The sequence below is a fragment of the Ciconia boyciana genome, chromosome 3, assembly GCF_034638445.1.
Source record: "Ciconia boyciana chromosome 3, ASM3463844v1, whole genome shotgun sequence".
Classification (NCBI taxonomy): domain Eukaryota; kingdom Metazoa; phylum Chordata; class Aves; order Ciconiiformes; family Ciconiidae; genus Ciconia; species Ciconia boyciana.
Window position 1 is genome coordinate 108,488,415 of NC_132936.1, and position 144,179 is coordinate 108,632,593.

At 39.2% G+C, this 144,179-nt stretch overlaps 1 protein-coding gene and 1 long non-coding RNA gene across 3 annotated transcripts; both read left to right on the forward strand.

Moving 5' to 3' along the window:
* Window positions 1-3,140: 3,140 nt before the first annotated feature.
* On the forward strand, window positions 3,141-19,073 carry LOC140650292 (uncharacterized). Its single transcript, XR_012041913.1, has 3 exons — window positions 3,141-3,184; window positions 10,175-10,225; window positions 19,048-19,073. It is a non-coding gene; the product is annotated as an uncharacterized lncRNA (long non-coding RNA).
* Window positions 19,074-22,302: 3,229 nt separating this feature from the next.
* On the forward strand, window positions 22,303-76,898 carry CNIH3 (cornichon family AMPA receptor auxiliary protein 3). 2 transcript variants are annotated; one of them, XM_072858420.1, is made up of 6 exons: window positions 22,303-22,483; window positions 52,033-52,101; window positions 55,067-55,114; window positions 72,075-72,187; window positions 74,714-74,857; window positions 76,871-76,898. In XM_072858420.1, the coding sequence occupies exons 1-6, from the start codon at window positions 22,403-22,405 to the stop codon at window positions 76,896-76,898; spliced, it is 483 nt and encodes a 160-aa protein (XP_072714521.1). In that variant the 5' UTR covers window positions 22,303-22,402. The 2 variants fall into 2 exon arrangements, with proteins under 2 accessions (XP_072714521.1, XP_072714522.1); XM_072858421.1 differs by lacking the exon at window positions 55,067-55,114.
* Window positions 76,899-144,179: the final 67,281 nt, after the last annotated feature.

Sequence of the window (144,179 nt, forward strand, 5' to 3'; positions counted from 1 at the left end):
ATTGGTTTATCATGAAAAATACAGAATTTTTATATGTCATTACTTGGATTCCTGTAACATTTAGTAGCCCTGGTTTCAGACCCTGCTGTGTGATCTTTACAAGGACACAAAGAAAAAGTTAGTCCCTGCTCTCAAGAGCTTACAATCTAAAGATACCACAGGTGACAATAGATGGAAACAGATAGAAGGGTGCACTCAAAGAAAATGAAATAATGCTTCACAAAATGCATCATTGACTATGTAGACTAATAGATTCTTACCTGGTGTTCTTAACTGCAGGACAAAGAGTGTTTTTGTCTTCCAGCTTCTGATAAGAACAAAAGTATGTGATATAATCTTGTTCTAACATAAGAATATATACTGGTACTTACTGATATACTAACAAATGTATGCACTTGGTACAATTCTAGTTTAGTCTCCAGAAGGAGACTGTGAACAGATGTTTTGCTCTTTAAACTAACCCTGAAATATGGATATTTGCTACAGAAATTTGGTTTTGCCTAGTGTCCCTCCACTGTTTATTCTATATTCAAATGACTTGAATTCTGGCTCTGGGTCATAGATGCCTGCTCTTGGTTTTTTTATATATTATATGTAGCTCATTTCAGTCCTCCCACTAGTTTTTGTTGTTGTTGTTGCTTTTTAGCCTTAAAAAGTTTGATTTTAGTCCTCACAGACTGGACAAATCATGTTAGAAAACAGTTCGTCTTCTACTTTGTTTATAGCATTTTTTGCTAGCCAGCATAAACAAAGCCCTGGGCAATTTGCCATCCCATTCTAGACAGGATGTCTAACAAGTGTAGTAAGTGCAAGGTCTTTTGTTTACATTGTGAACTGAGTTTGGGTTTTTTACTGCCCAGTTCTGTATTCTTTATTCTAAAAGTGTTTTCTTATCCTATGAGGAGAAAGCTACAACTCGCAATGTGCGAATCTGCATTTTTAGATAAAAGAAGATCCAGACGTGCTAGCTGGAAGAAATGTGTTCCAATACTTGAATTATAGAAAAAGAGTATGCTGAGAGAAGAAAGAAGTGGGACATGTATGTTGATATTTACCTTAGTTTATGTGTTGGGAAGAGCATGCTTGGAAGAGCATGAGTAGTGATGTATTTTATCCCTTCCTGCAGACCGAGGCCTGGCATGCACTGGAAGGGAATCTCCTGGTAATTGTTATTAATTAATTGCTGTGATGTAGCACGCCAGTGGCTCATGAAGTGATTCTGATGCCTCACTGAAACCAAATGTTTCAGATACAGAAATAAATACCATAAAACACGCTTTTCCCAATAAAGCTACAACGCTACTGATTAGCCGGTGCCCTAAAGTACCCTGAGGTCTAGCGATAATAAAACCTTCTGACTTAAACCTCCACGCTTATCCCTCTTCACACCACCCTTCTGTGACAAACCAGCTCTTCCAGCACTCAGGTTCATTTCAAGAGTTAAAAATTAGCTCCTCGCTCTCAAGAGCATTGAGGCCTGGCTATTTGCAAGTGGTGGCGGCTAGATACGCACATTAATTTATTAATTTCAGGGACATTAAAAAAAAAAGGGAGAAAGAAGAGAGCTTAGGACTGGAAAAGGAGCAAGAAGGCAGCTGCAGGAGCAGCTCCAGAGCCTGGAAGCAGGGTGAGCCACAGTGCTGTGTCAGGAGATCAAAACAAGTGGATCCACCCTCATAATCTTCTTCTTGCACAACCCCTGAGGTGTCTGTGCGTGGATGTGTTTCACCCTGAAAAGAGGTGAAAAGAGGACAGACTGCTGACTTACTTACACAACAGTCAGAGGAGATAGAAGTGAATTTTTAGACTCAGCCCCTGCAGCCAGTACACTGAGTAAAATAACAAGTATAAAGGATGTAGTAAGCAAGTTGATTTTGTATCCGGGTGCAACATTTAATAATTACCAGGCCAAACTCCGGCCTTCTGGTGTTTTCAATGCTGAGGTATAAAAATAAAATGTGTGAAATACAAAACAGGATTTCTGGATGGTGGGAGTGGGCAAGATTTTATAAGTGATGTTTGTTTAAATACTCTTACAGCAGATGTAATACAGATCATACCATCTCACTAAGTCACAGGAGTTCAAGAGTTGAAAATGGCCGTTTAGGACTTGTGTGTATATATAAGTGTCAGAGAAGCTGGACACATTCTTTTATCTTGAAGTTAAAAAACCTTCTCAGACCCTACAAATGACAGAAATTTCACCTTGTTCACGAGAAAGCCTTTCCATACGTCAGTGACTCGTAGTTTCAATGCCAGTCCTAACAGCCTTCCAACACGAGGAGAATATGAAATGATGAAGCATTGTCTGCTGCACGTCTCTTTGAAGTACAGCACAACACCGTCTTAGCACCAGAGTTTCAGGAAGACAGGCACTGGTCTCAGTCACTAAACACCCCTGTTGCGGCAAGACAGGACTGTCCCTTCTCTGTGGAGTTTTATGGGGTTTTTTATCTTCAAGCACAGATAGCCAAGGGAGGAAGTAACTGACTGACTGATTCATTGCCGTGACTACTGAACAAGGGCCCCTTTAAAGAAATGTCTTTGAGAATAAACAAAATTATCAGTTGTTAGCCTACTGGTGATTTACAGTAGAAAATCACTTAAACAGACATTCTTCCTCGAAAAGTCCTGTCTGCTGCTCTGCAGAGGCTCAGATGGGGCACTGTAGCTTTATTTCATCATCACTTATATTGTGTAGTATTCCAGGAGAAGTACAGGGAAAGGGCCAGAAACCAATGGAGAAATTTAAAAAGTTAGGGATATAAAATCTCAGCCATTGATTATAGCAGGATTTCAACCCAGCTGTGCTAGAAATGTGCTCTATTACTTTGGACAAGCCGTTAAAACTGTTGGCATCTCACACCCTTATTTGATTTAGGCCAGAAGTTTCATGATTAGCTTAAGCCAATCTAAGACTGTACTGCTGTCAAAAGGACATTCTTCCTCCTTCTTACATCAGACCAGGCACCCACATGACCATACAATAAACTGATCCAACCAAAAACCAGCCCTGGGGAAAAAAAAAAAAGAGAGATTAGTTTTTAATTGAGTCTGGAAGTTAAGCAAGCCCTGTGTGCCACCAGATGGTTGCTGGTGCTAACGAAATGGATGGACTGGGAAGAAACAGCTAGAGGGAGGGAGAGGTTAGACAACTGCCCGCAGCGGCAGTGAGATTCAGCGGGTGAGTCTCATTTTAAGTGGGTACATCTACTTTAGCATGCAGCACAGCCCAAGAAGATTTGCTGTGTAGAGAGAAACAGGTTGTGCTGCCATCCCAACAGCTGTGCTGCGTGCATTGGAGGGGTTTTACTTTGGGTTGCCTCTAGGCTTGTCCCTTGCAGGAGCTTGGTGTATTGGGTAGGCTCCTGGAGCACATCTTCCAGTTTAGTTGATACAAAAGCTTATGTAGATGCTCCCAGTATGTACGTGGAGGTACCACTGGTACTAATATTTCTTGAGACCTCTAGGTGCTACCATAATACAAAAGTATTTAGAGTCCATTTAAACTCTGTTTGGGGGTGAGAGGCAGGAATGTAGCAGACCCAGACCTGAGCGAGGAAAGAGGGACCACAAAGATTTCATGTGGTTTTATCCCCACAAAAGATGAATCGTTTCTGTGGTCCTGCTCTCAAGCAATGGAGGTGTGCCAAGGTGTGCTCAGGTCTCCGTCAGTTCCCTTCGGTGATGATGCACTTGCTGCTTTTCCCGTTTGTGATCATTATTCTACCAACATACGGCTCTGCTGTTCTCGGCTCCTGGATGCTTCGCCAAAGCAGTCTCTGGACTCTCACTCTAGTTGAAATGTACCTTTTTGAGCAGAGTCCTTAATTTGCCCTTCGGGGGTGTTTTGTGCAGCTGGGTGCTTTTAGCACTTTTTTCCCACGGATTTTTCATCGGTCACTCTGGCAGTAAAAGACAAGACAGCAGGGGGCACCAAATCTGCATAATTCTGTTAAAATGACAGCTTCCGGACCATGCTCATAAAATCGAAGTTATTACGCATCCTCTCAGTTTACCACCTAGAATTTCTTTCCAGCACTGATGTTTTCTAAGATACCCCTTTGCTTCTCAGGAGCTACAGTGGTGAAAGTGAAGGTCGGATTTCCACAAATGTTGAAGTCTGAGCCAGTAGCAGACCTTTCTCCTGCCAGTTGCCATCCCACTCCCTTCCCTGCTTGGTGCTGTAGGCTCCAGAGCTCATGCCCAGGAAGATGCTCTCTCTAACACTAAATTGGGGAAGGCGTTTGTCTTGGCAGAATTGGATTAACTGAAGGCTTTGCCTTTCAGTCCCATAGTGTGCTGGTATCAGCGTTGTGAGAAGATTTCATGCTGAAATCAGTGTTGGACTTTCTAGAGAACTTAACCTCTCAATGGCTGTGCAAAATGTTTTCAAGCCTAGAATAAGTGATGTAGCTTAACTCTGCCCCTGTTCTTTCGCAGAAGCTGGACCTCAGCTTTCTTACAACTTACTTTTTAATAAAAAATCCTCTGCAAAATAAAAATGAAACACAAAATATATTCTCTCATGGTTCTTTGAGTATTGGTTTAAATGTAATCTGTGAGGTATGGATCTGATTCGAAAGCCTTCTTCATATGAGTAGTTCACACCCATGGAAGATCTGTGGGTACACTCAGAAAAGTAAAACCTATTATTTGTATATATGATACATATGTATTTTTTGTATTTTGGAAGTGCTTCAGGATTGGATCCTCATTTGATAATATACAAAGACAAGTAACATTGCAGTTTTGCAGACACTGAGAAATCTATTAATTGGGAACAACTACTAGTGTATTTCTATTACAGCCAAGGACCGGGAAGATGAAAAAACCTTGCTGAGATGTTCACCACGTGATTTTTTCCTGCCCTGCATGCCCAGTCTTGTACTTATATTCTTCTAAATTTACAGTCACTTTCTTTGAAAAATCAGGCCATAGAGAGAGATAATGAGGCAAAAAAGATAGCATGCGACTAAGATGAGAGCCGAGGACTGAGACATGACTGCTCATTCTGTGGCTTTTGGTAAGTTAGCTAAGGGTCAGGTTCATGAAATCATTTAGTTACTTGAATGGTAAGTTCAGCTGGTTAGGTGCACACCTAACTAAGTATTGCTTCCAGGCTTATTTATCTACTTTAAATGTAATCACTCATTGGATAAAATAGGCAAACAACATACCTGCTCAGCCTTCCAGAAAAGCATGTTCTTACAGGTAATTGCTATTGTTTCAGACAGCAGAAAAATAATGTCTTGTTGTCAGGTGACCAAAACTCAGACGATAGCAGCTGCACATGTGCATATTAACAGCTCAGTAACCGTCCAGCAACGCCTGTCATGCTCCGTGTTGAACTGATGGCACATGCTCAGCTGATCTGTGCATGTACAGTCAGTCCAATATATTTGGATTCAGTGATATTAGCAGATCTGAAATGTTAAAAGCAGGACCTATAAATCATGTATGCTTTTCTCCAAGGAGAGATCTCATCACTTGATTACTCTTCAAGATTGGTTTGCTGAGTCTTATCACAGCATTTTCTCTCGGGGTTCATGAATCTTGTATTTTTGACTGTGCGGTTTCACAGATTCATTGACCTTACAGCATTATGGTGAGGAGAAGTACATAAATATTGGCAAGAGTACTGACACTGCTGTAATGGTGATTGCATAAATATCTAGTAAATAGACTCTACGTTCCCATTGATTTCTTTAGAGAAAGTTTACAGCCTGGAACTTTTAGCTTCATTTGTCCTACTGACAATAGCAGGCTAAAATAATGATTTAAAACCCATATTTTACAGTCACCTGACAAGAAACGTGTGACTCTTGATAACAGATCTGGGTTGTTCCTTAATCAGCTGGAGGGTTGCTGTGTTTCTTCTGTCTCCATAGCTCTTAGCCTGGGAGCTTCAACCCTGTCTGCTTGAAGTTCAAGAAACTGAGGCCTTTCTCACCTGTGATCTCCTTCATTGATTTCTGTGGCATGACTCCTAAATAAAGTTAGGAAACCTGCAAAACAAACCGACTGCTCCCCATGCTCAGTAGGAGTGGATCACAGAATCACAGAGTGGCAGAATGGTTGAGGTTAGAAGGGATATCTGGAGGTCGTCTGATCCAACCCTCTGCTCAAGGGGGTTGCCCAGGACCATGTTCTTGAATACGTGCAGGGATGGAGACTCCACAACCTGCCTGGGCAACCTCTGCCAGTCACCCTCACAGTAAAAAGTGTTTTGTGATGTTCAGGGGGAACCTCTCCTGTTTCAGTTTGTGCCCATTGCCTCTTGTCCTGTGTTCAGACACCTCTGAAAAGAGCCTGGCTCCATCTTCTTTGCACCCTCCCTTCAAGTATTTATATACATTGATATGATCCCCCTGAGCCTGTTCTTCTCTAGGTTCAATAGTCCCAGCTCTCTCAGCCTTTCCTCATCCGAGAGGTGCTCCAGTCCCTTAATCATCTTTGTGGCCCTTTCCTGGACTCTCTCCATTATTCCCATGTTGCTCTTGTACTGAGGAGCCCAGAACTGGACACAAAATGCAACTCATAGGATAACTGAACCTTTCCTTTTTTAATAATCCGAGACATTTCTTTCTTCCCCACATTTCCATTGCGGCCTGCCTTCTGGGGGCTAAGTCACTTGTCCTACACGGCCATAACAAACCTAATTTTCACAACCAGGTTGTTCTTTGCTGGCTTTTTTCCCTGGTATAAAAACTAGTGGTTGGTGGGTGTAGTTGTGTCAAAACTTCAAGCAGACGTGGACAAGAAATCTGAGGATTTCCTTAGGCACTTCTTCACCAGACAGCTCAGTACCTTGCACTGCTTATAGTGCTGAAAAGTCAATCCCTGTCCTAATTGTCTCCTATCCTAGTCATATTTCATTTTCTTCCATCTTTCCCACACCTCTCCCACTTCTCCCTCTCAAGTCTATTCATAATATAATACCTAGCAGTCATAAAATAGCAGAATAAAAAATGACTGTAAACGGAGCAAAGTTGGAGCCAGACTGCTCTGAACAGGGTGGCCATATCCACGCTTTTGATTCAGACTTCACGTACATTGAGTAAGTCCTCGAAGATTTACAGTTCTATCCATTCTCAATTATTCTTTGCTGTGAAAGTCTCCTATACCTGGAATGAAACCTAAAGATAAATAAGAGAAGTCACTCAATTGAGCTGATATTCTCAGTAAGCAAAAAACCAACATAGTTTGTGAGCTCTGAAGTACCAAACAGAGCAGCTCAATTATTTCTAAATGTGCTTGTGCAGTTCAGCTGCCTGCTATAATGTTAAATTTTAAGGCTGTGCTTTCCCCTGCTGTTCGTTTACTCCACTGCCTTTCCCTGCTCCTGCACAGCACTTACCAATTGCAGAGAAATTAGCATTTCTCCTTCTGCTTGTGCCAATAAAGTATGATCCTCCACACAAACTCACCTGAAAGGTTGTGGCTGGTAGTGGGGTTTAACATTCTCTCTCAAATTTAGCTACCTCATCCATCAGATATAATACCAGAAGAAGCAGTCTGAATAGCGGGGCTTAAAAATACCCAGGTTTTCTCTTTTTTGAGGGAGTAGGTAGACATTTTTAGAATGGATTTCAGATATTGTGCTTCCCTAAATCTCAAGAAACCTTTTGAAGAGGCTTGAATAAAAGGTAAGAGATCATGATTTGGACATGAAAATGATCAGATGATCAGGGCGCTGAAATACCTCTCCTATGAGGAAAGGCTGAGAGAGCTGGGGTTGTTCAGCCTGGAGAAGAGGAGGCTCCAGGGAGACCTTGTTGCGGCCTTTCAATATGTAAAGGGGGCTTATAAGAAAGATGAAGACTTTTTACCAAGGCCTGTAGTGACAGGACAAGGGGCAATGGTTTTAAACTGAAAGAAGGTAGGTTTAGATTGGACATAAGGAAGAAGATTTTTTATGATGAGGGTGGTGAGACACTGGACCAGGTTGCCCAGAGAAGTTGTGGATGCCCCATCATTGGAAGTGTTCAAGGCCAGGTTGGACGGGACTTTGAGCAACATGACCTAGTGAAAGGTGTCCCTGCCCATAGCAGGGGGGTTGGACTAGATGATCTTTAAAGGTCCCTTCCAATCCAAACCATTCTGTGATTCAATGATTTAGAATATGTGTTAGGTAGGGTAATGAGTCTCTGATTCGTAATTTATAACCAATGTCTAGTTAACCATCCAGTCTTAGACCTTAGATGCAGTGTGCATCAAAGTCTGTGGGAATGTATCTTCTGTGTAAACAGTTATTTTTCAAATCAAAAGTAAAGGGAGGGAATAGGACAAAGTAATTACATTACTTGGAGTTTTCTGGGTTAAATAGACTACGTCACATATAGACCTTGAATATCTTTCTGTGTTACACTTGCTGTCACAATTGGGCATTAAAGACATAATACTGAATGTAATTTTGGGGGTTGCAGAATTCTTAAACAGAAGTGATATAATGTGTTCTCCTCCTATTCCTGCTTTTATTTCGCAGATGCAGACAGAGAGTTTTGCTTTTTCTAAGCACATTCTGGTTTGAAACCTACACAATAATCTGAATCTATTATAATATTATGTTCATATGTTCACCTCTTTTAACAGTTACTTCTTTCATTTGGGAAAGAATATTTGTTCTCCTATTGAGTATGAGAAATCTATATTCACTGAGAACTGAAAAATATTTGTAACCATTCATAAAGCCATTTTGAAAACAGCTTTTCAAAAATTGCTTCATAGAAGTCTCCTGGCCTGCTGTTCAACCTGAGAATGATTCCCACTGTAATGTGGTCACTGCATGTTTCATTGGTTAATGGTGCTGTGGCTTCTTTTGTTGGAGATTGTTACAGTGGAGTTTGTGTGAAATAGATGACAGAAGAGGAGGGAAGGGAAGAGGAGGGAAGGGAAGGGAAAAGAAGGGAAGAAAAAAGAAGAGGAGAGTTCACTTGGAAAGAACCTACAATATCATCTAGTCCAACTGGCTGACCACTTCAGGGCTGACCAAAAGTTAAAGCATGTTATTAAGGGCATTGTCCAGATGCCTCTTACTGACAAGCAGTTCGGAGTGATGGCGTTTGTCTTCCCAAGTAACCTTAGGTACGATGGAGCCCTGCTTTCCTGGAGATGGTTGAACACCTGCCTGCCCATGGGAAGGAGTGAAGGAATTCCTTGCTTTGCTTTGCTTGCGCGTGCAGCTTTTGCCTTCCCTATTAAAGTGTCTTTATCTCAACCCACAAGTTTTATCACTTTTACTCTTTTGAGTCTGTCCCCCATCCCACCGGGGGGGAGTGAGCAAGCGCCTGTGGGGATTAGTTGCCAGCTGGGGTTAAACCATGACAATGGGGCATTGACCACCTCTCTAGGATAAGCCAATAGGTTTTCCTCTTACTCATTCAACTTAATGAAAACAAAACAGAGCATTCTCTTTCTGATTTAAAATATTTTAAAATCATAGATAATAGGGTTGGAAGTCACACCAAAATGCCATTGAGTTAACTACCTGACAAAAAGCCAGATCAAATATTTCTTGACATAGGTTTGTGTAAACTGCTCGTAAAATATTCCAGTTCATGGAACTGGTCTCTGTGGGCAAATCTGTTTCATTACTTTGCTGTCTTTACCAACAGAAAAGTCTTTCTAATTTAAATAACTTTTTTTTTTTTTAATTTAACACCATTACAGTTTATTCTATCTCTAGTGGGCAAAGAATATTATATTCTGTTTCCACACTCACTACCCCTTTACATATTTGAAGACTGTTTTCATGCAGGTCTTCAGAGTTTTCTTTAGGTGAAATGAGCTCAATTCTTTCTGCCTTATCTGAGAGGCCACGTGTTTTACATCTATAATATCTCCTAAATTGTCTCCAACTGATGCACATAGTTTTCACAAGTATAATGTCCCAAAATGTCATTACTTCATATCTGCAGTGCTACATTTTTGCTTATATATCCCAGCACAATGTTTTCTGTTTTCATGCCAGATTGATACTATTGACTCGCGTTCGGTTTGTGATAAAACATGCATCTGTTTTTCTAAGGATTGCTGTCTAATTGTTCCCACTCTTAATAGTGTGTATTTAATTATTCTTACCTAAATGTGGTACTGCTCATTTTTGTTTGATGAGTTGCATATACTTTTCGCATTGATTCCTTAACTTGTTGTGATGATTCTCAATTTGCAGCCTACCCTTTCACAGGCAGTTAAGAGATCCTCTGCAGCTGACGGCTGAATGGTATGTAATAATCCTCTCTACTGTGTTATCCAAAATATTAATGGAAGTTTTGACTAGTGCTAGACCTGAGGTAGGATCCTACACAATCCCATGTGCAAAATCCTTCCACTTTGACAGTGAATCATGAATAGCAAAACCAGCTGCATTTTCTCAACACGATATTAGTAGTCATGTAAAAATGTCAACCAAACCATGCTTCCTTAACCCACATTTGAAAGTGTCATGTGAAACAGTGTCAAAATGTAAGAGTATGGCTCTTACATTTGATATAAGATATATGATACATAAGATATATAAGATACATAAGATATATGGCTCTAATTGCTTCGTTCCTTGTCCCGAGGCCTGTTACTTTGTTATAGAAAGAATTTTGTTTCATTTGGTACAATGTTACCTTGATTAATCATTGGTCCTGGCTATTTTTTTTCTTGTTCTTTTCTAGGTACTTGTTTAATTTAAATTAACAGAAAATTTATGGAATAAATAATTAAACATGCCAAAATGTTTATCATTCCCTGGCTATTCCCTTTCCTCTTTCTGAAGATGGTGTTTATCTTTACTAGTCTTCTGGAACCTCATCTGCCTTTCAGGATTTCTCAAATACATAGTTGGTCTGACATTATAGCAACTTTTAAAATATAAACCACACTGGAAATGGGTGTCAGTCTCCTTAGGTAAACTGGCTTTCCTGTAGGGGCATTTCCTGCATATCTCAGCCTGCCTCATAATGTTCTGTAGTATTTAATAAACGCTTTTCCTGCTGCCAAAGATAGTAAAATATTAGTTGTTATTGTGAAAAAGCACATTTTCACAATACATAAAGATACCATAAAACTTGCATATTGAAGCAGAATCTCATTTAAGAAGCTTTATAGACAGAAGGGTGAATATCTGCTGTTAGCCCCTATGAATTTGATGGATATTCAGATATGAAGTCATGTGGTGACCTACTTTCACGATATAACATGGCAGTAAATGCAGATGCCTCAGATTTGGGGCACAATATTGTGGGGTTTGGAATTCACATTTGATGTTCAGGGACAGAAGACACTAAATAAGTTAACAAAAGAGACTGCATAAAATGAGTTTATACGACTATGGTTGGTGCAGCTTTGGACCAAAATGCAGTCAGACGATTGCTCTTAGTTTATCTGGAGACTCCCTCCAGTTTGATTTCACACCTTGCCTAGGAATTCAAACAATCTGAACACATCTTTGCCTTGCAGCATAGTTAAATTAATGTTTCTATGTCTTGAGTTTCTAAGCTGAAAGTTGTCTTCTTAAAGAAGACCCTGGCTGTGTAGTGGAAAAAATGGAAGGTGTCATGCAGTATTAATGTGCTTTTGTAGCTAACAGAGGCAACATTTTTATTTTTGCTTCTTACAAGTCAACAAGTTGATTTCATTCATTTTAACTTGCTCCCTCTGGTTTCTAAGAAATGAAAATGAGAATATGTTGCTAAACATGTAAGTAAATATACTCGACTTGAAGCAACTCTCAGCCCTCTGTGCTTTTTGCAGAACACTGTTAAATTACATCTTAAGAAAACATAGTATGACCCTTCAGACAGACGGTCAGTGTTTTATGAGCATATTTTTATTAAGTTCAAAGAAAGTCCCACACTTGTTAACAAAGAATATTGATAAATACAATCAAAGGATTGGAAACTACATGATGTGTTTGGGTTTAATTCAGACCTGGCAGCTCTGCAGGATGAAATAATCCACGTAGGATGATTTTGGAATGGGTAAAGGCATAGACGCTCCCCAGCGCAGTTTCTGGATGTTAGTGTGGAGGTACCATTTGTTGGAGCAGAAGAGTAATTAAGTCTTTGTTCCTCTTCACTTGCACCAAGATGATTAGCAGGGGAATTTCGTTGTGCTTGGTACACTTCCAAATTTTGCAAGGCAGACACTTTTCTGATAAGAATTGGATTTCTTATTTCAGACCGTCCAGTGAACAACCATCAGAGGACAATCTCCCTCAGCTGCTGTGTCAGGCTCAATGCAGTGTGTGCACACCTTGCCACGCTCAGCTACCCTAGTTGCTCAGATGAGTAGCTAGTTGTTAGGCACATCAAGCTGTTTACTCAGCTACTCAAGCTTGTTTGCAATACTTTTACCTTCTTCCTTGGGATGCATTAGAAACAGTCCGTCCTCTTCAAGGTGAAAATGAAGTCAGTAATGCCATTTGTGGACATAGATCATCTTAATTCATTTTCCCAGTGACTTTTTTCACTTTTGTGATAGACTGTTTTTCTTTCTGGGCATCTATTAGCCTGCTAGGCAGCTCCAAGCCACCTCCCCTATTTATGGGCATTTTAACAGAAGGAAATTAATAGGAATCCACATTGGGTGTGAATTTACAGTTCACTAATTCACACTATTCTTGCTGGAGACACTTCAGTGCTAAAGGCAAAATAGCTTATGGTACTGCAAAGCAAGATTACTTTCTCCTAGCAAGACAAAGTGGCCTTAGTGGGAATTAGGGCAGCTAAGCTGCAGCACTTGGAAATTTACACCCTAATTATCACAAATTGACTTCTCCATCTGGGCCAGAACAAATATATGAAGAATACTCAGGGGGTTGTCCAGTGTTTTACCTTTTCCTGCAGTATGATCTCCACTGAGATTTGTCTGGTTATATTCAGATTGTCACAGTGGAAAACTCTTCCACAGTTCAAATCAGCAAAAATGCTTTCTGATTTTCAGTTATCTGGATGTTCAAAGTACCTCTCAGAAGGTAGTATACATATATACTTGTCAGTGATGACAGTAACTGATAGATCATTAATATGAGTTATAAATGCCAGTACTGCTAAGATGTCATATTTGCTTCCATTTCAAGCCTGAGTCTGGCAACTTGATTAGCTTTGCTTAACTGAATAGTTTTGCTGATGTTAGTTGTTTCAATGGATACAGAATTATTGCCACTAAAATGGATGGTTCAGAAGCCAAAATATACACACACCCCCCCGCAAAATACTTGCTGAAAAATATTTTTCTTTTACATAACCATGTCCACAAAGGAAACCTCCCTGGAGTCAGTTTGACTTTGAGAGTTGCTTAAATTGCAATCCAAAGCAAACTCTTACAATATCTGTTAGGAAAAAAAAAGTTCCTTCCTATTAAGTGCTGTTTCACATCAGTTTATAGATCAACAATTTATGTAACCCAGTCAGCAAGAAACACGTGTATAGCATCTGCCCCTCTGAATCAATTAGCTGGCTGATGTCAAGGCAATTACGTTAACGTAAGGCTGTTGCGGGTTCAAGGAGAAGAGAGCTTAGTTTTTCCATAGGAACTAAATGCCTTGAACTGAGAAACAGGTTTTTTGTGAGAGTGTGTGTGTGTGTGCAGTACTTGTGAGTCATGATAGTTTCTTAAAGGCTGTTTAATGTGCTGAAGTTGACATGAGTCATTGTTCTCTTCCCAGGTAATGACTAGTTAAGATCACATTTAGCTCTTCCATTTCTCCAGTAATCTCTGAGACTTGTATTTCATTGATCTTCCAGTGAACAACTGCTTCAGAGCTCTGAGTGACAAGTAAAGTCTTTAAGAAATAACACAAGAGAGCTCCATTTGGAGAGCATGGATGACTAGAGCTGGTACCTGTTACTGCTCAGCCACTTTTGTCTCAGAAATAAAAGTGACAATTGGTTTAACAAAAGAAAGCATACCTCGTCCTTACTGATTAATGTCACCAGTCATGAAGTAGGTACAAAACATATAGGACTTGGAAAAAGGAAACTCTGAATGACTAGATTTTATATTAACTCCCAAAAATAAGCCCAAAAAGGGCAGAATTTTTATTTACTACATCACAATCACTGTTTCTCCTAGCTATTCCTAGAGTTAAATTGAGTATTTTAGATGGTGTTCTGAATATTTACTTAAGATCTAGACCCAAACTTTCATTATCTGACTCTTGTGGTCTAGGCAAGTTTATTTAGACTTTTCAAGATAACAGAAAGAAAAAGAAGACAGAACCCAAATTGAGATTATATATTTGCGGTATAAAGTGGGCTAGAAGCTCCAACCAGGATGTCAAACCTTTCCTGTTCTCTTCTTCATAAGAGACGAGTAAATCGCAGAGAATCACCTTGTCTTTCTGGTTCTGCTTCAGACTGGAAATATTTTATATGATCTTAAAAACAGGATGGCTAATGTATTAAAGGTTTATATTTAGAATAGGAATGATCTTTCAGCACAGCAGTCTCATGAGACTTCTTGCTAAACATGTTCCCACTCCTCCATTGCCACCTCCAACCTTTTCTTCTGGTATTTTTCCAATTTATAATACGAATTCTTCAGTTCCTGTTGTCAAATGCAAAAATAGTTTTTATAAGAGACTTTAGCTGAAAGGACTAGAAATTCTAAGTGATACAGAGTGCTACAATCATTAGTTTAACTCCTACAGTTAAAAAATTCCCTATTTATGGGTTTTGAGTTTTCTCTCTGGTATGACATGAGAAATATATTTCAAAGTTACAAAAGCTTAGGGGATCAGTTTGGACAATCTTTAATTAAATTCAGCATTTGGTAAAGACTTCTGTTATTGATATGTTAACAATACAACTCACGTCTTTTGGGCAATTGATTTTTTTTTTCCTTTAAAAATCAGTAAAAAAGAGATAAGTAAAACCTGATAGTAATTTAGCAGAGGCAGAGGACAAGGAGGCAGGGTTATAAAGGATCCTGAGCTGATGGCAACTAGTCCATTTGTACTGTCACTGCAGTGCATGCTGCTGTACATCTGCATAGCCTCCCCTTCCTTTCACATCACAGAAGTACCCACCTCTCATAAAACTGCATCAAAAGTGAAAATAATTTTTCTGAATAAATACATCCATAATTTAATGTTTATGTATTCATTAGTCAATGCTGTTATTTGTGCAGAGCATATTGTAACCATTTATGTGTGCAAGTTCAAAATGACTAAGACCATTAATTCCATTAGAACACATATGTTGGTTTGGTGAAATACTGAATTTTTTCTAAACTGTAGCAAAGACACCAGGCCTTGGTTTATTGCACCAGATTGTTTTTTTCTGGACAGCAGGGATGAGCATTCAGTAGCAGTCTCAGTATAAAGAGATAAAGCAGAAGAGCATTTGGTTTAATATGATAGAATTTAATCTTTCTCTGAGAAGGAGAACTGTTGAAGAGCATCACATATTTGACTTTGTTCCGGCTTCTCTGTTGAGAATGATGGAGCCATGAGGTGTGATCTGATACAGTCTGCAATGAGTGGGAGCAACCAGCAGGGCTTGTACATTAGCAGAATATTTCAGGCTCTGGGTGGGAAAAAATGAAACACCATTAAAATCAGAGGAATTTAGCCCAGAATGTTATTTCAGCGTTTGGACAAATGCATATCTTATGCAAATTGTCTTATTAGCATAGCTAGCTCTGCAAGATTTTCAGTGACTGATGAAGGATTTCTCATAGGTTACTTATTCAGAAAATTTGCCATTCCATTTTCATTCCTTTGATGGAATTCAGTTATTCAGAATTCATAAAGTTGGAGGCCACTGTCTCCCCAGCACAGACCCAAATTAACTTCCTTCTTAGCAGGATTAACCAATGTTAGCAAGAATTACTTGTGTAAAGTTTCCATGTATTGATTAGAAGCAAATCAGCTAATGTCAATGGCAATTAAGACTGTTTCATATATTCCATGTTGAGATCTTACTTTCTATTCCCTGCATGGGCTCCCATTTTTATGTTGGGCTTCCTCTCCAGGCTAAAGTTCTTGAACAGTTCAGAAAAATGTTCATAGAAAAGAAACTAGACATGTTATTTTGCCAATGCTGAAAATCTTATGAGTAATTTATGGGAGGCTCCTGGCTTGTCTATGTATTGGAAGGACTCCACATCTGGAAGGAGGTAACTTTTGTAACATGAATATGACTTCTGCTGTGGCCAAAAGTAATTATTGTCTTTGGCTAATTTTAATCCTTCTGAAAATTTCACACGTAGTTAGTAGAAATCTGTTGGAATTAAGCAAATTCTTTCTCCATTCTATTTCACTAGTTATGCTTTAAAGCAAGACCTCCCCTGCAATTGCTATTTCCAATTGCTTTTGGTACTCTGTCCTGGAACCAAGAGCAGAGATCCTGTCTTTCTGGAGTGCTTAGTATCCTGTCAGGTAGTTCATCACTGGTGAGGAAGCACCAGTGATGAAGTCTTAATGAACTCCCAGGAGACAAAAGCTGAATTTGGAGGAGGTGAGGAAGTGGGAGGCAGTGGATAGACCAGGCTGAGACTATGAACTAGCAAGAAGATAAGGGAAAGACAGGCTAGTGGGCAAGAACTGTGCGGTAGAGGGGTGAGGAGGCTGGAGAAATAGGGCAGAAAAGCATAGCTTAGGAGTTAAGAGGTGCAGTGAGATCTATGCTCACAGTATTGCTCCACTAACCCTGCAGATAATGGAAAAAGTCCCAGATTCCCTGTTCTCAAACACTCTTCTATTTGCTAGCAAATTAGCAATGGCACGAACAGTCAAAATGTTTATCATGCCTCTGTAGTGCTGGTTATCAAAGCATGGGACAGAACAGTTACTGAGATCAGTTAGTTTAGGTGAGTGATCTACGTTGCAAATCTGAAGCCCCAGTTTTGCCAGTGGCCATTGCGGGCATGAGAGTGATAGTGTATAATTCTGGTGTTGGCTGGCAAGTGAATAGTAGAAGCAAAGCAGCATAGTGTTGTGCTCTGAACCGTCTTATTTTGCCTTTTAGGAACATTTCTGTATTGCATATTAATCTGTGCTTTTTAAAGTGGATTTCAATAGTTAAACATGGAGATCATAGCCTGACAGGAACCTTATGAAATTCAACAAGGACAAATGTAAAGCCCTGTACTAGGGAAGGAATAAGACCTGGCAATGATACAGGCTGGGAACTGACAAGTCTGCTGAAGACGACCTGAGACAGGCAGTGGAACAGGTTGCCCAGAGAGGTTGGAACATCTCTGTCCTTGGAGGTTTTCAAGACTTGACCAGATGAAGCCCTGGGCAACCTGGTCTGACCTTGCATTTGGCCCTGCTTTGAGCAGGAGGTTGGACTAGAGACTTCCTGAGGTCCCTTCCAACATAAACTTTCCTGTGATCCTATGATAATGTAGTTAAAATTTATTCAGTCGGTTCCTACAAAAGAAAGTGGGAACAGTATTCTTGCTAACAGCTGGTGAAATAGCATATTTATTCACCTGGCAGTAAAATGAGATTATTGTCATGGGTTTGTGAACTACCATATTCTTGGTGTCTGAAAAGAAGAGTTAATTAACAAAATGTCACTTGCCTTTATTATTGCAAAAGTAACCTTTCGAAAATGAACTGACCGTGAAGTGATACAGTCATTTCATCTGGAATCTGCAGCTAATCTGAAATAGTAATGCATAAGAGTATGAAATGCTTCTATTAATCTCTATGGGATATTAGCAGTAAAGCCCAATGATGGCAATTTGTATATAAGCATTGTTAATTATTTAGTATTACTTACAGTTCACAAAAGAGTCCACTGTATTATTAAAATATACTCAATCTAATGAATGAAAATTCTCTAATATGATTAATATAATGGCTTTTACTCTAACAGGCACTTAGTAATATATTACACTTAAAACTGTATATGGTAACAATAATATATGACTCTTAAAACTATGAACCACCTTGGCTGAGGGTATAAAACCTTGTTGGTGGATTTACGGTGACTTTAGCTTCTCACTTCAGGGACTACTGGTCTTATAAAGACTTGTCCTTAAGGTTTATACAGTTGTGGTACTTATTTGGGAGTTGAAAGGACTCATTAGCAGTCCCTTCTCATCTCTGATGACATTCTATAAATTAGCCACTGGAAATTTCTTTCAGTACTTTCATATTCTTTCATTATCTAGCACAAAAGGTAATTTCATATAAAATCATGTGCTCCGACACCTGCTAACATAAGGACATCCTGAACTCATCGAGCTACTGCATCTATTTTCACAACGTCTATAGGAACATTGGATGTCATTTGGTTTTGAGGGCCGTCTGTTGCTCACCAGATGTACTCCTTTGTTATTGTTTATCTAGTGACTGAATTTTTCTGGTCCCTTCATAGAGGTCCTCACAAAGTAAAAAGCCATCCTTCAGTAAAAAAACCTAAAGCCTCTCCACTTGTGCTTTGACCTATGGTAATATTTGCAGAGTGATAGCTTTGAAAATCAGCATCTCAGTACCGGTTGTACAAAAGCAGCACCACCATCACCTCCTGTGATGACTCTGTATGAAATTGGGACCAGATTGTATTGCAAGGAAAGGTTTGCTTCTTTCTTTAACTCCCTCAGGAACCTGCTGTCATATTTTCCAATAAATATGCATGGTAAAGACAAATACTTTCTGTTTACAAACAACAAATTCAAAACACAAAATATGCTTCAGTGGTAACTGTAGCCTTCCTAAATTTAATCTGCTCAAGTAAAGCGAGGACCCTCGCTACAAAAGACTGTAGTCTTTTGTAAAAACCATTTATCCGAAGGTTTTACCTTCGTCATGATCTGTTTGTGTACATTGTGGGATAATAGCCTAGAAAATCAGTTCATGTAAAAACTTGTGCTAGGAAGTATTGTTAAGCTTGAAGTACCTTGTGTGACCCATCAGCAAATACATTTAAAAGAAATAGCCTCTGGTTGAAGATGAGAAGAGAGAATACAAACCATTTTTTTTATCAAACTGAACATGAATTTACTTTCCGTTTCTTACTGACATTCTACTTGGTCTGAAATTCATCTCCATGCTTCAGTGTTCTGAATAATTTTTGCTACTGCATTCCTGGGTTACAGGTGTGTGCCACAGGGCGAGAAAAGCAGTCCCTTCTGGGAATGGCCTCGGAATACACGACCCAGAGGAAGTATGAGTATCTGTGAAATTTTGAAGACAGCAGAATGAAAGATGAGGTGCTAAATCTGAGACTGGCTGCTAAAACAAGCTGCTGAACACCAGAGAGCAAGGATTACTGCATTTGCTAATGGACTGCTGCTGAACCTCTAGGCATTTTATTTCTAATAATAGAAAAGAAACCCAGGTGTGTCTCAACATGTGGATGTAATTTTGTTTATTTTGGGAAAAGAAGCATTAAAATAACCCTTTTGAAAGCAACAGTTTTTTTCTAAAGGTGGTTATACTCTGTATTTGTCTGGTTTGCCTATTCCAGATCCCTTCAGCTGATAATGCTGCATCCTCAGCTCCTATACCCTCTGTTCTGGCCTCTGGGATATGCATTATTTCAAAGGAGCACAGCTGGGCGCTGGACCATAATTTCTCATGCAGCTAGGTTCAGATCCATCAGTTAATTTGAAGGTTGGGACCAAGACCTTAGAAGTGGATGGCGAGCTAATAGACTGATGTTCCTGCTGTGTTCACAGAGGCTTAAACCAGTAAGAAAAAGGGTCAGGCACATCCATATTATTTTCACCTTTTGCCTCAGATGCCATGGTTTGCAGTAGTCTCATTCAGAAATGATAAAGGAATGGCTCCCTGCTGTAAGGTCCTCATGCCACAGAGAGCTGTAACCAGTTTGTAAGGAGATGGAGACAAGGAAGACTTTTTAGTGATTACTAAGACAAATCTCAGAGATATACTGAGTGAAGGGTAAATCTTTCCACCACTCTCCATCACTTAAATATCTCAGGATACTAAGGTATGCTTATGGTAGAATGTAAGAAGACAGTAGGACAAAAATGTCCTAAATGCATCTTGATAGATTTTCAAAGGAAAATCTATCAAGTATATCAGAAACTGTATCTATCAGTATATCTACCATTGTATATCAGAAACTTTTGTAATTAGTCAGCCACTAGCAATGATTAATGACTAGAAATATGGCTAATGGGTAATATATGTTTCAAAATCAGTAACAGGAAAGGCTGTGTGATCTTGGAAGCATTGGGCTGTGGAACTGTCTCCTTGCAACATGAGAAACAAATATTTTGCCTGTGTGTTCAATGAAGGCCATATACATAGCTGGAATGTAAACGAAGATGAGAGACAGTGAAAAACAGGAGAATATTTCCCTTGGATTGTAGTCCTAAACTGAGATTTAATGGTCATTTCCACTTCTGTCTTTTGCAATACCTACAGTGTATTTTTACAGATATGCGTATGTGTGTGTGTGTATGTATACATGTAAGTGCTCCAGAAAGAAATGTTTTATTTTGGTTTTCTTGGAAGCATCAGTTTTTCTGTGTTGAATCTTAACATAGGTAATATATATCCAGATATTAAAGTAATTGTGGCAAAATAAAGAAAAAAAAATCCAAAGACGACTTCTGCACCTCATTTACAGCTCTTTTCAAAATTTGTGGTTATGAATAAACCATTTACTTTCGCAAGCATCCGCTCTGCAGGATTTCAGATACAAAAGAATTAAAAGGTCAGAGAATTACAATGTGTTTAGTGCATCTCTGTATGACAGCAAAGCTCATAGCTATTTGCTGTGTTCTGTCCTTAATTAAAGCATCAAATCAAATGTACAGTCTGGAGCAGCTCGATTATGAAAGGTTACATCCATCAATTTATTCCTGATTGGTTTATTAATTACTGGCCTTGACTCTTGATTCAAATCAGCACTCTTTCCTCAGGATAAAAGTGCATATTATGTTAAAAGTAATATACCACAATTTTAAACAAAAATATTTTGTAAACATTTAAAAAGAAAGCTTGTATTAAACTTGGCTTTGATGGAATTACAATCTCGTATACCATGAGGTCTGACTTTTCACAAGTGACCACTGGCAAATTTCTAAATAGTTTTGTTACTCACCCTCCCTTCCATCCATAAAAGGATAGAAAAAATGCTGTGAACTGAAATTCGTTTTACGTTTTGTAAGGATATTTCAAATATATAGCTTTCACCCATGGTTTTCAGAATATTTTTAAATGGGACTTCTGGTGGTTCTGTGGTATTTTCTCCTGAAAACTTTTTGCTTACAAACCTGCTGTATTGTATCAGCTGATGTACTCCAAAGAGGTGGAAGAACTCTTGACGGTAAATCTAAACCCAACCGCCTACAGAAATAGCTAAGTCATGTCTGGAGACGCTATGGATGCTGTTAAAGGCAGGGTGAGAAGGCGGGGGCTCACCCTTCCTTCCTTATTTCAAATATGTACTTCAGCAATTTGGATATTGCATATACAGAATCACTGAATCACGCAGAATCATATAGGTTGGAAAAGACCTTTAAGATCATCGAGTCCAACCATACCTGAAAGTCATCAAGAGCACTCTCCCAGTTTGTGGCATTTAAGAAAGGCTTGTCTTTATTTACTCTAACAGCAAATATCCTTTTCATCTAGTGGGAAAGGACGGACTGATCCTACCTCGCTGAGCTACTCCGCTTCAGTTAATCAGCTCCTAGGCTCGGTTTCTGTCCCCTCTCCCTCCATCAGAGGACGGCCACTCCAGCGCCCGCCTCCACACCCCGGGCCATGCCCCGGCACCGCCTCGCCCTTCCTCCGGCCTCGCTCAGCTCCGAGGCGAGGCCGAGGCGCCCGGACGCTGGGGCACGTCTCACCCCTCCTCTCTAACAGCTCCTGCCCTCCTCCTTCCAGAGTTACCTGATGCTAAAAGAAAAAAAAAAAAAAAAGCACTTCAGGTTTGGCCATTACCTTTTCGGGATTTGGCCTAAACTGATCACAGCCTACGCTCGTTCCTCTCACGCTGTCGCGATATATGATTTCAGTCAGAAACACGCGGCCGTGACGGCAGACGCTGCCCGAGCGGCGGCAGGACCCCGCCAGCCCCGCCGCCGAGCCCCCGCTGCCGCCCCCGCTGAGGGGACCCGCCCCTCGGGGGCGCCCTGGCGGCGGGGGCCGCCCACCGCCGCGCCTCAGCGGGGAGGGGAGAGCGGCGGCGGTGGAGGAGCTGGGCCGGGCCGGACCCCCCCGACGCTGACGGCGCTGCGGGGGTCGGGACGGGCTCGGCGGAGCGAAGGGAGCGGCTGTGAGGGGCGCGGCGGCCGCTCGGCAGCGCTCCCTGCCCGTCCCGGCTCTGTCGGTGTCAGGGACGCTCCCCTCCGCCGTGAGGGCGCCCGGTCACTTCGCCGCTGTCCCCGCTGGGATTTCGGGGGTCGCTGGTCTCCCGGTCGCCCGCCAGGATCCCCCGGACGGCGGCGGGGGGCGCGGGGGGCTCTCCCCGCCATGGCCTTCACCTTCGCCGCCTTCTGCTACATGCTGTCGCTGGTCCTCTGCGCCGCCCTCATCTTCTTCGCCATCTGGCATGTGAGTACCCAACCCCTGCTCCCCGGCCCCTCCGCCGCCCGCGGAGACCGTAAAAACGGCTCCAGCCCGGGGGGTCGTGCCGTGAGGGGAGAGGGGCGGCAGGACGGGCTGGGGCTGGGGCTGGGGCGGGCAGCCCCGCGCTCGGGGAGCCGAGGCGAAGCGCTCGCTGCCGGCTTGTGCTGCCGGCGTCCCGCGGCGGGAGCGGGCGCTTCCCGCGCTTCCCCCGCCTGTCCGCCCCGCACCGGCGGTGGTGCCAGGACAGACAGACCGCGCCATGAAACCTCTGCGTGGGTTATTTTATTTATTAAGTTCTTACAAGCGTAAAGACCAATGGCAATTCTCCTGTGATAGCTTGTAGTAATATACCTGACCGTCCGCGCTTCTGAGAAGTGCTTGCAGCCTGAAGGCTGCCCTAGTCTTGTGCGTGTGGAGACCTCCCTACGCTGTTGGCTTTGGCTGAGTTAAAAGCTACTCATGACTCTAGCACTGGCTGTGCTAGCGCATGGGGTCTTCGAGGTAAGAACAACTGTTTTTCTTGCCTGAGAATAGAGCGTTGTGAGGGAGAAACGGCCCCATACCTGATGAAACAGCTGGGTTGTTTTTCCTTCAATAATTACTACGTTAATAACTTTTTAACAGTCGGATTTGAATGTGAAACTTCCTCACCCTTGTAAATGCATGAACTGGATGTTTGAGTCCACCGTCATTAATTTCACTCGAAAGTGGTGGTGCTTATTCCTTACTGTGCACTGGGTGGCTGTGGTAGGCGTAAGCGTGTGGCTTAGGTGTTTATTTCCGCAGTGGTGAAATTATCCTTATGCATAATTTGCAATTCTTTGAAACGGTTATGTATTTTGGAATTATTTACATTACGTGTGTGCTACACAAATAACTTCATGCTGTAAACATTCAGGATGGAACAGGATAAGCTGAAAAATAGAGCAAGCCTCATGAATGCCTCTACAGGTACCTGATGGAGTAAGATTTAAAAAAACCCCTCCTTTGACTAACAAGCTAGGGAGATACAGAATTTATTGAAATGAGAGTAAAGCTGCTAGCGTAGTTGTATGTAAGCGTATTAGAAGTATGAAGCAGATCTGTCTGTTGTGAGAATTCTTTGAAATCAAATTATTTTGAACTCTTAATGGTGCAGTTACAAGTTTTTTCTTATTAATGAAACCACCGAAGTGTGATGGTACTGCCAGGTATTGTAGTGGTGTCAAGTACTGCAAGGCTGAAAAGGGTCTCTAGCAGTCAACTACTGCACTCCTGTCCTCTGAAAAAAGGAGTACTGAAATTTAGATGATTACTCATGTTTTCTTCTCTCTTCTTCCCTAAACCTTTAGGTCCTCAAAAGTGAGAATTCTACAGCTTCTTCAAAGGGTTTAAAGTTAAAAGTGTATTCTACTCTGAATCACTTGCTACAAATTAAACAGTTATTTCCTTCATTACTATCACAATTTTAATGATTTTTTTTTTTTTTTTTAATATTTGAAATCCGTTATAGTGTTTCACCAGTCATCTTTTTCCTGGACTGAAGCTGTTGTTGTCTGAAGACATATAGTACTTCTAGCAAATGGGGAAAATTATTCTTCCATAAATCAGTGTAGTTACTGCAAATTTACTCTTAGTCAACCATTTTTCAACTTTCAGTCTGTAAACTCATGGAGAGCAATCCATTATTTGTAGAGGTCCATAAGAGGCAACTAAGAAAGGAAACCTTTTGTCAATAGGCTTATGTTTATGGTGCATGTACATCTGTTGAAAAATTGTTGAGGGTTTGAAATTGAAAATGGCTGGAAATGCTGTTCTATTGTAATAGAGCAAGAACTGGTACTGTCTTTTCTCATAAATGCATAATAATTCCATTAAAATAAATGGTTTGTGAAGGTCATAGAATAACAGATTTAACACCCTGCCAGAATAAACTTTTAAGCATACCTGTTACCCACGTATACAAAACACAAGGATTTTTATTAACCTTTCTATATGAACTGTTATAATCTGGGTTCTTATTTCTTCTCAAATGTAGTCTAACATGTGGCTTAGGTATTGAGTCATAGGAGTTTCTTTTACCTTAAACATCTCATTGTGAAAATCTTCCCAAGAAACAAAACTCCTAATCCTTCCCTGTGACCTGATTTTTTTCACTGTAATATGCTTGGAAGGGACAGTAGATATATTTTAAATAGGTTCTCATAAGGGCAGTGGAGGATTTTAATAATTATATTTTCCTGTTAAAATGCTTTTTAAATGTGTGTATTTTTTTATTTTTAAAACCAAACACATTTGGTTACTAAGAATAAGTTGTTGATTAATCTGAACGTCCCATCAGTTTGAAAGATTTCTGAGGTTCTAAGATTGAACGAGAATTTGTATTTTGTAAATTATTTTAAAGGACAAGAAAAAACTGTAGCATTTGGACTTCATAATCTTCTAACCTGAAGCTGGCAGAAGTTTGGGCAGTTATCTGGAATGAATTAACAGTGGATCAAATAAAATCTCATTTTCTTCCTGCTGGGAAGTCAGATGAATTATAATTTTCATTAATATTGATGTAATAAGTTCAATAAAAACTGTGAAACCAAAACAAAAGAAGAGGGTAAAATGAGGATTTTTATTTTTGGAAACTGTGCTTTTCTGATGCCTTTCCTCTAAGAAGTTAAAGGCTCTATACATTCCTGTGCTCTCTGCTCTTTGGGGGTAGACAGAATGAAGTTGGTCAGAATATTTTAAAGGACCTGTAAATAAAATACAGAAACTGCTTCAGGCATCTGGAGCATGTAATAATTTTTTTTTCTACCTCTGAGTGATCTGCTCATATAGGTTGCCAGTGGTGTCTGTCATGATAAAAAAACCCCAAAAAACAAATTAGATGCTATCAGAAACATTTGTTTAAAATATGCACAAGATTTATCGTAATGTATTATTGCTGGAATTTCACTCATACATATAAGATGAAAGAAAAGGGTTGAAAAATCGAATTCTCCATGTACTACATAGTACCAATACCACACTCTGGAATGGGAATGTTTTAAGCATTTCAGTTGTTCAATGACCAGATTACCTCTATCTGTAATGACACAATATTAGAAACATCATGTAGAAGTGTATGTTTTCATGCCACTGTTGTGCAGAAGTACTAGAGAATTTAGCAGAGTATGGTGACCTTTCTGCTTGGTTCCTTCTAACCTGGAATTCAATAAAACCTTACATTCCCATTATAGAATTATATAAGCTGTTTCAAACAACTCCTTTGGTGTTCAGAGTAAACTTTATGTAACACTATGAATTAGTTCTTTCAAAATTTAGGAAAACTTTTCCATCTGAGGCCTAAAACCTTTCCCTGCATTTGAATTCTCGTAAGTATATAGTTTGGTAAAGTTGGTTGTATTTGAAGCCTTATTAGCTGAATGTATACAAGCTAAATGAGACTGTCTTTAAATGAAGTTATCGAGTGCCAAAATACTGAGCGAACTTTGGTGAGTGAATATCTTGGGGAGGGAGGGGGCGAAGTAATACATAGAGATACCTGAGTACAGTTGATCTGAGTATATACTGCATGTGACTTGTTGCAGAAATGCAGTTTCAATAGTGCTCTGTTTGCTTTACCAGCTGAGCTATCATTTGAATGTGTTTTGGCCAAGGTGTCCTCTTATCTGGAATAATGCCGCTGAGCATATTTTGGGGGGATTGCATGATACAACTAACAGCAGAATTTGGTCTACTAACTACATAATTTTATATCCTCATCTGATCACACTGTAAACTCAAGAACAGAGTAAATGGTGTTCTTACTAACGATCACAGATGCTTTGTTTTGCTGTCCTCAGCCCTTGTTTGTCTTTTTATAAAGAGCTTTTTACTCATCAGTTTTACTCCATTCCTAAACTATCTTGAACTACGATTTAGCTGCCTGTTAACAGTCAACTGAGCTATGTCAAGTCTGTTTGAACTCCCAACAAGATTTGACATACCACATTCATTTCTGCTGTAGCTCCACTGAGTTGTCTGAAGTGGACTGAAGTTGACCAAATTGTGGTTTACTTGTCATCACTTAAAATGTGACATGCTTGTGTGAAGTCTTGCAGCACTATTCTCTTCAAATACATTGGTTTTGAGTAATCCAAGTCCTTTCCTTTTTTAATATTTTAAGATGAAATTATCTGCTTTGAGATTCTTTTAAGGAAAGCTTTAAGAAAAGAGCTTTTCGAAGTGTTCCATTTTATATATACTTTTTAAAAAGTAAAACAATTAATAAATACGAAGAACATTACTATTTTTTAAAAAAGAATTTCTGTGGTGGGCCATCGCTTTTTGAACTCATACCAGCATATCTTTGAATGTGTGCAACTGCTTCATAACCAGTAGTACTTCAGGATTGCCAGAAAGTATTAGGAGTGTCATGGCAGTGAAAAAATTAATGGTGCCTGCCTGAGAAGTTGTACCAAATTTGATGGGCTTTTGGAGGATTCTGATATAACTGTGAATTCAAATGAATCTGGGAACAGCTCTCTGGCATGACAAAGAGTTGTGTGCACTGGAATTGGTGACAGTTACTTGAACCAAGCATAAGAAGAATAAAGCAGCAGAGCATGGAAATTTTTTTGGTTTATGCTTCCCCTCCCCTCCTTCCCCCCCCCCCCTTATTTTTCTTTCGAAGTGTGAGGATAGTATTAATCCTGACAAACTACCTTAATGACTTTAGCTTGACTTAACAGTTACAAGTTCACAGGTATACTTAAAAACAGTGGGAGGCAGTGACTGAACAGAGTAATATAGGCTAAGATTGACTTTTAGTTTTAAATTAAAGCATCCTTTTTTGCAAACACCAGGGAAAGCAGCCCTTGGAATCTATATTCAGTGCTGTTTCTGCTATTGGCTTTATGTATTAGGTTTAGCAGACAGCTTGAATTATCTATGCCTTGTTTTCTCATTTACTAAGTGTGGGTAATAGAACTGAACTCCAAGTACTGCACGTCATTTTATTTAACATATATCCCTAAAATGCCTTTGCTTTATGACAGATGGTGCTGTGTACATATAAGATGTTGCCACTTCTGTTATTTGTCACTGTATTGTCCTGGTGATGTGGACCATATTTTATTAGTACTCAAGTTGCAGTAGCTTAGGTAAAAAATTCGAAAGCTCTCCAAGAGTTATATATGTGGAATTTGGTGAGTATTCAGTACCTGACTCACTTAGGCTTCCTCATAAAATTCCTAGTCTAATTTTTGATAAATGGTACAACCTTAATTTTAAAGATACATAAAAAGTACACAAGAGAACTTAAAGCTTGGGTTCATAGCAAATTCAGTTGAGCAAAGCACTTCGGTCACAAACTAGGTGCTAGTCTATCAATGTTCTCTGTGTATCGGTGTCTTATTGTTTCTGTTACTTTGGTTTGGAGGATAACTATCTGTCTTACCTGAAACCAGTAGAGAGATCCATGAGCTCACTTGAACCTGTGCTTCTCTTCAGTAAAGGCTGCCAGTCATCTTAACTGAACCCCTTCACCACGCTTTAGAGCCTGTCTTGAAAAGCAAGTAATTTCCTGACAGACTTGTGGTCAAGCTTAAATTTTCTTTCAGATATTGAAGTTCAGTGCTGTCCTTTAATGAGTCATTAATTCAGTTCTCTGAGAATATTAGATAATTATGTGATCAAAAATAAAATCAGATTAAGGTTTGATGGACAGGAGCACAAATGCTGTTGCTGTATGTTATACATATTTCTTTAAGATATTTTTTCTTCTCTAAGCGGCTAAGCACATTGTCCCCGAAGGTTTCATACTCATGACAGTTTAAGGAATGAGTCTGATATTTCCACTCTTTTTAAAAACAGAGCACAGCCAGATTGGTCTGGCTATAATATAGCTTGATGGTTCCCTTACAACTTTTCTTGCAGAAGTTTGTCACATTAATGCTGACAGACAGATATTAGGTCAGGCAGCACAGGCTGTGGAGCAAACTATATTTTTTATATTGGAAAGTAAGTATATTTCAGTTTAGTTACCTTGTCATGCTTAAACAATAATTAAAAAAATCATAGAAGTCTTTGGGCTCTACCACAGACTTAAATGCTGTGGAAAGATTAAATTGGATCTCTGTGTATGCTTGAACTGTCATGATGAGATTTATTTGGAGGAAGGTTTTAAATTGTGAGTGGTTGCCACTGGCTGTAATTCCAGATGCTTCACAAGTCATAGTGACTCCATTATCTGTGTAAAATAAATTATTCTGTGGAGTCTTGAGTCTCCCACAAAAATGTGCAGAGGACTATTTAAACATTATTTGGTTGTCACATAGCCGTTATTTTTTTGGTCTTAAGATTAGTTGGAAAATCTACTTACTAAAGGGATTTTATATCCCAATTGGTAAATAATGTATTTCTAGTGCTTTTTTTAAAACTGTTATGCTTGTTAATAAGCAAGGCAATATAGTTGTCATACTTTATTAAACCATGAGTACAACTCTTAGATTGAGTCTGAGGCGTGAGTTTATAGGTCTTGTTACATATATTTGTTTATTCAGCCACCACATACTACATTAAAACACACTTAAAACATTGTATTCAACCCTCAGACCTCTGACTTAGTTGATTCCCTCCCACCCCAACATAAATATCCTTGTATCAAAATATTTTTTAGAAAGAGGATGAAGCTCAGCAGAGAATAAGAATCTTCTCCTTAGAAATATTAGACCTGTATTTGACCTGTTCCTCTTCCTCAGTGCTTCTAACATGCAGTTCATGTATAACCAGTGTTGCTGCTGACAGCTGGAGGTGACTCTACTAGGCAATGAAACTAGGTCTCACTAAAGTCATAAACTGGGGATAGTGAGAGACTTACTCTTCTGCAGGTTGGTGGTTTGGAAAACACTTCCACTTTCTGTGGAAGAAAAGTTTTTTCCCATATGAAACAGGTAAGAATTGTTATTATTTCCACTCTGCAAAGGAATAGTCACTTAAAATCACAGGACAGAGTCACCTGATGAGGAAAAGGTATAGTAATGTCAAATACTACTTGATTTACTAGGTCAACTTGTTCTGGTGTTTCACAGTTGGAAATGCCCATAAAAAAAATTCCATTTGTGACCATGATGCTGTGCAGAGAGCAAGATGCAATGTTATTGACAGAATGGTTCCTGTGTTCCGTGGTAATAATTACACCTTCAGAAATACCCAGTTCCTGTTAAAAGAAATAACGAAAGGGTCATAGAATAGTTTAGATTGGAAGGGACCTAGGAAATCATCTAGTCAAATCTCTTCTTCAAGGCAGGCCTAATTTCAGAGTTAGGCCAGGCTGCTCAGGGCCTTGTCCAGCTGACTTGTGAATTCTTCCATGGGTGGAGGGTCCACAGCCTCTCCAGGAACCTGTTCCAGTACTTGACCACTGTGAACATTTCTTTCACAGAGCTGGAATTTCTCTGGGTGCAACTTCTGACTTTTGTGTCTTGTCCTCTTGGTGCACACCCCTGAGAAAAGCTTTGTGCTGACTTCTGTCTCTAACCCACCCCAGGAAACTGAACACAATAATCAGATCCTGCTATAGCTAAACACACTTCCCTCAGTCTCTCCTTGTATGTCATGTGCTCCAAACGTATTTTGTGCACCCGAATGGCCAGGTCCTTTTCTGCTGGGTTGCTCCCAGGCTGTAGTGTTTTATGTGGATAGTCTATCCCAGGTGCAGGACTTTGTCCTTGTCTTGGTTGTCCATCATGAGGCTCTCGTTGGCCAATTCCTCCAGCTTGTCGAGGCTGCTCTTAATGGCAGCTGTGCCTTCCAGTATGTCAGCTGATCTCCCCAGTTTAGTGTCATCTGTAAACTTGTCCCATATGTCTCATCTTCCAAGTCATTGATGAAGATGTCAAACAAGACTTGCTCCAGTATTGATACCTGAGGAACTCCACTCCTAACTGGACATCAGTCAGACTTCAAACCAGTGACCGCTACCCTTTCAGTCTGATGGTACAGCCAGTTTTTCACCTTGTAGTCTGCCCATCCTGTCCCCCCAGTTTGAGTACAAAACTTTTCTGCTGGGACACAGCATCTTCCTCTTGCTTAGTGTTTCATAGTGTGCCCAGGAGAATTCAGAGGAACATCAATGCACCTCTTGAAGGCAGGACAAGAGTCTTTATATTTTTTTCCACTTCCCATTGAAAAAGTATTACTATATAAAGCAAGGGTTTATTTTAGGAATGTCATTGTGAAAAGTTACGTTAAAAGGCACTGAAAAATCACAAAACGTTTACAATGGAAGTAGGTTTTCTCAGCAAGATACTGCAGGAGTACTGAACTTGCAGCTCCAGTTTTGATAATCTGAGCACATGAAGCAAAACATAAGGGAGATGAAGAAATAGTACCTTCATTGAGTTGTCCCATAGGACACTGCTTGCAACTCCTCACCAACGCAATAGGTCATGAAAAACCTATTTTGGGTTGGTTTTGGGTCCTTTTGTATTTCTGTGCTTTTGCGGGTCATGCCATATTCTATCTATCAGATTTTTTAATTTTTTTTTTAAATACGGCTGGAAGTCTAAGCTAAGCACATCACTGGAGGAACTGAAGTTTAAAAAATTAAGGAGATCTACAGTAAAATGGTGAGAATTAGTAAGTTATGGTCCTTGTAATTCTCTGATAACAGATACTGTGCAAGTGCCAGGCATTATTGATACAAACGCCATTTTTTTGAATGGAATGACATTTGATTTTTGAACGCATTTAAAATGCCAACCATCTTCATGCTGTGAGTCACTGTTTCAAGTGTTTGATTGTTTAGTCAATCTTCTGTTGCATTATTTTTTTTATTGCATTATGAGTTCTGGCTAAATAGTTCATATTGTATCACCATCTAAGTATAAACTGCCTTGTACATTCACAGCATGGGCATTTATAAGCAAGCATAATGAAGGCTCCACTGAGATCAATTTGATTGCGTGTGCTTCAGAGTTGTTCTTCCCTCAGTATTATATAAACACTATTAGCAGATCTTTCAGAAAATTGATTTGCTGATCATTTAAGTGGCAGGCCTATTTGGAGCTGTGCTGAAATTTATCCTTAGCCTTAATCATGCTCCTGTAATTAATGAGTTTCATAAGAACATAGGTGAACAGCTGAAGATGCTTTTTGGGCTGCTGTTATTTTACTCTCAAGGTTTGATCATTTTACTGTCTACTGTATCCCTTCCCCTTGCCCTGTTTCTGCAACCACAGCTGCATTGCTGCTGTATTGCTTCACCTTGCCTTATCTCTGCAAACACAGCTGTGTGGCTGATGGCCATTTGGTGTGTGTGTCTTGGCCTTGGAGTTATTTCCTCCAAGTTCTGCCTCGCCTCTTTTTGGGAAAGAAAGAAAAAAAACTTGGGAAGATCTTGAATCTGGTCACCCTGCCTGATGCTGCCTGCAATAGAAGAGCCCCTGTTCCCTTGTTCTGCCTCTTGCTGGTCCAGCTGGGCTCCTGCAGTGCCACTGAGAGGCAGGAAGCACAGATCCAGCAGCATTTCTGCCTGCCACCCCACAGTGGGCTCCTTTCTGAGACAGCACTGGTAGGACTCCACTGTTGAGTGGGTAATGGGGAATAAAACTGGTGTGGAAAGGGGGGAAATGGGACAGTGGGAAGGAGGAGTCCAGGGAGAAAGATGTGAAGGAAAGAGCAAATGAGAGGAAGAAAATATACGTATGAGTAAGGGATTAACAGGAGGGAAGATTGAGAACACAGAATTCTTGTTTGGGAGACAATTATTTGAGAAGAGAAGGCTGCCTGAATCCAGAAGGTATGGTTGAATTCAGGTGGTGGATATTTTTGGACAGCCTGTGTAATGAGTCTTCAGTGTGGGTATGGTGTAATACGTGACATGCTTGAACAGATTTTTTAGCAAAAGAACCCAGATGCCCTTATGTGTTTCCTGGATTTTGGTGAATGTGCATAAATCACTGCTGGTAGGAATGGAAAACATGAGAGAGGGGAAAAGAAGTAGCAACAGCAATGTGAAACCTGTGAGGAGATGGAAGAGAACTCAACGTAAGGAGTGTGTGGGGGAAAGGAGGGTAATACTTCTCCAAGCATATATCAGTGAAACAGAAATTAAAAATGTCAAAATAATAACTTGTAACAATATGTAGGAATCTTTGAAAGCTCAGGAATAGAATAAATTGTGGTGTGGTGATAAGATTGGAAACTGGCTTAGAGACAGCGCTAGCCAACTGGCCGATCTCTCATCAATGACTTATCTTACCAATATTGGAAAAAAAATCTTCTCTTTTGATGTCATTCTCTTACCTCCTTCTTCGGAGCAAATATTTTTTCTAGTTGTATCTATGCTGGTATATTTTCCCACCTGTTTACTACCCTTTCCCTGAAATTATTTTGCAGAAGCATCCTGTTTGTTCCTAGCTTTAGGATTATCAGCTTTGTGCTGTTAACTAATAGAAAAAGTGCTTCAGTTCCTTTTGAGAATAATTTATGAAGATGGATCTTTAATGTGTCTGTGTCTTTCTCCTCACATATCCCCTGTACTGTAGGTTTGATGAGAAGAAAAAGGCAAGTAGAAACATTGCATGGGAGCACATTGCATTTAAGGTGGGGTAAATTAGAAATTATTTGTAAATTCGAGGAAAAACAGGGACAGAAGAATACACCCTCTCACATCTATAGGTAGCCAGTTAGATTGCCTCCAGCCAGAATTAAGCTGCTATCGGTCCAATGTGACCAGGCTACCACCCTTCCTCCTAGCTTCCGTATCTGGCCAGCCTTTTGTATTAGGTCTTTCACTAACTCAAGTCTACCCTGTCCCCAGTTTGGTGTGGAAAAAGCTGGGTAGTGAAGAATTTGGCCCGTACAAGTAGAAGATGTACAAATCTGTAGCAATGAATCTGTGATATAGAGGTAGTGAGAAATAAATCTTAGTCGTTTCATTTCTTATTGTGCTTTCTTAGTTGGTATGGAATTTGGTATAAAGAGAAGCAAGGGCAAAGCAGTGCTCTCTCTTGTGTTGAAAGCAGAGTTCCCCAGCCTCTCCTAGGCGTGGATAGAAAAAAATGCTGTTTTCTTCTCACCCTGGTTGGTTGAGAGGTTTGCAAACCAGTTCATCTGCACTAGCCATTACCTGAATCAGAGCCATGAATCTGCAACACCTCAGCTGTAGAGCTTGGATCCAAACTCCCATAATTTTCTCTTGGCCCATTGAGGAGATTAAGACTAGGGGTGAAGCTTTGGCCTAGCTTTATACATCTGCTTGTTCAATTTATCTGCAGATATGGTCTTTGTTTGCATCCTTTCCAGGACAGAAGAAAAAGCTGGTGCAAGAGTCTGTATGACCTTTGCTAGGATGCCCATTTTTAGCTTGCTGAATGTATGGCCGTGACTGAGAATCCACGCTGTAACAGATTGTTTGCTTTTCAAGACAGTCCTGACTATCAGATCAAGTTAGTACCTAACTAACAAGTGACAGCATTCCTGATACGAGATGTCAATTTGTTGTCGCTGGTGCTCTGTGAGTAACTGATCTTGGGGTTTTGGTGCTGAACTGAAGAAATCAGAAGCGGTTAGATACTGAAATGTTTAAAAGGTTTTGATCTTGTTATCTAAATGGAAAAACCTGTTTGTTTTAGAAAGAATTCACATAAGATACTCCATTGCATGTAGGAGGAGGAGACCATATGCAGGGCAGAATATTGGCAGCATGCTTGTGTCGAAATTACAAGGAGTATGGGAAGATTTATACTCAGTTCCCTTTGCTGCAGAGGTTCAACCTGTATTTCCCATAGCCTGTGAAGGTGCATAGGTTTTGGGCTGTTTGGGCTGGTGGGAAACATTGTCAAATCCTCTGTAAGTGTTTGTTGGTAGAAGGAGAAGAGCACGTATACAACCACTTGGGAGTGCCAACCTCAGATCTGCTGCCTTTGATTCCGACCCTGACATTAGCTTCACCACTGACCCATAGAGTCTCCAGAGACAGGTATCCTGCTAGAGGGAATGGTCTCACATTGTACAAAATTCTTATATAGAAAAATAAGAGCAGGACTCTTGCCTCTCTAATCCCTTCAGTGAAATGTATAGTTACGCACTGTAGCATGATACCAGCAGTGGAAATGACACTGTTATCCATGTTTCAAAAAAATGAGTAGCCTGGTGGTTCAGGTTCTCTTGTGAGAGAGAGAAGACATGATTTTTAAGTCAACTGAGGCAGAAGAATTGTTTCTACCACACTGGATGTAATTAAACTTAAGGAATGCATCTCCATGTACATGCAAGTTTTTTTTCTGTTCAGAATGATGTGGTGTATTCACCAGTTTTGTTGCTAATTGAAAATGTGGGTGTTTTTTCTTAATATTAGTAATAACTGTTTGTGTCCCTTCAAAAAAAAGTTAAGGAGTGTATTTGATTTGCAGAATACTGCTACTTTCTGAACTCTTTCCCTGTACTGAATGCAGTAATGTAAGGTTTAAAAAAAAAAAATCGTGACAACAAAATGATGAAATCTTTTGGGGCAGGAGGGAAGCATGGCAGTCTGGACTTACCTTAAAAATTCCTCCTCCACTTGAGGTCTGTTTTGAAATGTATTCTAGCTGCAGGGATCAAAACTATTAGCCTATTTAGAAACAGGCTCTGTACAGCTATATTAGCATCATCCGTCCTGCACAGCTTGCTTGCTTGTCTTCCTTCTCTTAATGAACTGCAGTTTGTGTGTGCGCAGCTGATTTTTGCCTGGCTGGATTTCAGCTGGTCTAGACTGGAAGACAGTGAGTGGGTATAAAGTTGTGGTACAAGCTCAGGTAATCTCTGAACTCTGTATTTGGGGAATAGGTGGGACTTTTTTCTCTCTCCTGAAGGAGAGAGTTGACATCTTTCAGTTTCAGGATAACCTGGGAACATATTTCAGTGTCTGTGGTGAGCAAGTGAAATCTGTGTCCGGAATCCTGTTGTTAGCCAATAAAACTGTTTCTCTTTGCAGTTGGATGAAATGATTTTAAAAAGCCCCTTTCATAGCAGTTGTAGAAATCAGTCAATAGATGCTTGTCAAATCATCCTTCTGGGAACATTGTGTTCGCAACAGAATTTTGCAGCTGCTGAGGTTTTTTTAGAGGTTTTGTCAAAACTAATAACAAGAAGTGAATTCTTTACATTCAGAAATTGGGTTGCTTTTCCAAATTGTTGTCTGCAACGTTGCAATAATAACCAGTAACTCATAGAGATAGTAACTTTCCATTCAAAGCTCTGTACAGTGTGGTTGTATTCCTGAAGATAAATTTCTGTCTCTTTCACAATGTGGACGGAGTTTTTCATTCTTGTACTAATAGGTGGACTGTTTCAGGTGACTGCCAAATAATTATTCTTAATGGTTTCTCCTGCACCTCTCTGCAGACTTGGAAATCTGATCTGGTATAGCTGAAGCAATAATACTGCTTTTGTTCATCTGTATAGTTTTGGGGTTTTTGTTAATTTGTATAGTTTTTGGTTATGCAGGGGAATACAGTGGTGTAACTGTACAGACTGGTATGTTTTTGCACGTGTGCTCACGGCAAGGGAGCCATCCTCTATGGATTTTCATCAATATTTAATTAGAGTAGTATAATTATACCTCTACATTTCCATAGGTAGATAGGAAAGCCTTTTGAATCATGTTTGCAGAATGGAGATTATGCGTTTTTAATTTTGCATATTGGAGTTTCTATTGGAAGAGACTTAAGACCTGGCTTAAATACTTGAGAAATTACAGTAAGATTTTCATGACTGTTAAGTTAGCTTAAGCCTCCAGTTAGAGTCTAAAATGTTTAATTCATGTTGGCCTAAATGTAACACCCTTTTACAGACAAAAGAACTTCAATAAAAAGATGAAGACTAGGTGCTCAGGTGTATATTTGTGCAGCCTTGGATGGAGCCACAAGACCTTTGTTTGCATTAGCAACGTGTTCAGATTTTTGCGTGGAGAGTTGTTTAATAGTGGCAGCATATAAAATTCAAGTTAAGTAGAGCAAGGAAATGCCATACAATTGTTAGTGTGAAATCTGACAAATAGAACAATTTTCTGCCCTTGAGTGATTTAAAACCATTTGCAATCTTAATCCAGAAAGGCACTGCTTAAAGCAATGCTCTGCTCTAGAGATGAACAGCAGTACAATAATCAGACAGAAATGCATAGTTTCACTTCTCATGTTATTAGTCTACTGACAATATTCTTTGTTTCCTCTAACATTTTATATGGTGCAGCAATGTGGAGGCTTTGGTTCTTCTGCCACTGATTCTGTAAATCATTTAATTTCTCTGAGCTTCATTTTTCCTCTTGTATACAAAATGGAAATGATATTTTCCTTGCGTTTGTTAAGGTCTTCATTGCCTTGAAGGGAGATTTATAACTGCAAGGCATTGTTAGTTATTATTGTTTACTTTTATTAATATGTGGTGAATTAATAAGTGTGATATTCAGAAAAGTAAATACATTGCAGAGAGATAAGAGAATAAAGGAATACCTTTCATCTCACTTTCCTCTCTGCACTTTATTTGGCTGTAGTGTGAAGGTTCTCATCAAAACCAGCATTTCAGATACACTGGTCTGGCAAGCTGCCGAGTTACATGGGCAGGTATGATGAAAACTAAGATTTGAGCCTTTTTTCTTTTTTAATAGGAGATGTTTAACGAAAGGATATAGATGAGGAATAAAATACGACAAAAAGGATAAAATTCTCTGGCTTTTGAGGCAGGTTGCCCATCTATTCATGCAATTTTGAATAATCTTTCTAAGCAACTGCTGTCTTGTCACTCTTTAATTAGAGGCGAGAAGAGCTCTTCATACTAACAGAAAGTCAGGAGGGCTGATTTCCACTAGAATTATACTTGACAGTGCAAAGATCACTCCAAATTATTTTGCTTTATGTCCTGTCCTTGCTTCATGGATCATGTAACTGCATCTTCCAGAGGGATTTAAGCCTCACTTTAAATATAATTAGGATGCAAATGTGCCCCAGTATGGCAACTTGAAATACCAGGCAGGTTTGTAGCTGAGATCCTATGGAGAAAGGCAGGGAACTTAAGTCATATGAGATAACATTGAGACATTGTCTGATATACCTATCTGGCTAATGGGGAAGTGCTGTTACAAATATCAGAGCACTTGCTGGGTTTCAGAGATAAGCAGTTAAAAACAGTCAAATGAAGGGGTGAGGGAAGGAACATTGTCAAGGATAGGCAAGGATTAAAGGTTTATTCTTTGATACTAACATGCCACATGGAGTTGCATATTTCACCTATTAGGTTGATATATCCATGTAAAATTACAACATTAGTAATGTTTAAGCTGAATGATCGTTTTGTCTTTCTGACTTTTTCTAGTACTTTTTCAGGGCATGTATGTTTAAACTTGCACGTATTTTGCAGTAGTCTGCCTGCTACAAAGAGAGAGAGGTAATGCATCATTTGTGCATTGTCATTGTGCACTGTGATGTGAACCAGGCAGGCAATATTTACTCTGTTAATAGGTTCCTTATCTGAAGTACAAACGCACACAAATACTGTAGGTATTTGGCCTATGGGGCTTTCTAACACCATTCTCCTGAATCTGAACTGCTATCTAAAGAATCAGATTTTAGTGCATCTTTGGGTTATCTTTACAAATAAGGGATATTGAAGTCCATAAATAGCCGTGGTGATATCTGCCAGTATAAAACTCTTTCCAATTTCTAGATGATCTACTGAATTCCATTACTAATTTGGAAGCTCCTGACTATTGAGACAATTCCTACACCTGCCATATATAAATTCCTGCAATGTGGCTTTGATGCAGGGATGGAGAGTAGAGCTGTGTCAGGCCTCTCTGCTCAAACAGTTCCTAATCAAACTGAAGCTGTTAAGGTGCAATCATATGGGTAGCGTGCAAGCAGCTTTTCTTATCTCTTTGGCCACAGCTTGACTCGCTGGGTAGATTTCCCTGCTTTCTGAATCGTCTTCAGAGGAAATTCCTGCTGCGCTTCCTTGTCAGGGACACCTCTTCCCTCGGGATGCAGCAGCAGGCACAGAGTTCTTTTTGGACTCAGTCCCTACTTAGATCGGCAAGGGGAGAGTGTGATGTCCCCTCAGCCACAGAGAGCTGACCCTGCTGGATAGCCAGGTGAAGCCCGAAACAGGAACCTTATTTCACCATTATTATTTCTCTGTCACTCATTATTGTTCTAATATATTATTTATGGCCCTTTTCTCATGTTTGTAAGGATCTTCTTTCTTCTCCCTACTGTTAGAAGTGAGGGGTTAATAATGCAGGCATAATTTGATACATGTAACTGATGTATAAAGGCTCTTAAAGACATTTGGCAAGAAAAAGGTTTTGACTTTTTCAAAAAAGAGATTGGTTAGATCTAGTTTCTTTTGGCAGGTGTCAGGATAAAAAGCTCCAGATACCCAGGAGTTAATCCATTCACTTTTGGAAAAAAATGAAGTAGAGATATAGTGCCAGCATCATTTAGCTCTGTTATTAATTCACATACAAGGGCTGTAATGCATAAGATTTGCGTGTGTATGTGTGGGTTTGTATGAATGTCAATTAGCATGAGCTGGGATGGCGTTTCTGCTGAATTGAAGATAAATTGTTTTGGAGTTGTGCCAATTTTGATGCAAGTTCCCACAAAATAAAACCTTCTCATTCTACTAAGTAGCTGTTGTAATGAAGCAGTCTTGGCAATGATATACATGGTTTGTGTTATCTGTGCAACAAATTTAAAAGTTAAGAGAAGGCTCCAAACTTTCTGCTGTGTTCCAAATGGAGCCGTGAAAAGGGAAATCATATGCCTCCTTCCTGTTTTTAAAATAAGCTTGGTGTATTTACCACTTGGATCTTCTGATGTGGTGTCTGCAGAAATTGGGGGTTGAAGCTGACAGCCTAGGAAGTCCTCTCCAGTTTCCTTTCCTGGATTCTGTTTTGACAATTAAGTGACAATAAATTAATAACATTTACTGGCACTACTGTTTCATTATAGGACAAACAAGAGACTTTGATCAAGAAAGGAAGATAAAATGTTTCAATTTCTACTAAGCAGTGTGCTTTCTTTAAAATAAATACAATGGAATGTTGAACTATGTCATATAATCTGATTTTCCTAAAACCAAAATAAATTCCAAAGCAAAAATATAGTGTTGGAACAAAATTTTGCTTTTTGTCTTCTATCTGGAAGTTCTTTCAGAATTAGTTTACTGGAAATGTTGAAAATATTTGTTCTTCTGACTTAGCGAAAATACCTATTTTTGAAAACTCTGATACATACACCTAATCCTCTTCTTACTAAAAATGAGGATCTGATTGCTTGTGCTAGTTAACAAAATGCTAGTGTGCAGAATCATCAGTAGTGTCGTGGTTTAACCCCAGCTGCCAACTAATCCCCACACAGCCGCTCACTCACTCCCCCCGGTGGGACGGGGGAGAGAACCAGAAGGGTAAAAGTGATAAAACTCGTGGGTTGAGATAAAGACAGTTTAATAGGGAAAGCAAAAGCCGCGTGCACAAGCAAAGCAAGGAATTCCTTCACTCCTTCCCATGGGCAGGCAGGTGTTCAACCATCTCCAGGAAAGCAGGGCTCCATCGTACCTAAGGTTACTTGGGAAGACAAACGCCATCACTCTGAATGTCCCCCCTTCCTTCTTCTTCCTCCAGCTTTATATACTGAGCATGACGTCACATGGTATGGAATAGCCCTTTGGCCAGTGTGGATCAACTATCCTGGCTGTGCCACCTCCCAGTTTCTTGTGCACCTGGCAGAGCATGGGAAGCTGAAAAGTCCTTGGCTAGTGTAAACATTACTTAGCAACAGCTAAAACATCAGTGTGTTATCAACACTGTTTTCAGCACAAATACAAAACATAGCCCCATACTAGCTACTATAAAGAAAATTAACTCTATCCCAGCCAAAACCAGCACAGGTAGCTATTCTTTGTGGATGAAATAGGAGGCTAAAATAGACCTGAAACATTTCCTTGAAAGTTTGTATGTGTTTTTTGACTTCCATGTTTTGGTCAAACTGTAGCTTAAGTCTTAATTTCTGCTGCCTTAAATCCTCCAGTCCTGCAGTTTCAATACGTATTTCTTCATTTTGTTCTCTGAACTGTTTACCTCGTACTGATAATAATGGTTACAGAGCAGCTGTATGCCCTCCAGCCCCTGAGCGAGTAAATATTAGTGAATCTCTATTACAACACATTTTGGATCCCTGGTAAATTGAAGTAGTTTGTTTTATGAAGAACTATTACATTATTGGAGATCTTTTTACACCCAAAAAGATAGTAACTGGGGGCATGAGTGAGAACAGCTTTGTAAACTTGTAATATTGCACAGCTCCAGCATTTAAAAGTCAATATGCTTCAGTATCTGGCTTGCTGAAATGCTGAGTTTACTATAGTTATGGTTGTAGCCGTGATGAATAATTTTGTGCTCTTTCAGTGGATCATAGATTGAACTTGTGAACCTGAACACGAAGCAGCTCTGAGGCTTGCCAAAAACCCTTAATGAACTTTTAAGTACAGATCCAATATTGGGTACAGACACTTTTGTTAAGAACATGAGTGAGTAGCACCATAAATGCTCATCTTACTTAGTAAGTACAAAATAAGAGTATAGAAGTTCCCTCTTTAAGAAGTGAAAAGCAGAGAGTTATACTGATCTGGAGATTTTCTGAAGGGTGTGAAAGCTAACCCCAAAATTTAGAACAAAGATTTTTTTTTTTCCCCCAGCTTCCTGTCAGCATATACAACAATGCTGTGCAGCCTCAGCCTCTGTTTAGCCTATTTCATTTCTCCTGAATTAACTTGAGTGGTAACAGCCTACTTTGTCCCCTCTTCTGAAGACAGAAAGTGACTTGTGAAGGGAATCTGGTAACTACTCTTTTGCTGCCTGTCTACCCAGCTCCAGGTGTTTTAAAAAGTGAATCAGCTGATAACCCCTCTGTTACAAAGAAATGCAGGTATGATCTAAAAGCTTTGTGCATATTCTTAACTGAGCCTGTATCCCTTCCATGAAGTTAATTTTCTATTTAAGTAATAATTACAGAATGTTTATGAAGTGCATATGCACACATTCTGGATGTTTTCCCATCACTGTACCTTCATGGTTTTATTTGATGCCCTTCTTTGAGGGGCTGGAGGTAGATGATAGAGTGCAACAGTAGGCTGTGTGTTTTGCAGTAGAAGTTAAGTTCTGTCTTTTCTGCCTTCAGAGACTGTGAAAGCTGTGCTGTGCAGCTCAGTGACAATCAAGATGTCGTAGGAAGACATTGATTTATTACAATACAATATAAAACGAGAGGTGAACACCATTTCCTCTGAGCAGCCAGCTCTTGGTTTCAGGGCTTAAAAACCCCAGCCCATCAGATGCTTAGTAATGTTTGGTAAAAACAAATAATGAACAATGCACTCAAGCACTGACAAGTGAAAAAAAGATATTTCCTGTCATAGCATAACCTGCCTTCCATCCTTTTCCTATGCTAACAAGCCAAAGTAGGCCAAATTGCTCTCTGGTGTACTCCTGTGTAGTTTAGTATTGTATAACAGGATTTGTTAGTATCACAGGCAGAATTTTTTCCCAGTGATTTGATTTCTTTTTTTTCTTCTAGCCTTATGTCAGCACTTTATGGTGTTGTTAAAAGAAGATTGTCAGGTTGATTCAGACCTGGTTTTAGTCTTCTGTGATGCTGCATGTGCTGAATTTAACAAATAGTGGTCCTGGTGAGGAGGAGGAAGACAGTACTTAAAAAGCAGTTTAAATCTCACATCTACATTACTTGATGTGTCATGCATGGTCTCTGGGCCATATCAGAGGCTATACCATCAATAAAATTATTCTACAGTTAACACCTCTTATGATTTATAGGGTATTACAAGAATATTGAAAGTATTGTGACCAACAGCTACTTAGGCCTCAAATGAGCATTCTCATTGGAGATCACAGTGGAGGTGTCGATGCAGAAGAACCCTTACAGAGGGGGAAAGGTTTTCCTTGCTGTGTTTATGTTGCTTGGTAGCATGAACCAGATCAGTTCAACCAGAAGAGAATGAGGGAAGAGGAACAACGATCTTGAACAAATACTCACCAACCACATAGCTAAATTTCTTGTTCAGGTTCATTTCATATCATGAGAAGAATTGAGTAGCAAAAATTGTTCTCTCAGTCTGTCACTTTCATAGAATCATAGAATAGTTTAGGTTGGAAGGGACCTTTAAAGGTCATCTAGTCCAACCCCCCTGCAGTGAGCAGGGACATCTTCAACTAGATCAGGTTGTTCAGAGCCCTGTCCAACCTGACATTGAATGTTTCCAGGGATGGGGCACCTACCACCTCTCTGGGCAACCTGTTCCAGTGTTTCACCACCCTCACCATAAAAAAACTTCTTCCTTATATCTAGTCTGAATCTACCCTCATTTAGTTTAAAACAGTTGCTCCTTGTCCTATCGCTACAGGCCCTGCTAAAAAGTTTGTCCCCATCTTTCTTATAAGCCCCCTTTAAGTACTGAAAGGCTGCAATAAGGTCTCCCTGGAGCCTTCTCTTCTCCCGGCTGAACAACCCCAACTCTCTCAGCCTGTCCTTGTAGGAGAGGTGCTCCAACCCTTGGGTCATTTTCGTGGCCCTCCTCTGGACCCGCTCCAACAGCTCCATGTCCTTTTTGTGCTGAGGGCTCCAGAGCTGGATGCAGTACTGCAGGTGGGGTCTCACCAGAGCAGAGTAGAGGGGCAGAATCACCTCCCTCGACCTGCTGGCCACGCTTCTTTTGATGCAGCCCAGGATATGGCTGGCCTTCTGGGCTGCAAGTGCACATTGCCGGGTTATGTCCAGCTTTTCATCCACCAGTACCCCCAAGTCCTTCTCCTCAGGGCTGCTCTCAATCCCTTCATCCCCCAGCCTGTATTGATACCGGGCGTTGCCCTGACCCAGGTGTAGGACCTTGCCCTCAGCCTTGTTGAACCTCATGAGGTTCACATGGCCCCACTTCTCCAGCTTGTCCAGGTCCCTCTGGATGGCCTCCCATCCCTCAGTTGTGTCAACAGCACCACTCAGCTTGGTGTCATCTGCAAACTTGCTGAGGGTGCACTTGATCCCACTGTCTATGTCATTGGTGAAGATATTAAACAGTACTGGTCCCAGTATGGAACCGTGAGGGACACCACTTGTCACTGATCTCCATCTGGACGTTGAGCCATTGACCACTACCCTCTGGATGCGACCATCCAACCAATTCCTTATCCACTGAACAGTCCACACATCAAATCCATATCTCTCCAATTTAGAGAGAAGGATCTCGTGGGGGACCATGTCAAAGGCTTTACAGAAGTCCAGATAGACGACATCCGTAGCTCTTCCTTTGTCCACTGACATAATCACTCCATCATAGAAGGCCACTAGTTTGGTCAGGCAGGACTTGCCCTTGGTGATGCCATGCTGGCTGTCTTGAATCACCTCCCTGTCCTCCATGTGCCTCAGCATAGCTTCTAGGAGGATCTGTTCCATGATCTTCGCAAGCACAAAGGTGAGGCTGACAGGTCAGTAGTTCCAAGGGTCCTCCTTTCTACCCTTTTTAAAAATGGGTGGTATGTTTCCCTTTTTCTAGTCACCAGGGACTTCACCTGACTGCCATGACTTTTCAAATAACATGCAGAGCGGCTTGGCAACTCCATCAGCCAATTCCCTCAGGACTCTGGGATGTATCTCGTCGGGTCCCATAGACTTATTCAGGTTCTTCAGGTGGTCACGAACCTGATCTTCTCTTACAGTGGGAGGAACTTTGCTTCCCCAGTCCCTGCCTTGCAGTCCATCCACTCAAGAGGTGTGGGAAGAGAGGTTGCCAGTGAAGAATGAGGCAAAAAAGTTGTTGAATACCTCAGACGCCTTCTCGTCTGTTGTTACCAGTTTGCCAGTCTTGCTCATCGAGGGCAGTACACTTTCTCTGACCTTCCTTTTCTGGCTGACATACCTGTAGAAGCCCTTATTATTATTCTTTGCATCCCTTGCCAAGTTCAGCGCCATTGGCACCTTGGCCTTCCTGACTCCATCTCTACACAACCTGTCAGCACCCCTATACTCTTCCTAGGATACCTGTCCCTGCTTCCACTGCCTGTGCATTTCCTTCTTGTCCTTTAGTTTGACCAGCAGGTCTCGACTCATCCATGCTGGTCTCTTGCCTTCCTTGCCTGATTTCTTATACCTGCGGATCAAGAGCTCTTGCGCTCTATGGAGAGCGTCCTTGAAGATCTGCCAGCTCTGTTCTGCTCCCTTGTCCCTGAGGACAGTTTCCCGGGGGGGTCCTATTGACTAACTCCTTGAAGAGCTGGAAGTTTGCTTCCCTAAAATTCAGAGTCCTGACTTTACTCTTTGCCTGACCCATATCCCTCAGGACTGCGAACTCCACCAGTGCGTGATCACTGCAGCCCAGGCTGCCTCTAATCTTGACATCACTGATTAGCTCACTTGGGTTGGTGATCATCAGGTCCAGTATCACATCCCCTCTGGTAGGGATGTCTATTACCTGGCTTAAGAAGTTATCCTCAATGCGTTCCAGGAGTCTCCTGGGTTGCGTACAGCTCGCCGTGCTACTTTTCCAGCAGATGTCAGGGTGTTTGAAGTCCCCCAGCAGGATGAGAGCCTGCAAGCACGATGTCTCCTGTAGCTGGAGTAAGAAGGCTTTGTCAACAGGCTCCCCTTGATCGGGCAGCCTGTAATAGACACCAGCCACAAGGTTCCCTTTCCTGCCTCAGTCTCTAATTCTTACCAACAAGCTTTCAACCTGTTTGTGGCTATTCTTCAGAGACAGCTCTTCATACTCTATCCATTTCTTGATGTAGAGGGCAACCCCTCTGCCCCTTCTTTCTCACCTGTCCCTTCTGAACAACTTGTAGCTATCGATAGCCACACTCCAGTCGTAGGATTCGTCCCACCAAGTTTCAGTAATGGCAACTAGGTCGTAGCTTTCCAGCAGCATGGTGGCTTCCAACTCCTCCTGTTTGTTGCCCTTGCTGCATGCATTAGAGTAGAGGCACTTCAGCTGGGCTGTTGACCGTGTCACCTTCTTAGAGGAACACCCCTTAATACCTTTGAGGTATTTCACTGGTGTTTACCTGATGGCTCCTATTACCTCAGGAGCCCCGGCTCATCTCTAAAACTTCAAGTGTGCTGCAGTGTAGCCAGCATGTCTCAGAGCAACAGGCTGAGGGCCCTGGCCAGCATCCCATCCCTCTAACCTTGGCATGTCATCCCACAGCTTGTCCCAGGCAAGCCTGATATTATCCTTCTCCCTCTCCAAGTCTAGTTTAAAGCTCTGTCAATGAGCCCTGCTAGCTTGTGAGCAAAGACCCTCTTCCCCCTTTGAGAAAGGTGAATCCCATCTGACGCCAGCAGGCCTGGTGCCATGTAGGCCATCCCATTATCAAAAAACCCCAAATCGTGGTGGTGACACCAGCCACAGAGCCATGTATTAATAGACTGGGTGCATCTGTTTCTTCCAATGTCACTGCCTGCAACTGGAAGGAGAGAGGAAAAAACAACCTGTGCTCCAGATTCCCTTACCAACTGTCCCAAGGCCCTGAAGACTCTTTTGATTGCCCTTGGACTAAATGTTGCAGCTTCATCACCACCCACATGGAAGAGCAGTAATGGGTAATAGTCCGAGGGCTGTACCAGGCTAGGAAGTTTCCTAGTGATGTCCTTAGCCCAGGCCCCAGGGATGCAGCAGACTTCCCTAAGAGGAGGGTCTGTCTGGCATATTGGACCCTCTGTTCCCCTCAGAAGGGAGTTGCTTACAACTATAACCCATCTTTTCTTCCTTATAGAGGTGGTCATGATACGGGGGGTAGGCCTTTCTGACCTTGGCAACACCTCTGGTGTAGATGGACCGTCATCCATGCCATCCATTGACTGGCCTTCCACATCCAGAGCCTCATACCTGTTGTACAGAGGCACCTGGGAAGGTGAGGTGGGCAAGGTGGGGGTTCGCCTGCCACTCCAAGCGTGGACTTGCCTCCATTCACTCCTTTCCTTTAAACTACTGCCTTCAGCCTGGTGGGGGAGGATACAGGATCCCCTTGATCTTGAGTTTTTTCTGGTGGCTGTTCCTGTTTCTGTCTCAGGGAGGGCAGAACATGGTTCCACCAGTCTTATCTCTTTCTCAGACTCCCTGATGCTCCTTAACCTTTCTACTTCCTCTCATAGCTCTGCCACCAGGCTGAGCAGATCATCCACCTGGTCACACCTCGCATAGCTGTTCTCACTGCTGCCATCCGTTACCAGCGAAAGGCTCTGGCACTCTCTGCAGCCTGAGAACTGCATGGCTGCATGTTTTCTTGGGAGCTCTGTCTGGGTTGCCACATCCATTCTGGCGAGTGCGGAGGACATAGGTTTCTGCCAGGTGGATACCATAGCTAAGCTCCTTTGTTGATGTCACTGTTCTCTGCATCTCTCTATGGGCTCCCCGTACTCTATCATGTCAAGACAGTGACTTACATTCCATTTCAGGTCCTTTTTGCGACTGTCTCTCACACGTTTTGTCTGTTTCTGCTTCTGCTCAACAAAATCCAATGAAGTAACTCACCCAGCTTGCATCAACATGGTTCAGACATGATAAATGTTCGACACTATTTCCCAAAAACAGTAAATATGTCTATACAGCAGTTGATGGGCAGGCATGAAGTTTAGGAGCACAGCATGCTCCTAAACCTGTCCACTTCTGTCCACGTGCTGACTTGCAGACAGCCTGTGAACTGCCGGTATGGGTACTGTGAAAGCTGTGTATGAGAGTGGAGGGGTAGACAAATCGATTAAATGAACCATTAAAGACAGTTTCTTCAAGAGGGGATTGTGGTGCATTGACAGGGTGGTGGCAAGGAAACATATGTTAAGTGTTACTGTTCTGTGGTTAGTGTTCTGTTTTATCTTCACATTTCTGAGATGCCAATAAGCAATAATATCCAACTTCTTTGCTGTCACTGAATTCACACCCACACCAACTCCACTGCCACCCTAAAACATGACATTCTCAATTAAAATATATTTCTGTAAGAGCTCAGTGATTAAAAAAAAATCTTCCCTAAAAATGAGAGATCATAACTCATTCCTACCATTAATAAGTGAAATTTTCAGTTTGATGGTTGCATAAGCATAGGAAGAAAACAAAATTCAGGTTCAATCTTATGTGAATACTTCATTATTCAAAGCTGTTATTGTCTGGAGAGATGAGCACAGAGAGTGTGGGTAATGAAAACAAATTTTATAAATATCATTGCAGTTGTAGCTGTACTGAAACATACGTTGTCATCACAATCTCATCTGTTCAGTATGTGTTTAAACTGGGGCAAACTCCTTGCTGACTTACACTTGGAGTTATGAGATTTGCAGATGGTGTGAATCACCAGAGAATGCAACCAGTATTTTTATAAACCTTTAGTTTTATTAGGTGGATAACACCCACAAGTACACCTCTATCAACAGAAAAAAGCATGGCTAGGCCAGTGGCAGAACAAACTTCCTGTAATGTTTTGCAATGTGGAATCACAGGGAAAATTCCCCAAGTCAGAAGATAGTTCAATATCCATTGCTCATTCAATCCCTGGCCCCTTTCTGCAGTAATGATACAAATTATTGCTAAACATTATGCTTTTTTCTTCTGGTATAGGTTTGCAAATAAACAGATAACTTGTTTTTTTCTTGGAGTTCCTAAATAAATATCAAACGGTCCTTATTCTCTTTCTATGAAGCTCTGTACAACATTAATATTTCCTAATAGAAATAAATTTCTCCTCTGTGTAAGATCAGTCCCTGGCACATGTTTCCAAAATGCTATCTGCTTAGCTATCTGTTTAGCTTCATGACTAGAGGCTAGTCATTTTTCTTTGGAAGGTTTTTATTGTGTGGCCTTTGGAGAGATGAGGTCGCTGATGTCCACGCATATGTATGTTTTGTGGTCTTAATTGCCACCCTGGATCAAATTAGATTGGATAACTAAAAGATATTGAACGGTTTATAACATACATTCATTTACAAAGGTGAAAATATGGCAATTCATATGATGAAGTGCCCTGACTGGGCACTATTACATTGTTTTATTCTCTAACTTACATTGTTTGCCTCCAAATGAACTACTCTGTCAAGTTGCTGATAAGTGTGGCAATTTCGGAGGTGAAACAGACCTCGAGCGTACCCGAATGCTGTTCCAAAGCATTCAGCAACTCCAATCGGCTGATGTAGGGGAAGCAGGTAGCTGTACTGCATCCAGCTGAAATGTAAACGGGCAGAAGATTATTTCTCTAGAGTATGGCTAGAACACTGCACCTCCTGTGAAAGCATTGTGAAATACTTAATGGAGGCAAGTAGTTAGTTACTTGTTTTTTTGTAGGGAAAAATGGCAACTCTGGCCACACATGCCCTAGGGCATTAAGCTGCTACACAAGGCTAGTTATAATTGAAAGAGGAAGATGTTTCCTAATTAAGTAAACCACGCTGCAGCACAACCCAGCCTCATTCTCAGTAATACAATATAATTTGTTGCACAGTTATGTAGTGTATTGTGAGCAACCGCCAATCTTAAGAAGCTACAGCTTTGTTTCCATTGTTTCTCATTTGCAGTTTTAGAATTAGGACACACAGCGTTGTGCGATTAAAAAAAAAACACAAAAAACACGCCCCCTAAAAACTTTGGGAGTTTCTTTATATTCCTTCTAATTGTGAGCCTGCCTAATATTACAGTTTCAAGCTTTTCACTGTGACTGAGAAATAGGAATGTGCTTTTTCATAAATTAAAATAGATATCTTCGTGTCATCACTGGATTTCTATTCCTGAGGATTTAACAAGAACTAAACTGTTATGGAACTTCTATGAAATAAAATATTAAGAATTGAGGAGGATTTATTTCTGTCAGCCTCCTTCCAGAGAGACACTGAAACTTTTGCTGAAGAAATTTTCCTCCAATCCTGTGTGCTTGATACCAGACCTCAGTCTGTTTCTTGCAGGTGTAGCAGGAATGTCTCTTAATATTGTAGTAAGTTGCATGTGTCCCAAAAGGTTTGTCTATGAGACTACTGTATTTACACTTACTGGTTCCATGAAAACAATGTACTTAATACTGTCAGTTTTGTTTCAATGCACTTAGATATAATGCAAGCATAACGTAAAATAAATTGTGTGCCAGCAAATAAAGAGTAGGAGTTTGACTACAGAGTTAGGAATGCTGGTGAAAAAAAGAGAAAGCAAAAAATTAGGAAATCTAAATGTGTAGTATATTTGAGGCTAATCTCTTTTCCAGACTGTCATTTAGGATTTCTTCAAGGCTTAGCTGCATTAGTTAAGGTTAGCTCAACAGAGCCCTGCCTTAATGGTTCTGGTTTTCAGAGCGACCTGGTTCTTCTTCATCTAAACACGCTTCAGGGTTATCATCTTATCTCTGTGTTCAGTGAATCTTTAGAGGCTTTCCTGGACTTCTTGAAGGGGGTCCATCTTATGATTCCAGTATTTGGGTTCCTCATAGTGTTGTATCCGACCAGTCCTTCCTCACAGCATGAACTGGATCTTATACTGGCTGTCATTTCATGATTATCTCAAACCCCTGGTTGCTGTTACTGACTACCAAAAGGAAGAGCACAGCACATTCACTCTTTTTTTTTTTCCCCCTCAAGGAAATTTCAGCTCATCTCTACATTTACAACAGAAAAAAAGCTGTTACCACTGTACATTATTAAAAACAGTTGTCACTCAAAGCTCATAACAGTTTTCTATCTTAAAGCTACATCTGTAAGTACCAGTGCAGTGAGGCAAAAAGAATTTAAAGGAGATGCACAGGATCCCAAAGTAAATCAGTGTCACAGCCATGAACGGAGGGAGCTCTCTTACCTGTTACAGGGCCATCCTTCCCCTTTTCTGTCAATGCTGTCAGTGCTGATGTGGATATCCGATTACAAACAGAAGCGTGTGTGTCTGACTTGCATGGTTGTTACCCTCTTAACAGTTGGCCCAGCTTGAGAATACGAAGACCTGTTCAAGAATTATTAAATACAGAGGTGTCGTAGCCTTATTCTTCACAATTGTACTCCGACCCTCTCACCGTTTCTGTTATTTGCTCTTTTGCCTTAGTCTAAACATCCGTTGCAGATCTAATTCCGAACTTGTAGAGATAATGCATCCATGGGGAAAAATGCTTCACTTATAATCACGTTTTATAGTTCCCTTTGTGGTTTATTCTGGCACTTTGACTTGTCATAGTTGAATAAATTGAATTCTGTAGAGTGCTCTTGTAAAATGCCACACTTCTGATTTTAAATGTGCTTCAGTGTGATGAATGCAGCATTAGAGTAGGATGCAAAGTAATGCTTAGATTTGTGGATTGTAGCTCTAGGTTTCATTCTGAAGCCTCTCACCAGATTATTATATGAATCGTGGATATGTCATTTTCAGGATTTCTGCTCTGGCATTCCATACCTGTAAAATTAGCGTCTTCTACGTATACAGCAGGTCTGTGTTGACACCCAATTGGTTATTTTTTGAACAGCTAGGCAGCAGGCATGCTGTAACATGTCATAGAATGGTTGTTCTACTCATATACTAATTACCCAACTGCTACCTTGTACTTCCATCATTTTTTTATTGAGAACAAATACTTTCCTGGGTTGTAAATTGTCTAAAAAGAAATCATTGTTTTAACGTATGTTTATGTGGTGCCTGTCATAGTGAGCTTTCATTCCTTGGGTGAAGCAAGCAGAAGAAAAGGTATTACTAGAACACAAACATAAAATAAAGGTAAGAACGTGCTTTGAGATCTTTGAATGAAATATGCTGAGGGTTATTACAGCTGTTTTCTTTCCAGGAAAACATTATCAAGCATTATTATTTTCATGGGCACTTTCATCTGCTGTGCTTTAAAAGCATGCAGTAATTACCAGTGTGTCTGAATCCATCAGTTAGCGGAGGAAACTAAAGGACATGAGCAAAAGGCATGTCTGCATTAACAACGTCCAAGGTAAAGGTTCTAAAACCTGCCAGAATTTAGGAAGGGCATGTTTTGCTCTGGAGTAGTTTACCTTTTGAGAAGTTTGCTTGATAATGAATAGCAGCTTAATAATAACTAAGCTGATACTAATTCAGAATTAATATCTGAAGTAGGTTTAACAACTAATAAAAAGGGGCTGTTGTGTGTGTATTAAATCTGGTATAGCATATCTGATGCATCTCTGTGTTTTAGGCTGCTAATGACTTTTTCCATCAAGTCTGGAGATGCCTTTGTGAAATAGTTTTATGTCATTTGGGAGTTTGAGAAAAAAATTGTAGCTGATATGAGGGAAGAAATGTGGAAAGCAACAATGCTGAAAATGCTATAGATATTATTTTACAGAGTGACAGATTAATGGGTTCTAGGTGTCATATGTAGGAGTATCCCATGTTTTGTTTTAACTAGTTAGTTCTTAAAGGAGTATATCGGGGAAGCTAGTTTCCCGTATTTTCTCTGGAAAGGGAGGAAGGGAGGCAATGCATCTAACTAGTCCCTAAAGGAAAAATAAGCGTTTGAATGAGCATTCATTACAATATTTGAAAAATTTGTTTTTCAGATAATCGCCTTTGATGAACTTCGGACAGACTTCAAAAGCCCAATAGATCAGTGCAACCCAGTCCACGCAGTGAGTACAACCAGTGGCTTGCTAAGCAACAACTACTAAAGAAAGGGAGATGCACTGAGCTGTCAGTGAAAGTATGAGTGCGAAAATGAATGTAGAATCTGTTGTGAAGTCAACTGTAGTTTGGAAAATTTATTTATTGGGCCAGTATTAAGAAGCCAGATGGCGACTCTTTATGCTAATAGCTTTTCTTTTTGCTTAAGGAGGCAGGAAAATAATGTGGAAGTTCAAAAACTGAAGGATGTATAATGCAATGCTAATGCTTTCTTTTTATCTTTTCATTCTGTGGCACAAGTTTTCCTTTTTGAAATCATTTGCTTTCTCTGCGTTCACGCATGGGATGACCACCTTCTCCCATACTGTCTGTATCAATGAGTCAAAAGCTTGAAGGGATTTGATAAGAAGTGCATTCCTAGACCTCTCTGTCCCATGGCAGGGCCCTGAATTCTCCTGTGCTTTAAGAGTAAATAACACATTCTGCTGCATCTGCTATGGAAAAGGTTAAATATCACCCTGGGACTGTAAACTCAGTTTTACCTAATGAACCAAAATGCAACCCAGATTTAAGCATATGAAAATTCCTCTGTTAATTAAAGCTGTAATCTAGGGTGATTTAGCTGACTATAGTTAAAAATGCATCAGATTTGTACCACCAGAACTGAGAGCAGAACTTGGCTCCCTGTCATCTCACTGGGAATTACAATTATTATGACAGGTGCTGAATTTGATCTCTACAGAGTATCAAGTTATTGAATTGCCTACAAATGATAACCGGATTCAGTAGCTAGTACTTTGCCATTTAAGCTTGTTTCATAACTCAGCAGAGGATTTGCAGTACTGCTTAGACCACTGATGATTTTAACCATAATCTTTACGTGAATCTTTGAATAAGAAGACTTGTTTACTGTTCACTAACACATAAGCAAAGAATGAGAACAGAAGAAAGAAATTATATGAAGAAATCCTATAGGGGACTTAAATGGAAGTAATCTGTTTTTGAATTTACTGGAAGTAATCTGATTTTGAATTCACTTTATCTGTTTTATGTCCCATCTTGAGAACTGCACTCAAGAAATGTGTGTTTATCTGTACCAAATTCCAGTAATTTGTTCTCTTCCTAAAACTTGTAAGATGTTCCATGGAGATAATTTCCTTTTATTTTAAAATGGTAATGGAATTGGTCTTCAGGATAAAAAAAGTTAATAAGTCCCTGTTTCAATCATATTAGTGGTGTAATCAAAAAGATAATTGTAGAGTTTCAAGTAAAACACAACAAAGTATTCTGTGATCAGTTGACATATTTGACTCTCTTCTATGAAACTTTCTGTGATAACTCAAGCAATAATCTCAGATTGCTTTCTTCTGCACAGTATACATGTTGATGCCTTTTATATTGACATAAAAGGAAGATTTTTACCGGGTGTTTCTTATTTCTTATATCTTTGGTCAAGTGTATTTTCGTCTTTCCCTATGCATAGTTGCTCGTGCCCATATTCCATTTATTTGATGGGGTAGTTTTCTTTATTGCACTATAAGAACGTCTGATGTTTACTCATGTATCTTCCATAATGTTTTCAAGACAGAGGGTAGAGCCTTTTTGTCAAGAGAAGGCTGAATTAGGGAGAAATCAGAGGCAAAACCAATGGCAGTACTGAGAATTTAATTCAAATTTTCTGGTTCACACGCTATTACCTACAGTTCAAAGACAGACTTCCTACTTCTCCAAGGCCAGCTGCAGTTAGGCATTTGTCTTCTAAAGGGAATTGAGAGGATTATCTTTCCCTCTCCACTTACCTCCTACTAAAGGCAAAAAAGCTTTCTGCAGCTTCACAGGCACGTCCACACATGTCCATTCTCATGTTTGAAACCGTGAGTCTAAAATATCTGAAACTCTTTTAGATCACAGACACCAGAGAGAGGCACAATATTTATCTGGTGCCTATCAAGCTTCCACTGTCTCACTGTCTCTCCAAAATGATCCTTTTTTAAAAAATGGCTTAAATTTGGGGACAGGAAAGGAAAAGAGACATTTCTTTGGAGAGTAGAAGTAAAACTCAAACTTGGAGCAAATTTAAAGCATGTGAAAAGCAAAAAGCTTAGGGAGAGTTGGCTTCTCATATTGGTATATTATGTTACCTATTTAAAAAAGGTCGTTGTTCAGAATATTTTTTCCCATGTCTAAATGAAAATATTACCGGATAGTCTTCTGAGGACAACAAAACCACTCTGCCTTCTGCAGTGTAACCAACAGTAGAGTCTTTCACAGTAACTCCAGTGATGGGGTTATGCAGAGTGAAATCTGATTTTACTAGTGAATTTCTCATTATGGGCCATTTAAAAGAAAACCTGTCTTTGACTTGTCTTCTTTCTGTGAATCGAGCTTAGAGCATCTTTTGAGTCACAGTGCTTAATTACAGTGACTTTCTGTATTTATGAATGCATCTGTTGTTTAAAGTGGCATTTCTAAGACATTTCAGATATTCTTCACTAATGGGTTAAATTCTAATATCACATGCTGCTCAGGCACCCTTTCAGTGATAGAGGATGGGCTGCCATACCAACTTCATACTTGTTTTTCCCATTCAGAATTATCTTGAAGCCAGAGGTTGGGTAACTGAAAATGCAAGACCAAGTCTCTGTGGTATAGATTGGCACCATTGGATAGAGCCAGAAATGCTGACTTAAAAGAAGTTGCAGCCTCTGGCTCAAGGCTAAGAGAGACTTGAATCCCCAGTTTTAATCGTTACACCCAGTAACAGATGAACAAAAGCTTATTCAAACTTTGAAATGGGTAAATCATTTGGCTTGCAAGCAGTAGGTAAGAAGTGAATACTATTGTTTCAGATGAACAACGTGTGTTGCTTCCCTGCAGCCATTAATTATGATCGTGACCCATTGTAATTGTAACATATTGTCTTTAATTTATAACACCAGCTAATCTACCTTTTTCCCACTTTTTTCTTTACAGAGAGAGCGGCTGAGAAATATTGAGCGTATTTGCTTTCTCCTGCGAAAGGTGAGCATAAACTAGCCTAGAATTTGTGAAGCTTATGAGAATTAAAGCTGTCAAGTGGTGATTTGCATTCATTTGCTCTTTGAATGATCCTCACACTCCATTGATGAAAGGCTGGATTCTACTGCAGAAGTGGAAGTCATGATGACCTTGTAAGGACAGAGTAAGACAAATTATAAAAGGTTAACATAATAGAGGATTTCTGGATAAGAACTGAAACTTCAGAACATCAGCCCATTCTTTTTGGAAAATGTTTTTCAAAGGCGGTGAATCATTTTGCAGTTGCAGCTTGAGGTGCTTTTATAGCCCTATCATCTGATGATATTGCTGTAGTACAGGTGTTAGAACAGTGGCTTGCTATTTGATAAACTAAACATTTTATTAGCTACATATTTAATATTTAAGTTTTTTAATTGGCTGAATAGAAAAGTTGATATAGTATTTATTTTAACTTGAAACAAGAGAGATGCCGAATGCCTCAGTTTCTGAGGGATTTGAAGGAGCTGATAAATTGTAGTATTGATACATCCATGGGTTACTCATCTGTAGCTTGAAAGAGGGTTTTCATAAATACTCATTGTTCTCCTTACTCTGTCCCACTGATGTAAAAATAATCATGGTTCCAAACTATTTTATTCTATATATTCAAGTTTCTATAAATTGCCTTCAGCAGAGTAGTAATGGAGCCACCTAAGTTATTCTGCATTTTTGCTTAGAAAGGTTATCACTGAAGTGTGGACTGCTGACTGCATCCTTATCAACCTAAGAACTAAATTCAGATACGGTTTTAAGAAACTGCTGGCCTCGTCCTTAGAGCTTTTGGAAAAGCTAGTGCTAAGGATTATATTGGGTTGGGGTGATCCAAAGGGGTAACTGTGACTCCATGCAGAATCTATGAAGTGTCATTCTCTGATCAGTCAGAACCTGAGTCGTATCTGTTTGGCACCATTATGAGCATGTGACTGTTAGGAGCCACATTTACGTACTTACTTAGCCTGTTTATGACACTAGGGATATGAAAATAAGAAAAAATACTTATCGCCAATAGCTTTCCATTTTATGGAATAGGCAGCCAGCCAATTTCAAGCTGTGTCCTGGTTTCTTTGACATAAAGCAACTGGTGAGTGGTAATGTATTAATATATGTGAGCCCCATGGGAATGCCTTGCCTGCATCATTGTTTAATTTTTATTGAGCCTCAGCCTCACTGAAACAGCAAAATGGAGCATTTTGGCTAATTACAGACTCTGTATTCATAAGGGATTGGCTTGCTTCTGGTTCACTTAAACAGTTTATTAATTCAGCCTCTTCAGAGTTCTTTGGGGACACGTTTGTTTTAATTGAGAGATTATATGCAAGAAGAGGAAGGTGCAATAACTACAGAGATTTGTAGTCTTCAAATCTGACAATCACTAAAAATAGCTTTAGTTTATGTACTATAGAGGATTCACTGTTGGGGAAAATTCTGGAAAAACAGTAAAGAATTGAGTGCCAGCTATATAGACACAGAAAAATAGCAGTTAGGATGCTTTCAGCAAACACTAAATATATCCCTCATTATAACATTGTGTGGCTTTAGGTCTGTTTCTCTTTCTATGAAGCAACAACATACCTGTTTTCCTATGTCTTGAAGTCAGATAATTGTTTTAAAGGGCTTTGAAGACAGCGATATCTTGCTATTTATGACACTAGAACTTAATGCTTAAGATCTGCTATAAATCTGTTTTTTAAAGAGGTTATAGGTGTGCTATAAAAATATGTTCGGTTTCATTATATCCTGGTTTTAGAAGGGGTTCTTGGGAATTCTTAAATGGGCGTACAGTATGTCATATACATCTGATCCCCATGGGCAAAGAGTTTCTTAAGGATGGATTTTCGGTTTTATCTCCCAACATACTTGGAGAAGATTATTAGCAAACTGTTACCAGGTATGTGATATGTCACCAGATATTATGTAACTTATTTACATTTTCCAAAACAAAATGGAGGATGTAATTGTTCTGCAGCTGGGCATCTTCTGACGTTTGGTTTGGGGAAAATGTTTCTATATCATTAAAACAAGTAGGGATCATGTGAAGCAGATACATGGTGCTGGCATGTGTACGTGCATGTACACATAGGTCCATGTTTTTATGGTGCTATAGAAGTAGAATTAGATCAGCCTAAGTTTTCTGGTTACTGGAGAATGGTTGATTATGTCTAAAGAAGCTATGAACTTTGTATAGTCATGGTCAAATCTCTTCTATCCTGAAGTAATGAGAGGAAGGACTTACTTTCTGAAGCTAGCACAAAGTGAGGTTCTCTCAGGATACAGGTATCTCATTTCATTCAGTGGTGTGTTTTCGGGGCTTTATAGTATATATATATATATGGGTTCACGTGTGTGTTCGTTAAACTGTTGAATGTCATACAAGTGTTACATGATTCACATAGGACATACACTAGTTTTGGCGAATGCTGTGGAGTTTGTATCTGTGCTCTCTTTTTTGCTAAATTGTGTTTGTTTCTCTAAGGATGGGGTTACGTGACACGCTACAATGCTGTACAGAGAAACACAAGCTAGTTGTGAATGAGCTGTCTTGAGCTAGTGAAGCAGTACAGTAAACAGCAGTACAGGCTTCTTGGGCTCATTAGCCCTGCTGAGGAGTGGGATAGGTGAGATGTGCCATATAGGTCTACCATGATTTTTGTGATTAAATATTTTGGTGGGCTTATTAAAATGTATTCAGTTAATGATGACAGCAATATTACATAATTGTAATTGCAGTTGTATTTCAAGAAATCTACCTACCTGATTGATTCCTGTTGGATATACTTATTTTAGCACTAAGGACAATTAGGAATTTTCTAGATTAAAACACAGTCTATTTCATTAATCAACCACTGTAATATTATTGCTTTACCTTTGAGGAAATTTAAATAAAGTTGTGATTAGGTTATGCATCGTAATTTCTTAATTAATCTGATAAATCCTTACTAAGGAGGAGAGTTGACTGACCTTGCTTCCTGCTCAGTGAACGTATTTCAAACCTCAGTTTGCTCATGCCAAACACTGCTGAACAATATAAGTGACCTTTCTCAAATTATCAGCAAATATTTGTTTTTAAACCCCATTAAGCTAAAGTAAGAGTGATTTATGAACTGCAAAACTGGAACTGGAACTTACCTGGGAGTGAATTGAGGTAGATAAAAGACAGACTTTGACTCATTTTCCTACTGTGGTGGAACATTTTACTTAAGTTAGGCATAAAATTCGTAAAACTGCAAGTGTAAGAAAATATTGTACCAGAGTTCAATCCTTTTTCTTGATTTTATTTGGGGTTTTGTGGGTTTTTTTGCAAGTCCTGAGGGGATGATTGGAAGAGAGCAAATTCAGCAAGAAATCTGACCACAGGCAAGGTGACATTAATCTCGAAGATGTTCCAGATGAACTTGAACTGTCTTGAAAAATACAAACAAATAGGCAGACAAAAAACCCTGCAGGGACAAATTTGAATAACCAAACTTAGCTGGTTCAGCACTGCAGTACTAGCAGTAGCAACAGCAACAGTAGATCAGGAGCTGGGGTTTTAAAAAAAAGCCCAAAACCTCTTCACCTAATCTTTTTTGAAGCAAGTTTTAATGTTTTGATTTGGAGGTTGGGGGTTGCCAGTGCTTCATCTGTTCTAGTACTTCTGTCAATGTGACTTCCAGTGGAGCTGGATCTGTGGTAGTAGTGGTGGAAATTTATTCTGTACTCAATAGTTGTGGTGTTTACCAGATTCAATTCTGGTTTTTACTACTCTGCAAAAATAAAATAAATCTATCTTTTATATTCCATAGTATATACCCTAATACACATCACAGTTATGTTTTACTGTATATACAGGTTTTGGTAAATAACCAAAACCAATGTTACCTTAAAGAGCAATCACAGAAGACATTCCATTCAGACTGAGATACTTTTAATAAAATGTAAAACCTAGTAAGCATAATATATAATTCTAGACACCTGAGTGTCTGCATACAATTTTGTTTTGGTATGTTTCCATATTTAAATATTCTGTAAAAAATGTCAAAATTACTTACATGTTTGAAAGTAACAGTAATTCACAGACATGAGTAATCAGAAGCTTGAAGGGTTGTGGGTTAACACCACAGGTTCAACTGTAGATGGAGCATTCCAAGGAAGAAGATAAGGCTTGGTCCTGTGTCTGTGTCGTGCCTGTTTGTCAGTGTTGAATGCAGATACTCAAAGCTTGAAAAACTCGAAGCTTGAAAAAAAACCCACAATATGTTCAGTGAAACATTACTGAGCTCACCGGATCAGCTAACAGGGAACAAGTTAGCTTTTCCTTAATAGCAGATGAAAACAGTATTTTCTGAGTATGGAAGTTCTTCTATTTTGCATGTAGATAAATATTATAGGAAGTCAGCATTTTTAAAAAGTAGCCCCATCTTTCCTTGTTTATCCTTATTCAGCTGACAGTTTCTTTCCTGCATATTTTAGATGAAGGAGACTGACCAATGTGCACTAGAGTAATTGCCATATGAAATAAATTTTGTACTTGGACCTTGTTAGGTTCCAGACCTTCACCTGCCAGTAGCTCCTACCATTCTCTGCATGCAGCAGCTACAGTGGACAGACCCCTTTGGAGAATGTCAGGTGTCACAGTAGCTGATTTTCTTCTTGATAAGTTTGCTGGTTATTATGATGACAACTCCTTCCGTTGTTCTGCCTCCTAGTCACTGGCAAGCCTGAGATATTGTGATGGATTTTAAGTGTGTGTTTCTGGATATGTCAGTGGATTGCTTCATCATGGATTTAGGGTTTTATAGATGTGTGACATTCTTTTAACCAGTCTGCAGGCTGATAGTCATTAGCAGAGTACTTCTGTAAGCCTACAGCACGGTTCATTAAAATGCTTAATGTAAGGTTATATAAGCAAATTTAGCAAATGTGATGTATAATCACAAGGAATTTTTAAAGTGGTGTGTATCCATCCATATGTTAGAAGGAATAATACTTTCTTCCTGGGGTAGAAAAATCTCATAGGCAGAAACTACAGCAATAAGACAATTAGTTTGTTGCAGAACTCGGAATAGCAGCAATAGTTTTACCTTTTGTAGTGCTATACATTTTTTTACAACCTCAGTAAAGATGTTTTAATTCCTCATTTGGTTAGCCTTGACAGAAAAAGAAAATGTTGCAGCATAGCCACACTAGAGGGGTTAGTCTGCAGGGTAAATGCATACCAGGTTTGTGGTACGCATTATGCATTATATTCAGCACCTCCTAAATGCTAGTCAGCATTTTGTCTTTGAAGTTTAGGTGCTTGTGTTATCTGAGAGGAAAATAGAATTTTTAGTCTAGTCAAAAGGTATTTTTGGACTGTGGAAATATCAGTGGTATTCCGCCTTACAGGACAAAGAAGCTGATGTATCCAGAGTTCTGATAAACTGCTGCTGTCACAAAGATCACAAAGGGAACAAAAAAATGGCACCAAGTGACATTTTTCCCATTAACAGTGATTGTTACAATGATGGAGCACATGAGCTTTGTCCCCTCTCATTAGAGACCAGAGAGTTCATCACTGTTCCTGGTTTCTCAGTATATGTTGTATTTCTTAATGTAACTAATGCTCTCTCTCTTCATACCTCATCAATATGATGAAACTGCTGAAGTTTTGACTAACCCTCTGGGCAGCAGGAAAACTGTCAGGAGACCCTTCCTACTGAGTAACTGCGAGCATAAACCCTAATCAAGAGACAATGCAGATAACTTCTGAAGAATGAATATAGAATTATGGATATAGAAAACATACTGCAGGTACCCAGGTAGTTAGTCAATACTTTGTCTCTGAATGACTCAGTGCAATACAGAAGCTTGTACCCAAGCAGGCGTTGCTGTGTATAAAATGATTTAAGTAAATACTATGTATTTTTAAAATTATTTTTATAATCTCAAATGCCTTCCCCCCAGTCTTTGCACTGCAATTCAGTGGTTCAAAACAGAGTTGGTTTATATCAAAAAGCTTTCTGAATGTCCCTGGATTTAGGAAGGGTTCGACTTCAAGTTTGACATTCATGCTTATCATTCATCGCTAAGATTGAACTACAACAAAAGCAGCTGTAAAAGCCCTCTGTGGGCAGTCTCGGTCCCTCCTTGACATTGACAGCTTAGAGCAATCTCTGTTTATTGCTCTGAGATGAGAAATGTGTTGATATTCAAGCATAAACCCATGTGGAATAGGCCTGGACTTAGATTTGGATTTGAAGTTCTTATGATTTAGACACCATTTCGATAAAAACTGTGTAGTGCATTGTTGGTGTTTATGACCAAATATGTTTGAATTTGTGTACAAATTCCCAGTGAAACTCAGGAGAAACCACAAAGGTCAAACTCTGAGTAGAATGAGGGGAAGAAATACAAGTTTTTGATTAGACAATTCAGCACATGTCTTCATAGCACTTCACTTGAGCTAGTAATGCTTTACTCCTTGGAAAAACATCATTTTCTTCTCTTTGGATCTGGCCATTACTGGGGGAGGACTGTGTCATGAAGGAAGGTGGCTGGTACATATTTCCAAGAAGTCAGGGTGCCTTTTGATGAGATCGCAGTTTCATCTCTAGTTTTATCAAGGTCTGAACTTTCTATTAACTGGCCTGATAAAAAATATGAATATGAAACAGTTGTTAAGTAATCCTTTTTTTAGGGGTTTAAACATATGATCTGTTATTGAGACTATGGTGATATTCTGAATTAACATTATGTATGAAAAATCTTCACATTTTAAAGGTGTCTTCAGTAAATTCAAAAGGGTGATTTCAGGATGTTCTATGTGTCTTCTTTCTGGAAGAAAATATAATACGGGAGCAAATCTGCTTTTGTTCTGATTAGGCGGATATTCTGCTGTCTTATGTTTTGCCACTGTTTGAATTTTGCATTCTTTTTTTATTTCCATAGTTGGATACTTTGATCTTTTAAGGGCCCTATTGTGCTTCAGCCAGAGATTCCTTTCAGCAAGACTTGGCTCTCCTTTTCTATTATGTTTTCATTAGTGTTTGTGTTACAGCAATGCTTCCAGACTCAAGTAAAGAATAAAACCTTATTGTGCCAGGTGCTACAAAAACCACATCGTAATAAATATGAAAAGCATTTGTTTACGCTCACAAGACATGTACACAACAGGAAAGGAAAGGTTGCACAGCTGATCTGATGATAGAAATCTTGGTTTTGGAGAGCTACTTAGTTTTCTTGTTAGCAGGCATAGTTTGAATCTCTTAGTTTTAATTGAAGCTAAAAATGTTTGCTGTTTGTGAGGGGTCTGATGGTTCATTGAGTTAATAATTGCATGTAGTCTTTAATCTCTACAGCAGCTGTTCAAATCCAGCCCAGTCTGGAATGAGACTCAAACTACTGTAATCTGATTGATGACTATTGGGAGTAAAATTATCTTGTGTTGTATGCTTAGAGACTTGTGATGCTTGCTCTACAGAAATACTAATAAACATAGACAATATGATGAGATAGGTCTCTGTCAACATCATAGTGAGTATGAGCTACACCCCCCTGCTATACATATGCACACATAATTAGCTCCTAAGCTGCCGCAGAATAAATTCTGGAGTTTGCATGCAGGCACTGGAATAAAGGATATTGCTGTTTCTAAAGCATTAATTAGAACTGCAGATACTGTAGGATGTAAGCTTGCCGTGCTGTATGGATTCTATCAGTTAGGACTTGGACTGTCAATACAATATCTTTCATAAAACTAAATTCATTTGTTTGAAGTGAACCAGGACATTTTTAAGTACATTAGACTCTGAGCATGTGTGAGAGACATAAAACTGGTAAGTGTGTATTTCAGTACTCAGTACTTATTTGAAAGATACTGCTAAACTCCTATTAGATGATAAAGCCAACTTTCTTCTGGCCTTCAGAGTGGTTTTGACAAGGTATCTTTATATTAGGAACGAGTAACTTTTTCTTCTCTAAGGATAAAATTTGAAGTTAGCTAAAAATGTGTTAGGATACAATTTTTAGTTTATGGAAATCATGACTGACGGATGAGTTATTTTTAGACAATTTTGGTACAGCATCTCTTGTTAGTCAAAAGAGGCATGAGATAAAATTTAAATCTGCTGTTCATGTAAACAGTGGGGCTGTCCTTAGGTTGTACAAATGAAAGAAAAAAGAATGTAGCTTGACAGGGGAAGTGGGGATATGGTAAAGCAAGTAAAATATTTTTAACTGAAGTATTATACACTTTCACTAGCTCTGTGTTGGTTTAATTGTTTTCTGCAGCTTGTGTAAAAGAGGATGGAGTTAACATATTGATAGTGATTCACACTTGATAGAGGGTTTGTTTGCATCTGGAAACATGAGGGACATAATGATTTTCCCCGAATCTTGCAATAAATTTGCAGTATAGACAAAACTTAGGCCTTCAGTACCTTGCACTGATAGGAAATGCACTACAGATCATCTAAAAGCTTCCTTTCCTCTTAAGTCTTTTCTGCCTACTCTTTTGTTACATTTATTATCTATGAAGCGTGGAATGGGATAAAATGGGGGTGTGCTCTATTCAGTCAGTCTCTTGGGCACCCACATAGTTTTAATTTCATCAGAAAGAGTGGGACTTGGCATGGTAGCTATTTTGCAGAACTGATAGTAGAATTGGGACCAAAGAGCTGCCAGTATTTATACTTTATGCACAAATAATCCCATAAATGTTGCTTGACTAGAGATAGTGCATTTCTTCTTCACACTTTTTATTTTATTGTAAATATATCGGGTTCATATTTACTAGAAAGGTATTACTATTGCAATAAAAGTACTGCACATAATCCGTTTTGTCCTCTCCTTGTATATAGTACCCTATCTGGAAGGAAAGTCCTTAAGATAGGACTTAAGAACTTAGAGGAAGTATAGTATTTCTGGCAGGCAATTGATTCACTACTGAGGCTCATTCATTATGTGCATTGTGCCAGCACTATTTTTAGTCAAATTTACAAGTTTCTGAATTCAGCACTTTTCAAAAGTTAGAACATAACAATTGCTATTTTTAGCAATCATTACCTAAGGATGTCTGTGTGCTTACCTAAGGATAATGAAAAGATATATCCTGCTGTGCCTGCGCAGGTGTTCAAAGCAGGGGTAGATCGTAAGGGGAAAAGTTACAAAACTACTGTAAGCCTAAGAGTGAAGAGTTCAAACCTGTGACTCAGTCACAGTTTGGTCCTTACCCACCTTTTACTCCAGGGAGGAAGTAAAATTCACCAGCGTGATGCCTGATGGAAATATCTTTTGAAGGGAGATACATATGGTTATTCATAATTTTATTACTCATGAAAATATTTACGTGTAAAATTCTTTCAGGTTAACCAACTGTATGTTGCTGTGAATCTCATCTTTTAAATGTTTATTCAATAATCAAAGTGGCAAACAAAGTATCACCCTGTAGTAGACAACCTCTTGCCTTACAATTCAGCTTCTTCCAGTACTGTTCTGGAGGATATGTAAACATATGTCCTTACAATATCAGAACATCACAAGTAACAGTAGAATAAGGCTGAAGATGCAGCAAAAATGTATATGAGTAACTGTTGCCTCTGATGTACTCCTGAGAGCAGTGTACTTCTCAGCTGCTGGGAGTAATGTAATTTATGCATCTGTTCCTCAGAGCTGTGTTGAAGATATTGGCAAAATTTGACTTGCTAATGGACTGTATTTGCTCTAATTTGGTATGCAATAAAGTAAATATTTGCATATAGTTAATAAAACTAAAGAAGTTGGGGTTAAATCAAATGTCACTGTTATGTTTAGCAGAATGTTCACTGTGTATTTAAGTCAGGATCAGATGCTATAAAGCCTCTACGCAATTACAAAAAGCAATATAATACCTAAAAATAAAGTGCAATGATTTTACATCATACCTGTTATATGGATGAAAACTGTTTCTGCTGGGAGTTAAATGTCCTACCTTACATTTAGATGCTGATGTTTTCAATAAAGGTGTTAGAATAGCAGGGCAGGGATTGTCTGCACTGTCTTACCATGTCTGCACTGTACCAAATCTGCTTCCTCAGATTGACAGTCTTTACACGCCAGATACGGAAACAGCCCTTTAGTGAACACTTAGTTTTCAGCATTTATGAAACTGTCAATCTTAGGCAGACCCCTGGGAGAAGGCCTGAGGGCCCTTCCTGTGCCTTGCAGATGGCTGAACTTCATTTTAATGATCACTGAGATTTCTGCATTCATAGACCTGCCTGTGAAATGAGGGGCTGGTTTTCTAGATCCTAATGAGCAGCTGTGGTACTAATTGTCATTCTCACCGGTTTTGGGCGAGCAGACAAAGACAGCATGAGCTCTTGGAATAACCCAGCTGTGGGGTGTCCTGGCTGGTTGTGTCTGAAATACAACAGTGAGGTAGGGCAAGAAAGCGTTTGTTGCCCTGTTTCATGTCAGTGTTGTGAAAATGAGAGAAGTTCGCACTCCAGGGTTGCTAACCCAGCTTCTATTACTGGTTCTGAATTAACGTTAAAAAAAGAAAGGTTGTGAAGGTATCTCCTGATCCATGCTGAGTGGAAAAGAACAGTTAGCAGAGGAGATACGCTTGTAAGATCACAGCACATCTGCCTTAATGATGTGCCTTCCAAGGACAGGGCACTTTTTGAACTGTGCTGGTGCCCTGCAGGCCTTATAGTGGAGAAGTCTTTTTTTAAATCCGTTTCATAACCTCTTTACCTGTTAGCTGTTGTGACCTCCCATAGGCTCTGCAATACAGAAATATTTATAGATATTCTTGATGAATGTCCCGTAAAGACCTGATCTTCCTCTGTCACTCTTGTTAAAGTTCTTATTTGTATTATGACAAAGCTTAAATATTCTTGTTGTAAACTAGCTCCAGTGGAATCTATAGATTTTAACTATAATTATCTCCATGTTGCAAAAGGCAAAAATGAGACAATGAGAAGTGAAATGATAGGCCTAAATATAGACGCGTTTAGGAGCTTGAGATGGAAAGAGCATCCAGAAATCCTGTATTTTAATATTAGATTGGTACTGTGTTACAGATGGATATGGAGTGCTTTGTGAGAATGATAATTAGGTTCTTTGTGTTACTCATTTCATTGTCTGGTATTTATGCTGTGGTGTGACTTATGTTCACATCCACTTTATACTGTTTAAAGAAATTCCAATAGTGCGTTAGAATAATGAATTTTCCTTTATAAAGCATTGGCTTTGTGCTGCTTTGCTTAATTGTGATCCAGAAAGGTGGAAGGGTGAAAACATACATGTTATATCCTTTCTTTTATTTCTGCTCTGTATTTGGTCCATAACATTGAGTCTTGCATGCGTGCACCATTGCTCTTCCCCAGATAAAATGTAAAGATGTATATGTGAACTTAGTAGGTTCAGCTGCAGGTTGTTCTTTTGATGATCTGGAATCCATTTTCCAGACATTTTCTTTCCAGCTAGTTGCACACATCTACGTAGCAAACTGCTAAATATTTCTAGAGGTTTGTATAACATAGTTTTGAATTACTTAAAATGCTTTGGTTATAGGTTTGTGTTATAACAATTTTAACTACACAACTGAATTTCTAAGTGATTGCTATAAGTGACTAGAGAACAGAGCTTGTAGAGACACAAGCAAGTGTGGATTTTAACAGGAGAATTGAAAGAAATTGAACCTGAAAATTTGGACTGAAAACCTTAGTATATTTACTGTGACAGCATTGTATTGGGCTCTAGGGCAGCCTTTCAGAGGAGGTTTTGGAAGTCAAGTAACTCAAATCATTTAAAGTAGATTAGAAAGATACACTAGAAAATGTAAGTGGGAAGCCTTCCTGTATTTCAACAGTAAATTTAATGTGTTTCATGTGTTTGATCAATGCAAGCAGTATGTTTAAAGCTGTTGCAAATGTAAAGATCTATGGTCTGTGTATTTAAGTTATACACAGTTGACCCTACTTCTTTGGTTTGTGCAACAGCAGGAGCAAACAGATATGATTTTGTTTCAATGTATGTACATTCCACATACGTGCACAGTCTGGGCTAATGCACATGCTACTTATCTTTTTCTGTGTGTTTCTGCTTTCTTTTTCTCAATTGCTTGCATTACACTTCTGACTTTTGTGGTCTGTGTTGTTCAATTAGGAGTCATTAAATTAGAGTCATTAAATAATTGTCTCCCTTTGGTCTCACAATGTCTTCAATGCAGCAGCAGATGCTCCCCAGTAACCCAGGTTAGCTCTGGCAGGCTCTATTAGGGTGGGCTTTAAAATGTAATTAAAATAACTCTTGTGTTCTGAAAACCTCGGGTACATCTCCATCCCTTCTTTCCCTGCTATCGATGAGGACAAATTCTACATGTCAGCTTTAGCAAGGAATATGGGAAAAAAGCAGCAAATTGAGCACCATAGTGACAAGCTGCAGCTATCCTTTAGTGGAAGTGGGTGCAGCAGCACTAACCACTGTGATAAAGCAGCATGCACATAGATCAAGCCTAATTTGGGGCCCTGGAGTGATTCCATGCATGCATGGTGTTTTCAGTTTCTTGTTGCTTTTAGGTGGATGGAAAAGGGCTTGCGTGTTTGTAAGGTGAACTTGTTTCCACTTGGGTAGTCACCAGAGCTGTTACGTTACGTGAAGGAGATCTGACCTACGTTTCTCGTCAGTTTTTTTCTTGCCATCTGTGGGAGGAGAAGGCAGGCATTGAGAAGGGAAGTTGTCTCAGCCTCTAACAGCATAATGAAGACTCTCAGAAACCCCAGGAAAGGTAGAGTGTCTAATGGCGAGCAATTTCTGAGTACAGTGTAAAATCTGTGGTTACAGTATGGATGCTGGTGTGCACAGATGGAGGCTGATGTAGACTCAGAGTCTTCTGGGGGAAGAAACAGCAATTCTGTGAGAATTACTATGATTGTGTAGCACTCAGGAGTATTGGTCCTAAGCAAAGTGCTGTGTTGTGGTTTAACCCCAGCCAGCAACTGAGCCCCACCCAGCCGCTCGCTCACTCCCCCCGCAGCGGGATGGAGGAGAGAATCAGGAGAGTAAAAGTGAGAAAACTCATGGGTTGAGATAAAGACAGTTGAATAGGGAAAGCAAAAGCCGTGCACCCAAGCAAAGCAAAGCAAGGAATTCCTTCACTCCTTCCCATGGGCAGGCAGGTGTTCAGCCATCTCCAGGAAAGCAGGGCTCTGTCGTACATAAGGTTACTTGGGAAGACAAACGCCATCACTCTGAATGTCCCCCCTTTCCTCCTTCTTCCCTCAGCTCTATATGCTGAGCATGACACCATATGGTATGGAATAGCCCTTTGGTCAGCTGGGGTCGGCTGTCCCAGCCGTGTTCCCTCCCAACTTCTTGTGCACCCCCAGCCCACTCGCTGGTGGGGTGGGGTGAGGAGCAGAAAAGGCCTTGACTCTGTGTGAGCACTGCTCAGCAGTAACGAAAACATCCCTGTGTTACCAACACTGTTTCCAGCACAAATCCAAAACATAGCCCCATACTAGCTACTGTGAAGAAAATTAACTCTATCCCAGCCAAAACCAGCACATGCTGGAAAGAAGCATGAGGCCTTGACATTTCAGTGGCTTAACAGTGACTGGGAACACAGTTTGATTCACTTGTTACAATTGATTTTCTAAGCATGAGAATTTAATAGCACTGATGAAGGGAGATTGCTATTCCTGCTATAATATCTTCCCAGTTTTGGTTTCTGTGAGGTATTTTATGTGCCCTGTTCACTGGTGAGACAAACTGTAAGAGTCATTCCATGTAAAAATGATATAATGTTCTGTAAAAGCAAAATTACATTTGAGAAGGAGGTATCCATATGTAATAAACAGGATAAGGAGGAAAAGTACTGACAGAAAAAGATGGGTTTATCTTTTGAATAAGAACAACAGAATGTATTTAGGAAATAGGAAACTGAATAAAATGATTTAGGACTGAGCTTCCTGAGAGATGCCTTTCTGCAGTTGCAGTCTACAGAGGTCTTTGTATTTCTATAAACACAAAGAAGCTGCTGACAGGTGCTTAGCTTCAGTGCTTGTTTTCCCATGCTTTAGTTCAGCCAAACCTACATGTCTATACACAGCAAAGCCTGCCTTATTTTCTTTGGATTTAGAGGGGAAGAATCTATCTACATGTGCGCGTATGTGTGTACTACTTTGTGTGAGGATGTATTGAATATTTATGGTGAGATGGTAATGATATGACTATGACATCTACCTAAGATTTTACATTTTAAATGCAAAATGGTGGATTTGGAATAAGGATTTTGAATGTTTACTTAAATATACATATCAGAGCAAAACTTAGAAAGGTATAGTAGTTTCTTTTCCTTGCTTATGTTAGAGCAAAAGATGTTTCTGATTAGCAGCCTTTTGGTCTAGAAGCTGACTTCCCTTTCAAGCTTTCCTGTGGTTTTCCACACGTAAATGTCAGCCAGCACAATTTCTAGTGATAATTTGTAATGCCATTCATTAGCTTGGGACTCAAAGTGACCAAGTTGCAGCCCTTAAGAAGTGTGCTGTTTTGCCAGTTTCTCCTTCAACTCTGTGCTCCATAACCATCTTGAGACTTGATCTTGAGCAGTGTCCAAAAGCAGAGGACGTTATCTGAATCAGGGTGTTCCTGGTTCAAAACAGAAGTATACTGTTTATATCCTAAAATGTTTGCCATACTGTTTATATCCTAACAAGTTTACCATCTGACAGCTTCATACGCTCTCCCAGAATGAATTAAAGACGTTAGTTTAATTCCTATTGCACAGCTATCTGTATCACAGAAGTTACTATTGCAGTTGACTACCTCAGCAGAAACAGTAAGGATTGACTGTTGCTTGTTTCTCAAACAGCTTTCTTCTCTCCAGGAGCCGAATACCATGTTTGTTAAAGTTGATTGAAAGTTTCCATTGGTTTCAGAAGACATTGTGTCAAACTGCAGGATGATTCTTACAGCCAAGAACTGAGGCAATGTTATTTTTTAGTTATTTATTCAGTTTACTTTTCCTTACAAGCCTTGCTGTTAGTACCTTTCTACACTTTATGCTTTCAATTCTCTCACCTTCTTTTCAGTTTGGTCTCTTAGGTAAATCGCCTGAATATAAACTGTAATTGGCTTTGCAGGCTAGGCTTTGTTTGCTTCTTTGCATGAATTCTCTTCAGAAACTGTGATCAGCACTGATCCTTTATTTGTTTATGTCCACAGGAATATATCACTCCAAGAAAAGGGTGAAGAGACATAAGTGACCCATTTGTTGTTCTATCAAAACCATAGGTAGATTTAATTTACACCAGAAACTGTGACTGGAAAGTGAGTCTGTTTCTGAGAGTGCACCACTTCCTTTGTTTCCTTTCTAGCTTCACAGCAGATTTTTTGCTTTGTTTTGTTTTTTATGTGCTGCATAAATTTTCAGCATGGATTTCCTTCCCTGTTATTACCAGCCAGCCCACTGATCAGACACCAGGGTTGTGTTCTTGCTAAGTTCGTGGATTGTGTTGGAATCAGAAATCAAATATGTGATAATTAATGTAATATGCTTTTAAGTGTTGTGATGTTTAGTGGGTAGATGTACATCATGAAGACCTTTCTTGTCTGCAATTTGTGATGAAGATGAATCATTCTTTGGGGAAAGGTTATAGTCATGTTGTAAATCACATTCTAAAAATGAAAAAAAAAAATCCAGCAGTGATAAATAACTACCATCTGGAATCTGAACTGTGTAATTGTACTATGATTTGTCATCCACATAAGATAAGCTATTGAGAATGTTTAAGTTCAAGGCGTAGACACAGAGATATCCAAATGTGTTAGCTACTTCAAGTAGTGAAGTTAAATGAAAGTAAAAAAAATACATTCCACTTGAGGTGGAAAGACTCCTAGAACCAAGAAGATGCAGAAACATTGCAGCACAGCTGTATGGCAGTAGGTAGGCATTGGGAGTAGCTGTATAGTAGGTTTTACGTTGTTTTAAAAAACAAGGCTCACTTTAATTATTTGACAGGTGAAAATGAATTTACATCAAAAGAAGCCCCTCAAATGCTTTTTGTGATTTAATTTTGGTTGATGTAGCTCCAAGATGCAGCAAGGGATGCAGATGAACTGTATATGGGATTGTCTAGCTTTGAGAAATATGTACTGCTGGAATTAATCTCCTCTATGACTTGAATGAAGAAGAGAAATAGAGATTTCTGAGAAAAGGCATTGGAAGAAAACAAGAGAGGAAAGCCAGCTAAGAAATGGGAAAGCAGTGAAAAAAGCAAAATGCCTTTAGAAATAACTATTCTGAATCAACGCCACATAAATTTCTGTTTCTGCCAGCTGCCCACTCACTTTCTCTTTTAATAGAAAGAATCATCTTGGGTCTGAAACAAATAGTGTGGGGAGCCATGAATTTACTAAGGAAGTGAGTTTCCTGTCTTAGTGGGTTTTAGCTCACAATGCTGACTGAGTAATGGTTTTGATCTCTTCAGGGTGTATATAACATATCAAAATGGTAGAAGCAGCCTTTTTCCAAGGATGCTTCTCCAATATAGAAGTGAAGCCTCAGTAATAGCTTTCTTATTTCCTTTCTGAATGCATCAGTAATGAAACTTACTTCTATAAGAACTCTTTTACAGGCATTCATTTAGTCTCACAATGCTTCTGTGAGGGAGGCAGTAATATAATCTACATTTTGTAGACAGAAATCTGGAGCACCAGCTAAGACAGTAAATGATTTGTCCCATGCCTCTCAACAAGACCCTGGAGTACAGCCATGGTTAGAACCTGGACAAACCTGGCACTGTGTCTTGTGCTCATTGCTCTTAGCCAAGCTGTCTGTCAACTGAGGTATGTCTAGGGACAGACAGAGACACACACAGGAGACTTGCAGAGATGGTTTGTTTTCTGAAAAACTGCTTAGGTGACTAAAATCAAAGAGGTGTTTTACTGACATCTGTTATTTCTGTTCCTTTCTGTTTAGCTGGTGTTGCCGGAGTACTCCATCCATAGTCTTTTCTGCATAATGTTTTTGTGCGCTCAGGAGTGGCTCACACTGGGGTTAAATGTTCCTTTGCTTTTTTATCACTTCTGGAGGTAAGCCCATCTTTTATATGCTGACTGCTTGTTAGCCTTATTTGCCAGCTCAGCACACATGCAGATTGTATGAACTATGAAGTGCAGTGGTAGGAGTATGGCTGAATATCTTTTGCCTAGAAGCTTTTCCCTATAAGCAGCTAAAACTTATGTTTCCAGAGAAAAAGTAAATATTTTTCATGAACATTTAGGATGGGTAAAGAAAAGACATAGTAATATAAATGTGGCCTTCAGTTACTAACTTAGATTAATATTCCAAAGGGTGTCAGGATGTACTCACCACAACTGAATGAAAACTTGGAAATGAAATAGGCTGGAATCTGAAAGTGGAACTTGGTGAGGCTCTAAATATTTTACAGATAGGAGTTGTAAGGCAGTTCATATCTGAAAGATCTTGGACCCATTCATTGAGCCCTAGCAAGGAAACCTTTCCATTGGAGTCATGAAACAGAGACTGGGCAGGTTGACAGAATTTTGCTTCTCATCTTCTTTGGCAGCTTTATGCTTTTTTTTGCACTATAAAGTTGTTTCTTGCTGTACAGTAGAGAATTTCCGTTGTGCAAGAGGAGTCTCTCTTAGAGACTCTTGGAGTAGGGATTGCAGTAGATGAAGAGCTGTTGTCTGCACCCTGCCCACGTTAAAAAGTGGGGAGTGTTTCCTCTCTGGTTCTCTGCTATGTGCCTTGTATTCACTGAGGGGCTTTCAGAGTTGATCATGTAAGACCTGCTGTTAAGCAGCTTTACTGTTTTCTGGACAGGCAGTGCAGCTGCTACTGCTGCATCTTCCTCTGCATTCTAGTGGAGGATCAGCCTTCTGTTACCTCTGAAGATAACCAAGAGACATCAGGTTTTGTGGTTGTCAGTCTGGAGTCTTCACTGGTTTTGCATTTCCACAATGTTTGTAAAAGCACAGATGATTTTTGTCTGTCAGGGTCTCTTTGTGTTACAAAGATACATATGGCAGCAGATAGCTCCTGTTGTGAAGTAGCTTGAAGAGTAATTCTGTAAAGAAGGCAAAACCATTATCTCAACCAGGAACTAAAAAGTAGGAGCTTTTTTACACTATTTTCTTCAAAAGGCTGGTAGTAATGCAGAGTCATGTGATAAAGTGTATTATTCAGAAGTTAGAGTCACAGTATAGCTCTCAGAAAGCTAAATGGGGTGAAGCTATGAGTGCTTTTCTCCCTATGGTTGGGTGCAATAAAAATAATAATGCTTTATGGTACTGTTTTACTAAGGGTTAACAACCAAAGTGTAACAATAATACTGGTTTTAAAAGTTTAAAAAAAAAAAAAAAATTGTATTTTATGTCCAAGGTGAAAATGATCAGACTCTAAATAATGGACCTTCAACCTTTGGAGATACCTTTTGATTTTCTTTGCTTCCATGGTTCTCCATATGCTTTGCTATAATTACTCCATAATTTCTGCTGTTTTAACCACAGACAGGTTTGGGTTCATTGTGAAAGTTCTGCACAAAACCATGGGAAGATACGGTGTAATATCTTCATCCCAATGAGGATAATTAAGCAAGGTTTCACCTGTGGTCTCTGTGAAAGAATTTGCAGTGTTATTAGAGATTCTAAGTGGATGTGACTAATATTGGAAAGGAGGAAGGGAGGAAGGCAAGGTTATTATGAGAACATTTACTTTCAAAGTTTGCTGCTGGTCACTTGTGTGGGGGTTTTATATCTATCTATCTGTCTACCTATCTATCTATAAGCAATCCCAGCAATCTTCAGTGGTTACAGTACTATTTCAAAGCAACAGAAGTATTTCATCTGATTAGTGCTGATCTTAAAGCAGTTCATTAACTTTGTTGAGGACTTCTTTTTTTGGTTTGCTTTTGCTTTTTACTGCAAAGTACCTGAGACAAAAGCTCCTTTGCAAAAAAAGTTCTGTGTCAGGATTTTCTCAAACATCCAGTCATTGCTGAGAATAATTAGAAATTTCTGCTATGTAAGAAGAAAAACATGTTCCAATTAAAATTATTTGAATGATAAACTTTTGAGCAGTGCTACGTGTAGAAAACATTAGTCAGCCAGCTCTTATTTTACTCCATATTGACTTCTTTCCTTTTCAGAGTTGGAGGAACTGAGCTATCAGTTGGTTGAGACTGTCACCTTTCATCATGTCTGAAATCAGTTGTGTAGATGCAGTTAAAGCCCAGTGATCCTTCCTCCATGCTGTGATCACAAGCCACCACATATTGTCACTCACAATATCTAAGTTATTCGTGAGTGAGCCAGAAATAACTATATAGGAAGCAGGAATGTTTCAATCCAAAGAATTAATAGAACACAGAAAGTCCACATTCATGAATTGCTTGGTTCTGTAAGAATGGTCTGCTTAGACTAGCATCCTGATTTTAACAACGTCCGGAAATAGAGGCTTGAAAAAGAGAGGAAAATTCCTCCTATATCATGGAAGATGGTTGTCTTCTGAGCTGGTGATCAGGAGGCTGTATACCTGCACATATTTAATACAGAATGTTACAGAGTCATTCTAGATGTCTTCTGCTCTTTCAGGTATTTTCGTTGCCCAGCAGATAGTTCAGAGCTAGCATATGATCCACCTGCAGTCATGAACGCAGATACTCTGAGTTACTGTCAAAAAGAGGCCTGGTGTAAGCTAGCTTTCTATCTCCTTTCCTTCTTCTACTATCTATACTGGTAAGTCTGGTCATTTCACTAAGGAAATAGTAGCTGCTTTTCATTTGACATGTGAAATTATATTTAGAAATGACTGGAACCAATTGGCTCATTTCCTTAGTCTTATAAAACTTGCTTCTGATCTTGATTCAGGGAAGCATGCCCACTTACAGTCAGCATGTGCTGACACCTCAGTACAGAATATTAAGCATTTTATCTAAGGCCTGAACCAGGCCCCAGGGCCAACCCAAGGAAGAAATTTTTGCTCCTCCGCATGGTCTTTTAGGATGGGTGAAATAGCAAATATTATGATAGCGACATTACATCAAATAAAAATTATAATGTTCTTATGATTCAAGAGAACCATAAGAAAAATACTACATCTACTGGTGTAGTGATGCTCAAGATGGTAAGTAAATGGGTAGGTAGACAGTGGTAGGAACATGGGGTGCACCATGCCTGTAGTCATGCCTACAGCCTCCCTTTCATTACAGGGTAAGCCTGTGTGTGGTCCAAACCCCTAATTTAAGTACATTCTTGAAGATATGTACCCTAGTTGTGTGTTGTCCCCCCTGCCGCTTTCAGCTGTTAGATGTCCTTAGTGCACAGTCGCAAATGCCCAGTGCAAGAGTACGTGAGGATCATATTTAAGGTAAGGCCTTGGCAGAATCCCTGTGCTTTTAGTTGCCCCTGTAATCACACCATAAGACTACTTGACAACAAAGGTTAACACACTTTAAATGGAGGTGTTGTTTTATGATGCCTTTCTTCTACTCCTTCTTCCCTAATGTATTTGCATAGAGTGCCTCTTCAAGCCAGTCTTGCATGCAGTAATCCCTCTGTAAGGCAGCTTTGTACGCTAGTGGAACAAGATCAATGTTATTTCTCCTTTGATCACTGGTCTGTTATCTGTTCTGTTGTTCCCCATATCTTGAGGAGTCATTGCTGGAGGTTGTTGTTTCTCAATATTACTTCTAAATATTATTGACAACAAAGTTTTCTGTCTGCATGTGTATGTGCCTGTGTCTGCATACAAGAGAGAGAGAAAGAAAGTAGAAGGGCCCAGACTCACAGAAGCTGGTAGGTGCCTAACGCACACTGAGATGGATGGGGCATGAGAATCTCAGCAGGAGTTTAGCATCCAGTAGCTTTGTGGGTTTGGGCTGAGTGCCTTTGCCCACTAGTCCTCTTCACGGGGGCGAGAGTGGAAAGCATGGCAGTTATGCTAGACCAGCTCTGTTGGTAGTGCAAAGAGAGGTGGCAAGGCATGGCTGGAGAGAGAAGCATTTTTAACCCCACATTTTTGTGTTAGCTAAAAGACCCTGTCAAAGTCAGCTATGTAGTGGGGTCTAGCATTTCTGCTGGGACTCTAGTGTTGTGCAGCTTCCCCTGAGCCCCACTTCCTTCATTCTAAAATGTGGCCATAAGCCAAAATCCACTGCCTGGTGCTAAATAAAATAGTATTAATTACATTCAATTTTGCTGTCCTTTTCTGGCTATGTCAGAATTAGAATTGCAGTAAAGTGGAGCCATGGCAATATACTGCGATTTCTTCGCTTTTCAGAGTTGCATTTAATGTGTATGGAGTCACTCCAGCTGGTGTCTGCATTTTATGTTTCTTTTACTACATGGAGTTTTTTCCAAAGGAAACAAAATAATGCTGTTTCATGGGAAACCTTGCCTGCCCTGCCAAGAGTTGCTGGTTGAAGTTTTAAAGATCAAACACACTAAAGCAAAATGTTTTTGTTTCTTCACTGTTCAAATTCAGACATCAGACTGCACTTTAATAAGCTCAAACACGGCTTGTGGTGCAGTAGGATGTTGGTAATGAATTTGTTATTTCTTGAGTGCTTTTTGATACCCATCTTGAATACACCATAATTAAGATGCTTTAGAGAGATAGAAAGAATGCAAAGGAAGGCACAGGCCATTACAGTCAGACCTGAGGAACAAACAGTAAAGGGTCATAAAAATCAAAGTGCTCTGTATGCTTCAAAAGGATACTTTCATATTGTGTCTTTCTTTTACATTCAGCATGATCTACACTTTGGTGAGCTCTTAACTGAAAGATCATCATTAAAGACTGAAAACAACAAAGGCTGGAGGTGCAAGGATGAGTGAGCCAAGTGAAACATGATTTTTAAAAAAAAGCAAAGAGAGGAAAACTTTGAACCCAAGAAGTAAATAGAGTACGGAAAGAGAGACCCAGCAAGAAGAAGAATACCATGAGAGAATGGCTGAGTTAACTGTGTTTATCTCCTGTTTTTCTATATGTTGCAGTAAATGACTTTCAAAATCCAAACAAAATGAAAAAAAAGACATGAGGTGGGCCAAGTTACACAACTATTCACCTCTCCAGGGATAATACTACTTGGTTTAGTGGATTCATTATAAACTATGGTCCCTACTGTCTTCCAGGGAGCATACTTTCTTTTCTTAATGACTGTTCTGGACTGAGGAAGCAGAGGGCAAGATCATCTTACACAGAAAGAACAGCTATACAACACATTCTGAAAACGAGTACCAACTGGAGTTCAGACAAGATGTGTGACTGTTCTGCAGGAATGTTCACATGACACTAATCAAAGAGGGATGTCGGATCTTGTGGAATTGCTTCAGTGGTTTTTTTCCACCCACAACAACAATAACAAAAGAATTTGCAGTTGCAGTGTTCTGTTTTCTAATGATATGCTATTCCTGTAGGTGAACATCCAATATATTTCTGTACTTCATTTGTGATGCACCAGTAACATACAGTGATATGTATAAATACATTGGGTTTGACCTAATCATGCCAAGCACTTATCAGAATAGTGTTCCTCTGACTGCAAAAAAAAAAGGTAAAAGCTACATATATTAAGGAGGATTGTAACATAGGTATTATATTCATCACAATGCTGGATAACAAAATACTGGACCAGCTAATTGTGGTCTGTAATTCTGTTTTGCAGCTTTGTTTCTGCTGTCAAATTTAAGCTGAAACAAATATACAAAATATTTTTGTCTTGTATGAGGTTTGTATTGAAAGATGTTCAGTTTTTTATAATTTAAGAGTTTTTAAATTTTATCATATACTCATTTAAATTCACATATATGGGCTATATAACTTTATATATATGTATATACAAATACACATCGACATAAATACTCACAGTCTAATTATATTTTAGCTTATTCTGTTTGATTGACAGGTCAAAGGCATCAAGTGTCCAGAACTGCTGCTAAATATATTTCAACACTCACCCTAGTGGACCAGGGCTGGTTCCCTCAAAGTCACTAAGGTATTTCAGTGCAGCCACTGGTGCTCTGGGTAGTAGGCAAGCCTGTAAGATCAAGACTAACACCAGTGCATGCACAGAGACCACTTGGATCTTGTGTTATGAATGAGCTTATAAGGTATGTTGCTACCAGAGATGCTGCAGAGAACAGTGCAGAGAGGCCCATCTGTACCCCAGCTTGGTTACAGCTCGTCTTGTTAGCACTAGCTCATTGTTGACCCTGCCAAATTTGGTCTGGCTATTGAGAGCCAATAGATTGTTCCTGTACCAAACTCTGAGGACTTTTTGGTCTGGGCACAGGACTTCAGCAGGAGAGATGCAGTCTCATATTCAGTACTGCCTCTGTGCTAACATACCCTGTTTCAGAGCACGGTGCAGAAGCAATGGGTGAATGGAGTCATCTCATGTCTGGCAAGGTCCAAACTGAGCTGGAGTTAGTGCATGTGTACAGTGCTGAGACTCTTTCTGGTTTGATCTGGCTACGTTAACAAAATTAAATCCTGTTAGCCTGCAAAGCACAGTTGCTGCATGCAAACTGTCTGCTCCCGGACCATGCCAACTCCCAAATCATGCCTGGGCATTGCTTGGAAGAGTGCTAGCTGGCCTGCACAAAAATTATACTAGGGGTCATTCTAACAATATTTAGATCATCAAGCTGCCCCAGGCGCTGACATTCTTTAATTTACAAGTACAGACATAGCCAGTAGGTCTTACTGGATGTAGTTTAACTTCTTACAACATAGCATTCCCAGTTCTGGAAGCACACAAGGTGGCTGCCAAATCAGGTTACTTGGGAAGCTAATTTGGGCTCTGATGGTTCATTAGCTTGGATTGCACACCCTACAAAAGTGGCTAAACTGCTCTTGAAATCACACTGACCCTGCAGTCAATACAGATGTATTCACTTGGAGTGTGCTTGAGATAAGAAACTCTGCTGGGTCATTACAGAGCTCACCAATAAAGCTGTGCTGTCATGGTATAATTAATGCACAACCCATAAAAAGCTGACGATTGTCTGTAACTGAATTTCTTCTCTACATCCTAACTAATAAAGCATCTAGTTCTACAGAAGTACAGAAATTAGATTCACAAGAGGAAATCACAGTGAATAATTTCTAGGTATCTTGCTATCTCATAAAACTCTCAACTCTGAGCAGGGGACTGCATCTTTCCATGCATCTCCCAGGATGCATAGGAGGTGGAAGAAATTTAATTCAGTTTCCTATATTCCAGATACGTGCTTTAAACTCAGTTTCATCGAAGGGCCTGTCATTTTTTGTGAGGCTGGGTGGGTGAAAGTATGATCACGTCTTGCCTGAAAACACACAATTTTCAAATCATGAGATTTAGCCATGAGCTAGACTGCCAGCAGGTCATTTGCTTGCCTACAGAGCTGGGCAGAAGCTGTGTGAGTTTTTGTAACTGGCATTGGCATCTAATTCTTGACTTTACACAAGAGGCACTTATATATCTAGGTCTTCTGAATGTAGCTTCAGGTGACTTAAAGGGCATAATGCTTGAATGGACCCGCTAGGTCATTTAAAACAGGTTCTCTATTTCAGGCAACTTCATCAATATACTTACCGAACTGCACTTGAAAGCAGAACAGTTTGTTTGATCCCACTTCTGCTGTAAGCAAGTGTTTACAGTATCTCACTGCTCTGGTACTAGAAGGTTTTTCTGCATATCCAGAGTAAATTTATTCTTGGATAATTTATTCCAGTTGCTTTTGAGCCAACATTAGCCTAAATACACCTTATCTCATGCTGCTTAAGACCCTGATATGTAGAGAGAGCAGTCCTTTTCAGTCTCCGTTCTGTTAGAAGTGAACTGTCTCTTTTTCCATCATTCCACAGAAAAGCTCTCCATTCTCCACGTCTTCTTTAAAGGATTTCTGTGTTGTCCTTCCACTCAAATTAGTCTTTCTTAAGAGTGGATGATCACAGCTGTTCAGAGTATTCTGGAGAGTAACTAGTCCTTACTATGAATGGACAATGAAAGCTAACGTTCTCAGTTCTTACCAATAATCCTTATTCAAAAAAATAATCCCACTACTCTCAATAGCATTTTGTTTCTCTTCAAGAAAAATCTTGATTTAAAGTCAATGGAAAAAATTGTTTAATATGAGGATACTTTCCCTTTCACTGAATTTAGTGAAACTTCTCCTGAGCAGAAATAATTTATGAAACTGGCCAAAGCATTAATTGGAGGAAGTATTTAATGTAAGACATGCCTCTCCAACCCAGAACTCAGGAGTAATGATACCTTCTAAGGTGTCTGGCAGTATCAAGAAGCTACTAATGCTGTGGCACTCACAGACAACAGAGTAAGATACAGCCCTCGGCACGTTCCTTGCTCTGCGTTGTTACCCAGGTGGGTTGCAGTATCTTGCTGGGTTACTCCAGCAGACTACCACCACTTGGCTGCAGTCCAGTGCTAAACCATTACCTGCTGTAGTGGCAGGTACCATATTCATACTTGTATTCAGATCAGTAATTTTCTTACAATGGCAGGGTTGTCTCCCTGGATTTGTCAAAAGGTACAAAAAACCCAACGTTTTTTCCTAAAGTCAAATAGCTCTGTTACATAACAGGAAGTGTATGATTACTGTAAAAACTCCAGAAACCTACCCTGGATTCTTCTGTGTTGTGGCTGCGTGGTCTGGCCTCTAAACAGTTGTACCCACATATAGTGGGTGTTCTCAAGACCAGATTTGTCATTTTCTCTGTTAGACTTGCCAGCCGTATTATAAGAGAAAAAGCACAAATAGAGGAAGGAAGAATGAGGGATAGAAGACATCTGTTGCCCTCTTAATCCCTGGCCATGTATCTGGCTAAACACAAGCTAAGCATACTTGGACCAAAGCAAGGGAAGTAAAGAACTGCATAGCTGTTGGTGAAGAACAGAAAAAATGCTGTGATCTTTGGTCTTTTCCCCACGTCACACTTTTAAGGGAGAAATAATCTATGCTATCCCTTTTGTCTCCAGTTCCTCCTTGTTGGTTGGTGGAGGCTAGAGACTTCCTCCCCAAGCCTGCTCCCTTCCTGCCTCTTTTCCTGGAAGGGCGAATGTCATTACTTAGGAACAGCAGTCTTCTTCCCTGACATCCATCCTCTGGTGATACAGATAAATCCCACAAAAGTCATAAGAAAACATGTCATCTCCTTTTGCTCCTTCAAACAGGTGTGCAATGAGCACATGCTTAAATGAGTATTCATTTTCCTCATTTGCACCATCTGTAAAGTGAGAATGGTGATGCCTAGCTTGTGAAATCTATCCATACATAGGATACCCTTTTTTTTTTTTCCCATGACTGTTGAATCTGCTTAAAGGAAAAAGGTAGGACTGTGAGAGGATGAGACCTGAATGAGCTGCTTACAAAAGGGGTAGCTGCACAATGTGCTGGCCTGTAGCTGCTTGTTCCTGGAAGTGATGAAAAGGCAGCCCCATTGGCAAGGTGTTGCTCTGTGGTTCTGCCTGTCCTATTTATAGTCAGGTAATTGCAGCAATGCTGAATAAAATTGTTGCTGCTATGACTGTTTCAGTTTCAAATACAGCAAATCAATGCTGATAGCAGAATGCTTCGCCTACAAATAATTAACTGCACTTAAGCTGTCAGAAATGTTTTTCCATCTGTTTCCTTGGGCCATACTCTTCCTTTTGCACTAAGCCACTGAAAGTGGAAGAAAAACTTCTTCAGCCTACATCTTCTTACAGAAACTGCACTGAGGTTGTTATGATCTGGCACTGCTGTTGGGGTCATGATTACTCATACATTAGTGTAGGTATTAGCAATGTATTGCTTTTCCTTTCTCCATTCTGTCTCCACACAGATATTTTTGTAAAAGAAGTTTTTTACAGGGCATGATCCAAAATCCTTGAATTTACTGGAGATTTTCCATTGTTTCCAATAGACTTCAGTTAACGTCCATTACTCTAGAGCTACATGGGAAATAGGTCCACACTGGAAAGTCCCTAGAGTTTTGTTGGTAGAGATTCCATCCTTTGGATCTTGATATCACATTCATTAATATAACTGAATTATATTAATGGAAGAGGAACATGCATTTCACAGGGATAAGTGTAACTTTTCAGTGCTCATGCCAGACTGTCACAGAAAGTTATACCAACTTGGTAAAAATCTGGCTTCATGGAAGTTAACAGAAATCTTACCCCTTATTTCATGTGAGCCCCACTTAGCATTGTACCATTTCCACCAAGAGGTCAATGGAAATTAAAAATAGAAAAAAAAATCCAGTAATTTTAGTTAATAAAAAATGTTATTGGATGTTAGATAAAGCTTGGATTGTCATGAACAGAGCAGGAGATCAAAAGATTGAAATACAGCAAGATATTTTTATTTGGGAAGCAACAAATATTAGACTGCCATCCGTGCTGCACTGAACTTTGCATTGGTGATCTCAATACATATTCCTGCTCTAGTGAGTTTTTTGATTGTTCATTGCTCATGAACACATTGTTCTGATTTATTTTTATTCTGCACAGTAATGCTATTGTAGGTGGGAAGGAGGGAAAATTCTGCTCTAAAATACAGCATTCCCCTTTTTTTTCTCCCAGATAACCAATGAACATGCTGTAACAAAATTCTAATGATGCATTTCAATGATACTTCTCAACCTAAGAATGAAGCTGTTTGCTGTGGATGATATTCTGCTGTAATTTAATAAATCACGGTTCTAGAAATATTTTTAAGTGCTTACACAATTAAAGCAGTTATTTTCTTACTGTTAAATTGCTGGCCATCTTCTCATGCAAGAGAAAATGTACTTCTGTGGCCCAATTCCATGACTTTCTGGGTAGTCAAACTTTCAGTAATACTCTGAGGGATGTAAAGTGCTTTTTAAAATGTTTTTTCTAGTAATGGGACCCCATATTTAGGTCATATATTACAGAAATGGAGTGAAGAGTTAAAAAGAGCCAATACCTCTTATTTTGTCCAAACTTGAATAGATGTTGCTTCTTTTTTCCCATGAAGTATCCCTAATATTACCCATCTCCTGACAGATCTGAAGAAATCTGACTGTCCCGCTGTTCTAACAGTTTCAGTCTTGTTAAGCAGATTTGCAACCACTGATCATCAGCATGAAACACTGACTGGAAAGCATAGCTCCTACAAACCACGCCAAGATTTACGGAAATGTTGTCTTAAGTAACACAGCAGAGATCCAGTCTTACAGAATAGCTCTCACCTGTGCATAGTAATATAGAGTACCAAGCAAATAATAGTACAAGTAATACATAGTACAAGTCATATAGTACAAGTAAACCAGAATTTCCAATCCATCTGTAATATATTTTTTGTAATACAGTATTTTGCTTGGTGTAAAAAACAATATAAATTACAAGACAGAAGATAATCAGGCTGCAGCAGTTAACAGGAATGCAAAGTTCGACCGTAGTTATTTCTAAACATTTCAAATAATTACTGTTTCTGTCAGAGTCATTGACAGCTCGAAGTGACTGGAGGTGCAAATCGTGATGTTAATAGCAGCTTTAGCAGTACATACGTTCACTTCTTTTGGAATAAGAATCCATGTTTCTTTCTAAAACATATTTAACACATTTTCAGACCTTACCTGACTCCCAGTATATAGCGAATTTAAATATATTACAAAACCCCCAAATGAAATGCAAATACGAAATATAGCAAACATGACAGATTCTTCAGCAAATTTCTAGAGAGCCTTGTTATTCAAAGGTAATTTCTAAGTTTGGTGTCATTTATTGTGGGTCTCTGGACTGTTGAAGCCCACTTGAATGCTGCCATTGTCAACAGCAACAGTTCTGCAAGAATACGAGCAAATACAAGCTTGGTTATGTCTTCCCAGCTGCCACGAAACATCTCATCATGTAGCCCCATTTACTACAGAGCAGATGACATCCACTTTGTCACTTTGAATCACTTGCCCTTTCAGAAGGTCAGAACATCCCAGTCCAAAACTCTTCTTAGCCATTTGCAGACAATGATGTTGACCTGCCTTGTCTTTACAAGCACACACTGGTCTCCAGGTTGAAAAGTACCATCAGGCAAGAGCAATTTTCACTGACCGGTTCTTGAGCTTCAGCTTTTACTGTTTTGTGGTGGGTTTTTTTTGTCTGAAATGAAGATTTATTTCCTATGCCTACTGACTGGTTCACTACATTGGTTTTGGAAGCCTTCTTCCCACCCACCCTTTTGTTGGGTGTATTTTAGTACATATCAAAGTGTACTAAATCCATGTCTTTAAAATGTGTTTCTCCTCAGGTCTGATTTTCAGCATTCCTGCTTTTTCAGTGCTGGGTAGTTGTCCAACCATATAAATGAATTATATATATATTATATATATTATATATAATTATATATAATTATATATAATATATATAATATAAAAAATAATTATAAAGTTGTATAAAATATCCAGTGGAGGAGGGCTCTTATCTATCCTTTCTTACAACATAAAAACAATGGGAGCACTGAAAAAAAATTGAGAGGCAAAGATGTGAAACATGAAAAGAAATATATGCCCCATTTTAATCAATGAATGCATTGTCACAAAAGGTACAACTATCAGGACACCAAATATTTAGTATTGTTCCATGTGAACCTATACACTTATATAGATAACAAACACTTCCATAGTTATATTTGAAAGAATAACACTATAGAAGAGTTAGAAACCACAGCTTTCAGGAGCCATCCAATTGCCAGTGGTTTGAGTTCAGCAGACTATTTACCCTATGACCAGCTTATCTATTACAAAGTATTTTCCACTTTGTTCTGAAATGTCTAGAGGTGGCTGCTATCAAAGACAGCAGCTGAAGCCAGCTGGACCATTGCTGTGTTCATTCAAAGACTCAGATTCTGTTCTCAAATGACCATAAATCCAGAATATCCACTGAATTAGAAACTGTGTTTCAAATTATTGACTTCTCTACACCAAGGATAAAACTTTCAAAAGCTCCTAAATTACTTTGGAGTGCAAGTCTAATTTTCACAAAATATTTGCATATTTACTTAATAGAGCTAAGGATCCTAAGAACATCTTGAAAATTAAATGAAACGCTTGTCCACATACCAAGACTTCAGTACGCAGGAGAAAGCAGTAAGAATTTGCCACGTGGTAGCTATTCCTCACCAGGTCCTTGTATTTGCACTCTATACAGTACAGCCTTGTAAAGCGAAGTCTGCAGTTTCATGGGTAGTTTGCACTGGAGGTGCCCACAGAGGAAGTTAATGCAGACTAGCTAATGTGTTCTTCAGTCCTTTGTTACTCTTTTGATTCATTTTCCATACAGGTGAACCCTGAGACTCCTAAATACTTCAGGCACTTTAAAACATTATTTGAGTGCGGTCTACTCACTCCTGTTAACTGCAGGGTACATACTCTAATCAGCTAACCAGAAAGGATATAAAAATAAGGCAAAGCCAGATAATCCCTCTTTAGGAGATGAAGGTCTCGTGGTTGAGTTATCAGAACTGAGAAAATGAGATTTCAGTTCTTGCCCGTTACACAGCCTTCCTTTGTCACTTTGGGCAGGCACTTAATCTCTCAGCTCACCATCTCCTAACTGGAGGTGATAGTGCTTCCTTTCTCCCTCGTTTTGTCTGTCTTGTCACTTCAGATTATGAACTGTTGTGAGACGGAGCCGTTTCTTTCCCTGAGTAATGCCTGGCACTGCATAGCTGAAACTGGGAATTACATGTCTAGATGGTATTATAATTATAAATAATTAATACTTTTTCTTATGGGAGGAAGCAACTGAATTCAGTAGAATTAGTCAAAATGTATTTGTTCCACTGTCGCCAAGATCGGTACCTGACCTGGTTTGTTGCTGTGCCTTAGGGCCTACTGACAAACTTAAGTGTGCTTTAGCCTCTGAATGCATGTAATGCTGTAATTTGATGCTACTGAAAAGCACTAAAATGTTAAGAATAAAAAAAATCCAAAAAGCTCCCCATTTCAGTATTTTGCACCCTTCTAATAGCTCTTTGCTCTAACCTTTCGTCTTCTTCCTTTATCACACAATGACATCCTGCTTTACTCGTCTTTCAGTGTTGCATTGAAAGCAAACCCAGTGCAAGTTCAGACTAGAACAGTGGCACTGCTTCTAATCCTGATCATTTGTCTGCTTGTGGACATTTATTTGAGAATTAAATTATCCCAATTTGGTTTTAACTAGGTACAAATGGAAATCAGCTAATTTGATAGAAATCCTTTTTATTCTGGAATACGAATAAAGCCACAGGTGTACAGGAATATGATGTTTAAATGTATTTATCTGCATTAGCACAAATTTGTTATTATACTAGATCAGAAGCACAGAAGTTGCCTCCATTTGGCAAAGGATGATAGATTTTTATTGATATAACCCAGCTGCAAAACAGCAGAGCTGTGTTCACAGGCAGGAACCTGCCCCAGTTGCAAGCACTGGTGTAAGCACTCTAACCTTTCACGGTGTGGAGACATACAGGTTACTGGTGGGCATCTGGCCTTTGAGCCAGTGCACTTGGGGACCAGTGTTTATAATCGGATGGGAAGTAAAACCACCTGGGAAGTTAGAATATTAAACAGTGCCAAACTTTTGCAAAGTGGATACATGTTTAACCCTTGTTTCTTCCACCACAGTTTACATCATCCTTGAATTTGGTCACTTAATATTTCAGTTTAGGTTCTTGAATTCAGCACTCAAGTAGGCTGCACTTTTTTATAGGTATGTATGTATTTTCTAAGAGATTGCATGAGATGAACTATAAAGGAATCTAAGGTTTTTCTATATCCCTTTTACTGTCCATTTATAAGCCTTTAAATACTTTGGTATTTGCCTTCATGCTCCTTGATATGCACATGCACACACAAGCTATCTAGAAGCTAAATAAATTCTTGTCTGTTAATATAATGAACAAAGAGAAGTGTTCTGTTGTCTCTGTGTATCTACCAGTTATAGCAGGTCCTAACAGTAATATTAGTTATGGGATTTTACTGAGCAAGAAGAGAAAGCCATATTTCTGGACTGCAGCGGCTTTTCTTCAAATGAACTTCAAATGAAGTTCATTTGATATTCATTTTTGACGAGCACTGCTGTGTGGTCCCTGTAAGCCACACCACCTCAGGTCGTTTGAGAGCCTTTTTTCAAAGGATGTTGAAGACACTCCCCAAATGTGCTCGTTCTTTGACTCTTTGGCCTTGAAAACCTAAATGCAGTTAGCAAGGTCTGTAGGAGAAAAATTAAAGCTGATAAGTACTGCCTGTCATCCAGAACACTCTCATTCTTGCAGCAGCAGTGTTTGGCTTTGAATATCTATGAAGGAATTTATTGTATTTTCTATCATGGGTTTGCCTTACAAGAGCAGGCAATGTCCCTTTAAGTTACTTATTAAATAAGATTGTTAATTTGTATTGGAAAATGCAAATCATTCTTTCAAAACTTGTTGCCTTTAAGTAGAAGCAGTATTTATCCTCCAAAAGCTTCCTGAAGTGGTAGTGGTAGCAGCAGAATTTTAATGTACTTCTCATTCATCATTTGAAGTCTACAACAACAAGCGATGAATCTTTGAAGAACCTTGTCAAGCTTCCTTCAGATTGTAATAGCAGTTTTATAAGCTTCAAAGAAGTTCAGAAACAATTTGTTATGACTGTATCTACTTTCTTTCTCTTTGAGCACTCAGCCCAGTGCTGAGCACTGATACATCACCGGATTAGAATGTCTTGTCCCTGTGTTTCTAGTGTAAGTGAAAACCTATGTAGCAAACATTAGAAGGATATTTTCCAGAGAAATACCAATAAAAGCTGCCAGACTACAGGGATACTTATAAAGATATTTTTTTTATATATTGTTGTTGTAAGTGTAATGAGTCCATTGACCATGTCGAGAGACAATCTCTTATCCCAGTGCACCGGGCATAATTATGAATTTGTGATGCTTTTTTCATGCAATCATAGGGCTCTGTTTTCTCTCTGCAACATATTTTAACATCCATGAAACACACTTCTATCTCCAGCAGATATCTCGTTCCCAGAGCTTGGTACAAATTTTATCAAAAACAAATAATGTGTTCTTAAATGAGGACATTACTTTTGTAATTTCTTGTTTTGGCATCTTGTTTTGTGCCTCACCCTGCTAGAGGCTAGAGTCTGAACTACTGCATGCAAGCACTGAGAACTCAAAGACCTGGAAACTTGTTTACTGTTAGCACAACCTTTGCAGTCACCAATATTGTTGGCTACAAAAATAACCTGCCCTTTTAAAAGTTTGCTGTGGAACTTTATGACTTCTAGAAACTCTGGATATAGTTTCTCACCTGTATTAAGGCATCTCTATATGCCTGTCGTGTTTCAAGGCTTTCATAAAGACGAAGTAACTGGTCAACATAAGATTCTTCGCACCTTGCAAAGCCCAAATGGAGCAGAGCTGCTTTGCCATGTCCTTGCCAATGATCAGGAGTGATGGGCTCTTGGTAGGACTCCGTCCTGCCTTGCTGATTCTGACTGCTGGAGTGGCTCCTTGGGAACTGCTATTAGCTGGCCCATGCTGACATCAGCTTTCTTATTATGTTAAATGATGGGCTACTCTGCCAGTTCTGGCTTTGTTTCCCAGTGTTTCAGTTCAGCAGTATATTGAAGTGATACAGTAACCCTGGAGTGGTGGAGCAAAAATATACAAGTTGTTTAATGGTCTTCTGCCGACAGGTAGTGAGGCTACAGACTCCTTATATCCTGTCAGGGTAGACAGGCATTTATCAGTTATACCCAGCTATGAAAATTTCAGTTTCAGTCACTGGTGACTTAACCTGCAAGCTATAAGTGCAGAGGTGAATTCATCAGGAAAGGTTCTTCATCAATAGAGGGTGAAAGAGGTTACCAAGTGATATTGGAAGTGATGTGTTCTCCTCTTTTAACCCTGACTTTTGAGTATGTGGTTTCTCCAGTACGTTGAGAAAACTCTCATAGTGTTGGTCAGTGTACTTCATTTGGCTGTGACTAGTGACCCCTCTTCACAAGAGGATCCAACTCACTGGCTGGATTCTTGATTCACCTACAGTTAGTCATGGTGGCTGAGCTTCTGCCTGTCTCTCTCTGTTCCTTCTTGGAAAGCTTCCTCCATTGCCTGTCTTCTCAGTTTCTGCCAGGCGGTGTCTGGAGCGACAACTTTTCACAAAAATGGGAAGTTTCTGATTTACATGAGGTGTCCATGCATAGGTCAGACAGCAGCATCCCAGGAAACCACAGTGTGGATGAGGTGGCTGCTCTGTGTCTTCACTGCAGGCAAAGGAGGCTGACCTCATCCTGTGACAGATGCCAATCTTTGGTAACCCTAAGCCCTGTGATGTGCCTGGGATGATCGTATTCAGTGGATGTTCATACCTGGCTGTTCGTATCAACTGTCCAGCTCAGTAACCTATTTCCTACAGTGGCCAGAGTCTTAGAGGAACGTCTAACTGCATTAATAAATGTGGTACAATCTGTCCATCATGTTAAGTCTCATCCTGACCTCTTATAGCTGGAGGTTATAAGCTCCTGAAGCCTGAGCATCCCTGAAGCATTAATTATAACTACTTTTTAAATATATGCAAATATCCAAACTTTTTTATTCCAACTAAATTTTTGCATTTATGTTGCCATGAGCTCTAGAATTCTATTTGATGTGGTTTGGGAAAAAAAATTCTTTTGCTGCTTTGGAATGCATTCCCAGTTTCATTGAAAGTCCCTATTCTCTTTGGTTACGGTCTGGCAAGGCAGAAATTCCTATGTATCACCTTTGCAATATTCATTATCAAATTCTATCTTGAACCACTTCGTCTTCTTTTTTTGGTGATCAATACCAGAATTCTGAGTGTTTCTCTGCACCTGCTTTTCTATGCCTCATCTCAACATTTCTCCCTTTTTGTGATAGCATAACTGCATATATTTTTAGTTTGGGTGATTTGAATATTTTTGTATTCTCTGTGTTATTCATTGTTCTGCTTCACACGCAACTGTGCATGTTTATTTTTTTGTGTTTAAATTACAGCTGCCATGAAGCAGAAGTCTTTCCTGAGCTCTCCAACTGTGATAGCCAGTTGGGCAAGATATCCAGCTGGGCAGATTGGACCGAGATACCCAGTTGGACCAATTCCTTATTTGTATTTGGAATCCAAAACAGCCACTTTTAAAACTGAAATAAAGCTGTGTGCTAGCCCTTGCAACATACAATCTGTTGATCAAAGAGAGCTGTAGGGCAACTTCTTTGCTCTGGCATGTGATTCTGCAGCAGAAGCATTACTTCTGACAAGCCACCTGAAAGGCATGTACGCTCCCAAACAGAAGTAATCCTCATCCTGATTTCTCAAGCCGAGAGGTACGGCATTGTAAGAGGGAGAGGAGAGAGGGAACTCAGAAGAGTTGCACAGAACTTTGGAGGGAAGCAGGACAGTATGGCAGGTGTGTAAGTTCTGAACCCATCTGACACTCGTAGCAGATAAACTGGAGTATTTAGTGGCCCATCCATTTACCCAGGCAAAGGTCTCTGCCCACCACTGGACTTGCTTTTCCGGGTCTCATTGCAGTGGTTTGTCAGTACTTACCCAAGCAGCTTACCTAGCTGCTTATCACTGTTTCTCTTCTCGAAGCTACTGCCCCTGCACCTCTGCTGACAAGATGGTTTTGTATGAGTGTTCCCTAATCCACTTCAGTGAAAAGTATCAGCCCACATTTACCAGCCTTTGAATTCATGTGACAATACTGATGACTGTATTGTCTGGGGACCTGGCACACATCCGCTGCTTCTGCTACTTCTGGCATGGAGGAGGGTGGGTGGTCACAAACAGAAACATCTGAAACCTGCTGGAGCTCCCACTGGAGTCATTAAAGACCCTACATGGAAAGTAATTACTTGTTTTTCTGGCATTCAGGGCATTATGTACTAGGTGGGAATGAGAAAAGACAGTCAGATAAAATCAAAACTACCCTGGCCTTAAAATCTGGACTGAATCTTTTTGGAGAGTGAGGGAATTTGGATCATCTCCTTATTCTCTTGTTGCGGGGACTGGAAGAGAAAACTCAGAAAAAAGCAAAAATCTGTTCTTCCCAAACAGCCAATTCTCTTCCTCCAGCCGGAGGAGGCTGGTTTATTTTAATAATGAATGGAATGAGTAGGTGGTCATCTGAACAGTCTCACCAGACCTTTTGAAGTAGGTTTTCTGTGTTGTTGCTGCAAACTTGAGAAGCAGGTGAACTATTGTATTCTGACACAGGTTCATTATGTGATCATGATCAAATGGCCTAACATTTCTACTCTTCGGTTATTTTACCCGTACAATGGAGATTAAGCTATTGTGTCTCAACACTGCATTGTAAGGTTTCTCTATAGCTTGCAAAGAAATTTGAATGCCTCGAGTGACACATTTCACTAACAAAAGAAATCCTTCTCTAATGAAGAGAGGCAGCATATTTTAATATTTTAAATACATGACAGGGAAGCCTAGGTTTATTTCTGATTATCCTAATGACTTGTTGTCAATGAGGCATCACTTCATTTTCAAGAACATTGATTTTCCCCTCTCTCTAAAATTGGGTGAGTGTTGAAATACCCGATTTTGTAATGAATAAGGAAATTTCCAGAGGGAAAGTTTCAGAGAGGAAATAACATAATCGATATCACAGCTCACAAATGCTGTGTATCTTGAAATCAAGGGATTTTTAATGGTTATCTAATTGTATGTGCTATTATGGAAGTTGCCTTGGCAGCAGAGGCCTTTAAAATGGTACTGTTGAATGACTTTGTTTTTAAGAAATTGTAAGTCCTTATTTGCCTAATAGCCCAACAAGTTCATCAGCTCAGCTCCTGTTTATAAGAAATCTAATGCATTTTGTTAGCACTCTGAGCAGTTCATAGATCTGTGGGTTGCTACACATGGCATAGAAGTCTTTCAGGTCTGACTGCATGATAGCTCTCAGGAATATACTAGTTGAGTGACAGTTGTCAGAATTACCTAGTTTTATTCACATTCAGCAAGTAAAGGGGGAGACAATGGTTAAGGCAGTCTGTAAAATAGTGCTTCTGTAATCCTGTGCTTCAGGTCAGTGAAGTTAATTCACTTGAGAATCCATTTGAGAATGAAAACTCACATAACTAATGTTGGTGCCTGAAAAGTGATCACTCATTTCAATTACCAAAGAGCAATTTTTGCTCTCAGCAGCACAGTAGGTTGAGTTCTGACTTACAGAAACAATTTGTAATAGTGGATCAAAAAAGCATTCATTTTCATTTGGAGTATTTAATTTATTAGGCAAGTTGGGGTTGCACAGTGGTATAGCAATTCCATTACATTTCCAGCTAAAAAAATGGCAGTTAAAAGCAAAAAACACGACATGCTAGCTATTTATTATGCTATGTCAAAAAGTTTGGCTGAAATCTTGGCAAGTCCTTAAGGAGAGGTTATGGTTCTGTCCTCCAAGTTCTGAACTGGGGCTCCCAAGGTGGGACTGGGTCATTCACACCAGTGATGTGCAAAAGCCAGAATTTATAGGGCTCTTTAAAATCCTGGGGTAAAGAACATAAATGATTTAGAGTTGGCTTGGTTTAGATTTGCTTGTTGTAAAAGCATTTCGTTTATTGTAGGAATTGCAAGTCCCTTCCTATCTCCATACCAGAAAGCATACGAAAAGCGATAGCTACAAACTTTCAATATAACTTATGTTGCGCTCTGACACTATAGTAAGAGTAGAATTGCTGTTAATTTTATACATTAAATTTACTGTCTGAGCCCAAGCTGTGATAGATATCAAACAACTCAATTTTATATTTATGTTTTCAGAAAACAATTTTGGTTTTCCAATGAGCCCAAACTCCTCACTGGGTTGTTTTTAATTTGAGAATATTCTGCCTAAGCCCTAATTTGGCTTTCTGGTTTCCAAATTCCTTCCAGTCACTCGAAGAGGGAAAGGTTTATAAATAGTCACTAGAGACAAGAAATGAGAAATAAGAAAAAAATTGTTAATTTCTGTTTATAAATTTTAAAAATATGCTGTTCTTGAAAATGTTTTCTCTACTTTTCTCTGTTGCTTTGCTAGTATCTTGGGGAAAATCTGCTGGTTTATCTTCAGAAATGAGTTAACTGATGATTAGGCTGATGTAGCCAGGGGACAGGCTCACTTCCCTGCTGTTTTTATTGCTGCTAAGAAGTACCCCGTGGCTTGGAAAAAGGCAAGAGATATGCTCTACTGCTAAAACCACTAAAACTGCTAAAAATGAAAAAAATTGCAAAAAACCCACAAAAAATGCAAAAAAGCTATAGATGCAAAAAAATGCTAAAGCTGATAAACCTGATAAAACATGCTAAAACACATTAAAACATACAAAAATTGCTTAAAACACTAAAACACCCTAAGCCTGCTAAAGCACAAAAACCACAAACCCCAGATAAAACCACAAAAAACACACGCAAAAAAAGCAAAAAATTTAGAAAACAGTATAATGTGTTACAGTATGGTAAATCCCATAGAACATGAAAATCACACAAAACCCACCAAACTAGCAAAAAACATAAGAACCACAAATACTAAAACTGGGGGGAAAAAATGCAGAAAATGGTAAAACTGCAAAGTTGCTACATACTAAAAAATGCTAAAAATGCAAAAAAGCTAAAGATGCAAGAATTCAGTCTGAAGGAACAATTCAGTCCCTTCGCTGAAATATCCATCAGTCTGGAAGACTATATTTCATGGGTAATACCATTTCTCTATACTGTAGCCACTTCATTATTTTTATAGCATAGAACAATTATTTCTGTAACGCAGATAACTTTTTCTAATAACATTTTGCTCATACACTATACATTACTTCGAACAATCTAGGGGACTTTCAGCTTCTATTAGTGTTATAACAAAGATGTGACACACAGGAGTAGTGCTGGCCTCTGCCACAGCGGATGCATTGGCCAAGCAGACGGCTGTATGCCTGCAGCTTACTCCAGCAGCTACATTACATCATCTCTTATCCTTGTTTCACAGCCGGAGATTCAAGAAAACAGAGAGGTGAAGGTCAAGCAGTCTGAACTTCAAAACAGGTCTCTGCAACTGCTTCAAAAATTCCATCTTACTGATTAGATATTTGCTGTCTGCTCGAGGACTGTGGGTACTTGTGATCCAGGTCATTCATCCCATGAAGCGATGACGCTTGACATTCCGTGGGTTAAACAGCAGGTAACGGAGGAACTAAACAAAGTCATCAGCTATCCCTTAAGCTATTGCTATCACTATCACTATCAGCTATCAACTAACTATAGCAAACAGTCTCTGAGAGACCTAAAGAGTAATGACACAATTTGCCTAATTACTTTTGGCATAGTTAACTGCTTGTTTTTACAGTAAAATTATTTTTAATGTAGGTATGTGGTCACATAGGACGTGATTTTTTTTCATCTTTTTTATTTCATCAGTTATTGCCCTGCCACTATTACGTTCTATGTTCCCATGGAGTTTAATCCTTGTGTCTCTGAAATATTAAAACGATTGAGACACTAGGTCAATGTTGCCATGCACACAGTGAATACTAATGCAGATGCTGTGCTTCATATTCCAGTCTGAGTGATGAGACTTCAGGGAGGAGGAAGGATCAGAAAACCTTTTAAGTGCTGCAAGAACATGACAGCTTTATTCTAGTGTAAATCAAATAAAAGGAAACATGTTCAACAAAACTTAAGAGTTCGTTAGGGGTTTTTTTATTAATTAGGAAATACCACATAGGAAATGGAATTTTAGTTTATGGTCTATATTAACTGTAGGTCTAAATGCAACTGTGCAGTTTCTGTAAATGTGATGTATACAGAGAGTGACTTAACCATTGCATAAAAAGCGGCTAGATAGAACAGTTGTGTGAACGGCAAAATCCGTACACAAACTAACATGTGCAACAGACTGTGATTTATTTCTTGGCATGTAAAATTGCATAACGTGGAGCTGAGAGTTGCCTGGCAAGGGTCAGCGGTTACTGGTTCCAAGAGCTGCTGTCATACTTGTGTATTACCACAATATCTGAGCATATTGTCTCACTGAATTAGGAGACCTGATGATAAAGGCATAAATTCAGGGTCTGTGCTCTGCAATTAGGAGGAATGAATAAAGATGGCAAGGGAAGCAGACAGGTAATCAGGCTAAATTAACTGATGGAATAGAGGCAAAGGTCCACTTAACAAGGGAGAAGAACAGAAGAGTAGGAAGGGGAATTTAAAATTACAAATAAATTTGTTCTGTCTTTCCATATATGTTTCTCACTGGTCACCTGAGTTCCAAGAAAACACAATTCCAAGTGTGGAGACTGGGAAGTTTGCAATTACTCAGAGCACAGGAGCGAAATAATCGTGGCGAGTGCAATCCTGAGCTCGAGACTGCTGATTTCAATTTCTAATCAGACTTGACTCGTGGCACAGAATAAATGATAATTATAAGCACTGCAGGAGCTTGTTGCTGTCACGACTGAATCTGATCATTCTGTATCTGTTATTTAATTAAATTTGCTTATAAATTCCACATTATGTGACATTAAAGATGCAAAGTTGCTCTTCATTTGGTTTCTTTTCACCTTTTAATCCATCAAAGTTTCTAAGCCCAAACGGCTCCATTAGGCTTTCTTCCCTGAAAAGCAGCTAGTATTTAAATCTGTTATTTTTATTGTAACAGCCTGCTCCTTTCGAACTCATTCATGCATTGAAACAAAGGGCTGAGTATTCCACAGTGACTTAAACTTTGACTTGTTTTTATTAAGCGTAACGGGTGTGATTAGCTATTTACAGAGGTAATCATATGGCCACTGTTGCATGACATCTGAATACCTGCAACAGTGCAAAAATTATCACACAGGATTTCCAGCCTTTAGGGATTGTATTTCTGATTTCAGGTTTAACAGCTCAGAGGCTATACAGAAAACGTGTGTGTACAAGCATCTCACAAGTTCTTTTCCTACTAGGAGAAATCTGTAGGTGGAAACTTTGGGCAAAAAAACAGTTCAGAGAACCAAATGAGGCTCAGCTCTGCCACTAATCTGCCCAGGGCATTTTTTTGCTTGCTTTTTTTTTTAATCCCCAATTTTCTTGGCCATTAACTTCAACATAGCCTGAATTTTACTTAGAGAATTGAAGGGACGGAGCAGTGGAAGTAACCACCTCTGTGGGGGTTTTGTGCTTCTATGCAGCTGTGGTTATTTGATGCTACCATTTCTTAGCTTCTGGAGTAGAAGCCTTAACATCCCAGATTTCCCTTTTGTTAAAAATCTTGAATTATGTCCTTCATGGTGGTGTTGAGCCAACACTTTTTATTCAAAAGAATTCAAATACTTTTTGCATATTATCTTCTCTTTCCCTGGACTGACTTGGTATTGTTTTATTCTTCTTATAGTTTTGGTGTCTTTATCCCTAACACAAATTGCAAACGATCAGTTTATGATGTTTATATGACTTAATAAAACTCACTTTTTTTCTTTTACGAGAAAAATATATCCTGACACATCAACATTACAATTGAAAATGAGTTTCACATATAGGTCATCTGTTGTAAAAACTATTTCTTAATATTAAATCAAGTCCAGGTCTGCAATTCATTACCCTGCATTTGGAGCTGCTTGCTATCAAAGGCAGTTTAATGAGAAGAGAGCTGATAAGAATTTATGATGGTCTGTGAGGAATACAGTAGGTTCACAGTGCATATCTTATGGATTTCATATGATACATTCTGCTGTTAACTACAAAGGCTCCTTTAAGCAAAAATGACCTTTTGTCTTAGCATTCATTGATACACGACAACGCAGTGGCTCTGAAGAGAATTACACAGCTCTGCTACTGCTCTGCATGTTCACGTTCATGTTTTAATTGGCACCAAATTGCACTGAGATACCAATTTCAGTTGACTAAAACCAATTTATATATGAGATGTTAGTACAAAAGTCTGCAATATTTGAATTCATGTGGTATTGGCATACCTAGTCTTCCTAAAACAAATCCTTTGTTATATCTTGCGTTTGGTTTTAAAGAAAAGTATGATATTGCACCACTTTAACCTTCTTTGACGAAGGTTATTTGCATAGTTGTAGTAATATATTGTCCTCTCTATGAGCAAAAAGATCCTTCTTTAAAAAGGTGAATAAAACAATTTATTAAATAACTGTATTCAAAAAGGATGAGATTTTGGATGGGACACCTACCATTTTTAGCAAATAACAACACTAAATGACAAAATTAGGCACAACTTCAGTTACGTCTCTAACTTCAATTTCAACTTGGTCATGTCTTCTGTATTCTTATTGAATTAGCACTGTGGCTTCGCTAAAATCTGTCCTGGTCAAGTCCAGAAAACTTAACCTTCTACCTCTAACACCAGTAAGACACACATCCTTTCGGGTTAACTTAGTGTGGAGACAGTTTTTTCAGACCCAGTCTTCTTTTTTTCAGCACTATAGGTCATCACCTTTCATGTACGTTTTGCTCTTTCTGTTTTATGTTACTGGAGACTGAAGTGATAGTCCTCAGCCACTGGAGAAATTTTTGTTGCAGGGTGCCTATAACGTAGCCAGAGCAAAGAATTCACATATTCATAGGATTGTAGGGAAATGAATGTTGTTATTCTGCTGAACTGTCGGTTGTTAATAACTCAAGATAGCAACAGTTGAAAAACAACTCTATAGCAATTACACCACTCAGGTGCTCCTAATAAATCAAAATGGAAGGAATTTCACTATTCAGGCAAAATGGGGGTTAACTTCGCATGAAACTAGCCCCATAGTAGCGCTAAGTTACCCAGAGCGTTTCCTTTTTACTATCCAGATACACAGTCTGAATGAAGTGTGTGGGACCAGACCATTGGTAAGGCACTTCCAGACAAACAACCACTTGCATGGGAACAGGTAATTCTGTAGCACATAAGGAGCAGTTTCCCCGCATCCTGAGACACGGAGCGCAGTACATCCTAGTTGGTTTCCAAAGTAGGAGGATAACTTACAGCGTGTCAGAGCAAGCGGTGTAAGAGGTAAAGGGCAGGTACAGCACTCCCCACTGTGATTGGCACCGTGTGTGTGTGAAGCCATGCAGCGGAGACAGGCAGTGGGCGAGGGACAAAGCAGTTCCACGTAACAAAGCTCTCTCCTGCTGGCTGTTGGGAACGTGACACTGCAGAGGACTTGGATATATATTTTGCCTGGGCAAACTTGACAGTAAAGCAATGACTTTTGCACTTATGATCTAGTATTTGGTATTCTGAATTGCCTAAGAAGCACAACTACCAAGGAAAAATTTCCTAGCTGTTTTATTTTAAGCAAGCATATACGCATGTGCTGCCTAGATGCTTCATGATTAATTAATGTTTTGTGAGTCTGAGACTCCTTAATTAGACTGACAATTGGAAATTGCATTCAACAACGCAGGATGCAATTTATATCAGAAATGCCCATAGTAATTATTAAGAATGTAAAGGAGATGACCTAGATGTGATTTAACTAAAAAATTTTCAGCAAAAGAAATTAAGTAAACACTCGATATTCCTGTGAGATGAGAAAAGTGAGTCCCTGATCACTCTCTCGCTGTGTGATTCTATGCAAACCTGGTCTGTCATGCTAATTCAAGGATTAGTTCTTGCTATTTAACCTCCCTTTCCTTGTCCTCCACGTGGTTTCAAATGATTAAATCCTCTAACAATATACCTGTAATATTAGTGGGAACATATCTCAGATTTCTACATAGAAATAACTGCATCTGAGGCAGTGACCCCTGTATACGCCTGCTGAACCTTCTAGAGGAAACACCTATAATACATGAACTATCTAATAGCAGTTTGCTCAATACATTAATCATAATTACTTTTTTTTTAAACAAGTTATGTTATGTGATTAAGGGCTCATCTCCATGACACAAAGAAGCATGGAGGCACCATGGCAGATGGGGGAAGCCCCAATAACTCAGTCAGGGGGTTACTGCCTGGAGGTATGGGACACGTTATGGGGTGCAGGGAAGAGCATTTGGGGATTGTACAAGACCTATGAGGGGATGTTTAGAAGAAGAACCAAAGATGGGGAAAGGGAAGGATCAAGGTGATTTGAGGAGGGACAAGTATGAGAAAACGGAAGGATAAGAGGATAAAAGGGGATAGCCATGTGTAAGCAGGGCCGGTCAGTGCACTTCTCTGACTGCCCCCTGCGCCTCGTCAGCGCCGTCTGCCCCTTCTTCTCATTAAACTCCATTTCTGACTCTTGTCCTGAGTGAGGGGACTCTCTGTTCTGCATGTATGTCTGTGTGTGTACAATTAAGTGCCGGCAACTGGGGTAGGGACCATGGGTCACAACAGGGGCACATGTGACTTGGTGTCCGCAACAGGAGACGTGGGGTTCTGTGCCCATCGTCTGGGCGCGTATGTCAGGGTGTGATCACTAGCGACTATCAAGCAGGACCAGCAGCAAGCAGGATAAGAGGCTTGGGAGCCAGGTACCGAGGTGGCTGTGAGTCTGGGTCGTATACTGGAGAGATCAATGTCTCAAGGAGCCTACTGGAGGGAGCAGGAGGTCCAAGCCAGCTACTGGTGAGACCATGGTGTCTGGGACTGACTGAGACCAATTTGCATGTCTGTGTCTGTCTGTGAGGCAACTGGAGCTGAGAGGATCCAAGGGCCAGCTACTAAGGCCATGCAGTGCATGTATATAAGTATACGTTTTCCACTAATGGACCTTCATCCTGATCAGCCAGAGAGGGAACAGGATGAGGCCATTGGTGCCATCCGTGTGTGCGTGAGTGTTTCTGTCTGGGGTAATGTGTGTGTGTGTGTGTGTGTGTGTGTGTGTTTATCATCTAGTAGCAAGAGATAAGAGTTTCTGGTAGAAATGCAGTTTCTGGTATCTCCTGGTTACCGTACAGTGAGCTTTCCTATACGTCAGGTACATTGAGTACTGGGGGTGAGAGGGACCAGCGCTGAGGCAAATATGTGGATAAATAAAAGCAAGATACCGTGTTTGTTCTGGGCCACAAGTAGACCACCTCAGGGTTCATGTAAAAAAAATTTTACTTTTTCTGTATCTTTCCTCCTGTTTATCTATAAATATTGTTATGTATGTTCAGCGGTTATTTCAGTAACATTCTGTTGTTTGATGTTTTGATCCTGCCTGAGGATGGACCGCAGTTAGTGTCAAGAGGGAGATTTCTTACCTGGCACTCCGTACCTAACGGGAGCTCAGCTACCGTTTCGAGCACACAAAGGATGCAGCTCCTCAGCTTCAGCGGAAAGGTACACAAAACACACAGCTCGTGGTGGCCACGCTGCTGCAATGCAGTGGTTGATCGATCTCTGCTTCCCTCCTTCAGACAAAGTGGGAGTTGTGCTGAAAAGAATGTGTGATCTCATGGTCTTCTGCTGACTGAATACAGATGATGCCCTGATATGATTACAGATAATGGAAATACAACATAGTGCTTAGGCTTTGTTTTTCTTTTTTAAGAACAAGCTACCCTACTTACAAAGTGCGTTTATATAAGATTCAGTGAGGAGTTTCATTTCAGGAATGCTGAATTAGTTTCGATGACTAGCTTGTAGAAACCAATGTGACATTTCCAGAGAAAACTGGAAGTTTCAAAAGTCTCTTTTGATACAGAGTTAAAATCATGCTACTGGAACTGTGTGTGCAGCTTCATCAGTTTTATTTTTACTGGATGCACAATAGAAAAGACCTTTCTTTAAACAATTTATTACAGTTACTATAATCCTGCATTATCATCGTCATTAATACCAAACAGTTTCATGTTCCCTTAGATCCTTTCCTTTTCCTATGGAAGATCTATGCCAACAGCAGCGATGTTTTTACTGTATTGTGAATACACAGTTTACTCTATGAATATAAAAATTATTCATGATACCACTTTCAGCTTGAATCTTCCAGCCCAGAGAAATGAGAACATTGATGGGCATGAATAATCAATCAGTGGTATATATCTTTGTCAGCTCAATATTTTTTCAGCAATCTTCTAATGGAAATGAGAAAAAATTCTGTGTGCATGTTTGTATTTATGCATTAATGGATGAAAGTTTTAATTATTATTTGATATTTCTATTTAGGGCACCAGACATTTAATCATCTGATTGCCCAGACTCTTCCTCAGCATTCCTCCAAGTTCATGAATAACCTGTAATGACAGATGGCAAAGGGCATTTCCTGACAGTTAATGACTGACTGGAGCTGCTGAGGGATAGAGGCAAATAGCTACATAACCATCCATAGGAAAATGACAACGCTGACTTCTCAAAATAAAATCTTTGGCTAACAACTTATTAGATTTTCCTTTTTTCCTACTCATATTTTTCCTAGGTTTGTTCTTTCAGAACCTCTTGGAGTTTTATGGAGTGAAAGCTGTCTACTTTTAGGCTAGTTAGTCAAATTTGCTGCTTGTAACATTTTTCAATAGTAGGGAATAATGGAAGCCATTGTAAACTGTGGATGAACAACATTTTGCCAACATGTGGGCAAAATACTTCTCTGTGAAGAATTTCAGTGTTACATAGAACACATTCATTTTCTAAAAAAAATAATAAAAAAATAACAAGAGCTGAACCAGGCACCTGACTGCATATTTGTTGCCAGTATGTGCTTCTCCCTTCTGGCCTTTTCAAAGACTAGAACATAGAACATTTTAGTGGAGTCTAACATCAGTAGCCTGACTAGCAGATTACTGTGAAAACCATCCTTTTAAAGAAGATGAAATTAATCTTTCTTCTTTATTAATACTGTTTGAAGGATCTTCTTTGACTTCCCTTATTAGATTCTAGGCTAGCCCTGCAGAACGCTAGAAATTCAGTCTCAGTTGAGTCTGCAGAGCTGACACACATCAGCATTTGTTGTTACATCTTAGGTGAAACTCAGAAGACAAAATAAATCCTGCAGAAGGCAAGGTCATGAACAGCCTTGTCAGTTTATTTTAAAATAATCAGTTTCTGCCTGTAGAACTTAGGGCAAAAGCTTAGCTCTCATAAAGTGGAAAATTTTCATATATAAGAGTAAGTGATGTTTATTTGAAAATCATAGGGGTCCAGTCTGCATGGCTTTTTTTCTTTCTTTTTTTTTTTTTTATAATAAGAGTTGCCATATTAAATGGTAATTGTTGCTGGCCTCTGTATAACGTTTAGGCTGCCTTGCAGTCCCCAGCAGTATATGGTCTGCCGGCTGAGCTGGCCGTAAGGTTGACAATTAAGGCCAATTCTGAGGGCATTTTCTGTGCCGTTGGTACCTGCAAACTAAGAAAGAAATCATAAATGAATTTCACACTGACATAGTGAAATTTGACTGAAGCATTAATAAAGTAATAATAAAAGTATTTAGTTTATGTGAAAAAGAGTGCAGAACAGTACTGCCAATGTTTCACAAAGACAACAATGATTTTTTTATTAGAGAATAGTCTGATTCGCAGTCTTGTCAGTTCTGGTGCAGTATGTTTGTGGTCTTATTCACAGCTTTCCATATCTCTACAACACAGTTATTACTTTTGTTTTGTACCATAGAGTTTATCATCCTGTTCCTTAACCTTTTTGTTAGTCTCTTGAAACTGATGTGTTTTCTCAACAGCAGGGCTAAATACATACTAATGGTGAGATTTGACTATTTTAAATGATCCCAGAATTAATATTGCTGTGGAATCAAAGCAACTTACTGATGGTATTTACAAAATGAGAATTCTAGAATAAAAAAGTTAAATTCCCTTGTGGGATGAAAAGGGTGTTCAAACCTCATACAGGTCTTCAAGGGTTTTCAGACAGGTTCTTGGAAAGTTATCTTGAAGTTCAGGAAGCCCTTGGATAACTCAGTATCTGCTCACCTGTGAAGAAACAACCGTAGGTGACACAAGTTTGAATACAATGCCAGTATTTTTTGCTAAACCAAGCTTTATGCTTTAGCTGGTCTCAAACTGCATGCACAGTTTTGTTTGATTTTAAACCTTATAAAATGCATTTGGGATCTTATGTTACTTTATTTAAGGTGCATTATGTTATTTCATGGATTTGCCACATTTGGATTCTTCAGTGGTAAATTCACCTTTCCCTCTTACCCCTTTCTCTGCCCTTATTGTTTCTTATGGAGTTCAATATTTGCATCATGGTTTTAAACAGATAGGAAGCCAGGTCTCTGCTTCCATTAATTTGTAGTCTAATTTACAACCTATTATCCTGTGTTTATTCACATAAGTATTGTCAGTGAATTTTTCTTGTGAATAAAAATAATTTTAATTAATCAGTGTTTGGAGCAAAGTCCTCACGATTTGGAGGAGTTGCATTGTGGGCAGAGAAACTTCAGACAAGTCCTGAGAACCCAGTTTGCCGTAACTGCTCTAGAGCCGACTGTCTTCATCCATCCCGTGACAGCCTAAACATCTGAAAGGTGGTATTAATGCTTCTGAAGTGCTGAATCAAGCAATTGCACAAAAATGTATTTAAAAGCATTTGGCAAATTAAAAGATTTTTGCTGAACCACATGCCTCAGCCTTTGTGTCCTGAGATATGCAATGCACTATACATTACTCACCCACTGTTCATAATGTGTGCAAAGCAGCACAGTGGTTAAAATAAATGTGTTTGATATGTAAAATAGGCAGTATCTGCTATGCATTTCTACTGAAACTATAGTTGACATCGACTATTTAACGGTCTCATAAAACGTACTGAAAATCTTTAATTGCAATCACTGCCAGACACAAAGTAACCAAAAAAACGTAGCTGGGAATCCACTGAATGGAAATATATTACGGGCTTTTGGAACCTCCTATTGCGCATGTATGGATGCTGTGGCTTTTCACTCAACCCCTGCTCAGATTTTGGCTAACACACAGCTCATGCTAAGGCCTGATGTATGTTGAGAGCAGTGCCATTAGGTCAAAATGAGGGCAACAGGTAGGCAGGACACGGTGGCCAGAAAGGGCTAAAGGTGATTATGGAGCCACCGTCACTTGTATCTTGCTGTCTCCTGCAGCCAACATCCTTGCATATTGGTCTGGCAGTTTCTTCAGAATCCTCTAACTCATGGGAGGTATAAACGCCTCAGTTCACCCAAAATGTTTTGGAAGCGGATCCAACAGCAGCCAGACTGCTGAGGCTTTCGTGCTTCCCAGTGTAATACAGGGGATGCCCGCACCCTGACGGAGGAGGAAAGATGAACACTTTCACCATTGACTAGGTAACTACTTTGCTCATAGGTGCATGAGTTACAAGTTATGTGTTACGAGTTGCGAGTTATGACTTGGAGAACTTGGGAGTTAGAAAGCTCATGAATTAAGTGTGAATTCATGCGCAAAGGGGATTGAGCCCTTGCTTGTTGTGTTTGTTTTCTTTCCTAGGGAGCTCATAAAATAAAGTTTAATTTAGAGAATATCATGTCGTGTAAATTTAAGAGATCCAAACAGACCATGAGCTATGTGCCTTAAGTCTTTTCTGTGAAGAGAAAATACTTCATTTTGCTGTATAACAGAGAATCCATTGGGGAACAATCTATACGCCACATCCATAGAGCAGCCAAGTTAATGCAGTCTGATCAGTGTCACTGTGATTAATGTGAAAGCAATTCAGCGTGCAGTACCAGGCTCCACTCATGATAGAAAAAGAACCACTTGAAAAAAAAAAAAGCCAGAGAACACAACACGCTGCTGGCACTATGTTTAGCACGTGAAGATTCAGCACGCTTTGAAGGTAAATGGGAGCGGTCATGCAGCAAAGGGATACCCAAGGGGCATTTTTGCTGACTTGGCTGGAGAGCCTCAGAGGCTGCAGGGAGACACTGGCTTCCACCATTTTTTCCTGAAAATCAGTGGACGCTTCTTATTGCCCCTGTCTCTGCAAAAACCACTCACAAAGGCTTCTTCAAGAAATCTCTTCTCCACTGGATCCTGCATGAGTGTCAGAATGCTTTGGCCACAGAAGTTAGGCATACACTTGCATAGTCTTTGCTGTTTAGGGCCATAGTTTGGTACTTCATCGCCACTCTAAACAAGGTGAGATACTGTTTTTCTTTGGAGGGGGTACTGGTTTTGCTGGAAAAATACATTTGATTCTGGCTTCTTCATTTTATACCAGTGAGTAAAAATTTTCCTATATCAGTTCCTGTACTAGGTGGCTTATAACTGCAAATAGGTTCCTTATGAGTCCATAGCTGTTTATCTGTGTCATTCTTGGGATTCCCAACACAGTGGGACCTTCATCAGTTACAAAGATTACTTCACATGACTACAGTAGAAAAAATTCAGTGAAAATCTGTAGGATGTAGGTGGATCTAGCTGCTTTGCTGATTAGTTGTGTTCTAGCAATTTTTGATTATTCACAGTGAATGCATTATTTAAAGATTTAAAGATTTTTATTTCAATATATTTGAACTTAGGAATCAGACTGGAAAAACATGGTTCCTCTTGCCATTCCCCAACCATTCCTGAATGCCCTCAGATTAGTTTTGTAATGTTTTAGCGTCAAAACTCTTTTAGAAACATTACTTCATATCCCCTAATGAAATACAGTGCTTGCTTTAGCAAACTGTAAGTTTGTCAGCATGTGTTCACTTTAATTTTGTTTGCTTTATTTGGTTAGGAGCATGTTACCCTTCAATCAGTGTTGCAGTAATGTTATCTCGGCACAAAGGGGACACAAAATTCCCACACAAAGAGAAATCACCCTATGTAAATCTACAAAACAATGTGTCAATACAGTCACATGTAATAAAAAAAGGTAAAACACTTGAAGTGAATTTCAAAGCCACATAGAATGTTTCTGGTTTCAAGTGTTAACCGGATTCATGCAGTTATTTAAGCCAGCAAACATAATTGGAACTGCTTCCCAAATTAATTTCATCTAAATTCATAGTAGCACGTAGAAAAGAAGTTTTTATTTTTGGATTAAAAGCAAACATTTTTCAGCTGAACCTGTCCTAGAATAATAGGATAATATTGAAAGTCTCAGTTCTCAGGAGTCATCCTTTCTAAATCTTTCGTAAACCCCAAATATTTATAAACAGAAAAATCTGCAGATACAAATTAAGCCATACATTTTAGTGGCTGGAAGATACTGCTTTTTTTTTCAGCATTCCAATTTTCTGTATTCTTCTAACTGCTCAGTGTTAACTACAAGTAGCTTCAATAGGAGCTTTGCATGTAAATCTCCTGTGCATAAGTGCACCAGATGAGTGCACCAGATGAGTTTCCTGCAAGTACTTAATTATTTTTTACATCTCTTGAGATTCCATTTCCTTAGTATCAGACTTGTTACTGATTCACCAAGCCAGACTTATTCATATTAATGTGTTTGAAAAAATAATCTTTTATTTGAATATAAGCATTTCAGATTAACAAATAAAGGATTAGTCACCATTTAAATGTTTAGGAAAAGCCATGTGTGGTCAAATCAAGTATGGATGAGTTAGTTCTGAGCAGGCTTTTATTGTCCTTTTCAGATTTCCAACAGAGTCTGGCAGTTCAGATAAAATATCCTTAAATTTCTTAAAGTATACTTTGTTCTTTTAATTATGAAATAATGTTATGATTAATGAAAAAGAAGTTGAAGGATATAGTCTGTATACACTGGGGGCTCAAGGAAACTTATAAGCAGACTGATTTCAAGACACTGAAGGACTAAATAGTTTTACCTTTAAAAAATCCACTTTGGTGAGGGTATAGTAACATCTGATTATTTCACCTAAGTATTTGCTTTATTAATGTCTTCTTGAACTTCCCGTAGCTTGAAGTGTCTCTCCATGACACAGAGCCATACTACAGAAATTGTTGAAAGAAGCTAATGAACTCATTTACTCTTGGCTTTACTCAGTATTAGCATGGAATGGTTTTCCCCAAAAATTGAACGGTTTTCACCAAAATTTGTATGGTTTTCACCAAAAATTGACATTACTTCACCTCTGAATTGCAGGGTTTTATTGCTGCGATGACCACGCTCTGGTCAGAAGTCGGTACATACCGACCCAAGGGTGGTGGTGGAAAAGCCGGGCGGCACAGCCCGGCTGGGGAGAGCTGTTAGCCCGCAGTGCCCCCCAACGGTCCCCGCCAACAGCCCCCCAAAGGCCACCGCTCGCGGCCAGGGGCCTTGCCCCATCCCACCCGCCAGCTCCTGGTTGGAGGCAACAGCCGGGTCAGCGGCCGCCGAGATGGTGAGCAGAGCCGGGGGCCTCTGGCTGCCTTTTCAGTGTGGAAAGAAAGCTTGAAAGATCGATCCCTAAACACAGAAATATTAAAGTTGTCTTCTGTAGTGGAAAAGAGGGCTTCTCTTTAGCCATGGCTTCGCTTAGGTTAACTTTGCACCTTTCCTGCACTTAGAGGGGGCTCCAATACAATGAGGGGGGTGGAAACAAGTTGACCGTGCCCGTTAAAGCCACTGAGCTCTTCAGGACAGTAAGAAAGCAACACCGACCCTGAAGAGTGTAAGACTTTGTGATACTACAGGCAATAAAATAAATTACCAGCTGAGGGTTACTAAACCTGTATAACTTCTGGTTCAAGGACTGGTTCTGGTCTCAGGGCTGGTTGTTGGCAGCATTGCAGTATGAATATCCTAACGCTCGTGGGCTGTCTTTGAGCTTGAGTCGCTCGTCCTTGTCAGAAAAAGCCAAGCAGTTAAGAAAGGTTTGTGTTTTGTTTCTTGAAAATATATCATAGGTCAGCTGTAAGAAGCCGTTAAATAGTTTCCAACTACGATTAGATACAAGTTAAACAAGCGTCTTACAACTGCTGAGGGAAAAAGGTCCTGCAAGATAACGCTGATGTGTCTTGGATATCCTGTCCCTCTTTGTTACAGCACCAAACTTGCAGGTTTTCATTTAGATATGCATAAATTTTGACATGCATAGATACTAAGATATCTACAATACAGGTAGACGCTCTAACAAATCATAGTTTTTTCAAGCAGATATGCGTTTTATCAGTTTCACAATGTTTTTTGTTGGCAATTGAAAAGATCAAGTATTTCGACTGACCATCAGCTGGGTTTCAAGTCCTTATATTATTCCATCAGCTGAGTCCTTAATAAATTATTGGTTATTTTTTATACTTTGACTAATAAATTTTGATCCTGGTGCCAAAACAAAAGGCAGTTTTAAATTTTGTTTCTGTTCAAGAAAAATGAATGGTGTCTTCAGTCTTCTTCAGTTTTCCTTCATTCTAGCTCTGCCATCTTGGTATGCTCTAAAAGTTAATGAAGTGAGTGGGTCATAGTCATCCCCTCTGTTTTCCCCAATGATGTTACACCTCAAGCTTTTACAGGAGGAGCGTGGGGGTGTAGCTGGAAGGGGGGCTATCCAGACCCGTAACAGTAGATTCTTAGAAGAGATGTGAGATATTGCTGTTAGAGATACTAATTACTTCTGCATGGCTATTGCTAATATAGCTGCTTCTATATCAAAAAATGTTTTGCCTGTATAGCATTATTAGTATATAAGCTACCTCCAGGCATGATCACAGTCTTTTTGGATCTAGCTGTTATGGGTAAAGAGTTTATTACTACTCAGTTGGAGCTTACCACTTCCACGGTTGAGGTAACTTTGCCTGCAAACTGCCCTGGTCAATTCTGGTGCACAGTTAGTTGTCGCATTGGTTTGAACCACCTGTTCTGCGCTCAATAGATCGAGGACCTTGCAAATGATGTCTGAAAGTGTATTGATTGTGGGAATATTAGCTATTGCTTGAGTGGTAAGAAATGGTAACGAAACAGCAGCACTTTGTATTCTTGGGGTGTGGAGGGATGTTCCAGATCTGGTAGGAGTGGTTTGAAGGGATTACTGTCACCAGTTGCTTGCAGCTGCCTCAGCAACTAATTCTCACAGCACTTCCCTGCTGGGGCTGTTAGAAACTTAGTTTATAAAGTAATGCTACAAGATGGGGGAAAGTGCCCCTTCTCACCACAGGATGCTTTTATGTTGTCAAAAATTAATGTTACCAGATGTTCAGAAATAAACTTCCACATTAATATTAGATCAGGATTCAGCAAACCTTTTCAACACGTGATGAAATTTAAGGTATATGTTCATGCTTTACCATCTTGCACTTCATCTTTAATCTAATGAGCACAGTGACCTGCTGCCACTGTGGATACAGCTAGATCTAAACAATATTGTGTGGTTTCAGGAGAAATCTCAGCCACTGGGATAAGACAAGTCTTCCTTCCTTCCATTTCCTAATTTTAAGATCAACCGAGTGACCTGAGCCCTGATGCACAGGGCTGATTGTTGATCCCAGAGAAACGGGAGAGGAAAACTGAGCTCAAGTGATCAGCTAAGCTTGCAGCCTCACAAAACTATGTTCTGCTGTGAAGTTGCCTTAACTCCCACTGGAATGAGCAAGCCTGCTGCATTGACTTGTTACACGGAGTTTCAAAACCCCAGACAAAAGACACTGTAGCCAATGATTAACCCTCTTGCTATTCGGATGCGAAGCAAGGCAAGATCTTTGCCTTTTTCTGTTTTATCTACATCATACACTTTCTCTTGTGTAATATGCAACAGCAACTAACACTTCAAGCAGCTTTTATTCTTCTGTGTACTCTGTTTATATCACTGAAAATGCAATGTGGAACATAATTTCAGTGGTGTTTCTTGAATTTAAGTATTTGACCTAAATAGTTTGTAAGATTTATAATGGAATGCAAATAAAACATCTTTTTCCAGATATCAGTTATTGGGACATCAGTCGCTTTTTTGGTGGGAAATGAGAGTGTTTAATTCTGTGAGATACTGATTGTAAGCTAATAACATACGAAATAAAGATGATGAAGGAACCGCGTGTCCTGTCAGACTACTTTCTCCTATTACGTATCTGTCTCTGGTCCACCATGAAGACCAAATCAGTGGAAGGAGGAAACTGCTTTTCCTTGACCCTTTTAAGCAAATGTCAGCACAGAGCAGATTTACGAGTGGTAAATACAGCACAAGCTGGTTTTATACAGTGAGCTAGCATATGTTGAGCCAGATCCTATGCCTGTTTTTGCAGATGTTGATCTGCAGTAATCTATTTTGATCTAAATTTGATTTTATATGCACGTATTTGCGGTTCATAATTAACTGTTGCATATCAGCTTCTGGAGATAGAGACACCAGTTAGTTTATAATACTTCATAGTTTTACCACATTAGGTATCATCATATCTGGGCTTTGATGATGCTGTGATTCTGAAGCATGTGAGGGAATGGAGAAGGGGGACCTAACTGGGAAGCTAAGCTACTATGATATCTGAGTGAGGCTTGCAAGTCAGGAACAAAGACTTCTGCTCTGTCCTGGTTTTGAATGTTTTTTTCACTTTGTATTAATATCTTCCTCGTTAGAAAGTACAATGGTCTTTTTGAACTGGATTTTTTAGATTAGTATTTTTGGCTGGATTCAGGATTTTTAAAAATCCCAAAATATCTTTTCAGACTCTTTTAAACTTTCCATATATACTGTATATAGTATATGAGGCTTAAAAAATTCAGAAATTCATTTTTTTTTTATAGAAGTCCTTGTAAAAATGTACGTTCTCCTTTTATCTAAATTATGATTAATGCAGTAAATGTGTTTGCCTTTATAGTTCGACATTACTCATTTTTCAAAGCAAATAAACATTTAATTTGCCACTTAGTGTACAATTAACTGTTTTTAATTTGTCAACAGTGTGAACTTTCAGTTCTAACACTGCAGAATCAAATATCCAAACACTACCTGATTTCTAATAAAGCATGCAGATTTTCTCAAGTATAAAGTTCATGCTGAGGGCATAGTGGGGAGACAGCCATTGCAGCAAATTTAATTCAATAGATGTTTTCTTACTGGTAGGATGAAGAATACCTACCCCAGGTGGATGAGCGAAGCAAAATGCTGAAAGAAAGATTAGTATCTCATCTCCGGTTTGAACCAGAGAGGACAGAGGTACTGCTGATGGTAAAAGGCAGGTATATTGTGTGTCAACCGGTTGATAGCAGTGAAAAAGACAACAGTAAACTGGTGAGAATGTGCATGTTTTTAAATCAGACTATGTGTTAATATTTTAATTGCAGTTAATATCCTCCTAGCTATAGTCCCATTATACGAAAAGTCTGACTTATGGTTAACTATTACAATTATATAGTCTTAAACTAGAGTTAAATACAAACGCATGTACGTTCCTGAATCCTTTCTAAATCTGGGTGCCCAAAAGCCCAGAATTAGGTCTTTAAAAGTTCTGATCAGTTGCTGCTAATGCTGGAGTCAGGGTTAGCTTGTGCACTCATAATTAAAGCCAGCACTGCTGCGTGTGCGCTTCTAGACCCAGCTCTGGGCCTGGGCAGCTGCGACTCTTGAAAGCGTAGTGTTGCTGAGCTGGTAGAGGTGTCCTAAGAGTGGCCTAAACCCGAAATATAAACAGACTTGTAGCAGAGTACAGGGGCTTGTAGAGACTCTCTGGGAGTTTGCAACAGTGTTAATATTCAAGTAATTTTTGCACAACTGGTTTTGTTTGCCAATGCAGCTTTGGGGATATTGGGATGCTGTGTAAGCCTGAAAAAAGTGATGTTAACCTAATGTGTAGACAGGCATCCTTCGTATGGACAACCTTGGTATACATAGGATAATCCTAGATTTACCATATTTTCACATACAGCTTTTTTTTTTTTTTTCTTTTAAATCTGGCTTCTGTCTGGGAAAAAGTTATAGGAGTACATGTTGATTACATGTTTAATGCCTGTGCAGTTGTGGGAGTGAAAGTCTTCCTCCTAGCCACCTTGTAAGGAAAACTTCAGAGGCTGCCATTTATCTTGAGGCATTTTCCTGGAGGAAGTATTTGATACTGCGTAACAATTAAAATATGGGAAGTTGGAAGTAAAGTGTTTTTGCTTAAAACCCAACTACAGCCCTGCTATTGGTGGTGGAATCTCCTGAATTTGTTCCTAACCCACTACCCTCTGTCTCTCCAAAGCAGAGTACAATGGAGGGCCTCCCATTACCTAATTGCTCTTACCAAATACGCTACGGTATGAGTTGCCTTCATCATTTAAAACACCTTCTCATAGCATTGGATTGTAGCTCTTGAATATGAAACAGAGGTATTATATTCTGTTTTCTATTATCTTAGCTTTTTCTTATCCAGTGTAAACTGTTTATTCTCATCATTCATGTAAGGTACCAAAATTCTGTTTTATGATGCTAATTTGAATAACCAAAATCAGACCTCTACATTTTATATATGTGAATCCCTTACTCTTGCTATAGATCCATGTAAATTAATCTAATCTGCCAAGAACTGAAGGTTCAGAAAAATTGCTGTGGTGGGATCAGTGTCGTCCAGGGCTCTGTCTCTAACACTAGCAGGAGTAGAGGCTATTTAGGGAGACCACACAAGCCTGCCTTCTGCAGTCCATTTCCCTTGTACTCCCCTGGCATCCATAATTATTGGATTATGAGTGTTTGGGGCTGCAGCTCTGCCATGCATCTGTTTATGAACCTGTTGACCATGAAGTTGTCTTCTCCCTTTTTGAACCTCCTCATACTGTCATCCTCCACAGACACCTGTGGCAGGAAGCTCTAGATGTTCATAATCCCCAGCCTTCTGGCACAGTTCATCTTTTGGTTTTTTTTTCCCTTTCGTACAGATGGTGAGAAAGGAAAATATTTTTCCTGAGTCTGAGGAGACAAGAATGCTTTCTTACAGGCAAACCCCATTCCTGAATTTTGTGGATTGGATTAAAACCACACTTGGAGTATTTTATCCTAAATTCCTTTTTTAAAAAAATGAAGTTTGTCTATCAGTTTCTTCTCAATGGGTTTTGAACTAATTGATCTCTTGCATGTAAACTTATATGAGAGATGTAGACATCTGGAGGAGGTGAACTTCTCAGTTTGTGAAAAATGAGTTTTGTGCAATGGAACCTCATTTTTCATCAGTCCTGAGCCAGGCAGAATGGTCTCCATCCCAGATATCGGAAAGTGTCTGACCAGGAAGGATCTGCATTCTGGCTTGTATCAGCAGGCACAAGGCGTGCTGCTAATTGCCTAGTTTAATTGGTAGGTCACCCACAAGATGTGTAAGAAGCTGCTGTAGCTGACTCTCCTGTGTCCTTTTTTTTGCATTTTAACTGCTGATAGTTATTTTTCTTATGTTTTCATATAGGCAGGCTAATGTAGAGCACATACTGCTCAGAGCTCTCTGGTTTAATCTTGTATTACTTTTTCATGCATACTGAACTTATTTAAGAGATTTTCAGATGGGTTTACACATCTAAGAATGAACTTGAAAAAACCCCAATATAATACAAATCCTGTATTACAGGATTCTTATTTTTATGCTTTCTCTAGGAAAGAATTTAATTTACAAAATACAACTTACTACCTTCCTTCTGCTTTCATAGTAGATACCATGCTGTGGGAATTACTAAGAATGAGAACAAATGATAGCACTGATTTTTTGAAGTATTATTTTCTTAGTTGTGTTTTCCAGAGCTTAAACATCGTTTAATCTTGAAGCTCTCTTACCTTTGAGGCTAATGAAAATAATGATCAGGTTTTATGTAATACTGCTTCTGATGCCTATAGTGTCAGAGCACAAGAGGTAGGGCTGTAATTTTATTTTGATTCCTTTCCCCACCCTCACTGTATATTTTATTCATCATGAATAAAGCTCTAATTCTGTGCCACAGGACAGCTGTATCTTAATCATAAATGCAAACCATTATACAAGTTGTATTTTAGTTGATTGTTCTATTTTGCTTGTATGACAGGATCTTCAGTTTTTTTCCTAAAAGATTACATCGTTCAGTTTTAGACTCTCAAGAATACATAAGAAGGGAAGAGAAGAATCTGTTTGTCAGCCTGCTAGCATGTCAGAGCATGAGACAATGAAGTTAAAAGGAGCATAACAAAAACGGTGCCCTTAATGTCGAGGAATGAGAATTTGAAACAGACACTTCCCACAGCTTCTGCTTGCAAAGGAGTTCAGCATGGTTTTGGCACACCATGCTGTGTACATGGTGCATGGTACCATGTACATGTACATTCATGGTACAGCACCTAAAATGCTAGAAAGTGGGGTAATAAAAGATATGGCTTTCTTTCCTCATCATTGTAACAATTCTTTTTGAAACAGTTGTAAATACACAGTGTCCTCTGGTGCATTTCTAACAGAGAGTACTGTAAGTCACAAGCATTCCAGTTTTTACTTCAAGCATGGCCTGATACTTCATTTTCTGGTTTTCTGCCAAAAATAGCAGACTTATTGGGCTTCTAATATTTGGTGAGATGTAATATTGCAGTGGGCAGCTGTAGCACGAACATACACTCTGGCCTTCTCTCTGAAACCTTTAGAAGGGAATGCTCTTCTTTCCCTGGGCATTACAGGGGATGCGAACAACACTTTCTTTGTGGGTGGTGAATACATAAAAAGTCTCCTGCAAAACTTCACATCTTTAAAAAGAAAAAAAGAAGAAATGGAATAGCGGAGGTGTGACACTGATTTTAATTCAGTGTACCAACTGCAAAGAGCATAAGAGTATGTGTTTTATTGTGGTTTTATAAAGTTACAGTTATCCATACTTCTTTTCTGCACAGATTTACCTATTCAAAGTTTGTTTAAGTGAGAAGGCTGTGTAATGGGTCTTGAATATGCTTTTTTTTTCACTTTTTGGGAAGTAGACGTTGCAGAAATGTAAACTTGTAGGAAGGTTAACTTAAATTAGAAAATGATTGTGCATAGTGATCTGCTTTAAATGACTAACATTTTCCTTTTTAATGGGTCGGTTGCAGGTAACGTTAGAAGGACTGAAATGCAAAGAGCTGTTTTGGAACTGAGTTGCCATAAAAAGACTTGTGAGCAACCAAAAGTTGAAAGATCTTCTCAAAAGCCTTTGAGAGCAAAAGTTTATTCTTATGATAGAACAGGTACATAAGTCGTAGCACTGGGGGGGAAGACTGCTCTTAGTTATGCCTGTACAGCCTGTATATTTACGTCAGATTTACATTGATATAATGGCGAATATGCTCAACTGCTACTGTCTTTTCTCATCCCTCTCCTGACTTTAGAGTACGAGCACATGTGGAGGGGAGAGCTGACACAGCTATAAATGAGAGAGTGCTGTCATTTTAAACTTTATTTCAAAGGCTAACAACTTTATCCTCTGCATCCACCTTCTGATGGTTGATTTTTTATACCTGATCTCAGAGCAGAATTTACTTTCAGACAGCATTTGAATTCTTATTTTAATGCTGTTTATATTTTATAGTTAGCTACAGTAAGTTTTCTTTTAATTAGAAGATTTGTAAAGAGCAGTCATGTTTTCCTACTTATCTTCCAGGATTAGTGTTGGGAAAAATAGATTTTGATCATTATTTTTCCATTAAAAATATCTGTCACTGAGTCTGAAAACTGTGAGGCAGTGATACCACAAATGGATTCTATTTTTTTTTCTTTTATTTTACTGGGGATTAAAAACCATAGGAAAAAATATTTGTAATGCTTTCCAGGACTTCTCAAATTGTTTTCCATAATGTTATAGAATCTTTTATTCAACTGGAGTGTTCTTCTCCTATACAGGACTAGATTGGTCTGATTTCTAAAAGGGTAGTATGTTTCCATGTAAAAGGAATTTCTTTTAAATATTAGAAAGAAAAATATTATTGTTATTCTTTCATTTTCAACATTCTTTTTGTTTAGCTGAGATTTTGCTCTGCCTTCAGAAGCCTTTTCTCATTCTTTCAGTCTTGCTAGCATTTGAGAAGGTCTTTGGCCTGTAAATCATACTTTTTCTACTGAGTACTTTGAATTTTGCTGTGTAAATTACACCAAAGATCAGCGTAAAATCACTGGAAATTGAAATGACTTTGAAGTAAATTGAACCACTGTTCTTCAATTGCAAGAAAATACATTTGGAATATCTGATAGCTTTTTATGGTTTTTTTTTAAGAAAGACTTTCTAACACATGTTTTCACTGTCTTCCAACCCGGTCTGAATAACATTAGACCAATCCTCCACACTTGTTAAGGCTTATGCATTGAAACTAAAGAATGAATGGCTGGCTGGCTTGTGCAATGAATCTAAATATTTCATGTTTAAGGGGAAAAAAAAAACTTTTTTTTCTTTTCTTGATGTACCAGAACCAATTGATTATAATGTTATAACACATATTTTGAGGCTTCAAGGCAAACTTGGCTGGCAAACAAAGTTACCATCATATGAACTGTTAGCTAGAGAGGCTGATGTGGCCAGATTTCAGAAGTTCACACTTACAGTGATTTTTACTTTCCCTTCTCCACATCCTGTGCAATTACACATCTAGAAATTATGTTGATTATAAATCCAAAAATGCTTATTTCCTGAAAGCTTTTGCCTCTGAAAAAGGATAGATCTGTTCTTAGAATCAACAAAATGTTTAAAGGCAATAAACTATTATAATTCTACTTAGCAGGATTGAACTCTAATTCTTAAATATAGGAAGTGGAAGCCAAATTACACTTTGCAATGGTCAGAGCCTTAGCAGAGTTCTGGGAGGAGATGGTCAGAATAGTGGTACCTAGAATTATTTATTCCATCTCTGGGTCCATAGCAATCACTTACACTTAGCATTTAGCCAGTACTCCCTATAGTTGAGCTATTCTAGCACTAAGTCGCTTTGTGATCGTGTCTGTCCTGATCAGACATGCCAAGTATGAGGCCAGTATTTGTTGTGAGTGGTACTGGGCAGTCCGCTCTTGATGTAGCCAAGTGGGACACCAGCTGTGTTCTCTTACTAGTTCAGTGCATTCAAAGACAGACAGACACATATCCAGTTTAATTATAATTTTGCATACATGCTTTTTCATGAACAAAAAAAATAGGCAGTACAGCAAAAAACCCCCAGGTTTCTTTCAATGGGCACAATGTTGTGAAATATTTTGGACGCACAATAAAAATAAAATATGTGTTATATTGGGACTTGGGATCAAAAAAGCCCCAAGGGATCAAAAATTCCTTGGGACTTTTGGTTTCAGATATGGCTGCAAAATGTTTATGAGGCATTACAGGTGTCCACAAAACTAAAATTTATTCCAGCTGTAATGATGCATTTTCAAAACAACAAGATACCACTCATATCTACAGTCTTTAACTGTTAGGTGTTTGCTACTTAAGAGCTTTATTTTAAGCTTAACAATGCTTACCACTTTTTATAGATGGAGAAACTTAATTACTGAAAAGTTTCTTCAAGTTTGGATAAAAAATTTGGAACTCTAACAAGGTTATATGAGACTTTTCTCAAAAAGAAATAGTAATATTGAAGTAGCTGCTGGTGGAACTGAAAAATAGTTATTTAGAGTGGAAATAATAGAATAGAAAAATGTGTTGATAATAGAAGAATTTTCTAGTTAATTCAGTGTTATTACTAAGCTTGTTATAAGAAAGTTTGGATACTTTATCTTCTCATAGTAAAATATACAGATATATAACTTATAATCATGAAAAAAAATTTATATATCTACATATAAATAATTTCCTCTTTTGATGGAAACCTTTACTGCTAAAAGATAGTGGGCAATATATATATTGTCTTCAACGCAACAGGAGCAACTTTAAAGCTCCCTACAACCCATATGATTTACAGGCTGTCTCTACGAATACAGCTATGCAAAACAAAGAATATTGTACTGTTACAGCTTCATTTGTATCTAAGGTAGTATATTGTACAGCACACAGAACAACAGGAACCCAGAGATTTCCACAGAAAGAATATTTTCCTTTTCATTTATTATCATGTTGTATTCCCATTGCAATTATGTTACCTTCTTTGCTGAAGAGCTTACTGTGCCTCCTAAAGACAAGTCCTCTGTTGGCTTTGAGCTGAACATAGCTCATCCTTTTGCTCAGGCATGTGTTTAGATCTTGAGCTATGGTATAGTTCAAGACTAAGTGTACCAAAAGATGGGTAACTTAAAACTTAGCACCCAGTAATCCCCTAACTATCTGCGTTTCTGGGCATAGTAATGCCCAACAGGGAATGCACTCACATCCTGCATGTTTTGATCTCAGACAAGGGCATACCCTCTGCTGGGAGTTGTGCATGGAAATGGGTAATGTTCATGACTTATCTTTGCTTTTTCTGTTCTTTTTCCTCTTTGCATTGTAAATAGGTAAGCCCTTAGTGACTTATTGATTAGTCTTTGTTTAGTCTTGACTGTGTTATCTTTTTAAAAAAATAAAAGACCAAAGTTTATCTCAGAATGAGATCTCACAATTGATTTAAGCCTACATAAGGCTGCTGAGAGACTGGCTCTAAGCCACCCTCTGCATTGCATTGGCACTGGTGATTTCATGGCCAGTATGTTGGATCATCTCACTAATTTAGCCGAAAATGTATGAAAATACTTTATATGTATTTATCTGCTTACCAGGTTAATTTTCAATCAGATTAGAGAGCTAATCCATCTCACCAGGAGCACAGAGTTCTGATATGCCTAAAAGAAGCATTAAAAATAACACCTTTTAAGAATATGAGCACCACATTGCATGATGTTTCATCAGTTCTTAAATGTCTTTGAAGACAACTCAACTTTGAAGCCCTTTTTCTCTTTAGCATCAGTGAAGTTTAAAACCAGTATGACACTAACTATGACGGGGTACACCTGTCTCAAAGGGGGAAAAGGATCTTTGCACAGGAGTTAGCAGGGCTCATTGAAAGAGCTTTAAACTAGATTTGAAGAGGGAAAGGGATAAAACCAGGCTCGCTAGACATAAGCCTGAGGGCGGCATGCCAATGTTTGAGGGACAGTGTGCTAGTGAGGTCCTTCAGTCTGTCGTCTCAGTGGAGGTAGGGGATGGAGATCCATGTGGCAGCAAAGACGAAAGGATTATGGATGTGCTAGAAACCAGGAAAGTGCCTGAGAATGGTCACGCAGGAATTAGGGCTTCTCCCCACAAAAAGGTGACAGGATAAATAGCCCAGCTGAAGTGCATCCACAGCAACACGCGCAGCATGGGCAACAAACAGGAGCTGGAAGCCATTGTGCAGCAGGAAAACTATGATATAGTTGCCATCGTGGAAGCATGGTGGGATGACACACACAACTGGAGTGCTGCAACGGATGGCTATAAACTCTTCAGAAGGGATAGGCAAGGAAGGAGAGGTGGTGAGGTAGCCCTGTATGTTAGGGAGTGTTTAGATTGTCTAGAGCTTAATGATGGTGACCATAGGGTTGAGTGTTTATGGGTAGGAATCAGGGGGAAGGCCAACAAGGCAGATATCGTGGTGGGAGTCTGTTATAGATCCCCCAACCAGGATGAAGAGGCAGACAAAATATTCCATAAGCAGCTGGGAGAAGTCTCACAATCGCTAGCCCTAGTTCTTGTGGGGGATTTCAACTTACTAGATGTCTGCTGGAAATACAATACAGCAGAGAGGAAACAGTCTAGGAGGTTCCTGGAGTGTGTGGCAGATAACTTCCTGACACAGCTGGTGAGGGAGCCAACTAGGGAAGGCGCCCTGCTGGACCTCTTGTTTGTGAACAGAGAAGGACTTGTGGGTGATGTGATGGTTGGAGGCCATCTTGCGCACAGCAATCATGAAATGATAGAGTTTTTGATTCTGGGAGAAGTAAGGAGGGGGGTCAACACAACTGCTACCTTGGACTTCCGGAGGGCAGACTTTGGCCTGTTTAGGAGACCGGATGACAGAGTCCCTTGGGAAGCAGTCCTGAAGGGCGAGGGAGTCCAGGAAGACTGGACATTCTTCAAGAAGGAAATCTAAAAGGCGCAGGAGCAAGCCATCCCCATGTGCCGAAAGATGAGTCGGTGGGGAAGAAGACTGGCCTGGCTGAACAGAGACCTTTGGCTGGAAGTCAGGAAAAAAAGGAGAGTTTATGACCTTTGAAAGAAGAGGCAGGCAACTCACGAGGACTACAAGGATGTCGTGAGGTTATGCAGGGAGAAAATTAGAAGGGCCAAAGCCCAACCAGAACTTAATCTGGCTACTGCCATAAAAGACAATAAAAAATGTTTCTATAAATACATTAGCAAAAGGAGGGCTAAAGAGAATCTTCATCCTTTATTGGACACGGGGGGGGAAACATAGAGACAAAGGATGAGGAAAAGGCTGAGGTACTTAATGCTGTCTTTGCCTCAGTCTTTAATAGTAAGATCAGTTGTTCTCTGGGTACCCAGCCCCCTGAGCTGGAAGACAGGGACGGGGAGCAGAATGAAGCCCCCATAATCCAAGGGGAAATGGTTAGCGACCTGCTACACCACTTAGACACACACAAGTCTATGGGGCCAGATGGGATCCACCCAAGGGTACTGAGGGAGCTGGTGGAAGTGCTCACCAAGCCGCTTTCAATCCTTTATCACCAGTCCTGGCTAACTGGGGAGGTCCCGGTTGCCTGGAGGTTAGCAAATGTGACGCCCATCTACAAGAATGGTTGGAAGGGAAGATCTGGGGAACTAGAGGCCTGTCAGTCTGACCTCGGTGCTGGGGAAGGGTATGGAGCAGATCATCTTGAGTGCCACAGCACAAGCAGGTGATCAGGCCCAGTCAGCATGGGTTTATGAAAGGCAGGTCCTGCTTGACTAACCTGGTCTCCTTCTATGACAAGGTGACCCGCTTAGTGGATGAGGGAAAGGCTGTGGATGTTGTCTACCTAGACTTCAGTAAAGCCTTTGACACCGTTTCCCACAGCATTCTCCTGGAGAAACTGGCTGCTCATGGCTTGGACGGGTGTACTCTTCGCTGGGTAAAGAACTGGCTGGATGGCCGGGCCCAAAGAGTGGTGGTGAATGGAATTAAATTCAGTTGGCGGCCGGTCACAAGTGGTGTTCTCCAGGGCTCTGTGTTGGGGCCAGTTTTGTTTAATATCTTTATCAATGATCTGGACGAGGGGATCGAGGGCACCCTCAGTAAGTTTGCAGATGACACCAAGTTGTGCGGGAGTGTTGATCTGCTTGAGATTAAGAAGGCTCTACAGAGGGATCTGGACAGGCTGGATCGATGGGCCGAGGTCAACTGTATGAGGTTCAACAAGGCCAAGTGCCAGGTCCTGCACTTGGGCCACAGCAACCCCATGCAACGCTACAGGCTTGGGGAAGAGTGGCTGGAAAGCTGCCCGGCAGAGAAGGACCTGTGGATGTTGGTCAATAGCCGGCTGAATATGAACCAGCAGTGTGCCCAGGTGGCCAAGAAGGCCAATAGCATCCCGGCTTGTATCAGAAATGGTGTGGCCAGCAGGAGTAGGGAAGTGATTGTCCCCCTGCACTCAGCACTGGTGAGGCCGCACCTCGAATCCTGTGTTCAGTTTGGGGCCCCTCACTACAAGAGAGACATTGAGGTGCTGGAGCGTGTCCAGAGAAGGGCAACGAAGCTGGGGAAGGGTCTAGAGCACAGGGCTTGTGAGGAGCGGCTGAGGGAACTGGGGTTGTTTAGCCTGGAGAAAAGGAGGCTGAGGGGAGGCCTTATCACTCTCTACAACTACCTGGAAGGAGGTTGTAGAGAGGTGGGGGTCGGTCTCTTCTCCCAGGTAACAAGCCATAGGACAAGAGGAAATGGCCTCAAGTTGTGGCAGGAGAGGTTTAGATTGGGTACTAGGAAAAATTTCTTCACCGAAAGGGTTGTCCAGCATTGGACCAGGCTGCCCAGAGAGGTGGTGGAGTCACCATCCCTGGAGGTATTTAAAAGACATTTGGATGAGGTGCTGAGGGACATGGTTTAGTGGTGGACTTGGCAGTGCTGGGTTAACAGTTGGACTTGATGATCTTAAAGGCCTTTTCCAACCTAAACAATTCTATGATTCTATGATTTTATGATTCTAACTTCTGCATAGAAGAAGTGATAATTGCATAATTTACATAATTGGATTGTTGCTGGATTCTGAAGTTAAACTTTTTGTTGTATGTATGAGATACATGATTTGAATGTTAGAAAATTATAGATGTGGCTTAGGAACTGATGCAATTACTGTTGTTAAAAGGGGAAGATGTATTTGCTACCAGTGGAGTTACTAAGCTTTTATAAAACCAGACTGGAAGAAAAGAATAAATGTTGGGAACATGACTGGGAAAAAAAGGCTGCAACCTTGTTCTTTTGCCTTCAGAATGCTTGCTGTAGTACATAAATTTGAAGTACAATCTTGATTTAAATACAAAGTGATTTGTTCCAAAACATCTGTAATAAAAGATCTACTACTTGCTTTGGCTAAACCATAGAGTGATTAATGCAAAACAATTAATTAGTGCTTAGTAGCCAGTGTTCTCTCTCTTATACTCCTATGAAAGAAAATTAAGATTTCTACAAAAGTACATCTGCCCATTGCCACTTTACTGTATCCTTGCCAGTCAGACTCCAGTCCATAATATGAAAAAGAATTATGCTAATTTACAATTCCTAATTTTTATACTGCTTCACACGGGTGTGAACATTCTCTTTGGAAAATGAAAATCTCTTTGCTTACCCTGCTGTTGATTTGGTTCTAAGATGCTCTTTGCCTACCTGAAAGATATGGCAGAGGTTCAAGAAAAGGTTTTTTGGCATTTGCTGCCAGACCGTGTTATGGTGACCACCCTTTGGGTGGGTATATCTGCCCACCTTGTATTGGAAATCTTTCCACAAGTCTAATTCTCTTTTCCTCTTATTCAGTGTTGTATCATGTAGTGATGGGACAAAATTGATATTCCATAGTTTTACTTGTTAACTGTAAATAAGTACCTTCAGATTTCTCCTTCTTACATACTTTCTGTGAGATAAAATATTTTTATACAAGAAAAGTATTCAGTAAGCTTAAATAAATGGATTCTAAAGTGTACTGAGGGGCTTTCCTAACTCGGGACAGACTCAGACATCTGCCTGAATACTTTCCTGAATAGTGTGTATGTGCCATGATGACATATTTTGAATGATAGAAACATCTCAACATTTAAAATTATAGAAACATGTAGTAACTGTAAGCTTGTTTGAAATTAAATGAAAACTGCATTGGCAGACAAGATAAAACATGGTGAACTTTGCCACCGCTGAGGTCATGCTTTTTATCTTCGATAATGAAGATTCAGTTAATGCTTGTCAAATTCTTTTTGAAAAGGAGTTGTATATTTTTTCTTAATTTTTTCCCTAGATTTCTGCAGGCCATAAATTAGGAGAAACGGAAATAATACCAGTGCCACAATGTGTGCATGAAAGCAAGCTGTATTACAGGTTACTCAGTTTGAATTTATTTTCCAATTTCAGGTAAGGAAATGAAAAAGAATTAATTTAAGTTCACCAATTACAGTAATAATTTTCAATATCTTTGTATGACAAAATGCCAACTTAATACTGTGTTAAGTCCTGCACAGGCATTTCCAAGACTTACAATATCTAAACACTACTCAAAATCTTTTTGGTTCTTATGTCTAAATCATTAATGGAACCACACATCTTCTTTTCTCTTTTGCTATTTTTTGTTTCTTCTTGTTTATTTATTTAACCTTAGAAAAAGTAAGAATATCTCTAGTAATATCTTCCTATGCACTAAATTTTAAGAGGCAAGTTAATTCTTCCATTTGTTCTCTTCCACATTATATAGCATGTATGAAATAGCTAATACCGTTCATCTTCTATAGAACGTATTCAAGCAAATTATGTAGTGTAAAATAGAAGAGAATATTTGGTGGCTGGCTGCTTTGGAAAAACATCAAAAAACACAATAGCTAAATTTTAACCTCTTGCTTAGACTAGTATTAGACATCCACCTCCCACAATTTGTTTCAATATTTTACTTTTATTACTTTTTAGTGGGAGATACTTGTTTCTGGTTTATTTTTTACTTTCATCTAGAGAATATTGGTGGAAGCGATTCAGTTTTGGTACTTGACCCTGTGTCTCATGTTGGATTTGTGCATGCAAGTTTTTTGCGCATCCATCAGTCCTCACAATGATGGCATCACAAATTTCACACATTTTTGAAAATGCATTTTATGTTTGCCAGCGCCACATTCTACATATAAAAATTAACCAAAGTAGTCATGATTTTATTTCATTACATTGCTCCACAAAATTCTGATAACGTTTGTGGTTACTGAATATGTGTGCATATGTGGCAATTAGAGAACTAAAGATTGCTGTGATGGGAAAGTTTAGAAAACAGATAAACCAATTTCAAACTTTTAAACAAAATTTTACTAAACTGACATTCTTTAACTACGCACTTCATGTTACTGCTTAGTTCATAGCCATTATCAGACATTATCGCTCCGTAGTCAGTCAATCCTTCACAACCTCTGTCTGTGAGTATGAAGTACCACAGGGCTGATGCGGTGTGTTTAGCACAGTCCTTGATTGCCTTGGTCACTGAGGTTGAGGAGATAAGGCTCAAAACCTGTCTGCCAAGGGAAACCGAAACGATAATGAACATGTTGCATCTCTTCTCCCCGCCCAACCACATTGGGGATCTGAGTTTATATTGTTTCTAGGCGATTGGCCTCTGCCTCTGGGCTAGGTGTTGCAAAAGCTTAATGAGTACTTTCCCAGGCTGCAGCAGGTGTGTTATCCTGTAGCTTGGCTGGCGGGTTTTTTTTGTTTCTTTGGTGATTTTCCTTAGTTAGCTGCTGTTTCTTTTCTTAAAGCAAAAGTAATGTTTGCCCAGCTTTGGGGGCTGTGTTTTATCACTGCCCAGTAACTGACCATCAGTGAGGTATGGGTTCTGGGACCCTTTGCTTTCACCCTGTCGCCATATTTTCAAGGCCTTTACTGTTATCCCATGCTTAACCTACATCCCAACAAGAAACGTCTGGTACCAAGGTCCAGTTTACACAGGAAGTTCTCAGAACAAGCTGGTAACAAGCCTAACTGGCCAGGACTGGGGCTTGGTGTAGTTAACACAAGGCACAGTTAGCTTAAAGCTTCTGGTTTATTATCAGCAGAGGCAATACTATTTTTACTCAGTACAAAAATGCTTATGCAGTTATGGTCTATTAAGTATGCTTATGTTTGGGTTTAAAACAAGTTAATAATAATGTTTTCTTAGTGTACTTTGTGTTTTGTGGGTACAACAGGCCTCTGCTTTAGCTATACTTTTCATACATCTGTCAAGATAGATTAAGAGGTGTGGAGGCAATGTTTGGGAGCAGATTTAGAAAGTGGAAACTGGCTAAATAGAGCTGCATCTGTCTGCCAACAGCCTAAGTGCTGTTAATGAGCTGCTGCAACAGCAGGTGTGACAGTCTGTAAAATTTACATGCATAAATAACTATTTCTGTTGCTTCTAGAATGAAGAAATACTTTCTAGTCTGGAAAATCAATGTTAGAAGAAGCAAGAGAAACGAGACCAAGTCAGTTTGAATGTAGGTTTTTCATGTGAAAAGAATTAAAAGAATACTTCATCTCCTGCTGTACACTTCACCAATTTGTATCTTATTTTCCTTAAATACTTTATAAATCAGCAAAGACCATTATACAAATGCCAGATTACCTGTTGATAACAGCATGGAAGACTTACTCTAATAAAATTTTCATGGTACTTTTATCTTGCTGTGAAGGAGACTGGAATTCTTATCTGGAGAAACCTGAGCTTTAATTTGATGCTTGTCTAGTGCCAAGCACAGTGGAATTCTGCATTATGAGTAGGGATTTTTGCTATAAATGGGATGAAAATAATAATTGATACAGTGTTATATTGTAAAATGAGAGTGGTTGCACCAGATGCAGGCTGAACATGGGCTGAATGAGAAGATGGAACTCAGTCTGTATGTTGAGGTGGGTAAACAAAATCCCATCACACTTCATCTATTCTCCTTAAGGGTGTCCATTATTGGCATGAAAGTAGTATTTGTATTATGTAGGTTTGATGATGAAACAGACATTGCTAACTCTTCACAAGGTATTTTTTTCCCCTTTTATGGAAATGTTTCCTATAGTTAAGATTATTCTTACAGGTTTTTAGTTAGCCCTTATGTTAGGAAGAGACTTCTTTCTGGGGTTTATATCAAAATGATTAGCTTTGTGCCGAGAGCATATGGATTAGATCTTTCACTTGTACCTAGGGGTAAGGAACTGGGAAAGTTTGATGGCCTTTGTCTTCCATTTGAACAGTCAAGTGGAAAAGGCATAAACTGTCAGGTAGTCCTTTGTCTGTCTAATTTTAAAGTTACTGAAATAGGAAAGGTATTCAAGTAAACAGGGTTTTTAACTGCATAAAATCTGAAAACTGTCATGTATGGAATGTATAATTAAAAATAATATATGATGAGTCAGCTTCTGAAAAAAAAATCATGTTTTCTCTTTGCTTGGCATTAGTCAGAGACACAATCATTAATTCATACATTAATGTTTAACAGATACATAGCACTTTCCCTAAAAGCAGATTTTTTGTAGGTGGCAAGTTCATCAAAATTCAGTTGGGGCACTTTAAATGACCTGACTACAGAATATTTTTAGTGTGTTTTGTCAAAATCAGATTTGTCTTTTGAAATGTCTTTACATCCTGAAATCATATGACCTTAAACTGTAACCCTTTTATAAACTAGAAAGTAGTCCTGATGCTCTCCACACTTCAGCATTTGAATAAACTTGTGGGTGAGCTGTTTCTGTAAACAAAGATGGTGAAAGAGAGCATAGTCCCTGTAGAGTACATAAAGTTTTCTTGAGGTTTTGGATTTGGTTTTATTCCTCAGTATGTTGCTGCTCACATAAAGTTATTGGACCTTCACATAGTGCAGGACACTTTTTCAAAAGGAAATCACAGAAGGACTTCTAATGCTATGTTAACTACACAGCCTGTTTATGCAACGATTATTCCTGAAATGATTTAGATCGCTATGTGTTAAGAAAAGCAATTTAAAAGTTGTTTTGTTGGATTTGTTCAAATTCTTTCTATTTCTTAAATGTCACGTTGAGGCAAAGCTCTCTGAAGATTATTCATGCAATAAATAAGTTTGGTTATGCTATTCCTTATTTTAAAGTAACTAAAAAGAATGCTCCAAACGTGGATAGTGAAACACAAACACATTTGAACTGCACGTTGACAGTTTGCTGTCTTTTCTGTCTTCTACACAAAGGTGCGCACACTGCTTCACACAAATCAGAAAAACAACAGAAACCTCAGAGTAGCTATGTTTTGATTTGGAGACCATTTAATGGTCTCCAAATGTTTAATGTTATCAAACTCTTTAATGTTACCTTTAATGTTATCAAAAATAAGAGGTTGTGATCTTAACGCACTTATATATTTATTCTGCCCATTATAGCGCTCCTTTTTGGTGTGTAGTCCCCCACAGAACTTGAGCTTGAGATTTTGTTATTGGGAGCATCTGCTGAAGGACACCCTCCCTTTGAATATCCCAGTGCTATCAGCCAAAGGCATAAAACTCAGTGCTGCTTCTCATGACCTTACAAGTCCTTCCTGGTACTTAGTGTGACATATTTTAATGGTGTTATTATAAAGGAATTATCTGTTAAATAAGGGAATATCTGGTATCATTTTAGTTGTCCTAAATTCTCAGAGTTTGGATTACTCATGGTTTCCATTATTTATGCCATTGAACAATAGGTTACGTTAATCCAGACAAAACTGTCTAAGATTTAGATAAATTATTTTCAAAGAGTAGAGAGAGTTTAAAGGAATCTTATGTAAAATAAAAAGAAAGCAAATATTCTAGAAAAGACCAAGCACTTAGCAGCTTTATGGACTTGCTGGGGTAGAACATAAGATTATGCCTCATGGAAAAAGTGCTATATCTAGTTGTTCAAGGATTTTCACAAGTATTAAAAAACGATCCTTCACCTTTTTGAAAAAAATAAAATCTTTAGACAGCAAAGGAAATCAGGAATGTCAAAACCAAAGCAACACTGGTCTCTGAGCCATCTCCCTTAATGCCTTTTAGATTCAAGGTCCATAAATCTTCTATAGCCTGACTGATCTGAAGGGTAGCTCAACAGAGACCCATTCAGCAGCTGATGAGAAAAGCCACCAGGACATCATTTGGTGTCTCAGTGCTCACTTGCTACTGACTGCTGTTCTTGCAAATGCGGTGAGAGTGGTCTAAGTCTTGCTGATTGCAGTGTTGATTACTAGAGTGCTGTTATTGATAGGAACTGCTCCAGTACTTTCTATGACAGTCCATAATTTGTCACTGTTCCCCTGTAGCACCACAATCAGCCCCATTCTGCTCGGTCTGAGGACTTACTAGTGAGTGTCAGCATTTTTTCTTTTTTATGGTATTAGTACTAAGCTCTCCTTTGCTTCTATCTCAAATTATTTGTCGCCTGGTACCCAGTGCTGCTGTTAATCCTTTTAGGGCAAGAGAGGAACTCCCCACCTTGCACGAACTATGCCAGTAACAAAAAATAGATCCTGACCATGTTTTCCTTTCTTGCCAACCAAGCAGGACTGCTCTAGAAGGAGTACAAACACCAGAAAGCTGTCTTCACAGTGTTTGATAGCACTCTGCATACTTGCAAGGCTACTGTAATAATGTCTGCTGAGGAGGTAAGGGTTGTGGATAAAATCTTTAACCAATGGATATTACTCTCACTTCTGGTTCAGGTTAAGTAGATCATCTGTTAATGGGAACCTAACCAGATATAGCTATCTTACTATGACAAACCCCTTTCTTCAGAAAGAGAAGACAACTACTTTCAAATTTCAGAAAGAGCTTGCCAATGAGAGCAAAGTCCTACAAGTAAAAATAAAAACTCAAATAATAAAAGGAGTTCTTCAGTAAGAATAACTGCTAATAAGAAAAAAACAGTACAAATGGAAATATCAAATTATTGTTTTCCAGACAAGATATGGTTTTACCAATTGGGATTCTTCTAAGTTTTCCCTTTAAAAATTTCCATAGTAATTGAAGGTGAAATTAAGATTTGTTCTCACAGAGAAGGTTAACCTCAGGCAAAAACAGTACTGGAAGAAACCTTCAATGTGAAAAAAAAATCTTCTGGCATTTCAGTCAAGGAAGTTGTTCAGACCTTTCTGACACCATTTTTCTGGAATGTCAGCAAAGATTAAAATAACGAAAGCTCCACTGTTTTTAAATCATAAGAGTATTGCTTACTTTCAAATAGAGTTTAAGACCTCTGAGTATTTCTGTTTAGTCTAAAATAAAAATAACACAAGCTGTAGTCTTACTAGAGGCCATGATTCTAACAAGAACCAGATCAAGGAAGAAATACAAGTTTTTTACAAGTTTTTTTCCCTTTCTGTTTACTGCTGCATTATATCACTAGTCTGCTAAAAACTTCAGGGCAGTTAATTTGGTCATTCCAATCGACAAATGCTATAGACTTTTCTCTGTCATTTCTTTTTTGGATATAACATTTCAGGAACATCAACAAAGTTATTAAACAGGCAGTCATTCAGTTGCTCTTCCTCCTCCACTTTAATCTTCATGCTTTGTTCTTATTTAGGACTTTCTCCGTCTCAAGCATAAGAGTCTTGGTTATTTCGAATTTTGAAGTTGTGATTTGCTTTTTGGGGTGTTTTTTTAGATATGTGAATTAGATATGTGCTACCCCTGGTATACTGCTTACTATGACATTCTGGAGAGCTTTTTTAACTCATTTCACCCTACAGTGAAGTCTTTAAATTACTTAGAATCCTTTATGTAAACACACCAGTCATGTGATATAGCTTCGGCAAGGGACCTCTCCATGTCATCCACCCTTATTTTATGGTGAAGGAACTGATCAGTGAAGGAAGAAGACCTGCCTTTTACATTATTTGCTGAAGGTTCAGGGACGTTCACAGTACAAGCACTATCCTGAAGGATACTCCAGACCAAAATGTTAATTTTATATACAGAAGATGCACAAAAATAGAATAGGAGAGTATGTAAGAGAAAAGATACTTCCTGTACAGTAACTGTAATTCCTTGAGAAATTGCCCCGAGAGGCAAGGCTGAAGTTTTTGCTGTGTGAAACTTCTCCATCTGGTTTGAGTAACTCTATAGGAACCTGTGTCACGATTCTTTACTATGAAGGGTGAAAACAGTGTCTAAAACCATGACTAGATTGGGAACTACCTGTAGGAATACACCTATGCTACCAAAACAATGCATGTGTCACAAGATTAAGAAATGCAGCTTAAGTGGCAATGGTACTTTAGCTGTAGAAAAATAATTTCAGAAAGTCTATATTTAAGCCCCAGAAGTGTGTGCACTGCTATATAAAATGAAGTAATATCTGTCCTGAAAAGTTAACATTATAATAACAAAACATTGAGGGAGAACCTGAGGGGGAAGTAATACTGAAAATGTTGATATCATAAAGCAAGAATTTTTAGGCAGGCTTTGAAATAGTTTATAATGATTGCACAGAACAACAAGTTGAATAAATGTAAGAAAATACAATTTTGTGCTCTTTACAGCAGTTTGCCTTTTTCATAATGCTGTTTCTCAGAGCTGCAGTAGTTTAGAGTGCGTTTAAGTAGTTTCTTGATATTGAGTTGCTTATTCTATCTCATCTTACATATGACTGTGCACGCTTCAAGAACATTCCAATTGCAAGTAGAATGTGTTAAAGTAGTCCTTACCCTAATAAAATCCTAAAAATTCTTAGTACGCAATTGGTTGCAGTTAAGAGGTAGACATTTTTAACGTACAGAATAAAACTTACAGTTTTTTCTCTTGCAATGTTAAATCCACAGATGGGAAGTCTTCTGTCTCTTAGTAGTTCAATGGCACAAGTAGAAACCTACAGCAGACAGTTTATATTATTATCTTAGCATGGTGAATAATGCTGACATTGCAAACATCAAATCAACACTACAAAAGGAAGTATCTTCAGAAGATTTCAAGAACATTCTAGTTAAGTATACAAATGTTATGAAATAAGTTGTAGGAATGACTACTGAAAAGCATATCCATATGATCAGAGTCAAAAGCTTTAACTATCAGAAAGACTGTCTTCCATATTTTGACAGCCTTCCATTTGGTTGATATAACACATTTGTCTATGGATAATAAAACTGAAGAAATGAATTCACATCTCTTTCAATTAAGTGGATTTATAGCAGGTAAGACATAAACACTGATGGAGATAAATGATAATACGTTATGTGATTGTATTCCATATTTAAAATTCAGCGATACTTTGAAATCAAATGCTTCCTCTTGGCAATGATGTCACTAGACATTTGTAATGTCTGCTTGGCACTACGAACTGTATTCTGTATAAGTCACGGTTCTGTTGCGAAGCGACATGTCCAATAGCCTGTATGCGTATTCACAAAGTGGATATGCATGTGTCTAGTCTGTCGAGCCTTTTATTAGGATGGTCTGTGGTGCGTGCACCCATGCTTCACTTCCATTTCTCCTGAATACATGAGAAATGAGATAGAGTCATTCTAGTTCCTTTCAGTTACCAGGTAGTGACAGACCATTTGATGTCTATGTTTTTCAAATGATTCAGCCACCTGTGACTCCTCCCATGCCTTCTTTAAATATTACACAATTTCTGAGCCATCCAGCACAGATACAGTACTCAACAGAGTGGTCCTACAATTATTTCTGTGAAGGATTCCAGAACCAGCTGCCTAGCAGGTTCTGGAATTGTCTAGAGGCTTACTTCTGGAATCATACATCATGCAAATGCACATTGCTCAAGGAAATTATGCCCAGTAACTTTATTGTTTGAAGTCTGTAGTCTACATTTCTTGCTCTTCTCCTCCTCATGTAATCTCAGGATAACTCTGATATATTTGCAGTTCTGCATGCGCTAAGACCAAGATGGTGTTGCAAGTGCTCTACCTTGTGTCCCTGTGCATTCCACAAGAGAGGATGGCATATGGATGCCTGTTCTACGATACTTCAAGGAGGAATCCCAGGAATAAAGTCAGGAAACAGTGCATTCCATTTTGCCCCTTCTTTATCATGACAAGTTCCCACAGTGTTCCATAAATCTATCTTTCAGAATGCCTCACATTGCCTATCTTTGCCCAGGATTTCTGTTTGCTTGCCTTTTTCAGCAGTCCCTCCATGTAATCTTACCCTCTCGCTGACATGTGTGTTCTTGTTGGCAATATTTGGGCAACATTTATTGAATATAAGACTTATTTTATTTTAATGTTTCATAGCTCTTTCACTCTTCAGACACACTGTCTGGTAATGTTGAGATTTCTGGCTTGTTCTCGTTACCTTGTTCCTTTTGGGTTTTATACTACATTCTTTTCCTCATTTCATAGCAAACATACGTAAAGATTTAAACACTGTAGATCTTTTTTTCTGTCCTGGGTAATATTCTGAGGGATGAGAGTTGTGTGTATAGACAGAAACATTTGCCCAGCCCTTTTAAATTAAGATTAAGTGATCTTACTGAGAGCTCTTGTGAAAATATTTTCCTGCACTTAAGACTTGAGCAGTACTTACATTGATACAGGCTTGAAGCATGTGTGGTATCCCGCTGACCTCAGTTACACTGAAAGATGAATCTCTGAAAGCTCAAATTCTTACACAATATAAATAAAGGGTAGTTCAATTTGATCAAAGAAATTACATGTATATAAAAGTAGAGGAGAAATTATAAGCTTGGAAACTGAAGATATGTTTTCCTCTATTGCATGTCATTGATTTCTGGATTTTCTTTTCATATAAAAAATTAGGGAATGTTTCCACAATAACTTTCAGTATTGATAGGTAAATGAAAACATATGTACAGCTAGATAATATAAATTTCTAATTTTAAATGCATTAATACTTATTTTCTAATTATATTATAAATATATTATAATTATATTATAATATATAATATTAATTATAGTATATATTATTTATTAATAATATTATATTAATTGTATTAATTATATGTGATTATATAATAATTAATATGTAATTAATTATATAATATAATTAATATTATATGTAATAATACTTATATTAATGTTTAGTGACAAACAATCAGACAACTGAATAGTAAATTAGCTGTTATTCTTCTCCTCATTGCAAATTTCAAATTTACAAAAAAATTATTCAAGGGGATAATATAACAGCTTACTACATTGTAGAAAGAATGAGTTCTTCGAGAATATTAGTACTCCTTTTCAAATATAATCTACTGCTTGCAATTGCTGCCTCTTTTATAAAGACTTTTTATGAAATGTGAGGAAAACATAATGTGTTGCTCTGCAGTTTTAGGTATTTTTGAAATATCACTATGGAATAATTGCATACATTTTCTTTAAACTTAGACATCAGCATATGCAGGACAGCAAGGACAGCAATTATTGTTGCCAGTAAATGGCCAGCTCAGGTAAAGAAGTTCATATAGTTTTGCAGGCAGATTTTGGTAAGGGTGTCCATATGAAATCAACAACTCATTATATTCTTAGCTATGCTTCCTTGAAAGCACATACTGGGGTTAGTGAACAATTATTAACAATTTCAGATTTTAGTGTCTTTTCAGTAGAATCCAATGTGCCTTAACAACCAAATTGGGTTTAACTTTGCCTTATTAATTTACATAAACGCAGCTTATTGCCAGCATCAATATTTTCTACTTAAATTTCTGCCAATAATTTAAGGTATATTAACATTTATTAACATATAAAATGCCATGCATTAGAGCCATGATATCAGAAAATACATAATTGAAAACTCCTTTTTTTTCTCTGATGCCTCTTTTGTTCAATCTTTTTTCCTTAAAAGAGGAGAAAATTTTGTGTGGGTTTTTTAGGTTGAGGTTGGGTTTTTTCCAGAAAAATTTATATCAGGATTTTTTTCCTAACAAAGTAAGTATAGAGAAGACTTCAGACTAGACAGTAGGTCTGATAGCTTAGGGCATTTATCTGTTATTTGAGACATGTTTGTTGAAATAATTGTTTTGCCTGATCCATTGCATTTTAAAATTAAGCATTTTCTATTTGTGATTAGCAATATTTCTTGGGTATAGTGTTTCTGAATGCAGGTATGAGCTTGTCATATCCATTATTTGAGTTAGTAAGATGTAGTACATCAGAAATTTTTTTGAAATTTTTTTCTGTTGGTTGGGTGGGTGGGTGGGTGGGTGGGTTTTCTTCCAAAACAGAATTGGAAGGGAGTGCTAGATGATCTTAGCTGATTCATTTCAGAATTGTTTCAAGACATTGATTTCAATAAAAGTGGGAAAAAAATGGTGATGGCTGTTCTTTCAATGCCACCTTAATTAATATTGGCAATCTGTTTTCAGGCTTGTGTTGGTATAATACTACTTCGGCTCTACAGCTGGAGGCCAGACTACAAATTGAAAGATTTTAGGAAAATCTTTGGTATTTTTACATACTAGAGATTTTGAAAAAAAAATCAGATGCTGAGCTTGTGTTGCACAAAAGGTTTTTGGGCTGTTTGCTGCTTATACTTTTGTTTTAAGAGGATGACTTTGCAGAAAAAATATTGCATAGTTTATGCAGAATTATGAAACAACTTTTAAAAGTAAATAAAGAAACATGTATTTATTTGAGTTTTTCACTAAAAAAATAATGCTAGAAATACCACATTGGCATCTCTTTATGGTTAGGTTTCCCATGCAAGCATTGGCCCATATAAATATAAATCCATTCTGCTCCCTATGATGGTTGTGATTAGGAAGGTAGGTTAGATACAACAGTGAATGGAAAAAGAATGAGCAGTGTGTGACATCTTTCGGAGATCTTGGAAGAAGATAGTGATAATGATCTAGTGGGGAATCTGCAAGCACTTGCCAAAAGTGAATCTGATTCCATATATATATATATGGCACCATATATATATATATATATGGCACAATGTGTTGTCATGCAGAGATTCTGCATGAGATACTCCCATAATCGAAAAAGCACAATTTCCTAAGTGAGGTCTTCTGCTTGAGGTCATAGGCTGTTCTGCCAGCACTGCTCCTGGAGCTTGAGGTGGGTGTGATTCTACATGCCACTGTTCATATAGACATTTCCTAAAAGTGAAATCTTGTAGATCACACATCTTGAACTGCAGCTGCTTTGAGATTAGTAATTGCTCTTTTTTGGCCTTGATTTTTAAACTGTCCAGGGACGTTTTGTTCTCAAAGACTTGGCATATTAGTGCATTTGATAAGACTCAGCTATGGCATCAAAATTGTTCTTCTTGTCCATATGCCTTAACCTTAAAAGAGAGCTGTTTCAGTCCTAGAAGACATTCCTGTTGCATTTGTTTGTGATTTTGAGCAAGATGTGGAAGTTAAGATAAAACTGACAGAAATCGGCTGCTATTTTCGTAAGAATTATGTTGGAGTCCTGCATAACTTAATGGTGACTTGTAAACTGGATTAGCTATAGAAATTTTACAAGCTTGATCAATTTAAATCTATTTTCAACTATGATATGGAACAATGTTGGAAGTTGGTCTTCCAAATAAAAAGTTAATCTAATAACTTAACCTATTGTGTCACCGAAGATGTATTGCATTTTTATTATTTGTTAGAATGGAATCAATATTTCATCTTCAGAAAGCTGCAGGTACATGTCACGTTCTACATTTCTAGGCATAGATGCAGACATTGCAAGTATCTAGGCATCCAAACAGCTTCTTTCCACAAAATGGATGTAGAAATGTTTCTGCTTTCTGAGGAGAAGAGTGCTAAGTTTGGCTATCAGGGTTCTTTTTGTTTTCTTGCTGGATCTCAGTGTTATTTGGTCAGACTTGAGAGCTTGTTTTAATTATGGCCCCTAATAATTTAATTATCAGCCTCCCCAAAGCCTGCTGTGCTTTTTGGGACCCTAAAATTCCAGGATCTGTAGATGTGCTCCAGATATTCCTGCTCTGCTCCAGCAGGTCACCTTTGTCAAAACTTGTGAAAAAAATTCAAAGAAAAGGTTTCTGACTGTATTATTTCTATCACGGGGGAATTTTCCAGCCTCAGTTGAGGTTACGAACTTAAATAGTTTGCTTGCCACAGCCATCTTGTCTGGTTTAAATGACTGGAATGAGAAGAAGAAATTCCTCTAGTATAATCATTTGGAAACCTCAGCACTAGGATGTACTTTCCAGCTTATTACTGTGCTCATGGAAATCTCTAGGGAGGGTGCAAAATTCTGAGCTAATAGCTTATGCAGTAGAAAGGAAAACTTTGAAATGTCTGACCATGAGAAATATGTACGTCTGCCATAACTTTTCCTGATGATGAACCTTTCTTATGATGCTAGTAATGGGAGCTCAAGCGTGGACATTAGAGTTCTGTTTTACGATGACTAATTTTTGTGTTGGTTGTTTCTAGAATGTGATACAATATTTTGAAAATCAAATAGTTAAACTAATACATATGGATAAAAAAATTGTGTTTTCATCTGTCTCTCAGTAAAAACCAAAATTAATAAACAAATTACTACTAAAGAACACAATGAAACCTTTCTTTGCATCTTGCTAATTTGCAGAATGTTTCTTTGACCATGCAGTTGTGTGTGTATGATGACTTGATATAAATATGCTAGAGCTGACTCAAGCTGTATGGGAAGAGGAACCATTGTCTAACTAAAATTAACTTGATTGCAAAGACTAATAGACTTTGCTTTGTGGGGGGTTTTTTTCCCAATTTTTTCCTATTAAAAGATAGGTTCTATTCGCAGGCCAAAATTAGCAGTCCTAATCATGCTACATAACCTTTTCCACCTCCAACAGTTATTTTTGTTTGCCATTTGACAGCTGTAGCCCACGAGGTAAGGGAAAATACTTCTGGCAAAAATGCTAAAATAAGACATTCAGGAAAGTTTGACTTTGCAGCCTATTCTTCTAAACAATATTTGCATAATCTGAACTGTACACAGGGTGCTTAATAGCAATATGGTTAACTGGGGCAAAGCATAAGCTTTCTGTCTTCAAGTCATAGGGTACACGTCCATTCTAACTGCAGGTGCCTTTGTACTGTTTGAGAAAAGTCCCTTTTCTCAAGTCTCTGCAGTACGCAGCTGGTGAGCTCCGGCAGCTCTGGTGGTACCTGGGAATATATTGGAGAGAAGATTTGCTCCAAACTTGGACTACCCAGCAGCAAAGCGGGTAACAGAGCTCTTGGTACCAAGCCATCCATGCACTGGTCCTTCCTTTTGTGATTACAAACATCCCGTACGAGGTCCTCTGCTGATATGCTCTGGTTTTGAAAATAGTATCCCTTCTCCGGAAGAGGATGATTTTAGGACTTCTTGGGACCATAAAGCTGGCTGTCTTGTAAACTGTGCACCAAATTTGACAAGCTACCTACTGTAGCTCTGTTCCAAAAGACTTGATGGAAGATCTATGTGAAAAATACTGATTTTCCTTTCCTGTGCTTCCCCCTCACTTCAGTTAGTAATTGCAGCAAAGGAAAGGTCAAAGACACCTGAGAACGACTCAGGCAACCAAATACACGGGGTTTAGTCTTTTCATTTCTTAAGTTCAGACTCACAAGTTATCAAAAGCTTTCTGTCAGATCTGAATTTAATGTCATGACATTTTAAGGTTATATCAGTGGGCTCCAGAGACAGCTCTCCTGGCTTTCTCTTCAGCCTCCCTCTCAGGCTGTCATAGATGCTGATTACAGTCTCTTGTGTGTTGGAGGTAACAACTGCATACCTGACAAGTCTGGCTCTCTCTCACAGGATTCTTGAAAAATTGCAGACAGTCTTGTCCCTTCAGAGGGACTGAATTTTTTCAATGACAAAACAAATCAAATGATCCTGTTTATTCAAGTAATTGCAGGCAGCTTACCCTGAACTATTTCCTGCCATTCAAGTCCTCACATTCAGATGTCTGCAATACCTTTTGTTTCTGGTGTCTCTGCCATCACAACCTTCTTACCACCATAAACTTCAAGGAGAAGCCAAAACCGAAGCCGCTACGAGGCTGTTCTGGCTTCTTCTGCTTCAGTTAATCTCACCTTTCTCTTTCCTTACCTCAGGGTGTGATTATTGCCATTTTCTTCTGACCCTCATAAATGCAGTGGTTCCTCCAAGAGACCCTGTCACTCTACAGTACTGGAGAGACCCTCTCAATTTATGCATTGCCATGTCCTCCCAGCCCTCTCTCGCTGATCCAGGTCAGTGATAATAGATCCCTTGGTCTTTGAATTAGGTGCCACACAGGCAGCTTGAGAACCCAGGCCATGTGGGAAATAAAGGAGAGGAGCCTTAATATCCAGATATCCTTAATATTGTTAATATCTCTTCCAGAGGTCAGAACACTGAGAAGTCAACTGATGAGTCATGACTGCTGTCATACTGCTCTATCTTAAATTGAGAAGCAGGATGGGGAAAAGATCCTTTGCTCTCTGCTGAAAAGCTGTTGGTTTGTTGGGTGATGTTTCAGTTTCAGACTCTCACTAGTCTGTTTCACCAGCAGCATGGAGCACATTGACAAACAGCCTGAGCTCATTTCAGATCAACAGCAGAAAATAAGGGAGGATGTTTCTTAGGACATTTTTTTAAAACAAGTCTATTGCCAGGGATGACTCCTTCCATGAGCTATGCTAACATAGAGAGGAAGACTTGACTTTGTAACTTACATAATTGATGTCTATAACATTATAGCTAATAATCTTGGATCCTAGCAAGTCTCACACATAAATGGAAATATTTACTGACAGTAGGAAGCAATTCAACTAGATATAATGAGCTGGCTGTAGTGAAATAACTTCTTTTTATATTGTTCTACCAGATCTAAGTCCATGCTTTAGATCTTGATTCCACTCCTGCTTGGACTGGAAGAATTCAGATTGTCCATCAGCTTGAACTGCATTTAGTTAGCAGAAACCTCTGCCCACTCTAGTGAGATTCTGAAATCCTCCTTTCTTCTCCATTCCGGTTTTCTTCAACTACATTAGGATTTGTGAGAATGTTTCCTTTCACCAGATATCTCTGCTGAGTAGTAACTGTTGAGTAGTTCGTTATGTCCTTTTTTAATTCTGCTAGTAATGTGTTAATTATTACAGCTTTTTTTTCCTCTTCCTCCAGACTTCGCAATTTCAGGGTGGAAAAATCATTACACACTGTGAACATCAGGAGAAGTTTGTCATTTTACATCCAAGGTCAAATCTTTCAGATGCTGCCCCAAATCTTTTCATTTAATTACTAAGGACCCAAGCTATGTTTATAAAGGAGCTGTTAAGCTGGACAAAAGTCTGTATTATTTATTACCACTTATACCATGATCTATTTCCAAATAATCATCCCACAGAGCTGAAGCTGTGTCAGCATTCTTGTCCAAGAATCCTTCGTTCCTAAGTATATTCAGAGAAACCATCTGAATTTCTGCTCTCCTCCAGTAATCAGTATGTCATCCAGAGTCAATGCTGTATTGGGCAAAATGGTGTCAAGGTTTGTGTTTGTATGAAGAGTTCCAAGATCTTCCTCTAATTTTTTGTGCCTTTATGACATTTGGTATCACCCAAATATCGAATAAATACATGTAATATAATAAATAATAATATGTAGAGTATTACTCAGAGTAGAGAAAGTTACTACCAATAGCTGGAGTTCTTCAAGATACATAGTCTCACGCTACCTCCCTCCTTCCCGTTTACTCTAGTTGAACACCCTAGGTCACGCTGATGCTATCATGACTGCAAGAAGCAAGCCAGTAACAGAGCCTGCTTATGGTCACCATAACTGCTCATATGTAATCATGGAAAAAATGTCAATCAGTTAATGAAATCAATTGACTTGACTTTAGCTCATTTCTGCTTCTTTTCCTCCTCTCTCCACAGTGATGTAGCCAGAACCTGTACATGCCTAAAAAGTTATACTGAGATACTTCAATTTCATATTGGTGTTTCCAACCCCAAGATCATCTCAAGAGTGGCTTCTTTGGCTTTATCTATACTGTTTAGAAACTTATTTCACAGATAGATGCATGTTATTAAATTGTGGAAAATTTTTATTTTCCTAGAGTTAGGAGAAATTCAACAGAAGCTGATTGCTGGTTATGAAAATAATAACCTGTTACAAGGAGCAGGTAGCTATATTCTTGAGCACTACATTCGAGCTACTACTATAATCTAGAACTCTTCTTTTCAGACATATTAGAAACCTTACTTGTAGAGAATACTTTTGAAACAATAAGATCTTTTAAAAAGTATAGGTAGGTATGCTTCTACCTGAAGAACAGATCCTATGGTCTCCTAAGGCCCCTTGGACCTACTGCAGTTTTTGAGAATGGTCACGTCCTTTCTGTCAGTGACCACAGTGTTAAAATTACTCATTTTCAAATCTAAGATAGACTTGATTTATTGCTTCAAGAGCTCCCTTTTTGTCTTTTTTCAGCTTTATTCAGACACTGTGTCCAAAATTAAGAAAATTTACTATAAAAATGTGTTCTAAAACTTACTACTAGTAAAAACAATAAAGTTAGAAGGAAACATGTATTTCAGCAAATATGTTAATAGGCTTTGTCTGGCTTCAGTAACAAGCTTCTATAGACAGTAGGTGAAGCAAAGCTGAAAAAGTCTGTTTGTGACTGTAAGATCACGTATACTAAATTTAAAGCTTGGATTCTCTTGTGAAGCAGGAAACCCAGTAGAAGGATTTAATTTGCTTTTGAAAAGCTTTTTTTGACAAATGTATTTTTAGATTAAAATCCTTAAACTGTTAAAATGCATTTTTTTCCTTTTTACCGAGACCAATATGACATCTTTATTTTATGATGTATCTCATCTCTCTTAGGATATGACATTCAATCAAAAACAGCATTAGAAAAAATGTTTTTCTGTAAAAGAAGCATTATAAAGGCATGCTTTTCTCTACAACCAGCTTTTTAAAAGCATGTTTCTCTGTACCTTCTTTTAGCTATCAAATAGGTGATTGGTAGAATAGAAATTTTTAGTAACAGGGAATGATCTGTATCTTACTTGCAATACCCAAAAGGCTGTTACCTTATAGACAGATTCTGCTGCTTGTGAGCTCTTCGTGTTTATCACATATATTTGTGATATATGTGTGTGTGTTCATATATTTATATACATATGTATGTGTATACATATAAAAAATTTACCACTGAGAGTCAGAACAATGTTTGAAGTGGGATGTCTTTCTGAAGCCAGTACTTTTACTGTTAGTAGATGTGCAATCATTTTCACAGTAAGAATGTAAGCTTTTCTTGTTTTAAACAAGAATTTATTATTTTAAAGGTAAAAGGCAGAGAAGACACTAAGATGGCAAGAGACACCAAAATTTTAGTCTCAGGTAAAATTGTGACTTAATGGGATTTTCAGGTTTTTGTGCTTTCTCTGCAATATGCATGTGTACTATTTTGCTCTGACAAATACATGCATCTGGGTTTTAAATTTAATAATCTCTTTTGCTACTACAATTCTACACTTGCGCACTCTGTGTTCACATTGCTAGGTTGAGCATAACTACCACCAAAGTCACAAAGATGAAATGTAAAAGCAGTCATCCCAGAAGTAGCACTAGGCAACATGGTCACTCAAGGACATGTCTCTCTGTTGCAGGTCTCATCCTGCTTTTTCTTTACTGTGTGATGATGCAGCAATTTTATTGTTTACTCTCTATAAAAAGCAATCATCTACTATGCCCTAAGGGACAGTTAAATGTTGTAGCAAAGGGGTAGCATGATTAAAGCTAGGACCCTGCCGATTTCTTCTTCCAATTACTAGTTGAAACTAAGGAGTAAATATTAATGCAGTGACTTTAAGTAACTGGTGTCTAATTGCTTACTTGTGTTTGTTCAGGGTCTTTTTGGAATCTTTGACAACAATAAGCATTTACTTCAAAGGGAGCAAGATTAAGCTTAACTATATGTATATATTTATACAGACCATGAATGTATTTGAAGATATAATGAAAAATACACAGTCTTTTTAATTAACAGAATCAAAATAATGAAGGATGGGAACCCTTCATTATTAAAAGGCTTTTCAAAGTGCCAGGAATAGTTACACAGAAACTTAAAAGTTTGTTTCAAAGAAGTTTGGAAAAGGACAAAACTTTTTTTGTAAACACAAAAAATGCAGCCATTTCTGTACATCAGAAAGTTATTGTGAAGAATCTCTGATGGTGGCGTTGAACAGACACTGTAAATAATAAACAAATAAATTCCTGCTACGCAATGGTGGTCAGGAGTTACCTTGCATTTTTAAGAATGTGTCTCCATGACATGATTCTTTAGGAAAGTTCCTGCTGTTGCAGTGAACTCGTATCATTGAAGGACAAAGATAATTCATTAATCTTATTTTAGTGCCATTAAAATAGGTGAAGTTTAGTTACTGCATTGAGTTTCTTAATGGTATGTTCCATGGCACATATGGTCCAAGCACTCTTCAGAGTAACACCAGCCTGGGATTTTGGATACTGGCTTATGAAATCCCTTTTCTGTCTTTTGAGAGAAGCCTCTGATTTTCTGCTGTCTTGTTCCAAATTTCCCAAGATACCGAACAGTTGCGTGACTGAGCTTTAACCCTGGGAACTACCGACCTGTCAGCCTCACCTCTGTGCCCCGGAAGATCATGGAACAGATCCTCCTAGAAGCTATGCTAGAGCACATGGAGGACAGGGAGGTGATTTGAGACAGCCAGCATGGCTTCACCAAGGGCAAGTCCTGCCTGACCAAACTAGTGGCCTTCTATGATGGAGTTACCACATCAGTGGACAAGGAAAAAGCAATGGATGTCATCTATCTGGACTTCTGTAAAGCCTTTGACACGGTCCGCCACAACATCCTTCTCTCTAAATTGGAGAGATATGGATTTGATGGGTGGACTGTTCAGTGGATAAGGCATTGGTTGGATGGTCGCATCCAGAGGGTAGCGGTCAATGGCTCAATGTCCAGATGAAGATCAGTGACAAGTGGTGTCCCTCAGGGGTCCGTACTGGGACCAGTGCTGTTCAATATTTTCATCGACTACATTGACAGTGAGTTCGAGTGCACCCTCAGCAAGTTTGCAGATGACACCAAGCTGAGTGGTGCAGCTGACATGCTAGAAGGACGGGATGTCATCCAGAGGGACCTGGACAAGCTGGAGAAGTGGGCCCATGTGAACCTCATGAGGTTCAACAAGGCCAAGTGCAGAGTCCTACGCCTGGGTTGGGGCAATCCTCAGTTTCAATACAGGCTGGGGGATGATGTGATCGAGAGAAGCCCTGCGGAAAAGGACTTGGGGGTACTGGTGGATGAAAAGCTGGACATGAGCCAACAATGTGCGCTCGCAGCCCAGAAGGCCAACCGTATCCTGGGCTGCATCAAAAGAAGTGTGGCCAGCAGGTCAAGGGAGGTGATTCTGCCACTCTGCTCTGCTCTGGTGAGACCCCACCTGCAGTACTGCGTCCAGCTCAGGAGCCCTCAGCACAAGAAGGACATGGAGCTGTTGGAGCGGGTCCAGAGGAGGGCCACAAAAATGATCCGAGGGCTGGAGCAGCTCTCCTATGAGGAGAGGCTGAGAGAGTTTGGGGTTGTTCAGCCTGGAGAAGAGAAGGCTGCAGGGAGACCTTATAGCAGCCTTCCAGTACTGAAAGGGGGCCTATAGGAAAGATGGGGACGGACTTTTTAGCAAGGCCTGTTGTGACGGGACAAGGAGCAATGGTTTTAAACTAAGGGAGGGTAGATTTAGACTGGATTTAAGAAAGAAAGTTTTTACAATGAGGGTGGTGAGGCACTGGAACAGGTTGCCCAGAGAGGTAGTGGAGGCCCCATCTCTGGAAACATTCGAGGTCAGGTCGGATGGGGCTCTGAGCAACCTGATCTAGTTAAAGCTGTCCCTGCTCACTGCAGGGGAGTTGGACTAGATGACCTGTAAAGGTCCCTTCCAATCCAAAGCATTCTATGATTCTATGATTTAACTCCTCCATATTGTGTATTGAGTCTTCTCAAAGATACGTAAGTTGCTGCAACCTGCTGAGTATGCAAACTGAAATATTAAATTGTCAGCTAATTTCAGAATGTAAAGACCTAAATTTTGTACTTTATTCAAGAAGAAATCAGACTTTGATATATTTCTGTTCCATTCTAGTTTTGCTGACAGCATGCAATGATTTTCTGTGGACACAGACAGACTTCTGCTGATTGGAATTAAGTAGCCTTGTAGTTCACATCTATAGGTGGAGGTAGTGTAACATTTGCAACTAAAGTGGGAGATTTTTTGTCATAACAATATCTTCTCCCTACTCTGTCGTGCAATCATACAAGAAAATATATCCTTCTAATTATAAAATTAACTACCCTTGTTTCAAGACTTCTTACTGCCCACTGTTCTGACCTTAGCAACACAAAGATACT

Excerpts from the sequence above, each read along its gene's own strand:
- CNIH3 (XM_072858420.1), top strand. The coding sequence starts at position 22,403 with ATGGCCTTCACCTTCGCCGCCTTCTGCTACATGCTGTCGCTGGTCCTC. Across the intron at positions 52,102-55,066 it reads AGTGCAACCCAGTCCACGCA|AGAGAGCGGCTGAGAAATAT; the intron begins GTGAGTACAACC and ends TTTTCTTTACAG. Across the intron at positions 55,115-72,074 it reads TTTGCTTTCTCCTGCGAAAG|CTGGTGTTGCCGGAGTACTC; the intron begins GTGAGCATAAAC and ends CTTTCTGTTTAG.